The following is a 103,578-nucleotide window of genomic DNA, read 5'->3' on the forward strand; positions in this document are numbered from 1 at the left end:
CCAAATCTCTTTCTTGCTTCTGTAAAGTCCTGATGTGTCAGGATACTGGCAAAATAATTTATTCTTCCTCGTGACCGTGGCATTCAACATTCTTTTTCTTTGCCTAGACCATGACAAAATGTTTAAGATGAGTGAAAAGATCTTACTGCTCTGTGTGGGGGAGCCTGGAGACACAGTGCAGTTTGCAGAATACATCCAGAAAAATGTTCAGCTCTACAAAATGAGAAATGGTGAGTGAAGCAGGACAGGCCCTGGGGTTTGGGAGCAGAGCTAAGGGTGGTTTCCAGGTGAATGTTGGTGGAAAGTGCTGTTCTCAAACCTTCTGTAAAGATTTTTGCATTTTTAGTGTCCAGCAAAGGTGATATTCAGGCAGGATGCAGAAATAGAGTCTGGATTGTACAGTACAAATTAAATAGTTTATCCAAATCCCAGCAAACTTCTCTACAATATAAATGACACAGATATTTTACTGACAGACTTACTATTCTCTTAATATGTCCATTCATGCTGTCAGCAGTTCTTCTGATATATTGGACAAAAAAGTCAAGCTACATGTCCTTAATATTTAAATTTTTTGAAGCCATGTATTTCTGTGGTCCATACAGGTATGAACTACCCAAAGTCTGAGGGCCGTCTTTATGCTTGTAGCTTTCAGAATAAACCAGAATTAGACAAAAGGCACTACATTTTATCACTAAAGAACATTTTGTTATTTCAAAAAAGGCATGGGAAGGTGGGAGGTGAAACATGAATGATTTGGGCTGTTGGCAAATAAATAATCACATTTCTTCTCCAGGTTATGAGTTATCTCCCACTGCAGCTGCAAACTTCACCCGGCGAAACCTCGCAGACTATCTCCGGAGTCGGGTGAGTTATAGCTGAGAGATTTTGGCACAGGCTTCCAGGGAACGTTTCCATCCTCAAATAGTGGAGTCTGAAAAAGGTGGGAGCTGTTGTCTGTAGCGATGGATTTGGAACTGGCTGCTCAGGGACATAATGGGGTCAAGGAACACCTGGATGTTGCATTCAGTGCTCTGGGTTACAAGGATTGATGGGTCACAGGTTGGATGATCTTGGAGGTCTTCTCCAACATCAATGATTTTGAGATTCTGTGAGTTCACATTGCTGAAATAATGTCTTAGTAAAATGGAACTTGATTTCCTTATTTTAAAAACTTATCACATCACTTATCAATAACTGATACAGCCATAGACTTAAAATTCCAGCCTTGGGCCCAATAAACACTTGTCACACACTGCAGACGGGAAGTGAATTAAACTTCTTGAACATCGAGATAAGGTTGTGGGTTTTCATGCAAATGCTCCAAATCCTTTTAATCTTCTTGGAAAATGATTTCATAGAGCAAAGCTGTTTGATGTACTTAGGAAAACAAGTGCCTTTTGTAAACAGCAACATGAGGCTTTTGGTAAATACCACATCCAAGCTGGGGCTGTGTTTTCAAGTTACTGAACTGCAATTAGCAATGTTTCCCAGGGTGATTTTTTTTCAAAGTATGAAAAGCTGCTGTGAGGGGGCAAACAAACCTTTAATGATCTAAGGTTAGGAAGCATTTCATTGAGAAGAATGTTAATGTGCTATATGAAAGAAAGCAGGAAGAAAGAGGATGTTGAGAATGATCAGCTCTGTCAGGGATAAACCGTGTTGCTGTTCTAACAGTGTACTTCTTGGGCCTGAAATCTGGTTTTAGAGTAGCAAATAAAGACCAGTATTAACCTCAGAGCTGTGTTGTTGAGAACTACACATGTGGAGTGAGAGTTCTTCCAGAACTCATGCACAGGAACAGCCAGAGATTATTGTTCTCCTTTCTAATGCATATCGCAGCTGCAGGTAGAAAGTTTTCCTTGTGGGTACCTTCCAACTCAGGATATTCTGTGGTTCCACACTACTGTTCTGGTTTAAATGGCTTCATCCAACTGCACGGATAGCAGATGATGGTTGGCAGTGGTGCTGTTTGCTTTAGCTTGTGTTGAGGTGTAATTTGGAAGATCTGTGTTGTTCTGTGCATTCCTGTGCAGTTCTCACTACTGGTGTGAAGCAGTGATGCTATTGGGGCCTGGCCCTGGTGCTCATGGCTCCTCTCAGGGACAACTGATCTGCACAGATGAGACTGAGTGCCCTGTCCCTTTTCAGCAGAGGCAGCTATTTCATATATATGATCTGAAGTACCTTTAACTGGCTTTTTGGTAAACCTGCCCATCAGGAGGCAGCACTGATGTGGCACCTTTGTCTTCCTCTGTGCCACATCCCTTGGGGCCTGATCCTCCCTGTGGCTCCACTCCTTGCTGAGCCCACGCCTGTCTTCCAGCTCACCTGCTCCAGATGGGCAGCAGAGTGGGGAGGACACTGGCAGAGGCAGATGTGTTTATTTACCAGAGACAAAACGCTGTTCTGGTGCAGATGGCAACGCCCCAGGGCACACGGCGCTCTCTGACACTGCTGTCACACTACACTGATCTCCACATTGCAGGCAGAAGCTTTTTTCTCTAACTTCATGGTTTGTTTGTGGCATTTAGAATTTTACAATACAAGCCTTGCCATCAGAGTTGTTTTTTTCCCCTGTGAATTTTGTTACATTTTCGTCAATAATATGTGGGATACCAGAAGGATTAACACTGGTGCTTGAAACTGCATAAGGGATTCCTGGAGGCTACTAATGTAATCATGTGGATCATGAAAATAAAAATCAAAAGGTAAACTAAACCTTCTTAACTAAAAATAGTTAAGAAGTAAAAAGTTTGGTGGGGAAAAGGTAGTTTGTTGCTTTATTGTCACTCACTGTGTGAAACTGTTATAGGAGGCCAGAAGGTGTATGAAAGGGAAGGTTAAACTGCAGCAGGACTTTCTCAGCCATTTCGACTTTTGCTGTGGCCAAGATCAAAATAGAGTTTGTTCTGCATTGTTCATCACCATCTGGGTTCCTCCCTCATACCCAGTTTGATTTCATTTAGGATTCTCATGACTCCTGTAGTCCAAGTTCTTGATAGCTTGGGGATGGCTCACAAGGCAATGCCTTGAAATTGTTCTTCTGGTGGAAAGTATCAAGTGTAATGACACTGGGCTTGTGTCTTGAGGCCATTACATCACTGTTGTCTTGGCTTCTACTTGATAGTCACCATGTGGTTTTTCATGACATTTCTCTTTTTAAAACACAAGATTTCTGCTCCAAAGCAGGATCTGAAATGAATCTTTGTGATTTTTGATCAAGGCAAACCTGGAAGGTGCTTTGGCTTTCATGGAGGTGAATGGCCTTAAGCTGAAGGAGAGCAGGGTTAGATTGGATACTGGGAAGGAATTATTCCCTTTGAGGGTGGGGAGGCCCTGGCACAGGTTGCCCAGAGAAGCTGTGGCTGCTTCCTTGGATCCCTGGAAGTGTCTAAGGCCAGGACACCAAGGCCAGGAACAACCTGAGAACAGTGGAAGGTGTCCCTTCCCATGGTAGGGGGTGGAATGGGATGAGCTTTAAGGTTTGTTTCAACCCAGATCATTCCAGCATTCTGTGGTTACCTGTTCCAGCACCTCACCTGGTTCACCTGCTGAATCCAGTGCAGGGTTTAGTACATTGAACTCACTGCCGAGGTTGTGGGGAGGCAAAGTAGGAAAAAAGCCCCCTGCCCTCCAAAGATGATGAAGTTCAGTCTCTGATTGTGATGCTGCTTAATTATAGGTGACAGGGTCTGGCTGGATTCCAAAGGCAGCTTTCAGCTCCTCTCCCCTTGTCCACACTTGGCAGGAGGTTTCCTTGCTCCCACCTTTCCCCCCTCGCTGTGACTTTGGCTTCCGCCAGATGTCATAGGGCTGTGTCACCACCGAGCTAGGGTTGGGCTCTTTGGCACAGCTGTGCTCTTCAGCTGTAAATTCTGAACAATTTCACACATCTCCTAATTGCTGTCGTTATTTTAAATCAAACAGCACCAAGTGCAAAACTACTTGGGATGAGAAATGGTGCTTCTGTAGGAAGGGAAGTTGGGGTTAAAAATAATGTCCTGGAGTGTTAGTCATCACTCATTTGTTGGCCTTTAACCACACTAACATTGTAAAGAGTTGAGAATTGTTGGTATGGACCACGTTACAGAAGTCAAGGAAGGCTGCCTTTGGAGTGGACAAAAGGATTGGGATGTACAAGAAATTCCAGTCGCAGCATGGAGGTGTTATGCTGCAAATTTCATTTATAATTATGAAAATAATAAATAACTTATGTATATTTACTAATGTTTAAACCCTGCCTTTCTAGAATAATAAGGCATGGGGGATAATTATTTGCATTTGAGTTTTAAGAAGTCTCAGAGACCATTAGCAAGAGAACTTAAAACTGAAAATCAGTTTACAGAAGGTTTTAAGTCTGTATAACACCATTTATTTATGGTTGAGTATCTTGCATATGCCAGTGTTGGTAATTCCAAGTCACACAATAATTTGAGTGATCTTGTGTCATGGCTCTTAAATATCAACTTGTGTGATGTTTCAGAATAAATAAATGATGAAATACAGCCTAATTAAACCAATACAGCTGCATGGTAACTTCTTTCCAAATATTCTTGGATGCTTTGAAGATTAAATCACACAATTTAAAGTGATGTTTTATATATAACTGTAGCCTGCTTTATTCTTTCATACTGTCTGAAAGTAAAAATATAGTGGCGTGTGATTTTTTTTGTGTGTGTAAATTTACTGTATTGAGTATCAAAATGAACTTTTCCTATGATGCAGTTAATGTTTTGGCTTTAGGGTGAAATTTTGTTTGCTTTTTTAATCTGGTAGTTGCCTCATCATTTTTTTTTTCTTATTTTGTTGCTTTGTTGATCCAGGTTTTCCAGCAGTTTGGAGATATCCTGTTAGTACAATTAATTTAATAAGAAACATTGTGTAGATATGGAAAGACTGGAAGTATATAAAAGCTGCTTTTAAAAATACATACAATGCCCAAATATTTTCTGATCCTATGTTTAAAAATAATACAGTGCACGTGTGTTTCATGGTTTTACAAAGTACAGATCTTGGAAGGAGATGTAGGAGAATAAGAGATGTCTGATTTATTCATGATGGTGGAACACTAAACCTACAGCATGGAGTAAACTGCCAAATATCAAAGATTAAACTTGGTACATGCAATAAAAACCAAATTGCCAGTGAACAGGACAGTGTGTGTAACTGCACTGTGTGAGAGCTTTCATACGTGCTGAGACGGGCCGTGCTCACTGGGAGGGGGACTGGGAAGAGAGCAAAGAGCAGGTTAAATGAACAAAGAGTTCTTAGAAACTGCAAAATGTTCACGTTGTGCTCACATGTCAGCAGTAAAAATCCACGAGTTTTATGGTGAGGTGAAAGAATCTGGTGTGAAAACTGCATTCAAGTTTTTTAAAGTTTGAGTGTGTTGTGAAAGTTGTAAAAAAACCCCAAACACACTGGTTTTCAAGAGAATAAGAGTTCCGTGTTTTTATTTGCTTGTGTAGTCCATGTTACCAGAAGACCCGATCACTTCTAACTTGAGACCCACAACGTGCTGCCGACAGGCTTGATGTAGCATTTTATGATAAGGAATTGGGTAATCAGCTCTGCTGCTGTTCCCTGGTGCATAGGGAATCAGGATTCAAAGATTTGGTGTGAGTGCTCTAACAAAAACATCACTTCTCTTGGCAGACCCCCTACCATGTGAACCTTCTCCTGGCTGGCTATGACGACCACGAGGGCCCTGCCCTGTACTACATGGACTACCTGGCAGCTCTGGCAAAGGCTCCTTTTGCAGCACATGGATATGGAGCATTCCTTACCCTCAGCATCCTTGACCGCTATTACAAGCCAGGTGAGTGGAGCCACTGGACAGGAAAATTCTCCTGCTTCAATTTAGGCCTTGAGTTTATTAACCAGCGAGACTGACATTTGCTGAATCAGGTGGCATTGCTTTGGTGCAACAGATTGGAACTTGACTTTTTGTTGGATAAATGGAGCTCGAAAGGTTGCCTTTGGTTTTGCTAGCATGGTAACAGAAAACTAGTCAACTCTATTTTTTTTCCTGTTTGCAGCATAACAGACTGGCAGTAAAGGACATTTCAGTTATTCTAAAGCATGCTTAGACTTTCCTGGACCATTGGCAGCTGGTAGTCTGCTTTTAATAAATAACAGTTTGACAGCCCTATCTTCTTGCTTGTCTGTTGGCTCTGACATGTACATTTTCCCAGTGTATCAATATCCAGAGGTCAGTCCCAGATGATACTGCTCCATATCTTGGATTGGCTTTGTGTATGATAAATTAAAAACATTCAAATGAAAAGATAGTCCTGGCAAGATCATCTCCAGCACTCTGAAGTGGTGGTGATGAACCACAGAGCATGGAATGGTTTGGGTTGGAAGAAACCTTAAAGCTCATCTCATTTCACCTCCTGCCACCTCCCACTGTCCCAGGGTGCTCCAGGCCCTGGCCAGCCTGGCCATGGATACTTCCAGGGATGGGGCAGCCACAGCTTCTGTCGGCAACAGAGAGGGTTTAGACTTTAGATTTACAGTTCTGTGCACTTGGCAGCTGCTCATCATAACTCTTGTACATGTTTGTACCTGTCTAAACTTTTAGTTTTAGAATCATAATCCAGTGCCAAGGAATATACATGGCCCCATCCCCACTGTGCAGATAAGGAAAAGTGCAAAGCACAGAATATTGTTAATCTGACATCTTTGGCTTTAGCTACAAACTATTTGACTCCTGTGTGCAAAGCTGAGTTTAAGTTATTATCTCTGCTCTGAGATTAGAAATCCTTTCATCTATCTCCTTCAAGAAATGTAGCTATAAACTGATCATTTTCATTTCACTTGCCTGAGCAGTGGATGCAGGTCTGGAACAAAGCCTAGAAAGAAGTTTTAGACCCTGTTTGTTTTCTAGTCATGTCCCTTAACAATCTATTGTTCCATTTTCACCATTCCTTGTGGAACAGAGGAAAATAATGAACTTCATTGTCATGGCTTGTCACCCCTATAGAGTGCTGGATTTTATCCTGAAGTGTGAGAATAGCAGGAGCATCCCACACGTGCCTTGTCCTTTATTGAGCTCATACCCAGCAGGAACATCGCGCTAAACCCATCTCCACCTCCTGCCCTGGACTCGCAGCCGGCTGGGGCAGCTGGAGCTGATTTAGAGCTGCAATAAACTGTAGGAGAGGGAGGAGACTGGGCTTCTCTGAGCCAGGCCCTGGCCATGGGAGGCAGAATTCCGTCATGCTTCCCATTCCCTGTAACAAATCGATTCTCAATGGCTTGTTGGGGCGTGAGCACTGCGGTGCAGGGCGTCCTCGGGACATCTGGAAAGTGTTTTCTGTGAGCTGGGAAGGAGAGGTTTTGGTGCTCAGCTGAAAAGTTGTTTAAATTTAATAAAAGTTTCTGTGGAGAGAGATGGCCTCTAATGAAATCAATCTGTGGATGTTTTCCTTTTCAGGTATCACACGTGAGGAAGCTGTGGAGCTCTTAAAAAAATGTCTAGAGGAGGTGAGTTGCTGAACTCAGGCCCTGATGCTCCTGAGAAAGGAATGTTTGTTTGCATTCATTCGCTGATACTTTCCTGTTCCTCTTGTCTCGTTTCTTGCTGCCTTTGCCAGAAGGGTAATAAAGGCACTGGCCAGATGTGGAATAGCTACTGAGGAAAAGGATTTACAGGCAGTTGTGTTGCCTTTGCACAGTTCACATCCTCCAGAACGTAAACTTGTGCTTTTGGCATGCTTAGCATAATATTGATCCAGACTTTTTCCTCTTACGTTTCTTCTGAACATCCTGCAGCATCCTTGTCACTTGTGTTACACTTAAGAACTCTTAGAAGTATACACTAATTCTTTTCCAGGTTGTGAAGTGGTACCTGAGGTAAAGCCTTGACCTTAAAGTTCATGACCAATTTCAGTGTTAACATTAGACTCCAGACATTTCAGACACCAAGGCTTTTATTGTAGGAAAATAGTCTTTATCCTTGTCTTTAAGAGACTGATTTGAATGCAACATCAAGAAGTGCTCTGAAGAGGTCCTGTTTGAAGTAACTCTGTGATATGTACACTTTGTGTCCAAAATTTTAGCCCACTCTAGTTTTCCTGCTTAAATGTCTTCCTTGTTAACAGGCAATTTTGCATCTTTACCTGAGGCTTGTCTAATGTTGATCATCTTAAACAAACTCCCACCAATTCACTCCTGAGCAGTGAAAAAAACCCACTCTAGTTCCTAATATTTTGGGTCACTAGGACCAGGATGGAAATTGAAAGTATACTCTTTTATTTGAATGAATCTCATTTCTTCTGTGTTTTTTCTTTGCTGAACAGCTTCAGAAACGCTTCATCCTCAACCTGACCTCCTTCAACGCCCGGTTCATTGACAAGGAGGGCATCCACGAAGTGGACAATATACCCCTTGCCAGAGTGGAGTCCTCCTAACCCCCAAGATCTTTCTTCAGCAGTCTTCTTGTTCTGTTCTCTCTTGGTTTTTGTTTTTTTTTTCTATTCATTTGAAGCACACGAGTAATGTACTGCAGTGGGAGCTCAAATAAAGCCTGACATTTATATAGCCAGTTTTATCTTTTTATTCCACTGATCCTTCCTGAAAGGATTTGAGTAAATTGTTCCACAGTGAGGGTGAAACTTGATTTACAGTTCATGGGGGTACATTCAGGTTATTTATCTTTCCTCTTCTGAGATTTTACTGCTCTCCAAATTTCTTATTTGTGGGAAAACTGTATTTTCTAGATTACATTGTGCTGTCATCCCTCTCGTCACTAAAGCTCATCAAACCCCAGGCAAGTGGTCCATGCCAAACATGCAGCATCTACTTCATTTTTTCAAAGATGCTACCACTCTTTGCTGTATAAAATATTAATCAGGTTTTCAAAGACCTTATTTGCTTTTGATAGAGTTTTTTTTTTTCACTTGAATTAGATTGATACAAAGGTTTCCAAGTAGAACGGATTTTAAAACGCACTTTTAACTCACCTGGCAAAGGTTCTGTTACTGGGAAAGAGCATTCTGCTGGCACAGTGGGTTGATAACTACATTAAATAGAATTTAAGTAGTATTTTAAATAGAAACTAATACACCAATTGTGTGATGTTTCTTAACTGATGTGTCTGTACATTTAGAAGTACATGAAAGCAGTTCAGTGAGAAATTAAACTGCAGCACTCCTCATAAATCTTTGAATTACTCTCAGCTAGCTAGAGCTTTGTTTCCTTGAGAATAATCCCTGATGATCCATCTAGGCTCAAAATGCTGCTTCCCTATAAAACCCCCATTCATGGAACAGCCTCAGATAATTATCATGTGGCTGATACTTGTGGTCTGCCCAGAAGTGATTTTTCTGAGAACAGTTTTTGGTGTGACTCCTTCATTACTTGAATTGGCATTAAAATTGCTCTGGGTGCTTATTTTATGTTTGAATAAGCTCAGAAAAAGAATCTTGGAAATAGGGTAGATGTGTACAGGATAGTGTGCAGACTGATAGTTGTGTGTTCACATTAACTTCACTGTTAATTTGTCTAAGCCTTTTGGTCTTACCTCCGTGGTGTGCTTGAGAAGGTTTGTTCCTTCCCAAAAAAAAAGTTGTCAGTCCTAAAGTATTCCTGTCTTCTGGAATGGATGAGACTGAGACTTGCTTAATGACACAGAAGAAATTTGCAGCCCCGGTGCCTTAACTCACCCTGCCTCTTACTTAAATCTAATTCTTCCCTGGAGTCCCATCAGGCTTTGTAGTTCAGTTCTTCCCAGAATGAGTTTAATTACAGCTGGTTTTGCTGTAATGGCTTCAATGCCTTTTATTTAAGGCAAATGGCACAGAACTCTGAAACATTTTGCTAAAACTCACTTTATCTCTTGAAAACCTTTTAAACTTTCACACCCAGCAGTCCCCAGCCTGACGATTTCCTCTTGGCAGGTCACATTTAACACGAGCAGAGTCAGAGCGTTGTGGTTCTGCCACTGAAATCTCACCCCTTCGTGTTGCATTAATGTACTTGTTTAGCTTAATGCAGCATCTCTAATTTATTTTACCACTGATGTTGAATGTTTTTGCAGGTTTCTTGTCTCATTTCAAACTCATCACTGCAGAGGGGCTGAGCTGATGTGATATTTTTGTCACTGCATATCAAAGCAGCGATGCCTCTTCATTGGAGGGATTCATTGTTCAGACACCAAACTGGGGTGTGGAGCTCCTGGATGATGTGAGCCTGGCAGAGAATCTGCCTGGCGTTTTTATTGGCACCTATTTGCATGCAGGTGATTAATAAACATAAAACAATTATTCTGTGGTTGGATCCAGGTTGGAGTGGAACATATGTTTTGCCCAAGGGCAGGGCCCAGGATCTGAATCCCCCATGGAAAAGAAGATCCAAGGGGTTGCATCCGAAGCCAATGGAGCAGCAACCTCGAGGAATGAATAAATACAGCCCTTGATTCCAAACCAGGAACAAAAGAACTGGTCACGATGAGATTGGACTGTAGCCTCTAACAAAGGAGATTTTTTGAGGACTTTCCAAGAATTCATACTTTTTAAAGAAGAGTGTGATACTTTTGCTGTAGAACTTACTTTTTAAAATGTGCTGATACTCAAATTCAGAAGCCAGTTTTCATTTTTGACAATATTACATGGAATCTGTTTGAAAAACCAATATTTAAGTTAATGAAAGAGTAGAAAGCTTCTTACCTGCTTCAAGTTTAGCCCTAAACCTTCTGCAAACCATGTTTTGCTTAGAATCCAGGAATCCCTTTTTGAAAGAATTCACCTCTCCATTTGTATTTGTCATGACAGCCCTCTTTCATAAGAAATCTCTGAAATAATTGAGCACTGCAAGCAAATACTGCTTTGCACTAATTTTTGTGGTTCATATTATGAGAAATGAATGTAGTAGTCAAGGTACCTTGTTCCTGGGGCACTGTGGCCATGGTGAGCTGCTCTGCCTTGCCTTGCCTGGTAATTCTGACCATATGTTTTACTCTCAAAGCCTCAGGGCCCAAAGAGTTAACAAGGCCCTTTTTCTCGTGTTAGGTTTCCTGTTTAAGGATAGTCTTTTCCTGGGGAAAAGACCATCACCAGCTCATCTCTCCAGAGCTTGGAGTTAGTTCCAAGATCAGTTTACAGATTCTCTGTGCCTTAGGCTACATTGAGTGCTTTGCTGGAAGAGGAATGTGAGCGTAGGTGCAGCGCTCACGGGGCTTTTTCTTGGTGTTAATTACACCTTTCCATGGAAGAAAATCTGTGTTTTGGGATAGACCTCCCTGTGACCAGAAGCATTGGCCCAGAGGAGCCGTCAGAGCTCAGCTGCCTTGTGGAATTGGTCTCACACAAATTTGTAGTGGTGCCAAGGCAGTTCTGCTGCCTAAAAGTGACTCCACAACTCAGAAGTCATCTTGAGTGAAGTGACAGCCAAGGAGGGACATCAATCAGAAACTGAAATGCCTGGAAGGTGAAACTGTCTCCCATCCTGCTGTATTCATTTTTTTGGAGAGCTGCTGGTGAGGGGGAGCCTCCCAGGCTGATTCACCTTCCTTTCCCCAGGATTTCTTCAAGAAATCCATGGCCCTGTTCTGTTAAACCTAGAGATGCTCCAGCCCTGGGCAGGTGAAGAACCTCAAGCAGCGACTGGGTTTCAGTGCAAACCTGAGTGTCCTCAGCAGAAATTCGAGAGACTGCCTAATAATAACAACAACAACAATAATAACAATAACAACAAAATAGAAATAAATTACGTGTGATCAATCCTACAGCATATTCTTGGCAGTCCTTGAGTTCGACTTCTGTTCATGAAGATCAGTCACTGGCAGCAACTTTGTCACCAAATGGAGCTGTCACTTCCCTGAGTCAAGATGTGGGAGCAGAGGGGAGAGATCAGGCTGAGCTCTCCCAAGGATGTGTTTTCCTTTGCTCTTGTCTCTAGTTTTGACAGTAGGCTCCTTCAAGAGGCATTAGCCCATGCCAGGGCTGACATTAGAGATTATGCTCATTGCATTTGGTTGAGTCCATTTTCTCATCTGAAGCAGGGACAGAATATTCCTTTTATATTAAATAGCTTGGCATTTAAAGAATAAAACCCCTCTGTTTGCTACCTGTGAAACACTGTATTTATATATTTAAGGAAAAATTAATTTATACTAATTGTAAAAAGTTCGTCCTTCAAGCCATTTTTAATTCTTTGAGGGTTTAACCTTACATAGGGTTTCCATGTGTTGTTATCAGCCATCAACAGTAATTTAGTGCAGGAAATTTTCACTGATCAAGCTAAACAGACATCAGTTGTTTTAATAGATTAAAAAAAAAAAACAACAACAAAATGTAAATGGTGGAATTAAAATACTCAACTTGTCTATTTTCCATGCCTTTGACTATGTTGGTTTAGATCTCTGACTGGCTGAGGACTATGTTAAAAAATAAGTTAGTTGTCTTGAAAATGTAAAGTGACAGTTTAAGTGTTTTGTTTCTGTGCTAATGTGCAATTAGGTCGTTATCCAATAAGCTGATTCATGTAGTTTAACTCGAGACAGCTGTGGAAGGCAGAGAAAACCCTTTGCTGTTGGGGCATGGGGAGAGGGTGTCTAAAAGGATCTTTTTCAGAACAGCCAGGATGGTATTTTTCCCTGTGTAATACAGTAAAGTTAGCAAGATTTATAAAAAACTAAATTCTGCTGATTAAATCTCTAGAAAAAAAAATCAAAATATGAATACCAGCAAGTGTGGAGTAATTTTTGATCTATAAATCAACTCTAAGACAGCCCTACAAGGTGGGCCAACCTAATCACTGAATCCTCTGAAGTGATTTCTTGGTTGGGTGTGTTTTGATTTGGTTAAATTACCTTTTGCTTAGTAGATGTTGTTCAATATTTCTCGTGTTTATGCACAAACATGAAAATTGTGTATCTCCTCGAGTTAATTTACATCAGATAAAGGAAATTCCATTTTTTTTTGTGTCAGTATTTTGGGGATTATTGACAATATCCTGCTACTGTACCACCAAAACACCCATGGGCCTCAGTGGTGCTTGATCTCCTCTTGCCAAATGTTGCACTGGGAATTCAGCTGATGCCATTCCCTGCTCCCAGAGTTTTTGGTTTGTAGGGAACACCTGTGTGTCTCCCCAGCTCTGGATTCAGCAGAGGGCAGTGATCTCGCATGCTGCTGCCTTCTCACAAACTGGTTTGTCCTCTTCTTGCCTTGCAGATCCGCTGGTGGTCACAGAACTCATGGAGAGAGGACCAGAGCCTTGTCCAGCAGTGGCAAGTGGGATGTACAGGGTTCTTTCTTCCCTTGGAAGATGTTTATTTTATTTTTCACAAATGTTAGTCAGTTGTTCCACGAAACAGGTAACTATCCATATTTTCACAAAGGAAAATAGCCAGTAACTTGCCAAAAACCCAAAAAGAGCAGCTGAAATCCATCTTGTCTTAGTTAATCCAAGCACTGACAAGCAGGGATGTGAAGTTAAGGTAAATCTTCAGGGTTTTTAGGGTATTACAATTCTCCCTTGCAGAGCTGCTCTGGATGTCCACTGCTGTGTGCTCACAGTGAGGATGCTCACAGGATTTTATCAGCAGCTGTGCCAGGAAGGAAAAGCTCCTCCACCACATGGTACTGTTTTCAAAGGACTTTCTGTGATCCCACAGCGCAATTTGCTGAAGGAAAAAAAAATCAGGAAAAGTCTGCAGTGGCTGGTTTGGAATGTGGGATATCACAAACCATTCATTTGCTCCCTCCCAACAAGCCTGCAGTGTGCCAAGGCTGTGGCTCAAGGGTGGCATTATGGGCCTGGCTGGAGCAGAAAATGCACTTGTCTGTGTAATTAAAATGTGCCCAGTTGGATTATATGGGAATCAGAAACTTTCAAGTACATAGCCAGACTCTGACATGGGAATTAGGAAAACATTTCCAAAGCTGTCAGCTCATTTGCTGGTTTTCCTTTTTTTGGACAGCAGTTCCTTGTATCTGAAACTTTTGTTACTGGGCAAGGCTAAGTTTGGGATATGAAAGGATTTCTAGGGTTTACTTATTCCTTATTTTCTCTGATTTAAAATGATAACAGTTGAAACCTGTTTATCTTTTTTTTTTTCCATAGTTCTTTGTGAGCACCTTCAAGAATAAAATAATTAAAACAGGGTTTTAATTTAATTTGTCTTACAGTGTTCACTCAATGCACAGGAGAAACCTGCCCAGAGCATCACTCTGGGGGCTTTACTTGGGCACATCTGATATTCCAAGGGTTTTTGTGTTGGTTTTTGCCTCAGGATTGATGGCCTGTGCTGTGATGAGCCAGAGGAAGGCTGCTTGTGTGAGCTCCATTTTCACATAAGCCAGGAGAGGATTTGAGGTTGACCCCTCCTGATGTGAAGCCACATAGTTACAGTTTTGGTTTTGGTTTCCATGTTGGCTCCAAAATTTACAGGGTACTAAAGCAAAAGGTTCCTTATGTTCAAAAGCTGTGAAAAAGCTTATTAACACATGGAATTAATAGAAAACATTTTTGCCCCAAGCTGAGCTGAACAGAGCTGTTTTTCCTCGCAGGATTTGCTGAATTAGTACTTGGCTCAGCAGATTCAAAGGCACTGACAACTTTTTTTTAGGAATACTCTAAAACAAGAATGTGCCTTAATTTTTTGAGCATTCTATCTAAGTTTTCTACTTTACCAGGTAAGACCTTTGTATTCTCTAAATGGTCCATATACCAAATGTTCTGAAAGATGATCCTTAGGGTTTTCCCATCTCTTGGGCCTTCCTCACTTTCCTGAGGACAGCTGAATGCTTCAGTTTGTCTGAAACCTTCCCTTTTTCCCAGTGCCCTGACAAGGCAGGATGAGCTGTGGATGCCCTGGGCCTGTTTTGGCTCTGGAGAACTTTGGAGAAGTTTTTTTGGAGAAGTTTTGTGCCAAACCCAACCTTCCTCACAAAGAGAACCTGAACGGGGCTGAGTCAGGGCTGTCTGAGCTACAGGACTGGTCTCATCTCTCATGGTGATTACTGTGTGCTCCTGGAGGATCCCTGTGATGACCAAATTAGCAGGAAACTCCAAAAGCCATAATCTGTAATATATAATATATAATGTGCTGCTGCCATATGACAGGGCTGGGAGAGGAAATGAAATGAAAATGGGTCAGGAGTGGGAGGCCTGGGCTTAAATAATTCCCTGTGGTGCCAGGGTCCATTTAGGAGGCAAAACAGCAGCACATTACCAAGAGGGTGTAAGAAAGGTTGTTTTCATGGTCCAAACTGAGCAAACTGGCCTTTCCACCAGCCTCCTCCTCCTCAGCAATGTCTGCATCCTATGTGTGCTGCCTCCCTGCTGGAAAGCTTTTGCAGGTAGTGAAGTGGAACAGAGATTCTTAAAGGAGAGAGTTTTTTGTCATTGGAAATGAAATTATAAACATACAGATTATATCTTTGAAACAGATTGTTGAAATTAATTTGGGGGATTTTTGGAATTATGGTGCTCGAGTTGATTTATCTGTGTTTGAATCCCAACCATTTCCTAAACTCCCCACGTCCCTTCAGCTCTTTATGTCACATCTGTTTTCAGTGAGGTGCAGGTAACTGTTTCCTTTGTAAACTTATCTACTGAAATAGAAATTTGCAGGTAAGACATATCAGCACAGGGTCTAATACAATGAGGATTTGATGTTTGATGGCACAACAAGGTACTGTGGGAACATTAACATAACCCTCCTGAAACAGAGACAGATATTTGGATTGGATAAAATGTTTTCATAGGAAATGCTCCTTTTTTTGAAAGTTTTTGGTGCATTGTGAAGAAAAAATTATCTCTGGAAAAGCAACTTCCCTGGAAGATTCAGTCTGCACAGGAATCTGGTCAGAATTCCATGTGGCTGGCAATGAGATCTTCAACACATGGTGAAACTCTCATAACCCCTGAATAAAGGCACTTGGCATTTCAGCCACTGATGTTCTGAATCTTATCCAGTAAAAGAATCCATGGATCCACTTTGGTCAGGTCTGTGACAGAGGAAAAGTTTGACGGGAAGACTTCGAGTGCCCAGTGGGAAGAATGTGATTTACTTATAGCACGTGTTTAAGGATAAAGAAATCCCAAGATGCCATTGCAGAATTAGCTGAAACTTCTCTTTTCTGTGAGCTAATAAATAGAATCACAGAGAACACATGGAATTTTGGGCCAGACGAAGATGATGGACCAGTTGTTTTTTGTTGGGTGCTATACATTCAGTTACACCAAGAAAATGCTGCCTCTTGGGGATTTTTTAGTGAATTTAAGGCTCTAAAGCTCAAGAATGATTTAAGGTACTTGTGCAGAGCAGAGCCATTATCAGGTGAGAAGCTGAAGCATCCAGACACGTCTTGAGATGCTGCAGAACTTCTTGGCTTGGAGCAATAAATTGATCTTTCTCTGAACTCATTTCACACCCCAAAAAAGCTGAGTTATCTCCATTTAACATTTTCTTTGGCTATAACCTTTGCTATTAAACCAAAGCTATCCTGATGAGAAATCCTTCTGGATCTCAGGGATTTTAGCCTTTTCTCTGCTGAAAATAATCCAATTAGAAGTATCTGAATGTGTCAGGATAAAAATATACAAAGGAACCATCCAGAAATTCACTGCTGTAATTTTTCCTGCCTTGGAAAATTCTGGGATGCTTTAGCACCACAATCATGGGGACCAAGCTTGGTTGGATGTTCAATGTCTAGAGTTATTATTGCTATTTATGGCATCCTGTGGAAATGCTCAGGTGGCCACAGTGGGAATTCTTTTCCATATAAAGGAGCTGAGGTGGGAAGACCAAAGTGATAACTTGTGTCTCAGCATGGCCACATTCTGGGTGATGGCTGGGTCAGACTTTCTGTGCCAGCTTTGTCTGGATAATGAAGGCTCCACATCCTGCACCTGGACTGGGAGAGCAACGTCTGCACCAATAATCTCGGGAGCATCGTGTCACCCTCACAAATAACATTTATTTTACTGCCTGACTTGAAAACATTTCCATTGTTGGTGTTTTGATTCAGTTGCACCACCAGGAAAAGCTTCCCTTGCTCACAGGCCATGTGGCTCCTTGGATTCTGCATGTAAAGTTGGGAATTTAATGGACTCTCCTATAGGAAGGAATGCATTAACTACAGGTCAGCAAACCCTGGTTATTGGGTTGTTTCACACCGAGAGCTGTTATTACCCTGTTGCTTTTAAGGTGCCTGTTTAAAGGTAATTATTTAGTCTGTCCAAAGCTGTGTGGAATTCCAACACAGCCTCTGCTCCCTGGTGTTAATGATGCAGCGCAGTCACAACTCCGTGTTCCCCTTGGTTTGCCCTTGGGACAGCTGACTCTTAGGGATTGAAGAGTTTCTCTCTTTTTCACTTGTCAAGGATTGGTATGTGGCTTCCCTGGATTTGTCATTAATTCAAAATTAATTCAAATTTATTCAAAATTAAAGATTTTTTTTTTGTTACATTCCCCTTTAGAATTGAAATTCCAGCGTGTTCTGTAACAAGCATAGAAACCCTGAGCCTGGATCTATTTTTACCCTTTGACACAATCCTATGTATTTTCCCACGATGAGATTAGTAATCAGTGTGGGAATTTATACTGGAGTTGAGCCTGGAGTTGTGTAAAATGCTTTTTTTCTCTTAGGATGGAAAGGGAGAGAACATGTCAGGGGATGGCCTTGTTTGACAGGGAGCTGGGAGGGGACTTCAGTACAGACAAGAATTGGCCTTGCATGACCCCTTGCATGACTCTTATGAAGTGTCTCTGTGCCTGCAGGAATGAGGGGGTCCAAAATTTTGAGAAGTCTTGGTGCTTTTAGAAAGTTGCTCCTATGTAAGGTGTCCAATACTCATTTTGAGCATCTGTGGTGGAATCAACAAGTGAATCCAAACCATGCAACTTCCTCCCACTCAAAGATCATTGGAGGTGTCCTGGCCTTTCAGGCACCAGACTGTTCTTCATAAATCATTCCAAAGACTTGCAGGTACTCAAAAAGGAAAATGAGGAGGGAGGTATTTTCCACCCCATGGATGTGGTGTGTAATTACTGGAGGCAGATCCTGATTCTCTGTCTGCATTGCTCATCCGTGCTGTGTCTAAGAATTCCTTGATATTCAAAGTGTCCCAGCCAAGCCAGGTTTGCATAATGTGATTAAATTAGGAAATGATATTTCATGCCTGGATATTACAGTGCGCACACACACACACTTTCATCCTGTGTCGGAGCGTCGCTTGCTCTGCTCTGATACCGTGCACCAGAGGATGTCTGCAAATGGAATTATTTCAGGATAGTTATCCTAAATAACCCCATGTAGGGAAACCTGTATTGTAGCACAAAAGCACCTTACTCTCCTTTATCATAATCCATTTAAATGTGGATTATGCTGATGCAGAACAGGGCGCTCCTACTTTGGAATAATTTTAAATAGGAATAGTTTTTGTGCTTTTGGTTCACGCCCTGCATTATCCAAACTGGCTTTGAAGTGTAAACAAGCCTCTGATGTACTACAGACTAGTATTTCCATTCTGCTCCCTGACTCCTCCTTGTTTCTTGGCTCTTCCTTTGAGAAGGTCCAGAGCAAAACCAGACCTGCAGAGCCCGTCATTTAGGTCTTTGCTTTCACAAACCTCATACCAAGGGACATTTCCAATCCGATTCCCAATTTAAATGCCTCCCTAAGCTTTGAAGGGAATATTTAGATGCAAGTTTCTGACGCTGAGCCATCCCCACAGATTATATTAGGACATTAAATGTTTCCTTTCACACTTTCCTGAGATGGAGGTTTGTGTTTCAAACCGCCTGTGGTCTCTTTTGGGACTGTTTGGGGTTTTCCCTCTATTACCATTAGCCTGTTCTGAACCTCCAGAGAAACCTGAGAGGTGCAACTCTGAGAAGAGTCCAATGCAGGGAGTGCTGCAATAGCTGAGTCCCTCCATCTGCTCCTCTGTGAGGAGCAATAATATGTAGGGAAGGCAGCAAGGAGGCTCCCTAAAATCACTCTCTTCCGTTGTGTCAAAAGCCATTTTTACATCTGTTCCCATGAAAAGTCACGGCTTTTTACCTGAAGCATGTAAGATTTACTTAAGCCTGCTTCCTGACCATGTCATGGGTGTCCTGCCTCTTGGTTTGGTGTCATCTTTCCCTGTTTGTGTTATTTTATCCCATAGTTTTCCACACCTCTGCCACATCCTGCTCATGTTCTTCCTCCTGCAGCTCCAGCCCTTGGTCCTGCCTGGTGTGGGAGTTGCTCCCACCTGAGTTCCCCATGAATTTACCTGCTGGATTTTACCAGATCTGTAAGTGCCATTCAGGGCACTTACAGGGCTAGCACATATAATCTGGTTTGTGCTTTGTTAATCCTTTTCCTGACCATTCCCATTGTGTTTATTTCTAAGCTCTGGGAGTAGGAGGTGCTGGTGCGGAGTCCTGCTCGTGGTGATGCCACAAACACAGCTAATTTGGAGCTTCGTTGCCTGGGGATCAGTGGGGCTGTTTTATCTTCTGTTTTATCACTAATACCATGAAGTCCTTCTGCAGCTCCTCACAGACAGGTTTAGATTTGACTACCCTGAGTAGTTCTGAAACATCAGCAAACTCATTCATCTCCACTGGCGCCAGCTGGCTCAGCACGAGGACTGGGGACACCAGGCAGCACCACCAGCTCCTGTCACCCTGAGCTCTTTTTGTGGCAGCACTCAACCCCCAGCCATGAAACTGGAGAGTTCTTTCTTAAATCTATGCAATTTTATATAATTTCCATATAATAACCTATACAATCCCTTTTAAGATACAACCATAGAGGCGAAGCATCATTCTCACAAAGACGATGGAGGTGCTTTCTTGAAATAAAAAGAGGTTTATTAAGAGAATGAGAATGACATTGTAGTGTGGGTGTTGTACATCTATTGCAGCATTAAGAGAAACAACAGCAAGTACAAAATCCTGCAGAACTTCTAGAGTCATCATCATCACAGCCTAGCTTGTCCATGCTACAGTTTGGTGGATCCAAAACTTCATTCCCATTTCTAATGGCAGAAAATCCAAAGATTTTCATCTTTCAAAAGAAAAAAAAACCCAACCCAAAACAAACAAACAAACAATCAAACAAAAAAAAGGCAAAACAAAAAACCCAACTCAATTTGATATAAATAACTTGCACAGGACATTTTAAAACTTTCAGATTTTAATTACACATAAATAAATATATACAGATTTAGAAGAGTTCCGTTTGGCCTGGTTCAAGTTCTGCTCCTTGTGCTTTATTTGTTATTATTACTAATTTTAGAAACTTGTGTGCTGTTATCTGTGGGTTGTGGAGTTTTATTTAGTCCTGGGTTTAACTTCACCTGCCTTATCCTCAGCCAGGAGGGCAGCAGTCAGGGGGACTCCCCTCGGTCCTGCCCTGGGACCCGTTGGCTGTGTGGTTGTTCCTCCCTCGTGCCGTGGCTTGGGGCTCCTCAGCCCACAGGAAAATCCACAGCGAGTCTCAGTTTGAAGCTGTAAACAAAGCCTGGACCTGCTTTAAATCCACAGCAGTTGTGCCAGCAGTTTTCCTTGGCCTGGTGTCAGGGCTGGGCTGTGGGTGGGGAAATGGGAAGTTTTCCTGGGTGTTTGCCTCAAAACCAGCGGATAAATCCAGGTAGAGCCAGGGCTCCGTCCCCCTGCCCTCGGCTGCTCCTGCTCTGGGTCTTGCACTGATGAGGCTTTTGCTCTTTCCTCTCAGTTTTTCAGTTGGAACAAAGTCCTAGAGCACGTCAAGATTTCACTATGGGTTTTTTTAAAAAGCAAAATAAAATCAAATTGCACATGACTTGGCTTCCTGCATCCACGTTACAAAAAAAAAGGCAAAACCCCAAAGCCATCAGCCTGGCTTCTCTCAATGTCACTACGTTCATTAGCACTGTTTTCTTCTTAAATTCTTTAAGTCTTCTTTTTTCCTGTCTTTTCTTCGTTTGCTTTATGAGTTTCCCCACACGTTCAAACTCAGCAGTTCAGAAAACAGTGCTCTGGGTCACCTTTCCCCCTGGAGCCACCGCTGGTGCCCGGGGGAAGCTCCCATCGGGGGAGGCAGCGCTGTTATTTCCGATGCTTCACCTCTTTGTCTGACGCTTTGGAGTCCCCGGTCGTGTGCCCGTTTCCCGTGCTGTTCATGAATATTTTATCCAGCCCCTTGAGGGACTCCACCAGGTAGTTCTGGAAGGCGGTGAGGGCGGCGCAGATGGCCGGGCCCCCGAAGCCGTGGGTTATGAGGCTGAAATGAGTCAAACAGCTCTGCACTCCGGGCTCCAGGATGAGCGAGGGGCGGCTGTTCCCCAGCGGAGAGCGATCCTGGGCTATCAGGTCTGCGAACTCCTTGCAAATTTGCCTGAAAGAGAGAGGTTTGGTCACTATAATGCACGTGGTGAATTGCGGTGAAAAATAAAAACCTTACAATTCTGATAGATTTGTAAGATTTGGTATGTATTTCAGCGCCGGGCGGACGCCAGGGTTATCCCTTCAATGGGCATGCGCGTCCTTGGAAACTCTTGATCCTTTTTTATTACTTTAGTTAATTTATATATTTATAGAATTTTATAATAGGTTAATGCATGTTCATTCTTGATTTTGCTTTATACTTACAGCTAGTTACACTTGTACTCAGTTTTTGTCAGAAAGTACAGAGAGAACTCTTGGGTCACTCTGTGCTGTTTGTTTCAAGGTTGGAGGAGTCTTTCTTATCTTTTATTTCTTTAGCTTGGAAATTTGCATTCTTTTTCTTTATCTGGGGCAGTTTTGCTAGTGCTGCAGTTACTAGACTAAACAGCATATTTTACTTATGTTTGCAAGCTTAAAGAGGCACACTTTACTTAAATCTAAATGGATTTCTACTTTGTTAATTTTTTACTTTGTCTCATTGGAGAACTGCAGGACACAGTCATAGAATCATAGAACAGTTTGGGTTGGAAGGGACCTAAAAGATCATCCGGTTCCAGCCCCTCTGGTGTGGGCACCAGGTTGCTCAGAGCTTCATCCAACCTAGCATTAAACGCTTTCAGGTGTGGGGCATCCACAACTTCTCTGGGTTTATTTCAGGGTTCTTTTCCTTCTCCCTGCCTCAACAGCCACCTCCCCACTGGGAGATTTTGGCTCCAGCCTGGGGAAAACCCCTGAGTGCAGAACTGGAGCCTCTGCTGCTGCTCCAGCTTTGAAAGGGCACATGAGGCAGTACCAAAATTCTCCCTGGGGCTGGGTTACCCTCTCCCATGCAGGAGCAAACCCTTCAATCCGTGCAGGCCGTCCTCCCTGCTGGACACCTTCCTGCAGTGTGAGCCCATCTCTTCCCCACAGAAGAGCAAAGTCTGGGGGCTAATGCTGCCTTCCCGGCTGCAGATACTGAATGCACCAGTGGTTCATTGCCCTCTGTACTCACTTGGTAGCCAGCAGCATGTTTTTCCTGGTGTGGAGCTCCGTGGGGTCGGAGTGCTGCCGGCACAGGTACTCTGCCGCCGCCTTGGCCGGGAACTCGGTTTCGCAGACGTAGCCGAAATCCCGAGCCAGGTGAATGGCTTCACCTGCAAGCAGGACAGAGGGACATCAGCACCGTGCCAACACCAGTGGGACAGGGAACTGGGAACTGGGACCTCCTGTAGAGCTTCAGCCATCTCACTGTTGGAGCTCAGTCCTGGTGGGACTGGCACCCTTCCCTGTCTCAGTGGCCACCCAAGAGCGCTCCCCACCTTCATCTCTTGCTGCAGGAGCACCACTGAGTTTCTTATTCTCATCTGTAAGGCAGTTAGTATGTGTGGGCCAAATAAGCCAGTGCCAGCTCTGAACAGCAGCTGGGTCCTTCCTTTACTACATTTTACAAGAGCAGCAAGGCAGTGCTGGCCTTGGAGCAGGGTGAGATGTGACTCTGGGCACCTGCTGCTAAAGGAAGAATAGCAGAGGCATTTCTTACTTGGGAACATCCCCTGCTGCATCTTTCCCTACTTCTTCCCAAATTTCCTGCTTGGCCTCTCCAAATTGAGAAGAGATTGAAAGGGAAACTGGAGGGTCACAGAGTGACCTCAGCCCGATGACTGCTGGACAAGGCAGGGCAGGAGGAAGGGGGTTACATCCCCCACAGCGCCCGGAGGCCCTCAGGCTGGACGTGCAGGCAGCGTATCCATCACCCCGTGGAAATGCCCACCCATTGATGGAATTGATCCATCTCCAGGCGTCCCCGTGGAAATAATCAGAGCTGATGGCAATTGATCATGCCCAACACCCGAAATCCCGGTCGGGCAGGCAGAGTTAATTTGCCTTGCCCCCCTGCTGCTCACACGTATGAGGCCATCCATCCTAATAGCATTAACCCAGATCCCAACCCAGCCTGCCCGGCTCCTGGAGCTCAGTCTGTGGAGCCCTGTTACAGGGAAGTGTCTCTGCTTCCCACATAACAACAGTACTTTCCACTTCATTTCCTCCTCCAGAGAAAGAGCAAATAAGGTAAACCTAAAGAATCAGAATTGCAGTTGTTTGTGTGAACAGTCAGAAAGGAACAACTGCTGAAAAACTGATACTGGGATAATAAAAAAGAGCTGAGTGACCTCATGTCAGAGCCAGGGCTGGAGCCAGGATTTATTTGTTCCATGAGTGTGTGAGTGGCTGCACATTTTAACATTTTTTAAAGTTAATTTGGATGCTGGATTAGAGAGGTGCAAGGGGGGACAGGGCACTCTGGCTTTAGTGTTAAAGACACATTGAGCCAGATCTTGAGCAGGAGAGGCTGCTGGAGGTGCACAGAGGACCATGGTGAGCAGGGGCGCACCAAGATCCTGGCTGTGGGCAAAACTCCTCCCAAGAGCTTAGGGATGTTTCTGGAGTGGAAATACAGCCCTGCTGCTCCTCTGGTTCCTGGCTGGAGGTGCTCTCATGGAGCACTTGTCCAAGAGAGGTCGAGTGCTTGGTGTACCTGTTGAGGTGTCCCAAGGGAGCTGTTTCTACCTGGGGCTCCCTGGGTTCTCCAGGAACATCCTCCCCATCTGTATGAGTGGCTGTGTGTTAGTGTAAGAAAAAATATTTTATTAGCACTCAAGACCTCATCCATTGGCTCTTTTAAATAATTGGTCGTCAGGAAGGCAGAGGGGAGAAAACAAATTAAGCCAAGACAGCAAATATTCAGGAAAGAGTGTGTTTGGGGCAGAGGAGCACAAACCAGTTTATGTGTGCTGGGTGATGTCAGTGCAGCAGCACTTTCCTCTGGGTAAAACCTCTCCTGGTTCCATCATGCTTACAAGCAGGAGGAAATTATATCCATCAAACACACATAGCACCACTCCTATTTACTATAAGCTGGGAAGCAGGAACCAAAACATCAGCAGCCACTTGAAATCAAACTGTACATTTCTTCCTTCCTTTCTTTCCTTCATTCTTTTCTTTCTTTTCTTTTCATGGAAATCAGCCTTTCATTCAGCAGGAACCAACTGCCCTGGGTAACAACCTCCGCCTAATGAAGCGGGTCATTTAATTTGCTGGCGACAATGGAGATGATTTTCTATTCAGGATCCGAAGGCAGCTGCCTGCACCGCGCTGGGCAGGGACACAATGGATTCCTGAGCTCAGAGGGAGGCAGAGCTGTCATTCCATTTGTTTGCATCCCCGTGTGCTTTTCTCCCAGGATGCAGAGGCAACATCATCATTTCCATGGTGGAGAGAAGTAGGAGGGGAGGAAGTAACCGAGTTAGGCAGGGGCACCTCACATGTCTGGGCAGGGCTCTGCCTGCCAGGGCAGCACCTTTTCCATAGCTCTGAGGGTGGCTGCTCCACACCTGAGCTCCACCTGCAAAACCTCAGAGCAGTTTGACATCTCCTTGGTGTCTCACTCATTTCCGGGAGGAGGAAAGGACTTGGATATGGGGCATTTCCTTCTTTACAGGTGACATGACATGGGCCTGAGCTTGGGATGCTGCCCGAGGGTGGTGTGGTTGGAAGCACCTGAGCTGTGCCTTAGGTGGGCACACGGGGCTGCAGAGCAGCTGGGAAATTCTTGCCAGCTTTATTCAGGCTTTTTTTGTGCTTGGTCTCTGTGACCCAAGTGTTAAAACCAGTTCAAAGACATGAGGGATACCCTGAGCTCCGGCCAGATGGATGCTCACAGTCCTGCTTGGCATCCATGAGGAGGCCTTTTCCATGGGCCACATCTGATCCAACAGAAAAGGCTGAGTTTTGGAAAACAGACATGGAAGCATAGAGTTCTAGAATGGTTTGGGTTGGAAGAGATCTTAAAGATCATGCAGTTCCAACCTCCTACCACAGTCAGGGCAGCCATGCTTGGACATTTTCTGGGACATTCGCTGTCTTGGTTTCCTTGCATTCTGCCCGCTGCCTTCCCAAGGGTCTGCTCATTTAATAGGTCACGTTCTTGAATCAGTGTGGAGACTTACACAGGACATTGCCATGCTCGTTCAGTGGTGACCACTCCATATTTTAAGAGTTCTGGTTTGTGGAAAGCTGGAAATTAAGGGGATGGAAGTTTTGGCATTCCACCCTCCATGGGAGCAGGGAGAGACCCTTACCTTCCACGAGGGATGTGAGCAGGGTGACGTTGGCAGCTTTGCGCCTTCCTGCAGGTAGATTTAGTCCAATTTTCTCTAATCTTTCCCTTAAACACCGACCACCATTTTTTGATTTGGCTCTAAAAAGAGAAAACAAAGAGGGAAAATAAATTTCCACGTAATTCATGTTAAAATAACCATAATCCTAGTTTAAGATTTGAGATTTGAAAGGAAGAAAGAAAAAGCAATAAAAATACTATTGCTTCATGTACCACACAGCAAAATTTCTCATCTCTTTATCTGAGGTAAGAGCTGGTGCTGAACTTGGATCTTGGGGCTCTTGGGGCAGCTTACCTGCGGAGGACCCCGCCGAGGAGAGAGGCGTTGAGACACTCGGGGGGCGAGAGCCTCCTCTGCACCTCCCCGACCGTCACCTTGTACTTGGAGGTGGAGCTGAGGAGAGAGAGGCGGCCGGGCACGGAGCAGAAAACCTCGTTGGGATTCGTGACCCCTCCGATCAGGCCGTCTTTGTTCATGGACAGGGTGGAGATGGTGGTGCCGTTGGCCTTCGAGGGGATGGGCACTGGAGACAGGGAAGAGGGAGAGAAGAGGAGACCATGGCTGAGAGACCCAGACTCTCCAGGCAGCTCTCCAGCCCCTCCCAGACAGTAGCACGGCTGCTGGGATGTCTCATTAGTTCCTTATTTTCCTCAATGAGAGAAGCGAGGTGGGGTGATGAAACTAAACTAAATAAAGGTTAAGGGAAAGGAAGAAGCCTGGACGCTGCCCTCGCCTGCGTTCCCACACGTCCCAGCCCAGCGATAATTAAAGCCAAGGTTTGGGCTGGTCTCCTAGAAGACTGAGGACTGTCCACAGTGTTGCTGGCTGGACCTGTGACCAGCTGCCCTCCCTCTCCCCTCTGGGTGCTCCGTGGAGGTGGGTAGCTGGGCAAAACGTGGCTTGTCTTGCTGGCCAGGATGCCAATCCTCTCCAGGGACTGCAGCTGCAGCCCAGCTCTGTGCCAGCACACACTGCATCCCACCAGGCAGGATCAACCACCTGAGCCAGCACCTCCATTCCCTGCCCCAAACCCGGGAGCTGCTGGGCTGGCCGAGAGCTGTGCTTCCATTATGTGCCCACGGGAACCAGGGGAAAGAGTTTCTTTGCCTTCAGCTCTGGGATTAACCCCACAAATAGCCACAGCCCTAAACTTTCATCATCCCTGGCTCAAAGGAAGCTTGAGAAGATCAAACCCAATTAGTCCACACAAACTTCCCTTTGCTTAATGGGCAAAAGTCAATTAACACAAGGTTAGGCAGGCACTGGTAACTGCAGCATCTCACTGGACCTACAGCATCACACTGGGGCAAAGGGGCTCGGTTTTCCCATTTGTCATTCCATAAGAAACATTCCTAGACGCAATAAAGGTTCATAAGTTAAAACTGTGGGTGAAACTTGTGCCAAATCTCTTTGGCTTTGATGCTCTGAAATTAATAAACAATTTAACTCAGGGGAAAAAAGAGCAGGTTTTGAAAGAATCTAAAGATCATTTCAGCCCTGGCATTCTTTGTGCTTCCTCAGGAATGACTGTTTCACAGTCAGATGGCTCCTGCAAGTAATGCAGCAGTGAATGCCATGGTTTATAAAGGAAATACATATGCCCAAAATGAAGCAGAAGCCCCAGGATTAACCAGGGAGGGTGCATGGACTGGACCTGTGAGGGGGCGCTTACAATCAGCATATTGTAAATCCAGCTCCACAACTTGCTAGCATGGCAATAAAAATCAGCACATGCTACATAAAAATGACTCATGTTTTAAGACTGAGGGATGAACGGAAAGGAGCTGAAGGACATGGAGTTTCCTCCCAGCACAAAATTTGCACAAAGTCAGGGAGCAAAGGGCGAGATGCACCAGTGCCCTGCTGGAGCTGGCGGCTGCGGTCAGTGTTTGCCATGACTGAGGTTGGTTCAGGGCAGAACAACACAGGAACGTTGTAGGAAACCAGAACTATTTCCAGGAAGGAGCAACTTCAAAGCTTTCTTCCGCAGTCCCAGAACAGGTTAGGTTAGTCTCTAGGGCATCCCTTAAAATCAAAAGTTAGAGCATGGTTTGCAAATATCCGTGCAGTGCTGCTGAGCTGTGGGGCCCTGCAGGGTCCCAGCGATGGGGTTCTGCTGCAGAAAGGGCCACCCCCAAACCAGACCCCACCCTGGGGAGCAGGTGCTGCTGGTAGTATGGTGTGAAGAGCTGTGTGCAATTGATCCACTCTGTAACCTGGATTATATTTGGATACATCTGTGCATGCCTGCGATCATGCCATGGCTGCGCTCAAGCCGCATGCGTGGCCGAGGACCTGCGCACACCCGAGGGACAGCAGAGCCATGCAGGGAGAGGGAGAGGGAAAGGGAGAGGGAGAGGGAGAGGGAGAGGGCTCGTGCCTCACCACACATCCATGGGGCACAGCATCTGGGGAGGAGGCAAACCCAGCCGGTACCAGTGTGACTTAACACCGGAGCCTGTGGAGAACTGGGCTGGAGAAGGGTCTGTGTTTGCCGGTCGCCCCACAGGCAGTGACAGGGAGGCACGGGTGATGTTGATGTGCAACATGGAGACACAACACTTGGGAAACACGTACTGGAGGTTTTAGAATGATGCTACAGTCAGAAACAAAGCCCTGGAAAGCTGTGCCCTGGAGCTGACTGCTGTGAAGGGTAAAGCCCAGCACAGCTGGGTCAGCCCAGCTCTGTGCCACAAGCAAACCAGGCAGGCACCAGCACTGAGCATGGATTTTGGCATTGCTCTTCTTCCTCGAAGCCTCAGCCAAGGCCACAGCCCCGTCACTTCGGGCACGTGCAGGTGTGGGACAGGGTGACTGTGTCACGTAGAGCTTGTGCCCTTCACAGGGCACACAGGATGTGAGGGAGGGATGGAGCAGGCAGCAGCGCTGGGAGCTGAGCCGGGCCCCGGAGTCCTGCAGCAGTGCTTCATCCATTAGACAGCGTTGCCTCAATACAACAAGAATAAACAAAGCCACATTCGCCATTAATCACGAATTATTGTTATTGAGCCTCACCTGCTGCTGTTTGCCTGGTCTGATCTGCAGCTTGTTTGCCCATAAACATGCTGCAGGAGGGAGACAAGCTACCATTAAAGCCTGACAGCTTTGTTTCCTTGGCTTTTGGGGAACCAAAATTGTCTCTTGTCATCTGAGTAAACCAAAAGTCCCCCTCGATCTTCAGTTGCTGCTTTCCTGTTCCCGCAAGCAGCAGGTGATCGGAGCACCTGAGCCAGCCTGCAGACAAGAAGGAAGCATGAGAGCAGTGCGGGCGCCCAGCGCGCGGCCGACAGCCCCACGCCCCAGTGCCGACCCCCTGTGCCCTTCCGAGCCCGGCCGGGTAGCGCTCCGTGCTGCTCCCACAGCCTCGTGCCAAGGGCTCATCCCGGCTACGGCGCAGAGGAGCGACCCTTTGGAGCAGAGACAGGGTCTGCACGGTGAGGTTTGAGGCACTGAACAGCCCCGACGTGAGCGGGGACTGCAGTGCCTGAGTGAAGGAGCAGCCAGGCACAACAAGGACCTGAGACCCGCCCTTGTGGCTTTGCAGCTGGGGATAGAAATGTCACATCGTGCCACTGCACTCGTCATCCCTCCTGAGGTCCTGGGGTCAACCTTAGGAGACACCCGTTTTTGGCAGAGGAGGACATCACCTTTCCCACAGAGACCCGGCTCTCCGTCCCTCGTTCACCTGGCAGGAGCTTGGGCAGGCTCAAGCCCCACTCCTGACCATGGAAACCCAGAAACACATCCCAGAGATGCTCGTGCACTCAGTGGCACGCCAACATCTACAAAGGCTGACGAGGAGGGGTTGGATACTGGCGCCCAAACAATCACACCTCCAGCCCTGCCTGGTGAGTGGGATGGGGTACCCCTGGGTCACCCCAGTCCAGCCCAGGAAGCTATAAATGGCAGGGCACAAGTGGCAGTTTGGGTTGATTCAGCCAAAAAAAGGGGAAGAAGGAGACCTCAGACCTTTAACAACTGCTCAGAGCACTCCTGGAGAGTGCAAGGTCCTCTTTGTTATCTGTTCTTATTATTTATCAATTATTATTTACTGATGCTTAATTTCTTCACTCTGTCCTCCTAAAGGTTTTTTTTTTTTTTTTTGCTCTTTTCTTAAAGTGCCTGGCATTTCTGACAAGGTTTTTCCCATGGAAGTGTTGTATATTTAGATTAATCCTGCTACTTCTAAATCAGCAAATTCAGGTGAGCTTGGCTGCAGATTTCAAAAATTATAGCCCCTGTGAAGCATTTTGACCTGCCCTGGGGATGCTGCAGGTGGGCTGGACACAGGTAAGCACTGACACAGGTCATAGGGGTCAGATCTGAAAGGGAAAAGAGATTTTGGAATAAGGTTATGCTGGCAGACCTCAAAGGGCTTCACACATTGCTGATTCTCAGCCCAGTGCTGGTACAGCACCAGCCACCAAAGCCATTAACTCACTCCTGACCCAAGCCAGCTCCTCAGTGCAGCTGGGGAAAATTGAGGCACAGAGCAAGTTTAATGATTTACCACGGCTCAGGTACATGGGTATGATCTGTGTGTGTGCAATCCCAGTCTGTGGGAATGCCTTTCCAAGCAATCCAGGCTTCAGCTGTTGCCCAAGTGTTGGGAAGTGCTGTGCTGCAGGCTGATTATGTACAGCCTCTGTTTTCATAGCTCTGGATTTTCTGTAGGAAGCTGTGAAATCGAGCTGTTTGTCACCACATCATCTTGGCTCCTGGTGCTGTGGTGGTTTGGAGAAGGGCAGCATGGCAGTAACAGGCACACAGCAGAATCTTGCCGAGTGTGGGAAGGGAAATGATGCTTACTTTTTTCTGTACACCTCACAGGAAGTGTTTCCATCAGACTCAGCCTCTCACTGCAGCCTTGAACCTCACAGGGCAGGTGCCACTTGCAATCCATCGTATTCCAGGTGTGTGTGAGCAGCAGTGGAGGGACCCAAACTCCCATGTGAGTCGCTTGCCCCCGTGCTTGGAGCAGGTACACGTGACTCCATCCTCTCTGTGAACCATAAGGTTTGTGATCTCCATCAGAGGATCCTTTTGTGTTGAGTCAGCTCTGGCTTGTCTTGGTGTAACTGTCAGATGATGAACCCCCTCAAGTTCATTTGCTGTGGCTCAAAAAACCCTGAGCAGAGAGTGATTTCAAACAAGCCCTGGTGTCCAAAACCACCAAGGGTTTCATCCCTTGACTTCCCTGAGCTGGAGAACACCCTGCCTGCCTGGGGTTATCTCTTTGTATCTGGCACAGCCAGAATGAAATTGTGTTATGACACAGGGCAAGTCACTATCCCAGTTTGGGCTTGACTGTCTCCAGCAACAAATTGCAGATAATAATATAATAATGTCTACCTGGGAGGGATGTTATGATACCAAATTAAAACTTTCCAAGTAATCTCTGGTGGGAGATTTCTCCAGGTGAGAAGTCCTTGGGTGTTGAATGCACCAGGAAGAGTTGGTCCAGCCCCTGAGCACAGGATGTGATGATGCCCCGTGGAGCAGACAGGCAATGGAAAGGCAATTCCATGAACAATAGGAGTCCCATACCTCCAGCGATGCTGCAGCCCATGGGATGCCACAGCCTTGTCTCCCTGAGGGTTTTTCAGGAGACAGCCTGGAGAAAGGTATAAACACGGCTGAATGGATTGTTCAGCTGCGAATCCAGCGAATGGAATAAGGAGCCTTATGCCTTCAAAGTGCCCCAAAAGAAAGCACAAAGTTTCTGCCACTCCTGTTCTGGCTTGCAGAGGTAGGCCCTTTGGCTTTTAAGTTTAAGAGGTAAAAAGAAGGAGCAAAACAAACCCATTCTTCAAAGGCTTTCACCTAGAAAACCTTGGAGAATTTCCTGCTTTTGCCCAGTGAAATCCAGCACGAACCCATCCGCAGCCCTGCGCCTCGGCTTCCTCATCCTCCCTCGGTCCGGGCTGAGGATGCTCCATCCCTCAGCTCCCGCATTCCTTCTCCTTCCTCATATTTGTTCACCAAAGTTTGTGGGTGAAATTACCATTGTGATTCCTGGAAATGGGCACTTTGAAATGTAAATATTCGGTGAAAAAGGTGCAGCTGCAGCCCGGCTCACTCTTCGATGCCGGGATTGCCGGGAGCTGCGGGAGCCGGTGTCCGTGCTCAGGGCTGGCAGCAAACCATCGACTTTTGGGTTTAAGGGAAAAGAAACTTTGCCTACAAAAAGAGAAAAATACGAAGTACAGACTCGTTTCCATAGGAGAAATGTGCTGCTTGCTTGCAAAATTATCTGGAAGCAGGAAAATTTGTGGTATTTGGGAATTGAGTTGATTATCGTGGTGTTATTTATTCTGTTCCATTTCCAGCTGGAGCTCGGGGTGCTGTAAGGGGAAAAACAGGTCCAGAGGGAACATGCAAATCGCTGCCCGTCTTACAAGTCTGTTTTCTTCTCTCTCCAGATACACTACAGGTAAATTCTCTTCCTCGGTAAGGCGGAATCCCTAGATATCGGAGCTTTTATTGCGACATCCCTTTAAAAGTGGGAGTGTGCTACTGTTGGGGGTTGCATTTTAAAGAGGTAGCAGTGAATCGCCTTAGGAGACGACCTGGGACAAAGCAATCGCTCATCTTCAGGCACAACAGCGCTGTCTCCAGCCTCACAGCAAAGCCTCGCAGCCCCCCGTCCTCTCCAGGGCCGTGCCCCGGTCGGCTCGGCTGCCTCGGGCATCGCTGCGGGGCACAGAGCTGAGCCGCGCTGCCCGGCAAGGGCGCACCTGCACCCTCCAAACCCGCCGCAGGTGCCGAGGTTTTGGTCCCATGACTCTGCAGGTGCAGCGCTGACAGCCCCAAGCCCCCGGTTCGCTCCCTGGCCGGGGGTCCCGCTGCTCTGACCCGCTCCGGGCCGGCAGCGGGGGAAGCTCGGGCTGCTGGATGTTTGTGTGTAGCCCCTGATGGAAGTGCTGCAGAGAGGTGAGGGATTGCTGTTGTCTTCCGGGAAGAGCAGTCAGTGAGCTCATCTAACCTTCGTTTGAATGTCTCTGATGTAAATTATAAGACGGAGATACATATATAAAAAAATATCTGGATGTGGGTGTGAGCCAGGGGCAGCTGCTCCTGCCATGCCTTTAAAAGCCCTTTTTCAGGGAGGAGGTGCTGCAGAGTTCAGCTGCACCAATTTCCTGGTGTTTCAGCAGAGAGGTATTTATTGATGGTCCAGGGAAGGAGGTCAGAGCCATCAGCTGTATTTCAAACGCGCAGTCTGTAATTATCCTCTCTTCCCAGAGGGGGTTATACAGGTATTCTCTTTATCTCGAATGCACAACCTGAACCAAGTCCCCCTGTCAAAGAGCCTCTCTAGGAACCACCATCATCGGCCTTTCAAATGGAAGGATGGAAAGAATCTTGGTTTTATCTGTTGGTTTTGAGATCGCTGAGCTCTGATAGGGAAATGAATCTCGGACCCTCAGAGGAGAGCAGGGATACAACTTCAATCTATTCCCATGAGAAAGCTAATCAGGAGAGGTCCCATGCCTATGCAAAACTCCCATATTTAACATTTTGTTTCTCATGCAAATCCATTCATCAGGTTGGGAAAGAAATCTGAAGTTGCCATGTGATATTAATTCCATTTTTCATTCTGTACCTCCCTTTGACCCAGTGAAGTCCCAACCAGTGACTGCAGGTGTCTCCCGGAGAGCTTGGGATGGATTGACAGAGCAGGAAGGTTCAGACTCCCCCAAATCCATGGGTATAATGACTTGGTTAGGAATGGTCCCTGCTGAGTACATCATGCTTTGATAGGAATGGCCAGCTGATATAACATTAAAATTTACTCAGCCTCCTGTGCTCCTGCAGGACTTGAGAAGAGGACTAGAAAGTGCTTTGCAATTGATAATTTCAGCTAATGCATTTTCTGCTTCACCATTTAGGAACGACTCGACCTCAAATATGCTGCTGTTCAGAATAGTTTGTCAGTTTTTTGGAAACTGCTTACAATTAATTTGTGGTGAGTTTCCACATGTTTCCTTTCCATGCTTCATTTCATGGAGTGGATTCTGCTGTATGGGGAACCCTGATGTCACAGCCTGAGCAGTAACTGCAGAAACACTTTGCTGGAAGGCACCAAACATCAATGATTAAAATGTTAAAATGTCCCCCTAAATAGTAAAACTCAGGTGTCTGAACCTTTAAAGAGAATGAATGAAAATTATTTGGGTTCTGCTTTTGAGTGACAAAGTGTTTGGAGATATTTCCTGCACTGTTGGTTGGAAGCTGCCCCGATGCAGCGACTTCATTGGAGAAGTCAGTTTAATCTGGTAATTCACATTATTTCCCTCCCCCTTGATTCTAAATTACTTTTTCTGAATCTGCAGCTATGCCCTTCCATATCCACATTAGAAAATAAACTGTTTCAATTTCAGTTCAATTACTGAATAATTATTTAAAATTCTGTTCAAATTCTGCCCGTATAGAATTCATGTTTCACAGCACAAACCAAGCAGGTTTAGAAGAGGGAGGCTGGAGAGCCGGAGGAATTGGAAACCCATGCTGCTCCATGCTGACACCAGGGGAAGTTTCCCATCCAACGTCACCCCGGCTGTGCTGCAGTGAGTGCTCCTGGCCCCACACACTCCATAACTCTGCCCGCAGCATCAACCACCCCAAGTTTACTCCCTTAGCAGCACAAACACTTCGGCACCCAATCTTTGAGATCTTTATGTGTTTAAACAGTTTAATCCATTTCACAATAACATGCAGGGGAGATTTTCCCTGTATTCCCTATAGATGCACCTGAATTTGTGTGGCTGGGATCTCCATAAGCTAAAAGGGGAGAACAAGGCTGTGACATCGCGGTGAGCGGTGGCCGATCCCGTGGAAGCCACTGCGATGTGGCTGTCGATTTGTTAAATCTGTTCAGGTTGTTGGAGGGCAAAAAAACCATCCAGCAAAGATTAGACATGAATAATAATAGAAAAAATTCTTCTCTTCATACTGAGCTCGCTGCCAGCCCGCTGAGCTGGCGGGGTTTCAGTCTGGGTCTGACCGCAGCAACGTGAATGTCTCGGTTCAGCGGCTCCTCCGGAGCTGCTGGCTTGTCCAGGGATCGCTCTGGGGACAGGCACTGCTCAGCCACTGTCACAGCAAAAAAGGCCTTTCCTTTTCCTTGCTCAGATGCCCTGGGTTGCTGACACCAGTGTATTGGTGAGACAAACTCTCTGATGATGGTTTTTCAATGGCCACCCCATCTCTTGCTAACTGGGATCTTGTGCTGGAAACCTCCCTAAGCACTCTGGGTCAGATCCTCTGCTCGCACCTCTCCAGGCCTGGGATGGTGGCTCTGCTTTCTCCCTTGCATGTGGCCACTTTGGGGCTCCCAGGGAGCCCTGGGGACACCACTTGCTCCCTGGGACCTGTCTGACCAGTCCGGAGGGAACGGGACCTGACCCAATCCCTCGCTCCCTGGCGCCTCAGCACTCTGGTGACTGATGCCAGATAAATGCCTGAGATAGAGGGTGGGGAGGCTCAGCCAGGCTGGAATCCCAAGCACGCACGGCAGACACTGTGATGGATTTTTAAGCTAAGAAGGTGAACCTGCTCCCAGCTCCCCTTGTCCTGCTCCAAGCCCCAAGCTCCTGCCATGCTGTATTTTGGGGTTGTTTAACTTAAATGAGTACCTTGGGCTCTTTTCTAGCAAGTCCCTCTCACTCCCATGTGCTTCTCTGCCCTTTCCCCCCAAACCACAATGCTTCTCACCAAAGGGAAGGCAATACCCAGCACAGCAGAGCTGGGCTGGGGACAGGCCAGGGAGATGAGAGCTGAGCACACAGCAGCTCCAAGCATCACATCCAGATTTGCTAATTAGTTCCTCCATTAAGAATTAAAATAAACAAACAAATGGAAGGACAGCAAGAGTGAGTAATTCCCTGGATCACACAGGAAAGGGTGGGATGGTTTAGTGGTTAGAGTGCTAGTCTAGGACTTCAGAGAACCTCATTTAGGCTCTTCAAATAATTAAGCGAGATTGCGAACATTTTTTCCTGAGATTATATATCTTGGAATATTAACAAACTGGGAGGAATAGTCTGTGTTTGCCTCTGCTCTGCTGCAGGTTTAGTGTGACCCTGGGCTGGAGTGACATTGATGGGTCCCTACGGGTCTTGCCTGTGTCTATGCTGCCGTGGCTGTGTGTCCTGATGGACCCCAGTGAGGCAGGTACCTGTGCTGACACACAAATTAAGATCTTGGCCACTTCCTTTACAGGGGCAAACATCACAGGTGTCACCTGGCTGAGGCTGTCCTGCTGCCCGTCCACCTGTGGATGAAGTAGCCCCTGTGGGAGCCAGGGTAGTGATGTGACAGTGGCCACTGAACTGCAAAAATACATAATAGCCCCCAAAATGAAGGGAAAGGTGCTCTAAAGCAAGCCCAACATGTCTGTGCTGCTCGCTCGGTGCTGTCCATGGGGAAGCCTCACCTGAGGTTCTCCTCCCAAAGCAGAGGTGCTGCTGCTTTGGCTCAAGCCACATGCCAAAAAACAACCCAAGCTGGCTTTCCTGAACCTACCCTTTAACAGTTGCTCTTTATTTCAAACAAAGAAAAAAATTCATTTAAAAACATCTAATTAAACAGTAAGTCATGACAAGGTACATGAAACTTGGAGATAACACATGCCTGGGAGGCACTGGGGAGGTTGAGACAAAGCCCAGCGCCTTCACCAGTACCCGCGTGTGTTATCTCACATGAACACACACCTGGGCTTATCCTGTGCAATTATAGGACATTAAAAATATAATTTTAATGGAGGAATGGTGATCTGGATGCAGTTCAGAGTAAAAACTTTCTTTTAAGTTTCTCTGTTTGCTTAGTAGGTGTTCCTGCCGCGCACCGTGCGCGCACGAGGGAGAAGCGCCGGGCTCGGGAGGTGTGACTGTTTTGAGGCACGCTGCTCTATCTCCCGGTGTGTGCGAGGGCTTGTCGAAACTTTAAAGCATTCATGAGCAGCACTAAGGCAGCAAAACTTCCAGTCAAGACCCGGCTTGTCCCGGGTGAGCCCCTTTTCCTACTCAGGCAAACTACTGCGGCAGATGAAGCTGCAGAGAGCTGGGAGGGCTCTCCGGCGAGCCCAGCACCCTGCAGCTGACTGGAAGCCAAGTCCCTCCACCCACGGCCCTGGACAGTCCTACAAAAGCTGTGTCTTCACAGCCCCAGGTGTTTTACAGGATGACCTCATTTATTACCTTGCTCATCACAGGAAATGATGTTTATCTAATCTACCATTCTTTCAGTTTTTTTTTTTTTTTTTCCCTGCCGCATCTGGCTTCTTACATTTCTTACAGTTCAATTCCTCCTTGCACCAAAACAAAGGAGAAATGGCACTCCTGCCGTCATGCCAGTGCTCCATGCTTGGTGGGCTTCTCAAGTCCCACCAACTTGAGAAGAAGCTGAGAAGCTTCAAAACCTGGAGCTCCCTTGCGGTGGTGGCGAGTGGATCTAAGGATCTCGGTTTTAATCTCCCTCCTCTGCCGCATTCCTTAGTAGTGACAGCTACTTCTCGCAGTATTCCTGACTGTGGGCTCTGAGGCACAGCTTTCCATCTGTCTGTCCAGTATCCAGCCAAACAGGTCCACATTCCTGAGCAGAAACGCTAGCACTGCCCCTCAGAGCGGCTCGAAAGCCTCGGGTGGAAACTGGAACAAGTCACAAACATGAGGGAGCAGCCAGCTCCACAAACTCGAGGGACAGTGGCAGCACCAGGTCCACAAAAACAAGGGACAGTGGCAGCACCAGCTCCACAAACACAAGGGACAGTGGCAGCACCAGGTCCACAAAAACAAGGGACAGTGGCAGCACCAGCTCCACAAACACAAGGGACAGTGGCAGCACCAGGTCCACAAAAACAAGGGACAGTGGCAGCACCAGCTCCACAAACACGAGAGACAGTGGCAGCACCAAGTCCACAAACACGAGAGACAGTGGCAGCACCAAGTCCACAAAAACAAGGGACAGTGGCAGCACCAAGTCCACAAAAACAAGGGACAGTGGCAGCACCAGGTCCACAAACACGAGGGACAGTGGCAGCACCAGGTCCACAAACACGAGGGACAGTGGCAGCACCAGGTCCACAAAAACAAGGGACAGTGGCAGCACCAGCTCCACAAAAACAAGGGACAGTGGCGGCACCAGGTCCACAAAAACAAGGGACAGTGGCAGCACCAGGTCCACAAACACGAGGGACAGTGGCAGCACCAGGTCCCACTGCCCCAGCACGAAGCCCACGGAACGCCTGGGTGCCAATGTGAGCCCACGCTGGTCACGCCCTGCTCTGTCTCTACTCCAGGTTGTAAAATGCCACAGCCAAAACTTGTGCCCGCGAGCGGGTGCACCGGCCCCTGTGGCTCACCCTGCTCCCACTGCCACAGGGCCCCAGCTCACTCCTGCCCTTCGCCAGCAGGACCCAGGGCTGCTCCCGCACCCCAGCGTGTCCCCAGGTGCCAGGGAAAGAGATTTGTATTTTTCTTTGTAATAAAAAAGGCTCTCCCAGAAGCTTTCTGCTGATCCCAAAAGGATGTGAAAGCAATAAAACCCCTCCTTATTTTACAACCAAGCTGCAGGATTTTTTGCTACTGAGCACAACGACCTAATGCTTGATTTCATAACCAGAAGGTCGCACCCTGCACCAGGAGCTCGGGACTTGCTGAGTCCCCAGTTTTATGTCTGGAGGGTCTCACAGCGAGACCTCGGTAGCTGACCTGGGCAACTGAACATCAGGGCAGCAGGTGAGTGGAGAAGAAAATTCCTGAGCTGCCAGAGCCCCAGCTAAACTTTTTCAGAGCTAATTTTAATGCTTCCCAGTCTAATATCTTCCTGGTCTTATATAAATGCTTGGAAGGGAAAGTAAAATTAATAATAATTATTATGATAATAAACCCAACCACAAACAAAACAACAACAAAAGAAAGGCAAAGAAAACAATTTCTGAAATACTTCTGGAAAAAGGGGAGAACGAACAAATGGGGGTACAAGATATTCATAAATGCTCTGCTGCCCTATCCAAGATTTTATCCGTTTAATTCCCAAACGAAATCTATCACTCCATTTGTCATGACGGCACGGGGCACGGGGGAAAGACTCATCCTCCGTTTTTCAGAGCCATCACATCTCTCCCTGCTCCAAGTGAAATCCCAGCTCACACATCGCACTCCACAACCAAACTGAACCCCCTCACCGGGGATTTCTCGGTACCCTTCACCACCCGGCGCCTCCAGCCCCAGGGATCAGCACGGCGACCACGACCCAGAACCAGTCCCGAGGGCAGCGGTGGAAATGGGGATTTGAACGCCTGTTTCCAGCCGGGATCTGCCTTCCTGGGCTCCCCCCGCCGCGATGCGGGCACCGCGCAGCCACCGCCGGCACTGCGGGATGGGGGTCCCGGGGCGAGCTGGGGCGAATCCCCGCTTTTCCTCCCCACTTGTTCCATTCGGAGTTACCTGCAGCCAAGGGGCCGGAGCGCTGCGGGCTGGGGAAAACACTCGGAGGGGAGAGGGTGGCAGTGCACCGCGTGTCCGAGATGCCCACAAAATCCCTGGAATTATATTAACGGCTGGAAGATTATTTAAGAAGGAAAAGGAAGGAAAACAGACACGCAGTCAGGGATGCTCCCACATAGCGCTCCGAGGCTCCGGGCAGCATCTTCCCCGCGCCGGGCAGCGCCCGTCCGTGCCGGGGGACATCGGCAGTGACCGCCCTGCCGCGGGGATGGCCCCGAAACCCCGGGATACCGGAGGGGACAGGCTGCGGGGACAGCGCGGGGCTGCGGGCTCTTCCCTCCCGTTCCGGGCTCTTTCTGACCGGGACTAAATGCGACTCCGAGGACGGGAGTTAAAAGGGAGGTTTGGGGATTTGGGGCAGGTGATTTATATTTTTTGTTGCACCAGGACAACAGTATCTCGGCAACTAATTAGGCGAGATAAATCTGTTTCCACACGCAAAGATTTCTATCAGGTTTCTGTCCGACGGCCATTCCGTCAGGACTTCCAGGCTTAATCGGTATTTGGGATTTCGGTGCGATTTAGGACAACACTGCGCTTTTTAGGTTTACCCTCGCTCCCTTCAGAGAGGGGGTCCTCGAGTGCTGCTGCCCAGCCGCTCCCTCCGGCACCTTCTGCCCGGGACCCGCCGGCAGCTGCCTCAGATGGTTTTAATTTGATTTTATTTTTCCTGGGGTGTCATTCACCCGCGGGGGCCCGGGCTCGGCTCTGGTCCCGCTGGGGCTCCAGAACACAGCTCAAAGTTGACAGACCCAGCAGAGTGAGAACATTTATACATTCTAAAAAATTAAATAAAGCCGAATGTAAAGGAATTTACTCCCCGAGCCGTGTGGAGGGCAGAGGGATTCCCGGCTGCAGCTTCCAGAATTCCTCCGATTTCTTTAGAGCTGAACTCGCCCGTTTGGGAGCTTCCAGAGGTAGGGAAAGAGGAGCGTGGCCATCGGCTCCGGTGCCCGTTCTCCCGATCCCCGGCAGCGGGGTGGGTGCCGGAGCGGTGCCGGGACAGAGCCCCCGCTGCTGCCGCTGCTTCCAGGAAGCCCCGGCGGCTCCGTCCCACCGCTCCCAGGGTGGCTGCCCAACCACCCCCACAAACACGCTCTTGGCTTTGGATTTATCGATTTCTCCATCAAACTCGGAGCTTCGCTCACCAAACACAGGAATAATAATAGAAAAATATTAAAATAATAAAAAGAAGGCAAAAAAAGAGGGACGGAAAAGATATATTAATATTAGAAAATTTTATAAATACCCGAACATGAACGGGCGTGGAAGATCAAGTGTCCGTGAGCACAGGGGCTGCAGTCGAGCTTTTTGCACCATTCCTGCCTTCAGCCAGAGGTATTTTAATTTTATATTTATTTTCTTTCTTTTTTTTTTTTTTTTCTTTCCAAGACTAGAGGACTAGAGAATCTCCAAGGGCAAAAAAGACCAGGCACTAAACAACGACAAATCCTCCCGATACGAGACAAAATATTCTACTAATGGCGCTTTTGGAAAAAGGAGGGGAAAAACCCCAGTGAACCACTACAACTCCAACCGAACTTCCAGACAAACATCCCCACGGCGGAGTGTTTCCCGAGCGTTCCGGGGTGCTCCTGCCCGGCCCAAGCCGCGGAGGTAAGGTCGGTGCCGGGTTACGCACCCCTCAGCTTCTTGCAACCATTCCTCACTCCCGAATATTTAACGAAACGCCTCTCCAGCGTTCTGATTAAAGCTCAATTAATGCGGGTCATTAAAGTCCCGCTGGCAGCCGCGTGTTCCTAGAACAGCCTTTTCTCGGGAAAGGGGCTGCGGCGCACCGGGAGCGCCGCTCCCCCATGAAACCACCGATGGCAGCTGGGGAAGAACCGCACGATCGGGAGGCTTTTCGTGCAGTTCCCGGGGGTCGGCTACGGCCCGGACCAGCACCGGGACTGCGGGGCCGTAGCACCCACCGGCCCACGTTACCGAGCCGTGCCGGTGGTTGAGGTTCCGTTCGCACCGGGAGTCGGTGGTTAAACGCGAACTTTCCATCCACATATTTCTGTAAAAAATCGCGGGGAGAAGCCAAGAGCAGTGCTGGAATATTCCTTAGTAGGGATTGCCCCGAGCACCGCGCCGGCCGTTCCGGGCCCCTCTCCTCACTCTCGCAACGCCCCGGCGGAAGATTTAGTACGGAAATATTTTAGGGAGTTGAGCTGTTCTACCCACCGGTTCCTTGGGATGTGGGGACTCGTCAGCGTGCGGGGCAGAACCGGCCCCGGGAGACCCCGGGGGTAGAGCGGGACCTCTGCCCGCAGCCCCGTTCCCCGCGCCAGCCCCGGAGGGGAAGGCTGCTCCTCCCCTCCGGTCCCGGAGCGAAGCTCCGGTTCTGGAGCGGCAGAGGTGGGTCTCCGCAGACCCAGGTTTTGCCGAGATGGGGCTGCGGGACGCTCCCGGCTGCAAGGACGGGCAGCACCGGCCCCAAAGCCGCGCCACTTCTCGTCTCCGTTAAACGCGTCCTTCCCCTCGGTACCAGTCCCGCCGAACGGGCCCGATCCGCCGCGGTCTGGGGCGGTGTGGAGCGGTTCGCGGCCCACGCTGCCTTCCCCGCCGCCGGGCGCGGCGCTCCGATCGTGGGCCGGAGGGACCGGGAGCACCGGGAACTGCCGCCGCGGCATCCCCGGGCTTTCCACGCAAACCGAACGCGGCCGTCGGCGGGGTGGGCCCCGGGGCTCCCCGACAGCAGGGTCCGCCCGTCCGGGCCCTTCGGTACCGGGAAGGAGCGGCGGCCGCGGTACCGCCCGAGGGAGAGCAGCGGGCCAGGGCGGGTGGGCGCGCTGGCCCGTCGGGACCCGCCGCTTTCGTTTTAGTCTCGCCGGGGACAGCAGCGAGCCCTTCCCGACGGGCGGGGGGCAGCCCCGCGGGAGGGCGGACGCGGGGGGACCCGACGCTGGGGACCCCCGAGGGCAGGAGCAGGGCCCGGTCCTATGCCGCTTTCCTCTGAGCCGCCGCGCTCTTCTTACCTTTCTTGATCACGGACTGATCGAGCAGGTTCATCCCGCCGTCGTCCACGGCCTGAAAGCACCGAGGGAAGAGCCGTCAGCCAGCTCCGGGCACCGGCGGCTCGCGGCGCGGGGACAGCGCGGCCGCGGCCCGATCCCCCCGCAGCCCCCGGCCAGGAGGAATTCTGAGGGCACGAACGAGCCCCAGCACGGAAATCCCCGGCCCGATGTTTCTGCTTGCCCGGGGGTACGGACGCCGTGGGGCCCGACTCGTCCTGGCCTGGAGTCCCCGGTCACACAGGCAGAGGAATCTGGCCCCGTCCCCGCGCAACCAACCCAGCCCGGGCACCCTCCCGGTGCTCCCGCCGTCCCCCCGTACCTGGATGTCCTCGAGGCCGTGGTGGCCGAGGCCGTGGAGGCCCAGCGGGCCGTCGGCGAGGCCGTGGCCGCCGTCGGGCAGCCCGTGGAGCAGGCGGGGCACGGCGGGGTACTCGCGGCGAGGGTCGAGCCCCAGGGCGCGGTGGGTCTGCGAGAGCAGCCCCGGCTCGTCCTGCCGGCCGCGCTGCGGGGGCCAGGCCGGCTGCTGGTGCTGGTGCAGAGGGCTGAGCGCCGCGTACGGGTCCGCCAGGTGAGGGTAAGCGGGCTCCTGGCCCTGTGGGTAGGGCAACGGCGGCTGCGGGTACGGCGGGGGGAAGTAGGGCGGCTGGAAGTCGGCGGCGGGCGTGTGGCAGAGCGGCGGCGCCGAGCCGTAGGGCGCCTGGTTGAGCGAGGGCAGCTGCGGCAGGCGGGCCCCGGCCGGCGCCCCGGGCAGCCCCTCAGCGCGGTCCTGCGGCGGCGAAAACAGACACGGTGAGGTGGGCATGGACCCCCGGCCCCAGCCCCCGAACCCCCGTCCCGTCCCGTCCCACCCGTGCTCGTCCCGCACTCACCATGCCCGGGTAGCTGTGCACAAGCATCGGTGCGGGCCCGCGGCAAGCCCCGGGCGGGCCGGGCCCCGGGGGTGCCCCCGTCTCCGCCCCTCTATCCCGCCGGAGCGGCGTCTCCCATCGCCCGCCCGCTCCTCTGCGCCGGCCCCGACTCCATGCACGCCAGTTATAGCGGCGGGGGCGCGCCCGCCGCCCCGGGAGCGCGCGTCAGAGCGCGGGGACGGGGACGCGCCGCCCGCTCCCGCGGGGCCCCGACGGCTCCCGACAGCGGGCGCTCCGGGACGGCGGCGGGAGGCGGCCGGGGCGGGGGGCGAGGGGCACCCGCCGCCCCCTGGGAGCGTGGCCGGTGCTACCTCCGGTCCCCTGTCGCACGGTACAGCACACCCTCCCCCCGGTGCCACCCCGGGTCCCCTGCCCCTGGCCGCGCCGCGCCGCCTGAGGGTCCTGCCGCGGAGCGCCCCGGGCCGCACCGGAGAGCGAGCCCCGAGGGTCGGGAGAGCCCAAGCGTGCGGGCGGGCTGCAGGGCCGCGGGGATGCTCTACGGTTTGACTTTATTAGCCCGAGCCGGGTGCGGGAACCCTCCGGGAGAGGTGCGAGGGCCCCGGCGGCAGCTGCGACCTCCTCGAGCGCGGCCCGGGGCCGGAGCGGGGCGGGGCCCGGGGCCGGTCCTGCCGGGAGAGCTCTGGGCTTCTCCCGGGGCGCTTCACCCTCCTCCCCGACGGGGAGCGGGGAGCTGCATCCCGGAGTGGGGACAGCGAGAAGTGTCTGGGGGTGCTCCGGGCCTGGCTCCCTGCCCGAAGAGACGGACGGGAGGACGGGCGCCGGGTGCAACAGAGCCAGGGGAAAACGGGGAGCACCGACGGGCAGCATGCCTGCCTCTCCGCCCTCCTCCATCCCTCCCTCCGCCTCCCCATCCCTCCCTCACTGTCTGTTTGAGCCCTCCCTCCGGGCAGGACGCGGCGGGCCCGCAACACCGGGTCCTTGAGCGCGGCACCGGGCACCGGACACCAGCGGGGCGAGCCGGGCAGACGGGAAGGCCCCGCCAGCGGCATCGAGTGACCCCAAAGACATCCCCCCTCCCCCCGATATCACAGCCACGCAGGTCCCACGGCGGAGGGGCCATGCCCATCCCCACGGGCACACGCACACACTCGGCCGCTCACGCCCCAGCACACACCCGCGGGTCCCGGACACCACGGTCACAGCTCCCCGCGGCCCACGGGCGCCCTGGCCGGGCTGTGGGGTGGCGTGTCACCGCGGGTCCCCGCGGTCTCACCGTGCCACCCGCAGGGTGCCGGCCGCCCAGCGCTGGGCGGGACGTTCCATTGGCAGCGCGTGTTTTACGTGGAGCAGAGCACAAACCCTTCACCCCCAGCTGTAGCACACCACGCTGTGTGATCGACATCAACAAACACAGCCCCACACTGCAGTTAATTTAATTCCACTCTTCCTGCCCGGAGCTACAGCTCCCTTCATTTTCATTTTTCCTCTGAATTCCCACAACTCAGACCTCTTTGATTTCCAGGTTTAATTAACAATGCTCATTAAATGAATTTTTATTCATTTCTTTTAATATTACCCTGCCACCTGTCTTTAGGAGGCATGGGCTGATCGTTTATTCTAATTTATTTCTGTTAAAGATGGCATTTAAGGGTGGGAGGAGGGATATGAAGAGGTATAGAGGGTTGATCCATTCAAATCTCTTCATCCCCCTCAAATGCTCTTCAAGGACGCTGCTCCTGGAAGTTCTGTATTTATTTTCCACCAGATCCATTTCATTTGCTAGGAAAAATTGGATTGGACATGCTGTATTTTGCAGTTATGTTCCAGTTCATTCTTAATGTCCCTCGCTCGTCTAGTGCGTATAATGTAGAGTCTTTATTCATCTGAAAGAGGTGAAACTGCAAAATCCAGGCAGGAAGGGCTGTGAGTCAGCCTGCACAGGACAGCAGGCGAGCAGGAGGATGGTCCCTTGCAGCAGCTTGGAGGGAAACTGTGTTTCCACCCAAAAATGAGACAGAGCAGAGGAAACCTGCAACACTGACAGACAAAGGGAAGGAAAAACAAAAGGCAGAGCTGTCCCGCTGCCCCTCACGGAACACGCTGGGCAAACTGGGGTCGTGGGAACACATCAGGCTGGGGCAGTGGGCCAGGCCAGCCTGGAGCTGTGGGGCTGTAGGGCTGTGGGGGGCTGTCACCCTCCCCAGCACAGCACAGCAGTGCTCAGGAAGGAGAAAAGAGACCTTGCAACAGACTCTGGGCTTTAGGAAACCCCAGGAGCTACGCTGTCCTGGCACCTTCTCTGGGAGCACAACCAGCACCTCCCCAGCCCTGGGGTCCCGCTCAGCAGCACCCTCAGAGCCCTACAAGAAGCAGAATTGTCCTTGTAAGATGTCCAAGACCCACCTGAATCCTTCACTGCCCCAAGAGCCTCTGTACAGCAGCTGTCTGATGATGAGGGCAAACCAAACCCCTGGGCCTCTCATGGACAGGAGGCACTCGTTAAGCCACCAGTGTGGATGATGAATAATTATTCAATTTTGCTGTCCCGAGGTCCCAGACAGGGCCCAGGACTGTCACACAGGGGGTTGCCAACACACTCTCCCAGCAGCTGCCTGGTTTTGTTACTGGTTCAACCTGGCCAGGACAATTGCTGGCGTCACCTGAGCACAGGAGGCTCAAGCACAGCTCCCTGCTACCTGCTCTTTAGCATCCCTGTTTAAGGACCACAAGTCCAGCTGTGCTTGTGTTTTGCTCTGCCAAACATCCTTTGTGTTTCCTAACAGTGGCATGGTCCTGCTGAGGACCTCAATGCCAGAGCTGCCCCCTCACTCCCCAGCTACAGAGAGCATTCACTGTGAGTCTGGGCAAAGTCTCCATCCCAGGGACCACTTCTTGCATGTGGACCCAAGCCAGAAATCTCTGAAAAACTGGTTTTGTAACAAAGGTCCCAGAGCTCCTTCCCAGGACATCCCCAGCATTGCCACGAGTGTGCAAGGGGCTCAAGGCAGCAACTTCTGCTCTTGAGGGTCAGCAACAAATGTACTGGTGGAGCAGTGTGATGAGAGCACTGAGACTAAAGTATGTGAGCAGAGCTCTTCCCTAGCCAAAGATGAACCAGCTCTTCTCCAGAAGCTCAGCTCCCATCAACACCTCAGGGAAATACAGGCTGCCCCTACTAATTCCCACATCCCCTTCTCAGAAGGAATTTCCTTGCTATGGGTCTGGAGAGCCAGGCAGGGCTTTGGGGAGATCAGGGACCCTGCTGAGGGGTGGGCAGGGAGTGTGGCAGCCCCCTTGTTCCTCAGGCCTCCACTCTCACCACCCCTGCTACATCTCATGGCAGGAGGGAGGGGGCTGCACTGGGTTCTGGCAGCACAGCAGCCAAGTAACAACCTTATGAAATATTTAATTTTATTGCCAGTGCTTTTGGGGTGAGATGAATAAATGCTGTAAGACAATGTATACCATGGTCAGGTTTGCAATGGCATTATGACATTTAAGCTGTCAAAGAGAAATAGAATGTGGATCTGCTCCTCTGGGGCCTTGTCCATTGTGTTGGAGCATAGTGGACAATCATCTTGCTCCTGGAGAGCTTGTCTTGGTGTTGGAAGTGCACTGGGAGATAAAACACAGTTTGCTTTGGGTGTTGCTGGCTGCAATCCCACTCTGTGCTGGGATCTCAAACACTGGCAGAGAGGGGATGTTAGACGATGCCACATCCACCTCTCTGGCACCAGATCATCAGTGCCCATGGATGCCAACTGCCAGGGGCAGAACCTGTGGTTGGGCTTGCAAAGCTCAGGGTGGCTGAGGACACCCTGCAGCCTTTGAAGCCTTGGCCAGGCAGCCAAGGCACCATCTCCCTCGTGTGGGCTGAGCCAGCTGGGCGTGCTGGGGCCTGTGGACTGGCACGCATGGAGCCAGCGGAGATGCCCACGTGGCAGGAGGCTTCCAACAGCTCCAGTGTCCTCCCCTCCTGAACGTGCAGTGCTCACTGTTGTTAGCACTCAGTCTTGGGGAGGCAAAACAGTCTTTTTGGGGGTGCTCTGTCCAAGAATGTTTGGAAAGTGCCCTGGGACAAGAGAGCAGTGATACTGCTCAAGGAGCTCTGCCATCTCCACTGGCATTCAGCCTGGTAACGTCCCAGAGAAAGGTGGGTGTCTCACCCCTTCCACTGTCAGCTCACAGTCAGGAGCTGTGACAGGCTCATGAGGAGCGTGTTTGGTTTCCTGCAAGGAAACATGTACATGACAAGACATCAGGGTCTCTGGGAGGGTCCAGCTCTGGCAGGGCACAGATGGTCCTGCTCACACCTGAGGGGACTTTACACTGAAAAGTGTGAGAATGAGGTGCAGATGCTCCTCTCCAGGCACCTGCTGGTGGCCAAACCCCACTCCCTAAGATGGGGAAGAGTAAAACTGAAGGACTTCCGAGGTTCTTGGTTTGCTCCCAGGCAGCCTCTCAGGGAATTAAAGACCAGCAACCAAAGGCCTCTGTGTTAGGACTATGCTAGTGTTGCAACTGGGGGCCCAGGCTGGACCTCTGGTCAGGTGTTGAAGCTCCAACCACTGCCCATGGGAATGAACCATGGCCAAACCACATCAGCTGCCCACAGCAAGCCCAGCACTGCACTGGGGATAGCAGAACACCCTCCTGGTGATACAGGTCATATCTCTCATTAGCACTAATCAGTGGCTGTCATTAATAGGAAGCCCATGCACCTGACCAGAGGCAAGAGTGTGTACAGGACTGGGAAAGGAAGGTAAAGGCTTTGAGGGTTTGGGTGTTTTTTCTGACACAGCTTTTCCTGCTGGTGTGTCCCTGTGGTGCAGGGATATGTTCCTGGCAGGCTGAGGAGCCTCTCCCAGCCCAGCTCCACAAAGTTCTGCTATTTTCCAAGGCCAGGAGGCTCATTTGCTGGTTTGGCTCGCACTGCTCTGCTGGCAGCACCTGCCTTTGTTCCAACTTGCGCTGGCTGCTCAGGGCTGAGCTGAAAAGATCTGAAGATACTTTCCCTGAGCAGCAGCCTCCTCTCCAGTTGTGTAACGCACTTGCTTTAATAAAGCAGTGAGCCAAAAACACAGTGTAAAGCAGGAATGCACCCAGAGCCAGCCCTCCTTTTGAGGCAGCTTCGTGCTTGATTTTTCCCTTGATCAGACGATTCCACAGCCCCCTCCAATGAGTTGTGATCAACGCCTCGGGCTGGCAGCACAGCCGGTCCCGGCGAGGCAGCAGCTCCCAGAGAACTCCTCGGCTGACACCTGGTGGAAAAGCGGGAGCAGGGAGCGCCGCTCGGCTGAGCCTCAGCAGGCACCCTGTGCAGCTGCTCCCTCTGGGAAATACCCTCGGGATAACGCAGAACTGCAGGGCCGGTGCTACAACGGGTTTACTCCATTGTACATGTGGCCTTTCTCTTCTGTAAAGCAAGATGTTCTTTGGTCTGCAGGGAATCAGCAAGGGGGAATTTACTCATTTTGGCTTTCACACCCTACACGGAGCAGAGGCAGACTGAATCCTTCACCTTGCAAGAGTGGAAATCTCTCCCTGTACATCCCATCCCGGCAGCGAGAGGGAGCAAATAGAAAATCCCATGGATGTACTCTGTGCAGGTGTTTTGTGGGGCAAAACAGGCAAAGCAAGTGGTGCTGGGAAAGTTTTCTAGGTGTGAACTTGGGATGATGGTACCAGTGGAGGATATGAACTGGGGAATCATCCAGCAGCACAGCATCTTCAAGTCACAAGGAGTTATCCCCAGTGCTATCAGTAAATAATAAAGCTTTTCCCATTCCTTCTTCAGCATTCTATGTATAGTTACTAATATATGCAGGACTCAGAAAATAAGGTGAAAACCTGCAGGGCTTACTGTGACAAAACTGTGACCATATTAACTGGAGAAGCAAGCATCCTGTCAGGGCCCAGGGCAGAAAGAAATCCCAGCACTGAGAAGTTTGAAAAACAAACTGTCACAATGTCTTTAATAACAAAACAGGCTATTTTTACAGAGAAATCCTCACAACAGGTCGAGCAAGGGCATAGTGAAACGTTCTGAGGCAGCAGCAGTTCTGCACGCTGATGTGAACAGTGCTGATCACGCTGGGCACTGCTGCATCACTCCAGTTTTGTAAAGTTTGGTCATTTAAATGGTTTTTTTTGTGCCCATCTGGCAGCAAAGAGCAGGGCAGAAGTGCTGAACAGACCTTGTGCAGGTGTCTGGCTTCATTTCCCACCTTGAGTGCTGCTGGCTCCTCCCTGCTCAGCCAGACACTGTTCCAGAGCTGCCATTCCATACAGATTAGCCCACTCCGTGCCGTGGTGGGACAGGATCACATCCCTGCACTGCTCGCTGGCTCTGGCCAGCTCCACCAGCACGGCCTGGAAAGCGGCGACGAGCTCAAAATCCACAGAGGCTGGAGCGACGTGGGACAGCAACTGCGCGAGTCCCTGCAGCCAGCACGCCTGGAGAGCGGCGCGCGGCAGCCAGGGGAGAAGCGGGACGCAGCCAGCCAAGGCCTGCATTCCCAGGAACCAGAGCTCACGGATGTCATCCCAGGCGCTCACGTAGGCGGGTGACACGGCCACGGCCAGGCCATCGCTGCTGGGGTCTGCCTGGGCCGTGTGGGCCTGGGAGAGGAAGCGAATGGCAGCTCCAAAAAACTCCATGGCAGACTGTGTTCCCTGAAGGGCTGGAAGAAAAAGGAAATGGATGTTACAATGCAGAGTTTGCTCACCCAGAGAAAGGCCCTGTGGTGGGGCTGTGCGGAGCAGAATATCTTCCTGCCCTAGAAATCTCTTCATCCCAGTACATCAGCCTGCTGAATGTTTCATGTATTCCTTGCTCCTGAACATTTTTGGTTTATCACTTTTCCAATGACAAACCGGACCAGTTTCCCTTCTATTTGCTGTCTCCAGCCCAATTTCCCAGCTCCTGGTCTCTGCCCACAAAGCACAACGTGGGCTTTGCCAATGGGAACTTCCTTTACCTGCTGACCCCGCGAGGATCCTGGCCATCATCAGGCCCAAAGTGGCAACGTTTGCTGCCAGAACCAGGTGATGCTTCTGGGGCAGCAGAAGTGGAAGAGACTTCAGCAACACATCCATCAAGGAGGAAAAGGTTTTGTCATGCCTAGAGAGAAAATAAACCCTTTTTGACACGTCTCCTGAGCAGAGCCAGAAGCACCTGAGAATGTCAAGGTTAAACACAGCACCAAAAATATAATGAAATTGGGGTTGAAAAAGGAACATCCCTTTTCAGCATAGCACGTTAATAGATCCTCCAGCTTGATGCACAAGGCACCCTTTCTTCCCACTGCCAACCCCAGAGCCAGCTCCCACAGCCCTGTTACCTGACCAGGTCTGGAGCAGTCACAACCAGGTTAAGGAAAACCCCACACATGGTCTGGAGACTCATTTCAGTGCTCGTCAGGGGTGCTGGGGCTGTGGACTCAGAGGTCAGGACCTCCCACTGCTGCAGGAAGTACTCACACAGCAGTGCTGGTGCCCCTTCGGCGATGAGGATGTCCCGGGGCCTGTCCTCTGCTGTCAAATGGCAAAAGCCAGGCAGCAGAAATCTGGAAGGGGAAAGAAACTGGGAGCATGAGGTAGAATGGGTCCAATCCCTGCATTTACATCCATCTCAGGGGAGAAAGCCCCATGGAAGTGGCATGGCAGGGAGAATGAAAACAGAAAAAAATATTTGAGCAGGTTTGTGCTAAAATGCAACAAATGTGTGCTTAAAATGCTCACCTCAGAGCATCCTGGGGTAAGGCAGAGCCCTCTGTGCTGACCTGCTCTGCCTGGGGAAGAGTCACAGCTGGGCTGCCCGCCTTGAAAAGCTTCCTGGCATAATCAACCAGGAAAGGCAAGAGGTCACAGATTTCCTGCTTGAGGGAGGATGTCTCTTCGGCCATCCAGGCTCCAAGGACTCGAACAGAGGCAAAGATGAAAGGATCTTGCAGGTCCTCCCGTTTAACCTGCACAAAGAAAGCAAAGTGACACATTATTGTCACTATACATCAACTACCACAGTCCTGGAAATCACAGTGGGTCAAGAGGGAGAGTTTGCTCCACACAGAGCCACCCCCACAACCTGCTCTTTGTTAAAAGCCCTGCATTACCTGTCTCAAGTAGAATATTACAGCTCCAAATGCCTCCTCCATAATCCTCATGAGCTGCACTTTCTGCACATTTTCTAGCAGAGGTTTCTCTTCCCTCAGGCACTCCTGGATCCCCATCTCCATAAGGACATAGCAGGCTGTCACCACTTCCTTCTTCCCCTCCACCTCCATGGGATCTGGCTCCTCCAGGGTCAGGCGGACCTCCACACAAGCCAAGTTCACCAGCAGGGCCAGGAACTTGCTGCCAGCACTCCCTGCTGGGATCCACTCAGCCCCACAGGCCTGCACGAGGCTGGCCGCGAGCTTCAGAGCGGGGTCCCGCTGCGACTGGCTGAGTTTGCTGCCCAAAACGTCAGCCAGCCCTTTGTAAAGTCTGCAGAGGCACTCAGAGCCCTGAGAGCTCTCTGTGAGAGGAGGTGACAGGGGGATGAAGTGAGGCAGAACCTCACACAGCTCAAATTTGGTCATGTCTTCAGCCTTGAGGAAGTCATTGGAGAGCTTGCTGAGCACAGCCAGGAGCTGTGGAGCATGTCTCTGCCAGCACTTGGCCTCTGCTATGGCCAACAGCCCCATAAGCAGTGTGAGGGCACGCTCAGAGCCGTGACCACCATTCAGGTAGGCCTGGCACAGGGCAGACACTGTCCCTTTGGTCACCAACTCCCTGGGGCCCCTGGCCGTGGCCAGGACAGCGCTGAGGCACTGGTACACATCATCGACCATGGATGCGCTGTCCGGGTCGCAGGGGGACAGCAGGACGTCATTGAAGGTCGGGATTTTGTTCAGGATCTGGGAGTGCCCAGCTAGCTCCGGGTCGGTGCAGAAACAGGCCAGCAGGGTGAGGCCGAGGGCACGGAAGGTGTGCGGGGGGCAGCCGGCTGGGGGCTGCTGGGAGATCAGCAGGCGGGTCGGGAATGTGAATCCGATCGCGTCGAAGATCTGGCGGCGGGTCTTGGCATCCACCTCTCCGGCTCGGACTGCTTTGGTCACCTACGAGGCAAAACAGGAGCGAGCGTGAGCATAGCAAAAGGATTTGGTACATGCACAGGATGGAACTGCTGCAAATCAGAAACCAAAACAACTTTATTTAGTGCAGGGAAGTACGCACTGAGGTGGCACTTGGTCCAAGTGCTAATCCAGAGGTTTACCACGGTGTTCCAAGACTGTGGAAGCACTGACCGACCCTCATCACACCCAGGTCAAGGCCAGGTTCCCTTGCTTTGCTGAAGGGAAACCCAAAGCTCTGAAGCAGCTTGTTCTGAGCTCCCAATCCCCACGTCCCCCGGGCACTCCCGTGTCCAGCAGGGTGTTTGGCCTCCCCTTTGCCCTCTCTTGAGGCCATCCCGCACTTCCTTACCAGGAGCAGCGCTGCGAACTGCTCGCTGTCGTTCCTCGCACCTCTGAGCACACCGAGGCACCGCTTCAGCGTGGCGTGCCTGTCCCCGGACTCCGAGGCCATGGCCGGGAAGCGCGGCTGAAGGACTAGAGGGGAACACGGGCAGCCTTTCCTCGGCCGCTTCCCACACGGCTCCGGCCGCTTCCCTCACAGCTACGACCCCTTCCCTCACGGCTCCGGCTCCGGCTCCGGCTCCGGCCCCTTCCCTCACGGCTCCGGCCCTGTCCCTCACGGCTACGACCCCTTCCCTCACGGCCCCGGCCGCTTCCCACACGGCCCCGGCCGCTTCCCTCACGGCCCCGGCCGCTTCCCTCACGGCCCCGGCCGCTTCCCTCACGGCCCCGGCCCTGTCCCTCACGGCTCCGGCCGCCTCCCTCACGGCTACGACCCCTTCCCTCACGACTCCGGCCCCTTCCCTCACGACTCCGGCCCCTTCCCTCACGGCCCCGGCCCCTTCCCTCAGGGCGCCCCGCCTGCGGGCGCACACCGCCCGCCCCGCCTGCCCCTCCAGCCAATCCGCTCGCCGCCTCCGCGCCGCCGGCCAACCGCGTGCCGCCTTGTTGGGCGGTGCCCGAAGCCGCCGCCTCCGCGCGGAACTGTGGGCAAATCACCTGTGGCTGCGCGGCCTCCGCGCCCGCCCCGCCCGGTGCGACCGGGACCGGCGGGGGAGCGAGCGGCGGGGACCCGCGGCTCCGCAAGCCCTGACACCGCCCGCACGGCCGGACCCAGCCCTGCTGCCGGGAGGCGGCGGTTCAGCTTCCGGGTGAGCGTGCCGCCGCCATGGCCGCGGGGCAGGAGGCCGCGGTGCCCCCGGGCCCGCCGCGCTGGAGCCCCGGCCGTGCCCGGCGCTCGGTGCCCGCCTGAGCTCGCCGAGGAGCCGCTGAGGAGCCGCCGAGCCTCGCCATGCTCCCTTGGTACGTACGCGCCGGCGGCACGGGGCGCTGCCGCCTCCCGCGGGGCTCGGGCCCGGCCCCGGGGGCTCCGTGCCGGGCGCTCCGGCCGGGCAGCTGCGGGCACCGGCGGTCTGGGGCGGCGGAAAGTTTCCTCAAGGACCTGTTGGCTGAGCGGGCGCGTGTTTCCATCCTCCCCCTTGAAGTTTTCCTCCCGTGGCTGTACCCGCTCTGCTGCGGACGGTTGAGTGTAATTTCTCGAGGTGTAACAAGCTCTGAGTGCTTGAGGAGCGCTGGTGGATGTGGCTGTGACAGCATTCCCTGTGACAGCATTCCCTGTGACAGCATTCCCTGTGACAGCATTCCCTTTGGATTCTTCAGAACTGGCCTATTTAATGCCGTTTAGTGCCTAATGATGCTTTCATTGCTCCCTTAAAACACATACTATTTATTACCTGTGAAATAATTAATGTTCTCCTACCGCATCACCCAGAGATAATTTGCATTCAGTTAGCACATGGGGCTGTTAAATAGCCTTTGGCATGAGAAAGGCAGAGAAGTTTGGTGATCCCTGCCCTGTGGGGCAAAACCAGAAGCAAACCAGGGCGTTAGCTCCCAGTTTCCCAGCGTTGCTGTGCTCTGTTTCCCTGTTTCTGGCTGGCACCAGCCAGCACGGCCGTGCCTGTGATGCCATCGCCGGGCAGATGTGCAGGGGTTGTCAGTGCCTGCGTTATCCTCGTGCTGCTGCTGGGTGTCCAGTCCTCAGGCATATTTGAAACTGGAATTTCCCAAATGCCTGGTTGGAAACCAGTGGACAGCTACTGTGATATCAGATGAAAAATGGGGTCTGGAGGAGAAAACCACAAGGGAAAGGCTCTCTGCACTCAGCACTGGGAGCTGTGCCACTACAGACTTCATTTTGGTATCAGGCATTGATAGTTCCTTAGCAACAGCTGGACTAATCGCAGCTGATAAGACATTCCTTTTCCTCCACAAATGCTCTGTTCACTTTGCACTCTCGCTGGATCTATGCAGGAGCATTTCAATTGTCACTGGATGTTTTGTGTTTCATACCCTACGTGTTTCTAGAGCCCTGCTGCTGCCCACAAAGGCCATGGAGAAGAGGTTGGAAGCCAAGCCCAGCATCAGCACCCGGTTCCTGTCCCGATACTGCCTGGGAAAAGCTGTGAGGGAGCTGGGAATTCTGCAGCTGTTCTACCTGTGCACTTGCCTGTGTGCCTCGTGCTCCTCTGCAGGTGACTCTTCTCTTCTCTCTGGGACTGTGTGTATGGATTTTTATGGTCTTTATCCCTCTTACTTGTTTAAAATTCTCTGACAGAAAAGTGAAATGATTTACTGGTGGACATTGTAGGGTTGGTTTATTATTGGTTTCCTTTTTAATTGTTTTTTTAACTGAGAAACCAAAGCAGTTGTTTTTTTCAAACCAAACAAAGCACCACCCTTAGCAGTTACTAAATGAGCTCTCAGAAGTGTAGCTTGTGTCTCAGAGAGAGCTCTTTCTGACCTTAATTTTTGACAAAAGGGACAAGTGATAATCTGGAAAATAATTTAATTTAAGGAAAGCAACTTGGAAAGGCAGGAATGTTTTTTAGCCCTAAGATGTTTAATGCTCTTCCCAAGAGCAGTGTGTCAGAAGTCTTTATTTACCTACAGGCAATGGTTATGTTTGTTTTTTTAATTTCCTGTTCAAACTTGAGCAACCAACCTCCTGCTCAAGTAAATAACCAAGGCAGTGGCTTGGATGGAAGTTTTCCTCTAATGGATTGTGTGATGTTTGGTTTGGGAAGGGGGTTGGTTTGCTTTGTTTCCCATTTATGTGGACTTGTTCTCCAGGCAGCTGCAGCCTCCCTGTTGTGTTACCGGACCTTCCTGGACAGTTCCCAGTGGCAGATTTGATTAAGCTAATGAGCTGTGTGATCTTAATCAGCTAATTTAGACCCTGGAAAAACATGTTTGTATTCCTGGTCCTAGCAAAGGGTTCTGTGTTTGAATGATGAGTGTTTCCTTGTCAACTGAGCTTCCTGCCTACATTTCCTGGCTTTAGTAATTTCTTGGAAGTTTAGAGTTAGAGCTCCTATGAGACTCCTCGAGGGTGTTCTAGACCGTGTTGGTTTGTTTAAAGGCTGCTCTGCTTGGGAGAGTTAAAGCCAGGACTCATAGACTTGTTGAAGTTGGAACAGTACAGGTCTGACATCATCAAGTCCCACAGTTAAATGAGTGAAGAGTCCATTAAATTAAGGCTTTTACGTGTGCAGAAATAAATATAATTACATGGGCATAGTTACTCTGATGTGGACATTTTTTCCATTGCAGATTTTTTGTTATTTTGGGCTTGTTTGTGAAGCTGAGGAGGAGTTATGGCTGCCTAGAAATGAGCGTGGTCATGTGGAGTTATGCAAGGGGGACTGTGTTGACATAACTGACTGACTGACTGTGTGGCAGGTTTAAAAAGTCCATAGAGTCAAGTCTTTAATCATTAATCTGCTATCAGGCAGGATTAACTGCCTGGGCAAGTCTGTAAACCTGAAGTTATTAATAGAAGCTGTTCCTGTGTGTTCCATTCCCCTGCTGCTCAGCAAAGCTGTGAGCTGCATCCCTGGGACAGGAACTCCTGAGTTCCTGGGAAGAGCAGTTTTCTCCTCTGATGTGACAAAACCAGTATGGAAAAGTGACTAAGCACACCCACTGTGCAGGTGTCTTGTGACTTGTGTGCTGCTGAGCTTAGGAGGGAACTCATCTTCAGGAATGTTCCTGCTTTCCACAGATGAATGCAAGTGTAGATTCTGTTTTCTCCCAGGGCACGTAGAGTTGTCTGAATGTTTGGTGCCCACCAAAGGCCATGGAATTTGAAAATGCAAAGTGAAAATCAGTATGTGAAAATTCACATCTGGCGTGCTGGGAGTTGCCTGTTCACTTCTGTCATTCCTGAGAGTTATCTGAGTTTTAAGCTGTCCATGTACAGCAATTCAGAAGAACATACTGGCTAATTTCAAATAAATATTTCCCAAGTGGCCCTTAACAGAGTTCTGGAAATGAAATGTAGCCAAAATATTATTCAAATCTTGTTTTAGCAGTGTGTTAAAAGAGAAGCAGAATGCTCTCAGCATGGTAGTGTTGTGTCATCCAGGCTAAGTCGTGGCTCTGACATGCTGAGGAGATGTTTCTGGGGATCCAGGCTTTACATTTGAGATGAATAAATATAATACCTGTGTTATGTAGTGATTTGTCACAAGGGATATCTTTCCTGGGAGCATTTTTAGATGTGCCCCATTCCGTTTGTGCTCCAGTTCTAAGCCTGATACTAGAAACTGCTGCTGAATTTCACTGCTTCCATATCAAGCCTTAATTTGAGTGGTATGTGTGAGCCAGGCCTGACACATGACGAGAGATGGATGAGCAGTGGTGGAGGAGGAGGAGGAGGAAGGATTTTAGGAATGTAGGAAGCAGCACATTTCCCTCATGCACAGCAACAGTGATTCACCTTTGACAGAAAGGGAATTTTACAGGCAAAATGTAAATCTGAGTGGATGAGATCCTGTTGAAATTCACAGGAATGGTGTAATTCTTCGATTTGTTATTGTTTCTCCAAGTCTGGAGAGAGTGTGTGTGCATACACATGGGTTTGGTGTGTACACACGTTCCATATTCTGTTCTAATTCCAGCCCCATCAGGTTGGTGCCAGGAGCTTGTCCCTGCCTGTGGCTGTGACAGTGGTGCCAAGGACTGGCAGTCCAGGCATTTCAGGTGTGATGAGGTTGGTTGTTGCCCTGGGCACACAGATTCCCTGTCTGCTCTCTGTCCAAGGAAGTGCTGTGTATTGATGAGGTGTGATGAGGGTGCTGAGATTTTTAAAGGTGCTGATGTCAACTTTTCTTGCTGTAGAACATCTGCAGAGTTTCTTTTACACATTTCATTGCTCGAGTGAGAAGCTTCTCCCCCTTCTGCACAGAGGTGGATTCAGGCACTTACAGGGAGCTCTGTCCCCCATGACTTGGTCACTAAACTCAAGTTCATTCTCAATCTGGATATTGTAATTTAAATTCAGACTTTATTTTAATGGAGAAAAATGTTTCCAGTTTGTGTTGTGTTCAAGAACTTCATTATTGACAGGGAGGGAGCCAGATCTGGAGCATATTCTCCAGCTGCACAACCTCCCAGTCCAGCAACACTGTTTGTAAAGTAATCTTCCAATGACCTATTATTGCTTGGATGCTGAACACAGCACAGTGTAACAGTCCCATAGGTCATTAGGCTATTTTTAGGGAGTCCTTAATCTGCAGAGCTCTGAATTTTGGAAGCCTTTAATCCATTGATCCTTGCAAGCACTCAAAATTTTCATGCTAAGAAAAAAAGAATCTATATGCAAAACAGTTGCTGCTTTACTGCAGAGCTGAGACCTTAAGTGATTTGACTCTTAACTGAAATTATGTCAAATGTTTGAGGATTTTTAATGAAAAACACTATGGCAGGGTGGGTGGCAAGGCTTTGCCTTGCAGAACTCTTTTCTAGAAACTGTTAAAAACTTCCTAAGTGGAGCAGATTCAGTCAGAATAAGCAACTGATGTCAAATATCAGCATGGAAGAGTTAAAAATGCCTCTGTACTGTTCACCAAGCCAGTGCCACTGTTTGAAGTGTTTTCTTTCTAAGCAGACTACTATGGGCAGAGAGGCAAGGCCATAACTGGCTAGAGTAAAGAACTCTGTTTGGGATTTCTGGGTCCAGCTGCTCAGTGTGGGCATTATGGGCTCCTCTGAAACAGGACCATTTCTGTCTTCACTTCTGCTTCTCCATCCCTGTTGGAAAGGGTGGTGGTGGCTTAGGTAGGAGGAGCAGATTGTTCCTTAAAATCTTGTGTAAGTACTGGAGAGTGAGGCTAGGTAGAGATTCTGAGAAGTCAGATTTACTTTCCTGTGTCTCTCTCCTGCATTATTCCTGTGCCCCAAATTCATCTTAACAATAGTGATGAGATCTATTATCCACTGCTTTGAAGGAATGAGAATTGTCTGTTTATCTCCCTGAAGGTTAGTTGTAGTCAGGTGGGGGTTGACCTCTTTCACCAGGCAGCAACTGACAGAACAAGAGGACACAGTCTCAAGCTGCGTCAAGGGAAATATAGGTTGGATATTAGGAAAAAGTTTTTTACAGAAAGGGTGATAAAGTACTGGAACGGACTGCCTGGAGAGGTGGTGGAATCACCGTCCCTGGATGTGTTTAAAAAAAGACTGGATATGGCACTCGATGCCATGATCTAGTTGAGGTGCTAGGGCATGGGTTGGACTCGATGATCTTGAAGGTCTCTTTCAACCCAGACATTCTGTGAATTTCTGTGAATTTCTGTGAATTTCTGTGAATTTCTGTGAATTTCTGTGAATTTCTGTGAATTTCTGTGAATTTCTGTGAATTTCTGTGAATTTCTGTGAATTTCTGTGAATTTCTGTGAATTTCTGTGAATTTCTGTGAATTTCTGTGAATCTTCCCTTCTTTTTCCCAGATGAAAACTGGAATGGATCTAAATGCGAGCTGGGGAGGATCCTGCTTGGCGGCCGTTTGAGATCGTGGGCAGGTCACCATTTGCAGCTTCTGGAAGGGTTCCATACTCTGAGCTCCTGTCAGACCACTTGCTGCCAGCACCCCACCTGTGATGCCTTTTGGTTCTTGGAAAATATGTGCATCCAGGTGAACTGCACCATGCCTGGCACATGTCAGGCCAACAAGACTGGCTTTTCAGATTCTGTTTTGGTGTTTTTAAAGAAATCAAAAAGCACAGAGCACTTGTTAAACTTCCATATGGAAGGTGACATGAAGACTTGGAGTCACAAGTGGTTGGACTGGGACATCCCTGTCCAGAGGAAGAAAAGACTGCGGAGATCATTCCAGAAGTGGAAGTTGGCAGGTAACAGGGTGCAGCTCCTGAGAAGGGATCTGCCAGAGAACTCCAGAAGCAGCAGAAGCAAAACAGAACGCTTGAAGGATCAGGTCCTGAGGCACTTAGTGGCAGACAGAGCTGCTTCTGAGAAGGAAAAACAAAAGCAAGACTTGCTGAAAAATGGACAGAATCCAAGAGAACTGAACCCCAGAAGCCCACTCCCTCCTAAGGGCAATAATGTGAACAGGTCACAGGATGGCGACTTGCCCCAGGTAAGTGGGTGCTGGGGCTGGGTTGGAGCTGTCTGGAGCAGCTGCTCTCCTCCTCAGTCTGGCTTTAGGTTGATTTTTTGACTTGGAACTGCCCAGTGATGGGATACCTTTTCAGGTTACCAGTTTTCAGCCTCCTATCAACAAGGCACCACCAGCGGTTTGGGGGTTTGTTTGGGTTTTGGGGTAGGTTTTTCCCCCCCTTTTCTTAATTGGGATAAACTTAAGTGGGAAGGTGAGGCAGGACGGAGTCTATGATAATGCTTATACTCTGTATAATCACACAGTGTGCTTGCCAGATGAGAAGGAAAGGTGACATGTCAGTGGGAATTGTCTGGGAGCTGAAAACTGTTACCTGTGAAAGTACCTGTTCAGATCCACACAATAAAAAAAAGCTGCTTTAATTTAAATGCTGAATCAAGGCAGTTTAAATACATTATTTTATAGAGTCATGCAGAGAGCTCACAGTGTACTTCAATGTCAATCTGCTTGCTTGAGTTGGCATCTTAATTCCAAATCTTCTCTTTTTTGAAGAGTGCTCCAGTTTTTCAAATCCTCCAAAGCTTACCTTGGCACTGGGTGAATGAAATCAGTTTAGTCTCTTCTCCAAATACATGCAGTGTTAAGCCAGTACATCATGATGTTACAGAGAATTTGGCACATTTGAATTGTTAAGTGATGTTTGTATTTTTAAGTCTGCAAATGATTTTTCGAGCCTTATCTCAAAAATGCTTGTGCATTCCTGATGGTGAAATATAATTTTACTTTGTTAAACTGCTCCTGAAATAGCTTTTGCCATGTTTCAGGGATTTGGCTTTGTACAAAACTGGTGCCTCTGGTTCTGGAAATGCTGAAGTTTTCAAATCCTGGTTGCAGGTAGGGCTGTGACTGCCTGAGCCACCACCCTGGAGCAGGATGTGGCGAGCAGCCAAGGGACGCTGCCGAAAGCTCCCGGGCAGCCTGGGTGACATGTGAAACCAGGCACTAAAACTTGACAAATGTTTGATTTTCCAGACCCCCCCACCCCCCAGCATTTGAGGCTGACTTGAGCTCAGATTTCTCTCTCCCCTGCAATGCTGCAGCATTTCCACCCTCCCTGTTCTTTCTTCCTCCTAGCAGTTGAGCTGAGCATGGTGACCCCATTCTCTCAGCTGTCACACGTGTGAGGAGATGTCTTTGCAGCCACTCTGAAATGTCTTCTCTTGCTCTTGGGGAGCAGTTTTTACCTCTCCCTGCTTGTTCTTTTTGCAGTTTTGCTTTCCAGGTTATCCTGCTATTACTGTCCAATGTGTGTCTAGTAAACTGGTTGCAAATATTAAATTACACTGATTAATCAGCTTCTGAATGTTACTGAACATGCAGGATTTCCCATCTTTAGGAAGTGCTCCCATTGTCATTAATGTGCACTGTTGGATGTGTGCTGGGGAAAGGTTTTTACTCTCCTTGATGATTTTTGCTAATGACAAAGTCCATGTCTGTTAATGAAATGCAAGTTCATAAAAATAAAAACGTTTTACTAAAATATGCTGACGTGATGGAATTCCTGGCATTTGCATTTTTGAGGTTTAGGATGGAGTTTTTGAGGAGAAGGAAGAATTAAAATATCCACCTGGGCTAATTCTGGGATTATTGAACCATCCAGCTTTACCTGCAAAATGCAAAGCCAGCTCTGCAGCTGTCCTTGCACTTCAAATCCAGGAGCAGTTTAATGTGAGCCAAGAATACAACACTGGGGACTGTGTTCTTGGGACATGGGCAGACCTTCCAGGAGGGAGGTATTCCAAGCTGGGTTAGTTATGGACCAAAATAAAGTTACACCCATGCTGAAATCACTAGAATTTCTCCTGGGCTACATTTGGCCTAAACCATGGAGCACATGGCTGGGTGTTTAATGCTGTTCTTTAGGAAGGGTTGGAAGATGGGGACAGTACTGGCTGTTCATACCTGAGAGCATCAAACATCTGAAGTAGGAAAGAATATTTGAAATCAAAGAGCTTTTTCTTCTTTGCTGCTGCTGAGCATTGAATGTATGGAAGTCAAATCTTCTCCTTTGGTCTTGCAAGCTCAGAGAGAAGGAAAATGATAGTTTTGGGAAAACATTGCCTCTCTGGGTTTTAATTTTCGTCTTGCAGTTCTGATGGCTCCACAAACATCTGCAATGGCATTTGCTAATGTGCAGTGAGCATTAATTTCTGGTTTTACTGTATCCATGCTATGGAACAAGCATAAACCACAGTGCATCCTGCTTATCAGCCCTTAACTAAGGGAGATTGGTACTTTTTCATTAAAGGGAGTGACATTTTCCAGGCACCAGGTTTTTTCTGTCTCGTTGTAAAATTCCTTGTCAATTTTAAAATACAGCCACACGTTTAATAGCCAGTCAGGAGAAGCATTTGAGTGCAGCACTGCTGATGAGCAGGGCTGCTGCAGCACTGCAGCAGCTCTGCAGGCAGACTGGGAAAGGCTGGAGCAGGAGTGTTGCAACAGAGCCAGAGAACTCATTCCTGCCCTCACATCAAGCCCACTGTTTGGCTAGTGCTGTCACACTTCCTGCAAGCTTTTCATCCACAAGGAATGAGGAAATGTCTCTCTTTACCACCAGCACTAACTCAGTAAGGGTTTGTGACATTACCTACATTTTAGGGTCTTCACAGATATGCAGATACTGCAGACAGCAAGGACACCATCTAAGCTGAAAAGAGCCCATTTTGTAAATTCAGACCAGGCCTATTTAAATTAAGAGAAAATTCCAGAACAGAGGTGTTTTTCTCTCAAATAACTTTGGCTTAGTGTGGATTCTCATGCACAGGGCTGCTCTAGTCCCTCTAACAGACATGGGACTCTCAGACAAGGACACTGGGTTATTTGTCTCAGGCCAAAGGCATTTAGGGGTGGAATCAAAATTGTCTGAGGCTCCTGTGTTGACTCAGGCCAATGTGTCACTCCTCTCTATTTTCTAAGCTAATAAGATAGGACAGCTGGCAAACTTCTAGTCTCCTTGTCACTTATCCCCAAGAATGAAATAATCTGTTCTTTGCTTATAGAATTCAGAGTTATGGAGCAAAGATAAGAAATGTCTCAGCTTGCAAGCATTAGAGGCATTTTTGACTGTTGTGTTGCCCCAGGCAAAGCTTATCTAATTCCAGCTCTCCACAGACATTTGGCTGTCAATTCATCCTGAAGATTTTTGGAAGGAAGAGGATCTCTTAACTTTAAAGTGGGTTTTTTTTGGGAATTAAAAATGAGTCAAGAAAGCATTCAGCTCACTAGAAATACTGCCAAGCAAAGTGGGGACTCTGCTGTGGCCAGCAGGTGAATGCGAATCTGTGTATTGTTTGTGACTCTTGTTCTTGTGACCCTTTTGAGTTGATTCTTCAGAAGTAAAAAGTGGCTTCCCATAGTGGTAGGAAGTCATGGGAACATTCTGCTCCTGTGCCTTTCCTAAAGAGTCTGTCTCACTTGAGTTTCTGCCTGGCTGTTCCCCTCTTTCTCCTGCCAGCATTTCAAACTTTATCTTGAGGAATGGGAGTCAGTACCCTTTGCATTTGTCAGTGAGTGGAAGATGATACAGCTTGGGACATCCAGCTGTCCTGAGGCCACTGAGGAAGAGCAGCATGCCAGATTTTTCCTGCATGGATTCCAAAGAATCCATACTTTTGTTTAAGTAAGCCCATTAGCAAGTAACCAAATAAAGGAAGACAGCTTATATCTGTAACACTAACAAATAGTGTTTGATTCTTTGGTACATAAAGCTCAGATGTTAATCAAACAATTGTTTTACATTCTGTGAGCAAAGTGAGCTATGGTGAGAGGAAATTATTTGCCCAAGGCTGAAACAAAACCTTGCAGAGATGCCCTCAGTGCCTTCACTGCTGCTCCTGGCTTGGCTGGTTGTTCAGTGTGGGCAGCACAGCTTTATTTTTACAACCAACATTTAGTGTTTTCTAAAGCCCAGCCCATTTACTGACAAGGATGTTGCCCACCATGGTCTGGAGTGTTTTCCCAGTTCCTGTTTCCTGAACTGAATGCCAACAGCGTGGTCTAAAAGCTTGAGTATATTTTCCCCAATAAGAGCTTTTAATCACTCCTCTAATGGGGAGTAGTGGTGGGAAATCCAGCTCCAAAGCACTTTCTGAGTCAAAGATGGTAAATTGCTCCATTTTGAATATTTAGCAGATGTTCTCAAAATAGAGTTAGCTAAAAAAAAAAATGTGCTACACACATGGACTTCACCGTGGAGGATGAATTGTCAGGAGTGTGGCCTGGCAGGCTAGGAACTGGAATGGGGCTAGGTAAAAGGAATTTTCTGATAAAAGAAAGGAAATTGTTCCTGCCACTCTGATTATTTTCAATCAAGTGGCTCATCCTGTGTGGATGTGAGTACTCTTTGTGCCCTCCAGCTCCTCTCCCTGCCCCAGCAGCATCTCCTGGGGCAGGCACACAGGGAGCTCTTCACCTTGCTTTGAAGAGTGATTCCAAAATAAATTTCCTCTTGCTGTAACAATTCAGTTGTTACATAAAAATGCCACTGCAATTCTCCTGCTTCATGTTGGCCAATTGCATGGCTTCAGGAAAAGGAAATCACAGCCAGAGTAAATGAGCCCCAGTTTGTAGTCCCTGTCTTCAGGGGCTGTCTGATCCCACCTTTCTGTTCTTTTTTCTCCACTCACTGCAGTTTTGAACCTGGATCTTCTCTTATATTTGCCATATCAACAGCCTTGGTACTTAAATGCTGTAGCTAAATCTGGTGTTAACTGGTGTTCGGCTGGGGTAGAAATGGCCTGTCTGCTGTGGAGGAAGAACATGGAGAAACACTTCAGAAGAGAGAAGGGGAAGCTGTAAAAATTCCTGCTTCTGGAAAAACAAACCGGGGATTTTTCAGCCTCTCTAATTGTGGAGGAGGAGAAAGGCAACTTAAAACTGCCATTCAGTGTTCAGGTCAAACTCAGACAACTTCTTCCTTTACAGATCCACACAGGAACATCTGCACCAGAATCATCCCTGCTGGCTACGTTCTCCAGCCCTGTGGCACTGGACTTGACAGCTCCAGGGAAGACTGAGGAGCCTGGGCAGCCTGATGATGCCCATCCTCAGTTTCCCACAGCCAGCCCCGTGCCTGTGAAAAGCACAGCAAAGGCACAGGCAGCAACTTCTGTACCCAGTGGAGTCCCCACAAACAGCAGTGTTCCTACAGCCCAGAGCAGCACTGCTGCAGCCCCAAGCACTGCTGCCACCACCCCAGGTGAGGACTTGCAGGGCTCCAGCAAATGTCACCTGCTCAGGCTTTTTCAAGCCACAGCAGTGTGGAAAAATAGGAGATAATTATGGTACCTTGGAGAAAATACTGAGGCATCTGTGTCAGCACACTTGCTGTCAGATCTGAGTAACTCTCGAGGTCTGGAATGGGACTTGAGCATCATAAATCTGCATGTGACCATTGCATGTGAGGACAGCTGGGAATTAACGGGGATATCTTAATTCCCAAAGTGAAGGCTGAGATGTGATGCAGGGCAGAGTCCTGGGAAGTGTTTTTCCAGTAGCCTTGGCATGCTGCTATCCATCAAATCCAGCAGAAACCTTAATGTGTGCTCAAAGAAGGGTGTAACTGATTATTTTCTGTCCCTGAAGTGTCACTGCACAGTTCAGCCGTGGAGAACAGTGTACTTGGCTGTTAGCCCAAAGCGTTGCTTTGCAGCATGATGATGTTTCTGTTCACACTGGTATTTCCTAAAACAGACTGTTGAAAATGCATAAAGGCCAAAATGCCCTTTGGCAGCTCTGTTCCCTCAGCCAGGCTGTCAGTTCTCCCTGTAGGGATGGCTACGCACAGGGAATGGCGTGTACTGCTCGTGGGCTGTCTCAGAATTCACTTTATCCAGTGTGCTCAAGCATTCACAGCTGAATTTCTTTTGAATTTAGGGTTCCTTTCCCTTACAAGGGAACAAATGGAAAGTGTAAGGGAAGCACTGCATCCAAAGATGGTTTTGGCAGGAAGCTCATTGGCTGCTTGTGCTGACAAGTTAATGGTTTGTTTTTTGGTTTGTTTTTTTTAAGGGCTTACCCCAGCTAAAACTGGAAAATATGTTTTAAACATCTTCATTGGTTTGTCTCGGAAGACTAATATAGCCAGGGCCTCCTGGTTTTGCTAACCAATGCAAAGATGATGTAAAGACTGGTTTTTCCAAGGTTTTTTATCTGTTTGTCTGGGTTTTGTTTTTATTATTTCCTAATGAGTTCTGATTGCTTTTTTCCTTGGAACTGTTTGAAGGTGAAAGACTGATGGAGTATTTGAGAGGGGAAAAAAAAGGTGGTTAATTCCACTAGCTATTAAAATTGGAAGATACATAAATAATAGATATTAAAGGTGGGAAAATAGCTGAATGTCTAAGGTCCTTTTTTCTCATTTTTTTAACTTGGATTTTTTGTGCATACCTCTGAAACATTGTCTTTGACAGGGTCAAACTAAAGAAAGACTATTTAGTCTTAATAATAAAAACCAATAATAAAAAGACAAATATAAAGCAAATGGGAAGGGAGGAGAGAGATGAGGAGGCCAAGAGGTGTTTTTAAGAAATGTGTTGAAATTTCTGGTTATCTTAATGCTAATAAAAAGCAGGAAAAAATATGTCTCTGGCCACAGTTTTCAAGGTTACCCTGTAGTCTTTCAAAGCAACCTGTCAGTTTATTTGAAATGGAATGGCAAGAAAATTTTGAGCAGGGTTGGAAAAGAAAATAAAAATAAAAGGACCAGGTTTGTATCTTGAGCTTCCATACCCAGTGTGGCAGCTATGCAAGTTTAAAAAAATTCTCTTAGCCCTCAAGCAGTTTTTCAAAAAAGAAATTCTGTGGATTCTTTATATATTTGTGAAGCTCTGGAATTGCAGTTTGGAAGCAGCAGTGTTTGTCTTGCTGTGCCATGAGCCTGCAGCTGAGTTCTCTGCCAAAAAGCTGTCAAGTAAAACCCTTCCCATCCTGCTGGACCTGGGTGAGGAGACTCCCCTGTGCAGGGCCCAAGGACCACGTTTCAGCACAGTATCTGCAAAGAGAGAGGTGACTGAGTAATTTTGGGCTTGTCTAAAAATTGTAAACCCCCATTAGTGCTTTTACATTGACAAGGAGAGCGAACCTGAAAGGGGAGGTCTCTTAAGCAACGGGATGTTTACAAAATACATCATCATTTGTAGCTGGGGTTTATTCAACAAACTGAAACCAGGGTGGATATTTTTTTTCCTGTTCCTCTCCAATTCTGTGTTTGTCCCTTTCAGCTATGAAGGAGCTGGTGGTTTCTGCTGGAGACAGTGTTGAAGTGACCCTGCCAAAGAATGAAGTTCAGCTGAATGCATTTGTGCTTCCTGAACCACCACCTGGTAAGGCTTCCCTGGGAATTCTGCTAAGGGCTTGGGATGTGAAAAAGCAAACAGGGATGTGAAAGGGCTTGGGATGTGAAAAGGCAAACAGTCATTATGTATGGCATGTAATAAGGGCAGTCTTGAAAATGTCTTTTGTCAGAGAGCACTTTCCTGTGGAAATTTTTCATACTTGGCTATTACCTCGTGCTGCCTCTCGGAGAAAACAGTGAGACACAAACAAAATGGAAAGTGCTACAAAGCCAGTGGATTTGGGAGATTGTGGGAAGAGATGGGAGAAGAGATGGCACATTCTCAGGGTGCTGTGTGAGGAAGAACTGGATTTTTAGCATCTGTTCTTGATATTTGCTGATAGGACTGAGCTGTATTAGCAAGTGATCGAAATCTGAATGGGGGTATTTACCTACTGAGGAACACATTCTATACACTCCTCATTTAATCATGCAAATTGTTGGAAGCTATTTTTAAAGTTCTTATCTTAACTCTGTCCACTGTTGCAGTGGGAGCTGTAGAGGCAGGTGTGTTCCATGTTGTGCGACAGCAGGGATTGATTCATTCCTGTTCAAAAATTGGCATTCCTGTGTCTGCAGGATCTGAGGATGTGATAAGGCTTTTCTCTCTTATTATCTTGGAGCTGTGATTGTTCCAAAGCTCTTTATTGCCTTGGAGGCTGAAAGATGGGTTTTGATTCCAGAGTAAATGAGTTTAGAAGCACAGATTGTCTCTTTTCCTGGGTATATTCCCAAAAAGCCGCAGCCCAAGCTGTCTCATTTCTCCACAGTGCAGCAGAATGTGCCTTGTAAATGTTTAATACCTTTGCAGTTCTTTAGCATGGCAGAAAGACAGGCTTTGAAAACAAACATCTGGACCTTTTCTTTTTTTTTTTAAGGAACCACATATTCCTATGAGTGGGAGTTGATTACTCATCCAAAAGACTACAGTGGAGAAATGGCAGGGAAGCACTCCCAGACCCTGAAGTTGTCTAAGGTAAAGCTTTGGCTACTTCGTATCCTGTTGTGTTAAATGCCAAGTGGAGAAGATGAGGACCCCAGCAGCCAGGAAAGACCTGTATGGGACTTCAGGATGAATAGGAAATTGCATCATGGGCTGGCAGCCAACATTTGACTGCAAGCCCTCTTCTGAGGCTCTTAGAAAAAGGAGATTGATCTGGCACGAGGGAAGGAAGAAATTGATTTCAGGGGGTACAAGCTGCCTACAAGCAGTGTGACAAGGCACACAAATGGCACAATTTAACAGTAACAAGGGATGGGAATATTCCTGGAACAGTGTGGTAGTCTGCTTAGGTCTGAGCCTTGTACTGCCCACTGGGAGAGGGTCTTGCTGCTTCCATTAACAAGAGCCCTGCAATACCTCGTGGCATGTCCCTGCCTGCTGCTCTTAGACAAGCTCTTAACAGGGAAAAGGTTGCCAGTTCCTGCATGTGAGGATTCTTAACAAGGAGATGACTCTGAGTACTGTGAATATACAGTTCTGTACTTGAGACATTCCTTTGAGCAGCCTGGATTCTACTGCCCTCAGAAGAAAATCTACAGGCTTTAGTAAGGATATCATGCAGAGCCAAAGCTTTGGAAAGGAGTGTGCAGGTCTCTGTCAGGGCTTCAGCCTTTTGGGTATCAAGATTGTTATCCAGTGCTTGGTCCCTCACCCTCTCATTTTGGCTCAACAGTGGATGGTGAAGAGGTGACTGCGTGGCTCATGTCACCTAGAAGGAAAAGAAGAAACACTTGCATTTATAAAAACACACAAGAAGAGGTTTTCTTCTTACATGCAGCCTTTTTCACCTCAAATGCAATCTGCTAGTTCAGATTCCTGTGGCCAGACAACCTGAACTAATCTCTATTGTCTCTCTTCTGTTTGCCTTTTGTTGCTGGAAAATAAAGCTTGACTGACAATCCTGTAGCAGAGAGAAATACAAGTCTTTGGTTTCTGCATAGCCATTGTAAACTAAAATATGTGTAATACCATTTTAGCCTGGAAACCATCCTTTGCTGTGTATGCAGAGGCTGAGGCACAATTGCCTGGGTGCTCCAGTGCCAAAGCACAGGAACTTGACCTTCCAATAGGTCCTGATAAGGTGCCACCAACCTGTAAGTAAATAATCCTTTGTGTTTGTTTCCAGCTCACTGTTGGCCTGTACGAGTTCAAAGTCGTCGTGGATGGGGAAAACGCGCACGGAGAGGGATATGTGAATGTAACAGTGAATCCAAGTGAGTGCTGGGATTGGATTTTCCTTGCCTTCACCTGTCTCTGACATGCCAAGGCAGCTGTACCATGGGTTTAGATTACTTGTTTTGCTGTGGTGGTTATTCATTGTGCTGTGAACTTGCAGTGTGTGTACACACACACACACACACACACATATGTGTACGTATTAAATAATTTCCTAAGATGGGAAGCTATTGGTAACACACAGCTATTTTTGCTGTACTGTATCAAGCCAGCCACTTGATAAAAGAGCTCTAATCCTGATAGGGAAGTGCTCAGCAAACACCTCACCCTGAAAGGCCACTGCTTCCATAAAAACTAGCTGCAGTCTGGCAAAAAGCTTATAGCAGCAGGAGCAAAAACTGAAGAGAACCTAGAGCTTTGAAACTCCTTTGGAGATTCCTTTCTTCCCTGTCCATAAGGAATATCATTCCTAACCACAGGCAGGTTAACTCAAATCTCATTCCTTATTGTAAGACGTGGTTTGTAGATGAGCTGGTGGAGATACAGCATCTTGTGCTGACTGCCTCACTTTTTAGGTGGCCTGTGTAAAGAGACAACCAAAGCTGTCAATAAAACCCCTTCATTTTTCAGTCTTCAGCAAGACTTCTTGTACAAGCTTTGTGGGCAAAGAAGGGCTCTTGCACTCCCTAAATTAGCAAGAGTGTGTGACTGGTCTTCTGGATGCTGTGGCTGATCATTTCCTTATAAGCAGTGACTTTGCAGCTGGCAGCATGCACCAAAATCCTTCACTTTTCAGAGCAGCAGCCACACTGTGGCAAGAAGCTGTAGGTGCTTGACCCAGCAGGGAAAATCTGATGCAGTGCAGCCTTCCCAGTGCACTGGTGTGCTTGGCTGTTCACCTCCACGCTGTTTGAACCCCCTTTTGGTAGCACTGATTCCCCAAGCTGGTGTAGAACGTGCTGGAAGCACAAATCACTGTTGCTGATAGTTTTGCAGTTCCTTGGCCAGGGCTTTCTGCCTGTAGTGTCATGGTAACAGCTGGGTTGTTGTTGCAGAGCCCCGGGTGAATCAGCCTCCTGTTGCCATCGTGTCCCCGGCGTTCCAGGAAATCTCCCTGCCAACCATTTCCACTCTTATCGACGGCAGCAGTGAGTACCTGCAGGTTTAAGTGCAGCATCCAGCAGGGCTGCTTTGTGTTTGGTCCTGGGCTGGCCTTTTGCATAAAGTTTAAGAGAAACAGTGACACTGTCAAACACAATTCATTGAAAAGAATTAGCCTCTCTGGCCAGGAGAGCTGAACACACACAACAGCACCTCTCCATGTTCCTTTTGAAGGGCACTGGCCTGAGCCAATCTCCTAAAAAAGGAAAAGCTCTGGAGGTTGCTGCTTAGAATCAAAAAATAATTACTGTCAGTCAAAATTACTGGGCTCTTGGCTAAACTTCAAACATGTAAGTTACTGACATACCACCTTTAGTGATCCTGGCCCACACTAGAGCTTTTCAGGAGTTCCTTTATACAGATTCAGGTTGTCTTAGCCCCAGCTAGCATTGATTTGTTACAGTTTGGGTGTCTGAGCATAACAGAGACGCTGGGCTTCAACCAAAAATACCTTTGCCCACTAAGCCCAGGACAGAAGTAGAGACTGACTATTGGAATCTGTGAAGCAGTATTTTCCAACTCCTTGTGTGTGTGTGTTTTCCTCAATTCCTGAAACAGAAAGCACTGATGATGATAAAATTATCAGCTACCACTGGGAAGAGCTGAAGGGTCCCCTGCGGGAAGAGAAGGTTTCCAGTGATACTCCCATACTGACACTGACCAACCTGGTACCTGGGAATTACACTTTCAGGTAAGTCACACCTGGGAGAATCTATCAGTTCTCATCCCTTAAGAGTGAAATGTATGAGATTCCTGAAGTGTTAATCTGGTTCAAAAAAAAAAAACCAACACAAAACATGGAGAGAACTCCATTTTGTGATGTTCCCTCTCTCCACTCCTACACTTTCAAGCGGTTTTGTAGCTTTGCACTTCAGGAGAGATAAGCTGTCCAGCTACTTCTTATTCTTCAGTTGTAGCCCTGGTTAAGATGATGGCTGGTCTGTCAGTGCTACAAAATGTCTCTTGAAATGGCAAATCTAAACTCTCTGGGTAAAGGCTTAGGAAGAAATGCTGTCTTCAAATCCATTTTAAAATGCAATGTGTTTGTCTCAGATAAGTGAATGAGGCCTAATGGTTTGATGCACAACCTGGGAAACAGGTGGTAACTGATTTTACTTTTGTATTTGTCCTGTGTTTTTCCCTTTGGCCTTTATTTTGGTGTGATGTCCATCACTGCATCAGCAGATCTATTTAAAGCAGAATAAACTGGAGTACCTCTTACTGAACACTGCTTTCTTGTTAAGCAGTTGGCATGAACTAATCAAATCCATGTTCAGGTCTAGATTTAGCAGAAAGCAGTTGTGTTTTGTGGTACCAGCCTACCTGAGGAGATGTGCTGTGTCCAGGCCACTTGTGGGTTAGAAATGCACTTCTGTGTTTCACCTTGGAACTGATTGTTAGATTTCAAGTGAGAGATGGATGTGACTGTTGAATTCTTTGCATCACTTTGAGGCTGATAATTGGACATTTGGGGGAAGTTTCTATTCAGAAAAGGCTGTATTCAGCTCTGGTCACCATCACTCTTCAGTGCTTTCACTTCTTTTTTCCCTCTTCAGTCTAACAGTTGTGGACTCAGATGGTGCCAGCAACTCCACCACTGCCAACCTGACTGTGAAGAAGGCAGTGGATTATCCTCCAGTGGCCAATGCTGGCCCAAACCAGGTGATCACCCTGCCCCAGAACTCCATCACGCTCTACGGCAACCAGAGCACGGACGACCACAGCATCGTCAGCTATGAGTGGCTGCTCAGCCCCAACAGCAAAGGGAAGGTGATGGAGATGCAGGTCAGTGCAGGTCTCCAGTGTTCCACCTGGATTGCTCACTAGCTGGGCTTTTATCTATAATCAAACCAGTTATAGTGGACTGTTAGCAAAATGTCTTTTAGAATCCTACACAGCAAATGTGTGATGATTAAGTATGTGCTTAAAGTTAAATCTATGTGAAGCTGGTATTGGTTTGGTGGCTGAGCTGGTGCACCAGCCTCACCACTGGCATCCTGTTCCTTTCTTGAGCAATGCAGTTTTAAATCCTGCTGAAGAAGGGGGATTGAGGGAGGTAGGAACTTTTGAGCTGAATCTTGGAGTCTTAAATTTTGCTGATACTGGCCGGACTCTCCTCAGTGCTAAACAGTAAATGTTGGAACTTATTTCTGTGTCATCATTTTTCTTTTAAAGATTATTACTGTCAAATTTATAGAATAAGAAGGTCCATGAATCAGGTTCACAATGTGTGAGATTTGCACAGGGCTCCCCAGAGATTTTACTGGAGCTGGGAACTACTAAATCCCTAAAGTTTTGCTTGTATGGCATTACTCTTGTTATGTCCCACAACAGTGTCCTTGTAGTGTGCATAAATTTATCTGCAAGAGCTTTGCATGCTGAAGTGGCACAGACTCCTGCTGCCATAGCAGGAGTTGGTAATAACCCCCTAGAATGTGCTAGTAATAGTTACTTTAGAATCAGAGTCTTCTGGTCCATCATCATCTGCATGAGGATTGTTTTTAGTCCATTAATATCTTTTCTCACAGGGCGTGAGGACACCAGTCTTGCAGCTCTCTGCAATGCAGGAAGGTGATTACACCTACCAGCTCATAGTGACTGATTCTGCTGGGCACCAGTCCACTGCAGAGGTCACTGTGATAGTCCAGCCAGGTAAGCTGCCTTTACCTGCTGTTGCTGCTTCCCTTCCAGGGGTTGGAGGTGAGCAGCACTCTGTCAGCAACCTCTAGATCTTGTGGTGACTTTCAGAAAAGCTGCTCTGATTTAGGAACGTTCTGGGCTGGTATATTGCTGATAAATGAGCAAAAGAAAGCTTGTAGCAATATTGCCTTTGTGGGCCATTCTCTTATTTTACACGATATAACCTAATTGATGTTTTCCTACAATAGAGGCAGGATTGTATTTCCAAACAGCTGTGTCTGCCCACAGTTCTGGGTCCTGGGACAGGGGCAGGAAAAGTGGAGCAGTACTGAGGGAATGAGAGCAAAAATCAGAACTCCTAGTTTTCAGTCTCATTTTATTGCAGATGTGTGAATGAAATGCTTATTGGATTTCCTAACTGCTTTCAACCTCACTTTATCTGAGTACAAGGTAGTGGGCAAGGGATGTACTGGGGATCATGCAGAAAATCTTAATGGTGATGTTTTAAGCTTCAGCTTTATGGTGTGTGTTTGAGAAATCCTGCATTCTTTTCCAGAGAACAACAAACCCCCAAAGGCAGATGCTGGTCCAGATAAAGAATTGACTCTTCCTGTGGACAGCACCACTCTAGATGGCAGCAAGAGCTCGGATGACCAGAAGATAGTCTTCTTTCTTTGGGAAAAAACACGGTGTGTATCACCTTCCATGTTCTTGTGTATCCAAATCTTTCATTTAAAACACTCCCACACCTCCCTTGTGTTCAGTCATGGGGCCTGACAAGCATTACCAGTGACCTGAATAAGACAAGGTTTTATGTTTCATTGGAAAGAAGTGGAGTTTTCTTTGAGCATGAGAAATAGCTTTGCCTTCATCTCTAGGCCTGGCTCCCACTCTGAGTGTGGTGTGGCTCAGCTGTGTTTCCATTCACAGCAGTGCAGTTTGGGCTTGGTCTCATGGAGAGACTGACCATTGTAATCAAACAACAGCATCTAACTCAATGCTTTTGTAGTTTGCTTAAAGGAGGCAGAGTTCTCTTCCAACTCTAAATTCCCTGAAATGCTTTAGGGATTTCAGGAAAAAGCCTGTGAGCAACTTGCAGTAGCTTTTTCTGTTTGCTAATGCAAAGTGTGTGCAAAGCCCTGGAAATGAAGGACTGTTATTGCTTTGCACCTTTTTTTTAAATACAAAATTGGCTCATTGTGCAGTTCAAAAGCCAATCTGCTGAAAGTACCACTATTTGTAAACACCACCTAAGTGCTGTTATCAGTGCTCCTCTGGTTTAAAATTAACCAAAACATTAACCTGCCAGAAATTATGCTTTTTGTTCTGGATCCTGCACTTATTCTTTAGACTATCTTGCTGTAACTGGAGAACATAATTTTGAATTTTATAATGGACTATTATTTCCAGGCTCCTGTTTGGAGCAAGGTTGCCTCCAGTGCTCTGTGCGAAGTTTAAACTTATCAAAACCCCTGAAGAAGGTCAAAAACTAACCAAACCCCTTGTGTCTTGGTTAGGGGTCCAGATGGTGTGAAGCTGGAGAATGCCAACAGCAGCATTGCCACTGTCACAGGCCTCCAGGTTGGGACGTATGAGTTCACTCTGACAGTGAAAGATGAGAGGAACCTGCAGAGCCAAAGCTCCGTCAACGTCATCGTCAAGGAAGGTACGTGCAGCCACCAGCAGAGCTGCTCAGTCACAGGTTATCTCTGAGCAGGTCAGCAAAACCTGTGTTCAGAGACACAATAAAAGTAAGGAATGGAGGGAGACAACGTGGAGAGCACTGAAGTGGCCTTGAGATTTGCCCTTTTCTGGAGGAGTGGTATTTTCAGCTTAATCCTGCAGTATTTCCCTTCCCTTCCCTAGGGTTAGACAGGGATTTCTGGAGTACACTGGAGATCTAATGCAGTAATTTTTGATTGGGCATTGCAAGATCTTTCTCCAAGTGCTTTCTCTCTGTTTATTTAGAGATAAACAAGCCGCCCATTGCAAAGATTGCTGGCAACGTTGTCATCACCTTGCCCACAAACACAGCAGAGTTGGATGGATCGAAGTCCTCTGATGATAAGGGGATTGTCAGCTACTTGTGGACCCGGGATGAGGGGAGTCCTGCAGCTGGGGTGAGCTTTCTTTTGTAAAGGATCACAAAAATCAGTGCAAGGTAGTGTTGACAGCTCCTGAGGAAATACAAAGCTCCTTTTTGGGCTGTTACCCTGTCATATCCTGAAATATGACAATACATGGTACTACTTTGATCCTTTGTTTCCTCATACTTGCTTTGTTCTGCCTTCCAGGAAGTCTTAAATAATTCAGACCATCATCCTGTCCTCCTCCTGTCCAATCTGGTAGAAGGGACCTACACATTTCACCTCAGAGTAACAGATGCCAAAGGAGAGAGTGATGTGGAAAGGACCACAGTGGAGGTCAAACCTGGTGAGTCTGGGTTTTGTGCTGTAGCACATTTGCCTGCAGCCCTCTGCATACAGGATACAGGGATTAATATGTGTCATCTAGTCCAGTTTAGAACTGTAAATGTCAAAAGTTTTGGGAGATGTGATCGTGTTTTCCTGTGGTTTTTGAGGGCTGACTCTCACTGCTTCTGTTACCTGTGAAAGCCATACCTTTGTGCTTTCCCACAGTGCCACTCTGTAGTTCTGTGTTCAAATCAGAAACATCCTGGAAAGATAGCTAAAAACCTGCCTTGTGCCCAGGCTGCTAAATAGAAACTCTAAAGATCTGTACTATCTACATTCTCTCTAGATCCTAGGAAAAACAATCTGGTGGAGATAATTCTGGATGTGAATGTGAGCCAGCTGACGGAGCGGCAGAAGGGGATGTTCATCCGGCAGATAGGGGTGCTGCTGGGGGTCCTCGACTCAGACATCACCGTGCAAAAGATCCAGCCATACACTGAACAAAGGTGGGATTCATCTGGCAGGGTACACAGCAAGGAATTGCTTGAGGGTTTGGAAAATCAAGGCCTCTTGGAAAGCAGATTGGATCATTGGAACATGTGGAGTTGTTGCTTAACGCTGATATTCCTGCTTGGATCAGAGTTGCCAAGCAGGTCTTGAGTATCTTTCCCCTCTGGAGATATGGTGCATTGCCCTTGAAAACTGCTGCTGCTAATGTATTTTCACCTAAAACCTGTAAAATACGAACAAATCTGATTTGATTTTTGAAAATTGTGGAGACTGTGTGAAGGGATGTTCTGCAGCTGGAGAAGTAACGGGGCTTGGTGCAGGAGTTTGCTGAAACACTTATGACACACCAGAGTGTGTAACAATCCTCCTTACCTTCGTGCCAAATTGGTGGTTCATACAATCACAGACTGGTTTGGGTAGGAGGGGACCTTAAGGATCATCCAGTTCCGACCACACAGCCTCAGGCAGGGACATCTTCCACTAATTCTGCAGTAGCTTGATTGCCTACACAACTGCTTCAACTTTGTGTATGAAAAAATGTTGAAAGCCAATGTGATTTCTGTTTGAAGAGATAGAAAAGCTTAATTTTGATTACTAATTGGCTTACAGGAAACTGTATTTCTCCTGAACACATGGAAGTTGGCTGCTGAGCAGGGCTGTAAGTCAGGGTGGTGTTGTCTGCCTGGAGAGTGGCAACAAGCCATGAGTGGAAATCTGTTTAAATAAGTGCAATATTGCACTTAATTTTTGTTACAAGGGGAGTAGTTTTAAAGTACTTAAAGCATTGAAGAAGATTTAAGGGACATGCTTAAAGTCCTGCAGCAAGTCAGCAATAAATCTGCTGTTACTTTACAGTTAGCTGAGTGCTGTGATGTATCAATTCCTTTGTGTCCACATGGCCTGCTGTAGCAGGAAAATCGGAATTCATTGTCCATGCAAACCTAGAGAGCTGAGAACAGGGGAGCCAGCACTTTCTGTTGTAACAGTAGCTCTCTGTCTCTGCCATGAGCAAGCCAGTCGCCCCTGAGTAAGGCAAGTAAGGGATCCTTGTCCTCAATGCTTCATCTGTTTATGTGTTCAAGCAGACAAAAGAGTGGGAAGTGTTATAAAGGAGAAGAGAATGTTTCCTGACAGATGGCTTTAAGATCTCATTTTTGCTTCCACTGTCAAAGTAACTTGTGCTGTTTAAAAAAGAGCTTGTTCCTCTGACTGTTGGTTAGTTCTTTTTCTTATACTCTGAGGGTTTCACTGATATGCCATTGATTCATAAGCTCACTAGTGATAATAAATCCCAAACATTTATGCATCCTTTTGTGAGTCTAAAGGATCCACAGGACTCTGCAAGGTGAGCAAGCCATGAGGAACAAGTTCTTCTATCATAAAGTTAATGCAGTAAAAGCTGCAGAATACAGAATCCTTCACACCTGGGTTGTTTTTGGGCTATAGCACTTGGTGCATTCAAACTCAACTCTGCAAAAGACTGTAAACTTCCTCTGTCTGGTGCTGGAGCTCTGTGCTGAGCATGTAAATGGACCCCCAAGTTCCAGGTGTAGTAAAGTCTCAGAATCCCACAGGGAGGAAGGAAGGAGAATATGAAAACAGCAAGACCTTAAAGTTTGGGGATTTGATGCTTAGCATGAATGTGCAAAGATCTGCTTGATGTGCAAATTCAAGAACAGTGCAGCCCTAGCTTGGAAAATATGAATGGATCAGATATCCTAAAGGGTTTTCTACTGTAGGACCAGGTCTGCCATTACTGCTTTCAAACAGAGCCAGAAGTCTGGTCTTCAGATACATTTGGGATTCTGAGTAATTCCCTCTGATGACAGACTGGAGAGTGTGGCTCTCCACCCGATATTTGGAGAAGCAGCAGATAATAATTCTTGCCTTTCTTCCAGCACGAAGATGGTGTTCTTTGTGCAGAACCAGCCTCCTCATCAGATATTCAAAGGACGAGAGGTGGCCTGGACGCTGAAGAACGAGCTGAGGAAACAACAATCAGACTTCCTCATCTTCCGGGCGCTGGAGATTAACACAGTCAGTAAGTGAGAGTCTCTTGGGACAGACAAAACATCTTTTACCTTCTTTTCAGCTGCCTGACAGAAAAAGGGTGCTAAAAGCACCCATGTGCCCACACAATTACACTCACTGCAGGAGCTTTCTTGTTAATAAATGGGAAACAGAAAATTAAGTCTATTAGACTATTCACTAATCACTTATTTACCAATTAATTCCGTCTATTCACTATTCAACTTCTTATAAATAATTATTTGCAATGTTGCTTTGAAGATAAGGGTTCACAAAAGCAAAAGCAGATTGATACTTATGAAACTAAAATACAGTATTAATAGCCTATAGCCACTGAAATCAGTGTCATCCTGAAAAGAATAAACTGCACATCTTGGTAGCTGTGAACCCACTTGTTTCCTGTGCAGCACAAACATCAGTCTGCAAGAAATGTTCCCCTTCTATCATTGTTTTACATCATTACATTAGCACTGCTTTTCTTTTATGAGATCCATCCTGTGAGGATCATTTGCTGATCAGTTAAAGATTTGAAACTAGAATTGTGTAAAGTCATTATTTTCATTACTTCCTGATCTTACCATTTTGTGGCCTTCAGAAGCCATTTTTCAGTTCTGTTTGGTGCCTCCAAAGGATCTGTTTGTTTCTTGTCTGTCTCACAGGCAGGGTTTGAATTGGGAAATCAAAACTTTGTTTAAAAACATTTACTTGAAAAATACACAAATGCCATAACCTGTATATCAAAATGAGGATTTATTAGGCAAAATGTATGTTGCTGGTGAAGTGGGATGTTTCAGTTTGGCATGAGGCCCAGGTGCCTATGTTTGCACTTCTTACCTCTTGACTACGGCTGAGCTATGAATGAGCTACAGGGGGGCCACATTCAGGTCAGAGCCTGCAGGAGGGGTTGGCTGTATTGAACTATTTTTTCCCATTTTTGCCTCACCTGTGAGTCATTTAGTTCACCTTGCTGGTTTTGGCCCCCAGCCTGTCAGCTGAACTGCTCTGAGCACGGGCGCTGTGACTCCTTCACCAAGCGCTGCGTGTGTGACCCGTTCTGGATGGAGAACTTCCTCAGGGTGCAGATGGGGGACGGCGAAAGCAACTGCGGTACGTGAACCCCCCTGGAGTGGGCAGCTTGGCAGAGAAACCCGTGTTTGAAACCCAGGGTGGGCACACTGCCAGGCACCTGCTGTCTGCCCGTTGCTCTGATGAGATGCTGACACCGGGACACCCTTTGTCTCACCTTCTGGGCAGATGATGTTTGACAGGGGAGTGAATCCCTTTCAGACCTTCCCAGTGGACACTCACTAAGAGTTGAGTCCACTCTGGGTGTATAAGTCACAGCTGTCTTCTGTCATGTCTGTACAGAGGCTTTCCTGCCACAGAAAAGCAAATTTTATAAACCAGCACACAGTGAACACTGCCCAGCAAGTCCACACACTGGATCTTGAGCTTCCCGAGGGGATCTGGTGGTGCTGCCAGTGGGGAATGCCAGCCTTTAATTCTGCAAAGAGGCAGGCCTTGCCTTTTCTTTCCCAAAAACAGTCCCCTAAAATGTGCACTGTCAGTTGTATGAGGTGCCAAAACATGTTTATCTCTGGGGCTTTGCTTGCAGAGTGGAGTGTGCTGTATGTGATCATTGCATCTTTCGTCATCGTGGTTGCCTTCGGAATCTTGTCGTGGATGGTGATCTGCTGCTGCAAGAGGTGGGACTGAGACCAAACCCCTGCTGTATCCAGGTTTCACAGCAAAATGTCTGCTGTAGGAGGTTAAAGATTCAAACCCTTTGTCCCAGCAGGTCATCTGCTGAGCCTTGGGATGTTAGGTTTTCTCACTTAAATGTTTCAAGTTAAATGTTGAAGTTCCAGAACTCTGGGTTATGTTAAGAAGCAAAATTTGGATTAATCTATAAATGTGCAACTGAGCAACATTTTAAAGTTTCGCTTTGTAATATGAACATAATCCTAAATAGCAAGTGCTTTAGCTTTGAAGATCAGAGCTGTTTTTCTTCTGGCCCTTTTGGAAATGGACTGTTTCTTAATTCCTTTTTCTCCCCTTTAGACGGAAAGGAAAATCCAAAAGAAAAAGCAAATACAAGATTTTGGATGCAACGGATCAAGAAAGCCTGGAGTTAAAACCAAATCCCAAAGCAGGTAAAACGTGAGAGGGAAGAGCTCAGCACTTCCAGAGTGCTGACTGAGGACTCTTTCTCAGTGGACTTAAAATCACAGTGAAACAAACATGATGTAGGGACTGACAGCGGGGTCTCAGAAGATCTGAAATCTTGTCTCAGATCTGTATAGGGGCTATTTAGTAAAGTCATCTAACTTTTAGGTTTGGAAACTGGGGCTGAAACTAGCCTGGTCCTGGTGTCTCCACTTGGTACCTCAGAAGTAGGAAGTGGATGCATTAAGCTGTGCAGAACAGTCTGACTCGGGAAGCCCAAAATTGGGTCTTGACTGTAACTTCTCCTGCTCTGAAGTTTCCCCCTGGGTTCTGGTAGTTCCCTTCTTGCCAATATGTAATGCTTTGGTCATTCTCTACAGCAAAGCAGGAATTCAGTGGCACTAAACATTACACTAAATTGATCAACACCTGAGAACAACCTCAAACTACTTGTGTACTGGAGAGATTGAGGTTTATTTCTGCTCTGCTACTCACCCACCGCAAACAACTGGTTCATCAACTTATTTATTCTTGCCCCTGTGTGTATCAGGCTGTGAAAATTTCACATTTTAGCTCATTCTCCAGTTTTACAGTAAGAAGGTGCATTTCAGAGGGAGATCCATTAATTCCTCAGTGCTCCATGTGGCTACAGGTCCATTGGCCCATTCCAGAAAGGCAGGATTTGTCTTCAGTGTTCTTAGCCAGCATTTTCCTGCTCGTATTGCTGTCCTGAGAGTGCTTGTCAGTGCTTTGCAAAGATCAGGGAGTTATTTCAGGCTGGAGTGTTTTTATCTGATACATGAACCAAGCCATGGCCACCTGCTGACTGACCAGGAAAAGAGGGGAGTGTTGGGAAGGATGTACAAAGTACAACCCTGCTGAATGCCAGGGAGCTCTGCAGCTGCTGAGTGTGTGTTTCATATCAGAGCGTGTCCTGGTTTTGTTAGAGAAGGGAATGTGTTAGCTGTGCATGGAAAAGAGTCCCTGATCCTTGTTTGCTAGCGGAAAATGACCACTCATCCTGGTATAATCCCATTTAATGGTGTTCCAGCAAAGTGAGCAGTGCCCAAGAGCAGCATGGAGGGCATTGCAGTGACAGACTGATCAGCTGTTCCTCCCAGGAGACCACGCTGTCCCAGCTGCTCAGACACAGATACCCTTGCAGGAAACCCGGGTGTGTTTCCCTCCCTCAGCACCCAACTCTGCTTTAATCTGACCATCTGTCACCTCAGAGCCCTCTGTGCAATAAATGTGCTAAATGTGCCTCACCATTTGCTCTCTGGTAACTAAACTCATCTTGCTGCTTCTGAGGCTGGCTGCTGACTGAAGTTTTTCCCTGCTAGATATGTCCAGGGAGCTTTCTGCTAGCAGAGAAAATGTTGCATTTCTCCATTAAGGAAAAGCTAAATTTAAATATTTCCTCTGCTGACAATATCAGTGAATGTCTCTCTCCTGTCCTTGTACATTAATCTAAATTCATCCTGCTAATTTATCTCTCTTCCCTTGCAGACAGGAGTAGCAGAGAGGAGAGTAGGGAGAGGGTAGTGAGATGGCAGAGATCTTCCCTCACACGCCTGCATATTCCTTCCTCCAGTTGTGAGCCCTCCAAGCATTTTCTAGGCAATGCCCCGAGCAAGGTCAGGGAGACAGAGCTCCCACGTGTACTCACAGCCCCTTCTGGTCGCATCATTGCCTTCCTGTCTGCTTGTTGTGCTTTTTGCTGTCATGGAGTGTTGTTGTTGTGACCTCTGACATGCCAGAGTGTCTGAGACAGGATCACTTTGGCTTCAGCATCAGAGGGAATAAGAGACACACAGAGGAAAGTCAGATTCTGCTGCCTCTTAGACGTGATTGGAAAAGGAGACTTAGAGGGGATGGGGCAAGGTGAGGTGGTTCACTGGTGTTAGAAGCATTTCTAACCTGGGAATGTTTCTTCTTCAAGGTGGCAGACAGAAAGCCCAGGTCCTCAACACGAGCCTGATGCACTCAGAGTCCGAGCTGGACAGTGATGAAGCCATCTTCACGTGGCCTGACCGGGAAAAAGGGAAACTGCTCCGCAGCCAGAACGGCTCCTTGCGCAACGGACAGCTGACCCTCAAACCCAAGAACCAGAGGGAGGAAATCCTATAGCTCCCCATGGGCAGCCTTGGCTGGAGCTCAGCAGGGAAGGCCAATCCCGTCCCTGTCCTACCAGGGCCTTTGGAGGCCACTTTGACTAGGACAACGCTGCTAACTCGTTTCACAGAAAATAACCTTGGTTTTGTGGGTTTCTTTTCATTCAGTTAAAACTGGTTGTACTTGAATTTGGACTTCAAGGGAAATCAAAGGGAGGAGAAGGCAACTGTGAACCCCAGGAGAAGAGTCAGGAAAGGATGGAGCTGGCATCTGGAGAGGGCAGGACAGAACCACTTGGAGCAACTGTGAATGTGCAGCTCCCTCCTAAGCCACCTCAGACTGCAGTGGAGGGAGCACCTGTGGACTTCCAGCTCCCTTGCATTGGAGCTTCTTGGAAAAGGAAGGTCAAGTCCTTGAGCTGTGCTCTGAGCTCCCTTCAGGCTCCTGTAGCCTACCACAGGCTACTTGTGCTGTCCAACAACTTTCTTCTCCTTTACTCCCACCTTCCCTAATGGTTTAAGCACTATTTTGATGTAGACTTGTCCTTTCACGTGCACTTGGCTGCTCTTGGAGTGTAGAGGAGGGGGAATGTAAACACTCTGGCCACACTCTGGCAGTTTGCAGATAGGAGAGGGGTTTGTGGCTGTTCCAAATTGCTGTCAGGCCACTCTCATGGGGAGTACTGGGGTCTTGGTGCCTGTTCATATGTGAAAAGCTGACCTGTGGTTACTGCCCAGGCTGGGAAACCCCCTCCTGCAGCAAAGTCCTGCTTGGTACCAGAGCTGAGGGGACACACACCCACCTTTGGTACCTGTGTCCAACGTCTGGCTTCATTCCAAAGCTGTGACATGTTCTGTGGCCCCAGCACCTTCTGTTGGTCACCAGGCCGTCCATGAGGCTGGACGTTAACCATATCTCAGTTATGGAACACTATGTACTGTGGTTTTTTGGTTTGGGTTTTCTTCCCCTTAAAATTTGCACATCCCAGGTGATGGGGATTGTCTCTGCAGTCCCCAGCTGGCTGCTCCCTCAGGCTGGCAGCTCACTGGCCTTGTGCTGTTGTGGCTGCAGAGCCCTGTGTGCTCCTGTTGCAGTGTTAAGAGCACACGTGGTATCCTTTCGTGGTGGAAAAGGGAACTCTGGGTACCCAAGGGTGGTGGGCAGTGCCAGCAGCACGTGGCACAGCGTGTCACTGTGTCCCTGCTGCCTGAGCCCAGGGGCAGGCAGGGCATCCTTTCCCATTCCCACTCCCTTATCTCACTGTGCTGCTGTCGTGAGTTGCACCCTGTCCTCGGGCAGAGCTCAGCCTCGTGCTGGCATGGAGGATGCCACTGCTTCTCTGGGGATGGGTGGGCAGTTCATTGCCTTTCTTTGTGTTTAATTTAAAAACTGGAAACTGGTTTCATTGGCTTTTTTTTTTTTCTTATTGAGCTATGAAAGCCAAAAGGCTTTAAGTTCCTCAGTTGTATTTATATTGCTGCACTACTGATTTGTGTTGAGCTAGATGAAGATTAAACACTATTGAACGTGAGGGGATGTTCCCTCACTGAATGTAGTCGTGGCTGCTGCTGAGTTTATTTTTTGGGCAATCAGCTGTTCCTCAGGCCCAGCACTGGAGCCTGCAGCTCTCCCAGTGCTGAGGCCACGGCATTTGCTGGCATCACAGCACGGGTCACTCTCTGCCTGGGCTGTTTGGCACACAGCTGGGGCTTGGCTCAGGCTTCCCTTTCCTGGAGGCTCCTGCACCCGCTCTCCCCAAACCCTTCCCTCCAAACCCACCCAGGACCACACACGAGGAGGGCTGACCCTGGGATGCTCCTCAGAGGGCACAGCCCAGCACTGGCTGTCCCATGGCCCCACACTTAACTCTTGGGTGACACCACCCTCTGTGTGTCCCTTCATTTGGATGTAAGTGAACAAACTGTGGGAACAGGAGGGTTTGGAGCTGCAGGGATTGACCAGGTGTGGCCCCAAGGCTGCATCTGGGAGCACTTTGTGCTGGGAGAGGGGAACTGTTGGGCTCTGCTGGGTTCTGGTCCTTGGGGCTTGTGCTTTTTGAGCCCCTCACTCCTGCCCATCCCAGGCAGGTCCCCCAGCAGCAGGTGGGGCATTGCTGCAGGGGTCAGTGCCCTTCCTTCCACTGGACATTGCTGCAGGGGTCAGTGCCCTCCTCAGCAGACCCAGGGTGGGTTTTCCAGTGAGCCTGGCTGCTTGTTACAGGAGAGGGAATTACAGTCTGTGCAGCTGTTACCTCCAACACCTTTGTTCAGCTGTGGTTGTTTCCTTCACCCCTGTGTTTCACAGCCCTTCAGGTGGGGCTGCTGTGCTGAGGGGCTGCACCCCAACCCAAGTTTGGGCTCTGGGGAGGGCTTTGGCCTTCCCTCTGTGCCCAGTGGCTCCTAGGTCACTTGCCATCTCTGAGTGCGGGTTTGTGACAGCACGAGACAAGCTCACGTTAGATTCCTGGCTCCCATTAGTATTCCCTGGCTGTGCAGCCTCTTTCCCCTCCACGTGTTAACCCTCAGTGCCACCAAGCCTTTGGGAATGGGGACTGGCTCTGCACCCCAGCTTTGGGGGCCACAAGGATGTGTGGGTCTGACAGAGGCGAGGAGACCCCCTAGGCTGAAGGTGGGAACTTCTGGCCCAAGGTAGGAGCAGGATGAGCTGTCTGCTGTAGTGTTCCAGGAGCACAGCCCTCCCCAGGTGTGTGCACAGAGCCTCCTTGGGGTTTTGGAATCCCTTTCCCTGCTCTCCTCCTCCCCCAGCGTCACTAATTTTGCTGCCGGTTTGTTACCCGGCGCCGCGAGCGTGACCTTGCACAGGAAGGTTTCTGCATTGCTATGCTTTATGATTTCACAATTAGACACTGGCTACAAGTTGTCCACGTGTGGAAGTTAAAGGCTGAGACATCTGTCAGATGAACCAGCACCTTCACTCAGTTTTGTTTCCTTTAACATATTCAAGTGCTGGTGGAGAAGTTTGAGGCAAATTCTAGTTTTGAAATAGTTTGCTCTTAAATCTTTTCCACATCCTCCTGTGTAGCTGGGGGTACCCAACCTGTCTGCACTTTGGTTAATGATGTTTGGTGATTCCAGTGTTACTTGGGTCAAGACTAAGAGTCTTTTTTTTTTTTAACAAAATGCTTCTTGCAAATGGGACGGTGTTTTGCTTCTTTCTCCAGTTTCAGCTGTGGGACAATAGTCACCAAAGACTTCATTTCACAGGAAAGCAAAACAGCAGCTGCCTCACACCTGGATAGCAGCACCTCCTCGTGCAGCAGAGGAACATTTATTAATTAGTGGAGTCCTTGAAGGAGATGACTGTGGCCACCCAGCTCTTGCTGGGGCTGGCTGTGTAGGGAACACACTTTAGCACCATGGCAGCCAGGAAGGACCCGATGGCACTCAGACACAGATTTTTCAGAGAGGGGAGGAAATTCACCTTCAGAGTTGCCCTTCTGTCCATGCACAGTTCACGTGGTCCATGGGATGGGCTGGAGTCTCTGAGTTCACTTCCCTCAATGTCAGTTAAGGACAGAGGAAGCCGGATTCTGCTGAGCTCCCCAGCTGCGGGCTGGGCTTGGTGTGTGGGGAGAACTTGCAGCAGCCCTGGGGCAGCGCCAGAAGAGGAGAATGGGGTTTCTCACTGCCCTGAGGGCAAAGAGCTGCTCCTGCCTCCAGCAGTTTTTGTGTCACATCCCCAGCGGGGGATCAGGGCCTGGGCTGGAGCCTCAGAGCAGCCCTAGGCTCGCAGTCTGTGAAATGGGTTTTATTGCTGGAATTTCACAGCTCAAGAAACTGAGGCAGCTGTGACGGTGGCCAAGGCAGCAGCTCGAGGACTCTGCCCACCACGGCTGTCGGTGTTTTGGTGGCTCAGCAGCCGGGGGAAGCCCCGCAGTCCCTCTGGTGCAGGGGTTTGGCCGCAGGCACCGCGGCCGAGGCCGAGGCCATCGCCTGTCCGACCGTGACGGAGCCGGGGAGGTCGGGGCTGCAGTCACAGCTACACCACTTGTGCCTCCCTAAGCGGCACCCGGGGCTACGAAGAGTTAAAAAAAAAAAACCCAAAAGGCTCCTTCCGGAGCCAGAGGAGCCCGGTTTTTCCTCTCTTTGTACTCATCCTGCTGCATGTGCTGTCCTTGCTCCGACCGTGTGGATTTGGCGCTGCTCCCCAGCGCCTTCCTGTCATTAGGATTCCCTGGATTGCTGCTGCTCTCCTTCTTCCAGCCAGGCTCTCCCTGACAGGAGCTCCGCACCTCGCCCGGGTCCCCCGTAGCCACAGGGGCGACGCAGTCACAGTAATGGTGTGCTCCATAAATTATCCCTGTGCCGAGGCTGTGGGCACACTGCAGGGGTGCTGGTGGCTCCCTGGGCAATGGGGACACGTGCTGGCACCCTGCAGCGCCCCGGGCTGCGGGAGATGTCCCCGCGGCTGTTCCAGAGCTGGGCAGGAGCGCTGGTCACGGCCTTGAGAGAGGCCGGGATTTGCAGGGGGCTCAGCTGGAGGACCGACCCTGTGCCGGCCATGTCCCAGTGGGAACTGGTCGCCCCACCACAGTCCACCTGCTGCCCACCACCAGCACCCCTCACGTCCCTCCTGACCGGGCACAGACCCAGCGTCACTCCCCGGGTCGCTACTGGCCCACTGGAGGTTGTTACAGGCGTTTTGGGGCGAGCGTGGCTGGCTCGGAGCAGGAGTTGCAGAGCATCCCTGCTCCTGCCTCCCCTCTCCCGCTGCTCCTCCTGCTGAGGCAGAGCCCCGAGGGGCATCGGGGGCGATGCAGGTGCTGCGGCGGAGGCCCGCGGGCACCGTCACCCTCCGTCCATCCCTCTGTCCGCCCGTCGGTCCAGGCGGGGCCCCGTGCGCCGAGTGAGTCCGTGTTTCCATTGTTCAAACAATCTCTTTTCCACACGCGGTGCCAAAGGCTCCCCGCTCGCTCCCGCACGCGCCAGTATATTTAGCTGCCTCTAAGCCTCTACCTTTCCTTATATAGGAGAGGCCAAACGAATTTCTCACTCTCATTATTAATAGCCTGAGAGGAGCTCTTAGGAGGCTGCCAAAAATAGCAGGCAAACAGAGCGCACCCGGGGTGGGGAGGGTGTCGTGGCAGGCAGGGAGCCGCCGGGACCGCCGCGGGAGGGATGCCACGCTGCTGGTCCTGGCTTTTCCCTTTGGGAACTATGCTAAGGTGTCTCCCAGCATCCTGCCCCGGGCAGGGGGTCCCCCTTGCCCTGCCAGCTCTCCGCAGGTAGGACAGGCAGGGCCCCGGGTGGGCAGAGCAGCTCTGTACCCCTGGACTTGGCGGCTGGGGATGCTGGAACAACTGGCCCGTGGGTGTTGGGGACACCCTAAACGGTGGAGCTGGGGCAACCCAGGGATCCCCATCCCCACAGGGTCCCCTGGCCATGGGAATCTCCTGTGGCTGGGGTGGTGACAGGTTTTACCCTTCTGTGCACTCCACGAGCTCCGTTTTGCCCTCGAGCTGCCCTGGGCTGCTGCTGGGCCCAGTGGTGTGTGCCGGCTCCCCCACGGTATGGCTTTGGGACCCCCGCCGGGCACCCGGAGGACATGGGGTAGGTGGCAGAGCTGGCTGTCTGTCTGCGGGCTGGTGGCAGCCCTGACGGTCTCTGTCCAAGAGGGAGAGGGTTTCTCAGCAGAGATCACCCACGCAGCACCTCCAGAATTGGACACATGTGTCGGGACACCGAGACAAGGATGGGGCGAGCGAGGAGGGAGCTTTGGGGTGCACAGCGAGCGAGGGGTCTTCAACTGCACCCGTAGATGTTGCATCCCAGGCAGGGTCTGCCTTAAATCCCTCCCTCCTCCCTCCCTCCCTGGCGAGGAACTTCTCCCGCTGAACTGGAGGATGCTGCAAGCTCCTGCGGACGAGCCGGAGGAGTCCTGTGGCAAAGTCAAGGCGAGCAGGGAAGCAGCGTGCTCGTGCCGGGTGTCACCGCAGCTCGCTGCCGCCAGCCCAGCCTGCTGCGGCCGGTGTCACCTCCAGGACCGTGAGTGGCCTTGCGGGCGGGAGGTGCGGGGTCTGCGGGGGGCAGCGGGGCTTTCCCCGCCGCCAAGGTTTAACCTTCAGCGAGCCCAGCCGGTGCTGAGCCCGCCGGGGCCGGGGATGCTCCTGCTGGGGCGCCGGCAGCGGCTCGGCGTGGGCGGGGAGGGGACACCCTGGGGAGGGGGACACCGCAGCCCCCCCTGCTTGGGGCCAGCCGGGTGGAGGCGGAGGAGCGGGGGGTGGCAGCGAGTCTCTGTGTGGCTGGAGGGACAATGGGGCCCCCCGGCAAGTCCCGGCTGCAGAGGGGTCCTGGGTGGTGAGTGCTCGGGCTCTGCGGGCAGCACCCGACCCTTCTGCCTGCGGGTGTCCCCCTGCAGCGGGGACGGTCACCCCCTCCCCAGGGAGCCGAGGTACCCTCCGCCACGCAAACTGGGGACACCCCACGCCTGTGGGACAGGGTGGGAAACCCAACTTCTGGGCACCTCGGCATCACATTTGGAACTCGCACGGAGGGAAGTGCTGACCACCACGGCCGGGTGCACCAGACTCATGCGCCCACCGCCCCGACACGGGCAATGCCGCGGGCGAAGGGACGGCAGGACGGGAGCCGCGGTGCTCCCCCAGGCACCCTGTGCCAGCGCTCCCCTTGCACCCACCGCCCTCCTGCTTGCTGGGCCTCTTGGTATTTTATAAGTCACTCAGCAGCTGCTGCAGTGGGTTTGCCGGGGATGGATGAGGCGGGGGAAGCCGGCTGGGGGGGCAGCGCTGGAGGGGAAAACTTGGAAAGGTCCCTGCCGGGCAGCGGCTGCAGAGCTCGGCCAGGGACGCGGCGCTGGCGGAGCTGGGGGAAAAAAAAAAAGACTCTTCCTTTTATAGCCAAGCTGGGGTTGTTGGGTGCCTGCGGACGCGTGGGTGCCACTACGGCCGGCCCCGGCAGCCCCCCGGCTCCTTCGCCTCCCCCTGCAAAGCCGTCTGGTGCCCACAGACCACCCTGCCCGGGCAGGGAGCTGCTCCTGGCAGAGAACACAGGGGCCTGCCCTGGCCGGGGACTCCCATCCGGTCTGCGGACATGGAGATTTTGTGGAAGAGGGGCTGCTGCAGACCACAGCTCCCTGGTGGGTTTCAGCTCGGGGTCTACAGCTGCAAAATGCAGCGCTGGGGCTGGGGAGGTCTCAGGGATGCCTTCGGTGATGGGGGGCACGCCCAGGGCTGCAGGGGGGTTGGTGGTGACGAAAAGGAATGTCTGGGCACAGAGAGGGCAGCGGGGTTGAACAGGGCAGGGGCAAGGAGGGGTGCTGGGAACAGGCAGGAGGGGCCCGGGCTGGAGCTGGGGGACACGAGGTGCCCCGGACGCAGGGAGCATGCTGTGGAGCTGGGTGCAGCCCGCCAAGGTCACTGGGAGAGCCCGGCCGAGGGCTGTGGGAACTGTGCCATGGGCTGGGGCTGCGTGGGCCACTCGGGCTGGGGTATCTCTAATATCCAGCACTGAGAGACTGCCCAAGGTCAGCCGAGGTGACTGGAGATGAACTTGGCTGCGATGTGAGAGCCGTGGGTTTGCGGTTTCAGGGTGGGTGCAGCCCTGAGCTTTTGGCTCCCACTGAAGCCTGGCAGCCCCTGGGACCCCGGCACTGCTCCAGCAAATCCTCAGAACAGCATGGCACTGCACTGCAGGGCCGGCAGAGCCCCAGGGCTGAAGTGGGTGCATCTCTGCAGCCTCGGGCTCAGGACACCCACTCTGTTTGATTTGGGCTGGGACAGGGGAGCTGGTCCTGCCAGACACGCTGTGCCCCACTGCTCCTGCTGGGCCGGGGACTTGTCTTGGGTCCTGGGAGCCGTGTCTGGGATGCTCAGGGCCGGATCCCTGGGGACCGGCCATGCAGGAGCTCCTGGGCTGCTGGCAGAGCATCCTGGGGGGAGCATGGCTGTGGTGGCAGCCACAGTGGTGGCTCATGGCAATGGTTGGTGTCTCAGGGGTGGCACTGAGCAGTGACTCTGCTGCCTGTGGCTGCTGTGAGCAGGGCCAGCGATGTGAGGCTGTACTTGGCACCTGGGGGCTCCTTGCAGGGAGCTGTGGCACGTGTGGCCACGGCTCCCGCTGCTGAGTCACGGCCACGCCGTGCCTGGTCAGCCCCTCGTGCCTACAGCTGGACCCCCACGCACCCCTCGCTCCCCTGTCCTGAGAGGGGACAGCCCTGGGAACCCAGGAACACTCCCTGTACGTGCCAATGTCCCTTTCCAACTGCAGGTTTAGGACTGCGAAAGTCACTGAGGTCAAGGTGCGTCCCCTCTGTCGCCCTGCCATGGCCAAGCTGTGCTGGGGATGGGGAGTCCCCCACAGCCCCCTTAGACTGCCAAGCCTCTGAGCTCTCAGCTGAATCCCTCCTCCCATGGGCAAAGGCAACTCCATCCTTCCCAGTCCAGAGCTGCTGGGTGGGGAGGGGGTGAGAAGGGCCCAGAGTCTTGTGTCCTTCTCCTGGCCCTGCAGAAAAGGTGGACAGGGGCATGGGGGTGTGGGAGGTGAGTGCCCCCCTACACTGGCATCATGTGCACCAGCCTGAGCCACTGCTCTGGCACAGGGGCAGATATGGGGATGTGGAGTTTGGGGGTCGTGGGGGATGCAGGGGGCAGAGGAATGAGTTGGTGCATCCTGACCCAGTGCAGCAGCAGCGGCATCAGCAGCAGGAGGGGGACCTCTGCCAAGCCAAGAGCCAGGGCTGAAGGGGATTCCCCTGTGAAAGTGGCTGCAAGCACAGGCACCCACCTCTGCCATCCGTCCCTGCTGGCCCGTGTGGGCTCACAGGACACGGCCCTTGGCTGTGCCCCCTTCTCCTCGCAGGTGCAGCTCCACAGGTGCCCCCACAGCCCAAAGCACTGAGCCTCAGCTGCGTCCCATCACCCTCAAAGGGCAGCCAAACAACCCCAAAACACCAGCCTGAGAAGTCTCCAGCCACTGAGGGGCTCTGGGCCCCAGGCACACATGGGTTGGCCATGGCTCCAAACATGAGGAGCTGTGGGGTGCCTGCAGGCACAGGGGCCTTATGGGCAGTGCCTCTGCCCGGGCTGCACCGGAGAGAGGCCGATGGCATTGGGGTGGACAGGAGGTGCTCCCCCAGAGCCCCTGCCCAGTCTCGGGTTTCGCCATGGCCGCTGGCTCCTTCCAGGATCTCCCTGGAGCTGGAGGACACGGCTGGCACAGGGACAGCCCCGTGCCCTGCGCCCCCAGCCCCGCGGCGCCCGCCTCTCCCTCCCAACCCTACATACTTCTTCATATGCCCATATGGAGCCGGCAGTGCTATGGAATGTTAAGAAGTATGTATTTTTGGGCTGGGACCCCCACGCCGGGAGCCCCCATCACCAGCACTGTCCAGACGGCGCCTCCGGAGAGACGATGCGTCCCTGGGGCTGGTAAAAAGGAACCAGATCAACTTGCAACTGGATTTGGTCCCCTTCAACCAGCTGCAGCGGCACATGAGCTACGGCACCCGCTGCCCCTGACCGCTGCCGCCGGGCTGTCCTGAGCGGGCTTGGGCTGAGGAGTGGCTGCAGGGAGCGGGACAAGGGGGATGCAGAGAGGGGCTTCGGCTGCTTTTGGAGGCTGCCAACTGTGGAGGAGGCAGGCAGGGCGCTCCAGCTCTGCTCTCCAGACTGCTGTGGGTGCTCCTTAGAGCCGCGGAATTTCATCGCTCCCAAACCTGCTGGGGAAAGGCCCCGTGAAGCCACAGGAGCCCTGGCATAGGCCTGAGGAGCCCAGGGACACCCCCAGGGTGCGACGCCGAGGACAGGAGAGCCCCAGCCCCGTGCTAGCAGACGCAGCAACATCAAGAGTTAACCAGAAAGTGAAACTGAGCAAAGGGCTTCATAAATTTCTGGAATATCAGCGGACCAACCCCTCTCTGGCTGGATAATTCCGGCCTCCGACCTTTCTCCTCAGAGCGCTACAGACTCACTCACAAGAGGTTGGTGGTGTGAGGTGCCGCAGTCCCACGGTGGGTGTTTGGGGACAGCTCCCTTTCCCTGAGGGGGGCACAGGAACGGGGGGCTGCTCATCTCGCTGTGCCGGCGAAGCAGCCACCGAGCCCTGGGCCGGGCAGGAGCCGGGGCCGCGGCGATCTCTTCTTGTGTGGGGAGGGCGCCGGGGACTCCTGGGTGGGAGAGGGGTGGCTGGGGGCGACCGTGAAGGGCAACAAAACCCTGCCGACCTCACCTGCCGGCCACGGAAAAAAATCTTGTTCTTGCTCATCAAGGGACCAGGATTAGAGCAGACTCATCGAAGCTCCCGCTCCTGCCCAGCCCACCATGAGTAAGTTGGGTGGCTCAAGGGGTCGGGGAGACGAGACCTGCAGTGGGACAGATGGGGGGCACAGGGGCTCTGGGTTTCGCCCCTTCTCCCCTCTCCTCCTGGGTGCTGCAGGGCTGAAGGAGGGCGGCGCTGGGAGAGCTGCTGCTGCCAGCGTGCCCCTGCCCTGCCCGGCACAGGGAGCTGGGCTCCAGCCTGGAGGAGCTTTAGAGCCCACACACCTGCCCTTGTGTCACTTTCCTTCTTAGATTGCAAATACATTGGCATTGCATTCCTCGTGGGACTTGTCATTGGAGCTGTATTCATAGGTGAGCAGCACTCGGCTTTGCTGGTGGTGCTGCTGAGGGGAAAGGGGCAGCTCTGGCCGCTGCCTGGAATTCTGCCTGCCCCCGCTGCTGCAGCCCTGCACACTGTTCCTCTCCTGCCACCCATGGGTGTCCCCATCCCTGCACCCCAGCCCTCGCTCCCCGCTCTGGTCCCTGGGTGCTTTTGGGGAGGCCGGTTCTGGTGCTGGTGGCAGGGGGAGGTGTGGGTCACAGAGAGCACCCTGACACTGCTCTGTCCTCCCTGCAGCCGTGGCAAGTAGTGCGCCAGTGGCCGTCGTGGGGGTTACCACGGAAAAGGCTGCTGCCTTCGCTTTCACAGTCGGTAAGTGGGGCGGGCAGTGGAGATGGGCTGTGCTGGCAGGGAACATGGGCTTGTGCCCTGTGCCTGCTTTAAAGCCAAACCGGTTCTTTAACTCCTCACGGATTCAAATCTCCCCAAACTGTGGGAAAGGGATCAATCCCAATGTGGTGGGAAGAGCCAGGACCTGCTGGGTTAGGGTCAGGGCTGAGGGCATCAGGGGCTCTGCAGGCAGGTGACTGCTCCGTGTCAAAAACTCCCATGTCCACTGGCAGCACTGGTCAGAGGCAGAAAGGGAGAGCAGAAAGGGGTTGGATGTGCTCAGGGAGCAAAGCTCACTGCAGGCCAACTCCCTATCACAGTCCATAGAGGCCCTTGCCTCTCCTGCCCAGGAGAAGTCATGTCCCTGTCTCATGCTTGTCCCTCAGCAGGCAGTGGTGAAGCTCCTGGAACATCATTTTCTGTCTTTGCAGGGGCATAATAAATGGCCTGACTATGGCCTTCGAGCAGCAACTGGTTGCATAATGATTCTCCATGATCCAAGCAAGAGAGCAAAAGCAAGATTCCTTCCTTCCAAGCACCCTTATTCATCTTCAAATGGCAGATGATGGAAACTCAAATAATTAATACAGCTTCCGCTTTAAGCAGTTTGGATTCATTTTACTCAAAATCAATCACGTTAAACAATAAATGAACAGTGCCAGCATGTCTGTGTGGTGGTGCTTGGTGTGCATCATGGCTCAGGTACCTGCCCCACACCTGGGGATTTGCCGTGCTCCAGGAAGGGATTGCAGCAGGCAGTGTTTCCAGCCTTGCTCCCTGTCCCCCTGCACAGCGAGGGGCTGGCTCCCACTGAAGCCTGGCAGCCCCTGGGACCCCGGCACTGCTCCAGCAAATCCTCAGGGCAGCATGGCACTGCACCGCAGGGCCGGCAGAGCCCCGGGGCTGAAGTGGGTGCATCTCTGCAGCCTCGGGCTCAGGACACCCACTCTGTTTGATTTGGGCTGGGACAGGGGAGCTGGTCCTGCCAGACACGCTGTGCCCCACTGCTCCTGCTGGGCCGGGGACTTGTCTTGGGTCCTGGGAGCCGTGTCTGGGATGCTCAGGGCCGGATCCCTGGGGACCGGCCATGCAGGAGCTCCTGGGCTGCTGGCAGAGCATCCTGGGGGGAGCATGGCTGTGGTGGCAGCCACAGTGGTGGCTCATGGCAATGGTTGGTGTCTCAGGGGTGGCACTGAGCAGTGACTCTGCTGCCTGTGGCTGCTGTGAGCAGGGCCAGCGATGTGAGGCTGTACTTGGCACCTGGGGGCTCCTTGCAGGGAGCTGTGGCACGTGTGGCCATGGCTCCCGCTGCTGAGTCACGGCCACGCCGTGCCTGGTCAGCCCCTTGTGCCTACAGCTGGACCCCCACGCACCCCTCGCTCCCCTGTCCTGAGAGGGGACAGCCCTGGGAACCCAGGAACACTCCCTGTACGTGCCAATGTCCCTTTCCAACTGCAGGTTTAGGACTGCGAAAGTCACTGAGGTCAAGGTGCGTCCCCTCTGTCGCCCTGCCATGGCCAAGCTGTGCTGGGGATGGGGAGTCCCCCACAGCCCCCTTAGACTGCCAAGCCTCTGAGCTCTCAGCTGAATCCCTCCTCCCATGGGCAAAGGCAACTCCATCCTTCCCAGTCCAGAGCTGCTGGGTGGGGAGGGGGTGAGAAGGGCCCAGAGTCCTGTGTCCTTCTCCTGGCCCTGCAGACAAGGTGGACAGGGGCATGGGGGTGTGGGAGGTCAGTGCCCCCCTACACTGGCATCATGTGCACCAGCCTGAGCCACTGCTCTGGCACAGGGGCAGATATGGGGATGTGGAGTTTGGGGGTCGTGGGGGATGCAGGGGGCAGAGGAATGAGTTGGTGCATCCTGACCCAGTGCAGCAGCAGCAGCAGCAACAGCAGGAGGGGGACCTCTGCCAAGCCAAGAGCCAGGGCTGAAGGGGATTCCCCTGTGAAAGTGGCTGCAAGCACAGGCACCCACCTCTGCCTCCGTCCCTGCTGGCCCGTGTGGGCTCACAGGACACGGCCCTTGGCTGTGCCCCCTTCTCCTCGCAGGTGCAGCTCCACAGGTGCCCCCACAGCCCAAAGCACTGAGCCTCAGCTGCGTCCCATCACCCTCAAAGGGCAGCCAAACCCCCCCAAAACACCAGCCTGAGAACTCTCCAGCCACTGAGGGGCTCTGGGCCCCAGGCACACATGGGTTGGCCATGGCTCCAAACATGAGGAGCTGTGGGGTGCCTGCAGGCACAGGGGCCTTATGGGCAGTGCCTCTGCCCGGGCTGCACCAGAGAGAGGCCGATGGCATTGGGGTGGACAGGAGGTGCTCCCCCAGAGCCCCTGCCCAGTCTCGGGTTTCGCCATGGCCGCTGGCTCCTTCCAGGATCTCCCTGGAGCTGGAGGACACGGCTGGCACAGGGACAGCCCCGTGCCCTGCGCCCCCAGCCCCGCGGCGCCCGCCTCTCCCTCCCAACCCTACATACTTCTTCATATGCCCATATGGAGCCGGCAGTGCTATGGAATGTTAAGAAGTATGTATTTTTGGGCTGGGACCCCCACGCCGGGAGCCCCCATCACCAGCACTGTCCAGACGGCGCCTCCGGAGAGACGATGCGTCCCTGGGGCTGGTAAAAAGGAACCAGATCAACTTGCAACTGGATTTGGTCCCCTTCAACCAGCTGCAGCGGCGCATGAGCTACGGCACTCGCTGCCCCGACCGCTGCCGCCGGGCTGTCCTGAGCGGGCTCGGGCTGAGGAGTGGCTGCAGGGAGCGGGACAAGGGGGATGCAGAGAGGGGCTTCGGCTGCTTTTGGAGGCTGCCCACTGCGGAGGAGGCAGGCAGGGCGCTTCAGCTCTGCTCTCCAGACTGCTGTGGGTGCTCCTTAGAGCCGCGGAGTTTCATCGCTCCCAAACCTGCTGGGGAAAGGCCCCGTGAAGCCACAGGAGCCCTGGCACAGGCCTGAGGAGCCCGGGGACACCCCCAGGGTGCGACGCCGAGGACAGGAGAGCCCCAGTCCCGTGCTAGCAGAGGCAGCAACATCAAGAGTTAACCAGAAAGTGAAACTGAGCAAAGGGCTTCATAAATTTCTGGAATATCAGCGGACCAACCCCTCTCTGGCTGGATAATTCCGGCCTCCGCCCTTTCTCCTCAGAGCACAACAGACTCACTCACAAGAGCTTGGTGGCGTGAGGTGCCGCAGTCCCACGGTGGGTGTTTGGGGACAGCTCCCTTTCCCTGAGGGGGGCACAGGAACGGGGGGCTGCTCATCTCGCTGTGCCGGCGAAGCAGCCACCGAGCCCTGGGCCGGGCAGGAGCCGGGGCTGGGGCGATCTCTTCTTGTGTGGGGAGGGCGCCGGGGACTCCTGGGTGGGAGAGGGGTGGCTGGGGGCGACCGTGAAGGGCAACAAAACCCCGCCGACCTCACCTGCCGGCCACGGAAAAAAATCTTGTTCTTGCTCATCAAGGGACCAGGATTAGAGCAGACTCATCGAAGCTCCCGCTCCTGCCCAGCCCACCATGAGTAAGTTGGGTGGCTCAAGGGGTCGGGGACACGAGACCTGCAGTGGGACAGATGGGGGGCACAGGGGCTCTGGGTTTCGCCCTTCTCCCCTCTCCTCCTGGGTGCTGCAGGGCTGAAGGAGGGCGGCGCTGGGAGAGCTGCTGCTGCCAGCGTGCCCCTGCCCTGCCCGGCACAGGGAGCTGGGCTCCAGCCTGGAGGAGCTTTAGAGCCCACACACCTGCCCTTGTGTCACTTTCCTTCTTAGATTGCAAATACATTGGCATTGCATTCCTCGTGGGACTTGTCATTGGAGCTGCATTCATAGGTGAGCAGCACTCGGCTTTACTGGTGGTGCTGCTGAGGGGAAAGGGGCAGCTCTGGCCGCTGCCTGGAATTCTGCCTGCCCCCGCTGCTGCAGCCCTGCACACTGTTCCTCTCGTGCCGCCCATGGGTGTCCCCATCCCTGCACCCCAGCCCTCGCTCCCCGCTCTGGTCCCTGGGTGCTTTTGGGGAGGCCGGTTCTGGTGCTGGTGGCAGGGGGAGGTGTGGGTCACAGAGAGCACCCTGACACTGCTCTGTCCTCCCTGCAGCCGTGGCAAGTAGTGCGCCAGTGGCCGTCGTGGGGGTTACCACGGAAAAGGCTGCAGCCTTCGCTTTCACAGTCGGTAAGTGGGGCGGGCAGTGGAGATGGGCTGTGCTGGCAGGGAACATGGGCTTGTGCCCTGTGCCTGCTTTAAAGCCAAACCGGTTCTTTAACTCCTCACGGATTCAAATCTCCCCAAACTGTGGGAAAGGGATCAATCCCAATGTGGTGGGAAGAGCCAGGACCTGCTGGGTTAGAGTCAGGGCTGAGGGCATCAGGGGCTCTGCAGGCAGGTGACTGCTCCGTGTCAAAAACTCCCATGTCCACTGGCAGCACTGGTCAGAGGCAGAAAGGGAGAGCAGAAAGGGGTTGGATGTGCTCAGGGAGCAAAGCTCACTGCAGGCCAACTCCCTATCACAGTCCATAGAGGCCCTTGCCTCTCCTGCCCAGGAGAAGTCATGTCCCTATCTCATGCTTGTCCCTCAGCAGGCAGTGGTGAAGCTCCTGGAACATCATTTTCTGTCTTTGCAGGGGCATAATAAATGGTCTGACTATGGCCTTCGAGCAGCAACTGGTTGCATAATGATTCTCCATGATCCAAGCAAGAGAGCAAAAGCAAGATTCCTTCCTTCCAAGCACCCTTATTCATCTTCAAATGGCAGATGATGGAAACTCAAATAATTAATACAGCTTCCGCTTTAAGCAGTTTGGATTAATTTTACTCAAAATCAATCACGTTAAACAATAAATGAACAGTGCCAGCATGTCTGTGTGGTGGTGCTTGGTGTGCATCATGGCTCAGGTACCTGCCCCACACCTGGGGATTTGCCGTGCTCCAGGAAGGGATTGCAGCAGGCAGTGTTTCCAGCCTTGCTCCCTGTCCCCCTGCACAGCGAGGGGCTGGCTCCCACTGAAGCCTGGCAGCCCCTGGGGCCCCGGCACTGCTCCAGCAAATCCTCAGGGCAGCATGGCACTGCACCGCAGGGCCGGCAGAGCCCCGGGGCTGAAGTGGGTGCATCTCTGCAGCCTCGGGCTCAGGACACCCACTCTGTTTGATTTGGGCTGGGACAGGGGAGCTGGTCCTGCCAGACACGCTGTGCCCCACTGCTCCTGCTGGGCCGGGGACTTGTCTTGGGTCCTGGGAGCCGTGTCTGGGATGCTCAGGGCCGGATCCCTGGGGACCGGCCAGGCAGGAGCTCCTGGGCTGCTGGCAGAGCATCCTGGGGGGAGCATGGCTGTGGTGGCAGCCACAGTGGTGGCTCATGGCAATGGTTGGTGTCTCAGGGGTGGCACTGAGCAGTGACTCTGCTGCCTGTGGCTGCTGTGAGCAGGGCCAGCGATGTGAGGCTGTACTTGGCACCTGGGGGCTCCTTGCAGGGAGCCGTGGCACGTGTGGCCACGGCTCCCGCTGCTGAGTCACGGCCACGCCGTGCCTGGTCAGCCCCTCGTGCCTACAGCTGGACCCCCACGCACCCCTCGCTCCCCTGTCCTGAGAGGGGACAGCCCTGGGAACCCAGGAACACTCCCTGTACGTGCCAATGTCCCTTTCCAACTGCAGGTTTAGGACTGCGAAAGTCACTGAGGTCAAGGTGCGTCCCCTCTGTCGCCCTGCCATGGCCAAGCTGTGCTGGGGATGGGGAGTCCCCCACAGCCCCCTTAGACTGCCAAGCCTCTGAGCTCTCAGCTGAATCCCTCCTCCCATGGGCAAAGGCAACTCCATCCTTCCCAGTCCAGAGCTGCTGGGTGGGGAGGGGGTGAGAAGGGCCCAGAGTCTTGTGTCCTTCTCCTGGCCCTGCAGAAAAGGTGGACAGGGGCATGGGGGTGTGGGAGGTCAGTGCCCCCCTACACTGGCATCATGTGCACCAGCCTGAGCCACTGCTCTGGCACAGGGGCAGATATGGGGATGTGGAGTTTGGGGGTCGTGGGGGATGCAGGGGGCAGAGGAATGAGTTGGTGCATCCTGACCCAGTGCAGCAGCAGCGGCATCAGCAGCAGCAGGGGACCCCTGCCAAGCCAAGAGCCAGGGCCGAGGAGCATTCCCCCTCTGGAATTGGCTCCAAGCACAGGCACCCACCTCTGCCATCCGTCCCTGCTGGCCCGTGTGGGCTCACAGGACACGGCCCTTGGCTGTGCCCCCTTCTCCTCGCAGGTGCAGCTCCACAGGTGCCCCCACAGCCCAAAGCACTGAGCCTCAGCTGCGTCCCATCACCCTCAGAGGGCAGCCAAACAACCCCAAAACACCAGCCTGAGAACTCTCCAGCCACTGAGGGGCTCTGGGCCCCAGGCACACATGGGTTGGCCATGGCTCCAAACATGAGGAGCTGTGGGGTGCCTGCAGGCACAGGGGCCTTATGGGCAGTGCCTCTGCCCGGGCTGCACCGGAGAGAGGCCGATGGCATTGGGGTGGACAGGAGGTGCTCCCCCCAGAGCCCCTGCCCAGTCTCGGGTTTCGCCATGGCCGCTGGCTCCTTCCAGGATCTCCCTGGAGCTGGAGGACACGGCCGGCACAGGGACAGCCCCGTGCCCTGCGCCCCCAGCCCCGCGGCGCCCGCCTCTCCCTCCCAACCCTACATACTTCTTCATATGCCCATATGGAGCCGGCAGTGCTATGGAATGTTAAGAAGTATGTATTTTTGGGCTGGGACCCCCACGCCGGGAGCCCCCATCACCAGCACTGTCCAGACGGCGCCTCCGGAGAGACGATGCGTCCCTGGGGCTGGTAAAAAGGAACCAGATCAACTTGCAACTGGATTTGGTCCCCTTCAACCAGCTGCAGCGGCGCATGAGCTACGGCACCCGCTGCCCCTGACCGCTGCCGCCGGGCTGTCCTGAGCGGGCTCGGGCTGAGGAGTGGCTGCAGGGAGCGGGACAAGGGGGATGCAGAGAGGGGCTTTGGCTGCTTTTGGAGGCTGCCCACTGCGGAGGAGGCAGGCAGGGCGCTTCAGCTCTGCTCTCGAGACTGCTGTGGGTGCTCCTTAGAGCCGCGGAGTTTCATCGCTCCCAAACCTGCTGGGGAAAGGCCCCGTGAAGCCACAGGAGCCCTGGCACAGGCCTGAGGAGTCCGGGGACACTCCCAGGGTGCGACGCCGAGGACAGGAGAGCCCCAGCCCCGTGCTAGCAGATGCAGCAACATCAAGAGTTAACCAGAAAGTGAAACTGAGCAAAGGGCTTCATAAATTTCTGGAATATCAGCGGACCAACCCCTCTCTGGCTGGATAATTCCGGCCTCCGCCCTTTCTCCTCAGAGCGCAACAGATTCACTCAGAAGAGGTTGGTGGCGTGAGGTGCCGCAGTCCCACGGTGGGTGTTTGGGGACAGCTCCCTTTCCCTGAGCGGGGCACAGGAACGGGGGGCTGCTCATCTCGCTGTGCCGGCGAAGCAGCCACCGAGCCCTGGGCCGGGCAGGAGCCGGGGCTGGGGCGATCTCTTCTTGTGTGGGGAGGGCGCCGGGGACTCCTGGGTGGGAGAGGGGTGGCTGGGGGCGACCGTGAAGGGCAACAAAACCCCGCCGACCTCACCTGCTGGCCACGGAAAAAAATCTTGTTCTTGCTCATCAAGGGACCAGGATTAGAGCAGACTCATCGAAGCTCCCGCTCCTGCCCAGCCCACCATGAGTAAGTGGGGTGGCTCAAGGGGTCGGGGACACGAGACCTGCAGTGGGACAGATGGGGGGCACAGGGGCTCTGGGTTTCGCCCCTTCTCCCCTCTCCTCCTGGGTGCTGCAGGGCTGAAGGAGGGCGGCGCTGGGTGAGCTGCTGCTGCCAGCGTGCCCCTGCCCTGCCCGGCACAGGGAGCTGGGCTCCAGCCTGGAGGAGCTTTAGAGCCCACACACCTGCCCTTGTGTCACTTTCCTTCTTAGATTGCAAATACATTGGCATTGCATTCCTCGTGGGACTTGTCATTGGAGCTGCATTCATAGGTGAGCAGCACTCGGCTTTGCTGGTGGTGCTGCTGAGGGGAAAGGGGCAGCTCTGGCCGCTGCCTGGAATTCTGCCTGCCCCCGCTGCTGCAGCCCTGCACACTGTTCCTCTCCTGCCGCCCATGGGTGTCCCCATCCCTGCGCCCCAGCCCTCGCTCCCCGCTCTGGCCTCTGGGTGCTTTTGGGGAGGCCGGTTCTGGTGCTGGTGGCAGGGGGAGGTGTGGGTCACAGAGAGCACCCTGACACTGCTCTGTCCTCCCTGCAGCCGTGGCAAGTAGTGCGCCAGTGGCCGTCGTGGGGGTTACCACGGAAAAGGCTGCTGCCTTCGCTTTCACAGTCGGTAAGTGGGGCGGGCAGTGGAGATGGGCTGTGCTGGCAGGGAACATGGGCTTGTGCCCTGTGCCTGCTTTAAAGCCAAACCGGTTCTTTAACTCCTCACGGATTCAAATCTCCCCAAACTGTGGGAAAGGGATCAATCCCAATGTGGTGGGAAGAGCCAGGACCTGCTGGGTTAGAGTCAGGGCTGAGGGCATCAGGGGCTCTGCAGGCAGGTGACTGCTCTGTGTCAAAAACTCCCATGTCCACTGGCAGCACTGGTCAGAGGCAGAAAGGGAGAGCAGAAAGGGGTTGGATGTGCTCAGGGAGCAAAGCTCACTGCAGGCCAACTCCCTATCACAGTCCATAGAGGCCCTTGCCTCTCCTGCCCAGGAGAAGTCATGTCCCTATCTCATGCTTGTCCCTCAGCAGGCAGTGGTGAAGCTCCTGGAACATCATTTTCTGTCTTTGCAGGGGCAAAATAAATGGCCTGACTATGGCCTTCGAGCAGCAACTGGTTGCATAATGATTCTCCATGATCCAAGCAAGAGAGCAAAAGCAAGATTCCTTCCTTCCAAGCACCCTTATTCATCTTCAAATGGCAGATGATGGAAACTCAAATAATTAATACAGCTTCCGCTTTAAGCAGTTTGGATTAATTTTACTCAAAATCAATCACGTTAAACAATAAATGAACAGTGCCAGCATGTCTGTGTGGTGGTGCTTGGTGTGCATCATGGCTCAGGTACCTGCCCCACACCTGGGGATTTGCCGTGCTCCAGGAAGGGATTGCAGCAGGCAGTGTTTCCAGCCTTGCTCCCTGTCCCCCTGCACAGCGAGGGGCTGGCTCCCACTGAAGCCTGGCAGCCCCTGGGACCCCGGCACTGCTCCAGCAAATCCTCAGGGCAGCATGGCACTGCACTGCAGGGCCGGCAGAGCCCCGGGGCTGAAGTGGGTGCATCTCTGCAGCCTCGGGCTCAGGACACCCACTCTGTTTGATTTGGGCTGGGACAGGGGAGCTGGTCCTGCCAGACACGCTGTGCCCCACTGCTCCTGCTGGGCTGGGGACTTGTCTTGGGTCCTGGGAGCCGTGTCTGGGATGCTCAGGGCCGGATCCCTGGGGACCGGCCAGGCAGGAGCTCCTGGGCTGCTGGCAGAGCATCCTGGGGGGAAGCATGGCTTGCACCACAAGCTCTGGGGGCTTTGGAGACCTGCTGTTGGACTGGGGGACGTTTGAGGGGCTTTTTTGTGCTTTTGTGGTTTGGTGACTTTGGGCTTTTTGAGTTTGAGGGCCGGTGAGTCTTGCATTTTTGCTTTGGCTGCAGCCTGCCGAACATCTGCGCTTCTTTGCCCTGGCCCTAGCCCGCTTTTTGTCCTCTTTGCCCTGGCTGCAGCCTGCCTTTCGGCTCTGCTGCCCTGGCGGGTTCTTGCTCGCCCTGCCCGTCTGTCCCGCCTCCCTGTGTCCTTGTCCGCCGCCCTGCCGCTCCTCTGTTCCTGCCTCACCTCCTGCGTCCATCCCTGCCCGCCTCCGACCCACCCGCCGTGCCGCCCGGTCCCCGCCGCGCCCCTGTCCCGGCTCCCGCACCTCCTGCCGCAGCCCCCACTCACTCCCCGCGTGTCCGGCCGCCCGTCGCCGCAGCACATCCCGCGTCCTGTGAGCATCGACGGCGCTCCTCGATCTGCTGCTGCTTGCTCCGGCTTTTTCTCTCTGGCTTCCTCTCTTTCTCTCTCCCCCTACTCCTTTTCCATTTTCCTTTCTCCTTCTCTGTCTTCTCTAGCACTTTATAGTAGGGTAACTCCTTTTTTTTGTTTTGTTTTTTTTTTGGTTTGTTTTCAATTACCAGTTTTCAGATACACTGTTGTTTCAGTTGACTTAATTTCGTTCCAGACCATCTATTTTTAAAAGAATTCCTCGCAGTTCCCCACAGTGGAAATCCACAGGCTCCCTGCAGGGACAACGCCAAGGTCTAATGTCCTGGAGATAGGGGAGCCCCATCGCTGCTCCATCAGAGATAGAAACATCAAGAGTTGATGAGAACAAATGTGTAACTCAGTGATTGAGCAATTTCTCATAAATTACCTGTCCTGACATTCCCTTTTGGGATCTTTCCTGCAGCACTTTGACCCTCAGAGCACAGTACACACAGGACAGGTGTTGGTTGCTGTGCTCCCACAGTGGATGTTTGGGGACAGCATCCTTTCTGTGTAGGGGGGGCAATAACA

At 50.7% G+C, this 103,578-nt stretch overlaps 4 protein-coding genes and 2 long non-coding RNA genes across 7 annotated transcripts in view; 3 read left to right on the top strand and 3 right to left on the bottom strand.

Annotated features, from left to right (window-relative positions):
- PSMB2 (proteasome 20S subunit beta 2) overlaps nt 1-8,547 on the top strand; it is a 10,977-nt gene extending 2,430 nt beyond the window's left edge. The window contains exons 2-6 of the mRNA XM_068172936.1: nt 108-230; nt 797-867; nt 5,659-5,821; nt 7,442-7,491; nt 8,307-8,547. Coding sequence (XP_068029037.1) covers nt 108-230; nt 797-867; nt 5,659-5,821; nt 7,442-7,491; nt 8,307-8,417 — 518 coding nt within the window. The 3' untranslated portion in view covers nt 8,418-8,547. The remainder of the gene's footprint in view (nt 1-107; nt 231-796; nt 868-5,658; nt 5,822-7,441; nt 7,492-8,306) is intronic.
- An 11,265-nt stretch (nt 8,548-19,812) lies between these two features.
- TFAP2E (transcription factor AP-2 epsilon) lies at nt 19,813-43,151 on the bottom strand. 2 transcript variants are annotated; one of them, XM_068172539.1, is made up of 8 exons: nt 42,940-43,151; nt 42,390-42,836; nt 42,032-42,083; nt 28,552-28,770; nt 25,831-26,059; nt 25,498-25,616; nt 22,371-22,512; nt 19,813-21,326 (listed from the first exon to the last, which is right to left on the bottom strand). In XM_068172539.1, the coding sequence occupies exons 1-8, from the start codon at nt 42,964-42,966 to the stop codon at nt 21,038-21,040; spliced, it is 1,524 nt and encodes a 507-aa protein (XP_068028640.1). In that variant the 5' UTR covers nt 42,967-43,151; the 3' UTR covers nt 19,813-21,037. The 2 variants fall into 2 exon arrangements, with proteins under 2 accessions (XP_068028640.1, XP_068028641.1); XM_068172540.1 differs by lacking the exon at nt 28,552-28,770 and having other exon boundaries at nt 42,940-43,148.
- A 5,735-nt stretch (nt 43,152-48,886) lies between these two features.
- NCDN (neurochondrin) lies at nt 48,887-52,655 on the bottom strand. The gene is made up of 6 exons (XM_068172516.1): nt 52,408-52,655; nt 51,054-52,040; nt 50,683-50,909; nt 50,283-50,507; nt 49,920-50,062; nt 48,887-49,622 (listed from the first exon to the last, which is right to left on the bottom strand). The coding sequence occupies exons 1-6, from the start codon at nt 52,507-52,509 to the stop codon at nt 49,156-49,158; spliced, it is 2,151 nt and encodes a 716-aa protein (XP_068028617.1). The 5' UTR covers nt 52,510-52,655; the 3' UTR covers nt 48,887-49,155.
- A 379-nt stretch (nt 52,656-53,034) lies between these two features.
- Nucleotides 53,035-83,639, top strand: KIAA0319L (KIAA0319 like). Its single transcript, XM_068172510.1, has 21 exons — nt 53,035-53,360; nt 54,426-54,592; nt 58,850-59,496; nt 64,462-64,735; nt 66,759-66,860; nt 67,750-67,847; nt 69,001-69,088; nt 70,106-70,198; nt 70,770-70,902; nt 71,768-71,996; nt 72,740-72,863; nt 73,408-73,540; nt 74,369-74,517; nt 74,820-74,971; nt 75,146-75,284; nt 75,612-75,771; nt 77,674-77,816; nt 78,788-78,910; nt 79,419-79,509; nt 79,865-79,956; nt 81,912-83,639. The coding sequence occupies exons 2-21, from the start codon at nt 54,451-54,453 to the stop codon at nt 82,097-82,099; spliced, it is 3,300 nt and encodes a 1,099-aa protein (XP_068028611.1). The 5' UTR covers nt 53,035-53,360; nt 54,426-54,450; the 3' UTR covers nt 82,100-83,639.
- On the bottom strand, nt 74,376-77,678 carry LOC137462311 (uncharacterized). Its single transcript, XR_010993659.1, has 2 exons — nt 76,148-77,678; nt 74,376-75,998 (listed from the first exon to the last, which is right to left on the bottom strand). It is a non-coding gene; the product is annotated as an uncharacterized lncRNA (long non-coding RNA).
- Nucleotides 83,640-86,819: 3,180 nt separating the features above from the next.
- On the top strand, nt 86,820-92,387 carry LOC137462276 (uncharacterized). Its single transcript, XR_010993651.1, has 3 exons — nt 86,820-87,329; nt 87,881-88,089; nt 92,330-92,387. It is a non-coding gene; the product is annotated as an uncharacterized lncRNA (long non-coding RNA).
- Nucleotides 92,388-103,578: the final 11,191 nt, after the last annotated feature.

This window comes from Anomalospiza imberbis, chromosome 25 (assembly GCF_031753505.1).
Source record: "Anomalospiza imberbis isolate Cuckoo-Finch-1a 21T00152 chromosome 25, ASM3175350v1, whole genome shotgun sequence".
Taxonomy (NCBI): domain Eukaryota; kingdom Metazoa; phylum Chordata; class Aves; order Passeriformes; family Viduidae; genus Anomalospiza; species Anomalospiza imberbis.

Coding starts and splice junctions, on each gene's coding strand:
- TFAP2E (XM_068172539.1), bottom strand. CDS start 42,966: ATGCTTGTGCACAGCTACCCGGGCATG. Junction 22,513..25,497: donor GCTCACATCCCTCGTGGAAG/GTAAGGGTCTCT, acceptor TCCTGCTTGCAG/GTGAAGCCATTCACCTGGCT. Junction 21,327..22,370: donor AACATGCTGCTGGCTACCAA/GTGAGTACAGAG, acceptor TCTCTCTTTCAG/GCAAATTTGCAAGGAGTTCG.
- KIAA0319L (XM_068172510.1), top strand. CDS start 54,451: ATGGAGAAGAGGTTGGAAGCCAAGCCCAGCATCAGCACCCGGTTCCTG. Junction 70,903..71,767: donor CCTGGGAATTACACTTTCAG/GTAAGTCACACC, acceptor TTCCCTCTTCAG/TCTAACAGTTGTGGACTCAG. Junction 71,997..72,739: donor GGAAGGTGATGGAGATGCAG/GTCAGTGCAGGT, acceptor CTTTTCTCACAG/GGCGTGAGGACACCAGTCTT.
- NCDN (XM_068172516.1), bottom strand. CDS start 52,509: ATGGCCTCGGAGTCCGGGGACAGGCACGCCACGCTGAAGCGGTGCCTC. Junction 50,508..50,682: donor TTACCCCAGGATGCTCTGAG/GTGAGCATTTTA, acceptor TTCCCCTTCCAG/ATTTCTGCTGCCTGGCTTTT. Junction 49,623..49,919: donor GATCCTCGCGGGGTCAGCAG/GTAAAGGAAGTT, acceptor TTTTTCTTCCAG/CCCTTCAGGGAACACAGTCT.